This window comes from Hypanus sabinus, chromosome 8, assembly GCF_030144855.1.
Source record: "Hypanus sabinus isolate sHypSab1 chromosome 8, sHypSab1.hap1, whole genome shotgun sequence".
In the NCBI taxonomy this organism is placed as follows: Eukaryota; Metazoa; Chordata; class Chondrichthyes; order Myliobatiformes; family Dasyatidae; genus Hypanus; species Hypanus sabinus.
In genome coordinates, this window is record NC_082713.1 from 161,378,540 (window position 1) to 161,500,435 (window position 121,896).

General features: G+C 40.2%; 2 protein-coding genes across 4 annotated transcripts; one reads left to right on the plus strand and one right to left on the minus strand.

Moving 5' to 3' along the window:
- Positions 1-12,282: 12,282 nt before the first annotated feature.
- On the minus strand, positions 12,283-28,051 carry ccdc59 (coiled-coil domain containing 59). The gene is made up of 4 exons (XM_059978409.1): positions 27,589-28,051; positions 19,393-19,627; positions 17,767-17,845; positions 12,283-14,499 (listed from the first exon to the last, which is right to left on the minus strand). The coding sequence occupies exons 1-4, from the start codon at positions 27,917-27,919 to the stop codon at positions 14,338-14,340; spliced, it is 807 nt and encodes a 268-aa protein (XP_059834392.1). The 5' UTR covers positions 27,920-28,051; the 3' UTR covers positions 12,283-14,337.
- Positions 27,925-111,644, plus strand: mettl25 (methyltransferase like 25). 3 transcript variants are annotated; one of them, XM_059978406.1, is made up of 12 exons: positions 27,925-28,126; positions 35,836-35,988; positions 38,669-38,775; positions 61,325-61,957; positions 63,474-63,627; positions 83,714-83,808; positions 83,930-83,959; positions 86,156-86,256; positions 89,867-89,960; positions 106,750-106,824; positions 109,240-109,311; positions 109,783-111,644. In XM_059978406.1, the coding sequence occupies exons 1-12, from the start codon at positions 27,925-27,927 to the stop codon at positions 109,867-109,869; spliced, it is 1,803 nt and encodes a 600-aa protein (XP_059834389.1). In that variant the 3' UTR covers positions 109,870-111,644. The 3 variants fall into 3 exon arrangements, 2 of the variants coding, with proteins under 2 accessions (XP_059834389.1, XP_059834390.1); XM_059978407.1 differs by having other exon boundaries at positions 86,159-86,256; XR_009513739.1 differs by lacking the exon at positions 109,783-111,644 and having other exon boundaries at positions 106,724-106,824; positions 109,240-109,373.
- The last annotated feature ends 10,252 nt before the right edge of the window (positions 111,645-121,896 follow it).

The following is a 121,896-nucleotide window of genomic DNA, read 5'->3' on the forward strand; positions in this document are numbered from 1 at the left end:
GTGTAAATACCTGTAATGGTGGGAAGAAAGTTGCAGTGGATGATCAGGACTTCTTCTCTGCTTTGTCTGGTCCTTCATTCTCCACAAAGCATTGTGGATCTGCCTTCCTGGCCGTTGGAACTCACTGTTGATCTCATCCTCCCTGTCCACCAGAGCTGTCTTCACATGCTAGGACAGACATGACCCTACCTCACCAGGATATAAAACCCGCCATCTGCCCTCACCTGGTTTCTCCCATCTGTCCAGGCAGTGTGGCCACAGTCACAAGCAAACAGCTACTTGGAGCCACAGGTGAGAGTTGAGAGACCGGTTTGGCCCAAAGAAGAGTGAACTGCCCCAGAATGAACAGGACAAGTCCCTTCACCAGAGGTGTTACCCCTTCCTGGACATCCCATCCACCATACACACCCATTGTGGGAACACATCCTTTTGACCACAAGCTCCAAAACAACAAATAAACTCCATTACACATTGATCCACACATTGCACCTTAATTCTTGTGCTGTTCTGTAGGGAGTCACTGTATTCCCCGTGGAATGCATGGGTTTTCCCCAGGTGCTCAGGGTTCCTCCCACAGTCCAAAGATGTACCAGATAGGTTAATTGATCATTGTAAATTGTCCTGTGATTAAGTTAGTTGTAATCGGGTTTGTCGGAGATTGCTGGGGCAGCGTGTTTCGAAGGACTGTAAGGCTCTACTCCTTGCTATATTGCTAAGTAAACAAATAAATAAAAAACAAACAAACAAGCAAATATTCCCCAGATGATACCCCTCACCCACACATCAGAGGCGGCTTACAACGGTCAATAAACCTTTGGCACGTCTTTGGAATGTGGGAGGAAGCTGAAACACTAGGGTGAAACCATGTGGTCACAGGGAGAACGTGCAAAAAAATGGTTAAATATCTCTAGTCGCCTCACATGAATGTTATCAGTGCATCTGAGGAAAAATATGAAAGGGTTTAAGGATTGTTTTAAAGAAGGAAAGAAGCATTAATCAAGTGGACAAAGACTTCTTCCTGGGGTGAAATCGCTTATACAAGGGTCCATAATTTTAAGGTTGGAGTAAAATATAGTGGGGAGAAGAGTCATTCTACACAGACAATGCTGGGTGCATGCAATGTTTTGTCAGGTTTAGTGGCAGAGACAGATAAGTAGGACATTTACATAGAAACATAGAAAACCTACAGCACAATACAGGCCCTTCAGCCCACAATGCTGTACTGAACATGTACTTTCTTAGAAATTACCTAGCCCTCTATTTTTCTAAGCTCCATGTACCTATCCAGGAGTCTCTTAAAAGACCCTATCATATCTGCCTCCACACCGTTGCCGACAGCCTATTCCACGCCCTCACCATTCACTGTGTAAAAAAAAACTTACTCCTGATATCTCCTCTATACCTACTTCCAATCACCTTAAAGCTGTGCCCTCTCATTCTAGCCATTCCAGCCCTGGGAAAAAGCCTCTGACTATCCACATGATCAATGCCTCTCATCATGTTACACACCTCTATCAGGTCACTTCTCGTTGTCTGCCACTCCAAGGAGAAAAGGCCAAGTTCACTAAACCTATTCTCATAAGGCACGCTCCTCAATCCCTGTAAATCTCCTCTGCACCCATTCTATAGTTTCCACTTCTCTATATTTTAAGAGACACTTCCTTTCTAGTCCTGAAAAAGGGTCTCAGTCCAAAATGTTAACACTTTATTCCCCTCCATAGATACTTCCTGAAGTGCTGAGTCCTCCAGCATTTTGCATGTATTGCTCTGGATTTTGAGTATCTGCAGAACCTCTTGTATTTAATGTGGGCTGCTGGGGTTCTTCCACTTCAGAGCAACTGCAGCTCCACACTGTTTCATTGGCTTTGCAGCAGATTTGCTTCAGAAACCCCCTTGAGAAATGCATTTCTCTCTCCCTCTCTCACAGACTCTCTTACTCTCTCTCTCTCTCTCCATCTCCCTCTCTCTTTCTAGTTCTCTATGATTCTCTCCCTTCTCTTCTCCTCTCCTCTCTTTCCCCTGTTGCCCTGTCTGAACTCCACACCGGATGAGCACAAGGCTTTATCTCTGATAAACACAAGGGATTCTGCAGATGTTGGAAATCTGGAGCCTCACATTCAAAATCCGGGAGGAACTCAGCAGGTCCGGCAGAGGAATAAACAGTCAGCATTTTTCTCTTGGCACAGAGAATCCATTGGCTATAGTCTTTTTTAGGGTTTGCTAATTATTATAATAGTTTGCTACTAAACCTGGCTACTGCGCTTTTGAATTTATTTCTAGTGATCGGGACAGAGTGGCATTGGACAAAGCAATGTAAGGTAGCACACACGTTATGCTGGAAGAATTGAACAGGTCAAGCAGTATCCATGGAAATGAATAAGCAGTTGAAGTTTCAGGCTGAGACCCTTTTTCAGGACAAATTAAAATTTACTATAGTCAAACCATCAATAGGTTCACACAGCTTGACGCGTACCCCCTACCCCGCATCGCGGATATGGTCAACCAGATAGCTCAGTACAAGGTGTACTCGGCAATAGATCTGAAATCCGCTTATCGTCAGCTCCCCATCCGCCCAGAGGACCGCCCCTACACCGCCTTCGAGGCTGGCGGCAGGCTCTATCACTTCCTGCGCGTCCCATTCGGTGTCACAAATGGCGTCTCAGTCTTCCAGAGGGAAATGGACTGGATGGTGGACCAGTGCCAACTGAAGGCCACATTTCCCTATCTGGATAACGTCACCATCTGTGGTCACGACTAGCCGGATCACAACGCCAACCTCCAATGATTTTTCCAAGTGGCCAAAGCCCTGAACCTTACTTATAATAGGGACAAGTGTGTGTTCGGAACCACCCGACTCGCTATCCTTGGGTATGTCATGGAAAACGGGGTCATTGGCCCTGATCCCGACCGTATATGCCCCCTGTTAGAACTCTGTCTTCCCACCACTCTCAAAGCCCTCAGACGGTGCCTGGGCTTATTTTCCTATTACGCCCAGTGGGTCCCCCATTATGCAGACAAGGCCCGCCCCCTGGTCAAGTCTACCACTTTTCCCCTCTCTGCCGAAGCCCACGCGGCCTTCAGCTGCATTAAAGGGGACATTGCCAAAGCAACGATGCATGCGGTGGACGAGACCATTCCCTTCCAAGTAGAGAATGACGCCTCCGATTTCGCGCTTGCTGCTACCCTCAATCAGGCAGGCAGACCAGTAGCATTCTTTTCTCGTACCCTTCAAGGCTCTGAAATTCGGCACTCCGCGGTGGAGAAAGAAGCCTAGGCCATAGTGGAAGCTATTAGGCACTGGAGGTACTATCTCGCCAGCAAAAGGTTCACCTTGCTGACCGACCAGCGTTCGATTGCGTTCATGTTCAGCAACCAACAGCAGGGCAAAATTAAAAATGATAAAATTTTGCGGTGGAGAATAGAACTCTCCATCTACAACTATGATATCCTGTACCAGGCTCAATAAGCCCCCTGATGCCCTATCCCGGGGAGCGTGTGCCAGCGCACAGCTCGACCAGCTATACGCCTTCCATGCAGATCTGTGCCATCCGGGGGTCACCCGATTTTACCATTTCATGAAAGCCCGGAACCTGCCATACTCCCTTGAAGACATCAGGACGATGACCAGGGACTGCCAAATCTGCGCTGAGTGCAAACCGCACTTCTACTGTCCTGAAAAGGCGCAACTTATCAAGGCCACCCGCCCCTTTGAGCAACTGAGTGTTGACTTTAAGGGCCCCCTTCCCTCCACCGATCGCAATGTCTACTTTCTCAATATTATCGAAGAGTACTTGCGGTTTCCCTTTGGCATCCCCTGCCCCAACACCGCTACCATGTCCGTCATAAAAGCCCTGCGCCAGCCTTCACTCTGTTTGGATATCCCTGCTACATCCACAGTGATAGAGGGTCCTCCTTTATGAGTGACGAGCTGTGCCAGTACCTGCTGGGTAGGGGCATTGCTACTAGTTGGACCACGAGTTATAATCCCTGGGGAAATGGACAGGTGGAGAGGGAGAATGCCACAGTGTGGAAGGCCACGCTTTTAGCCCTTAAGTCAAAAGGGTTGCCAGTCTCTTGATGGCAGGAGGTCCTCCCTGAGGCACTCCACTCTATCCGCTCCCTGTTATGTACATCCACCAATGCCACCCCTCAGAGCACCTATTCTCTTTTCCCAGGAAGTCTGTCACTGGGACCACCCTAGCAGTTTGGCTGACGTCCCCAGGGCCAGTGCTGCTCCGGAAACATGTGAGGAGCAATAAATACTCCCCGCTGGTTGAGAGGGTTCACCTTCTACATGCGAACCCCCAGTATGCTTACGTGGTCTTACCTGATGGGCAGGAGGACACGGTCTCCGTCCGCGACCTGGCGCCTGCAGGAGCAGCAGACCACTACCCCGAACACTCCACGGTAACTATGAACCTTGTACCCGAGATGACACCGCGCACACCGAGCCCTACACAGACTCCTCATGACACTCCTATACCGGGCGTCTCGTACGCGCATGAGGGATCACTGACGCCTAGTGGGCTGACACCTCCAGTTAGGCCGGAACCAGCACAACCTCCATCTCTGGTGCAATCACCACTGGCACCTGTGCAATCACCACCACCAGCACCTGTGCAATCACCACCGCCGGCATCTGTGCAGTCACAGCCGGTGCTATGTAGATCGCAGCGACAGATTCGACCACCTGATAGACTTAACCTGTAAATATACTTGTAAGAAACTTCGCCCCATGGGGACTCTTTATAAAACAAAGGGGGGGGGTGAATATGGTGAACTACATATACCTGTCTGGACACGCCCCCTGCTGACTGCTGCTGTGGCTCCTCCCACAGACCTGAGCCCGGCCTTATTCTCCAGGATGTAGTTTGGTGGTCAACTACTGCTTGTTCTTTCTTCCAGTCAATAAAAGCCGATATCTCGACTTCACGTCTCAGAGAGAATTATTGATGGTGCATCAGATACACTTTACTTTTCTCCACTGATGTAGCCTCACCTGCTGATTTCTCCCAGCGTTTTGTGTGTGTCACTTTATCTTGCTATTCCTTTCTTTCAAGGGTCACCCAGCACATTTACATGGGCAGTTGCCCCAAGAAAGCAGCATCGATCATCAAAGACCCCCACTACCCGGCCCATTTGCTTATCTCACTACCACCGTCGGGCAGGAAGCGCAGGAACCTCAGGTCCCACATCACCAGGTTCAGGAACAGTTATTAGCCAACAACCATCAGGGTCCTGAACCAGCGTGGATTACTTCAGTCACCACAACACTTCAACTGATTTCCCAACCCATAGACTCTACAATTCATGTTCTCAGTATTACTTATTTCATACAGTTTGGCTTCTTTTGCACATTGGTTGTTTCTTGGTCTTTGTTTATCTACACATTTTCATAAATTCTAGTGCAGTGTTTTAGTTTCCTGTAAATCCCACAGGAAGATGAATCTCAGGGTAGTATATGGTGACATATACGTACATACTTTGAAAGTAAATTTACTTTGACTTGATTCCATTATTGATCGAACTACAATGACTCTCAGTTAAGCTAAAACTCATAGCCAGTGAGTCATACAGTGCAGAAAGAGGCCCTTCAGCCCATCAAGTCCATATTTGTTTATTCAGGGCCATTGTACATGGATTACTGTTAGACCACAGAACATAGGTATAGAATTAGGCTATTTGGCCTGTATGTTTTGTAATTCCATAACATAAAATCTAATTGAAAGGAAAACAGGAGATAACTTGTATGCTGTATGTTCATTTCAAAGGTTCAAAAGTTTATTTCTTATCAATGCATGTATCCATGTACAACTCTGAAATTTGTATTCTCCAGGTAGCCATGAAACAAAGAAAGAACATGAAAGTAATTCAGAGAGAAATAACAAACTCCCCCAGACAAAAAAGAACAGCATCTCAATCATCAACCCCCCCCCCCCAACCTCCTTCTTCCCCTGCACAAAACGGAACAGGAACATTGATCCCCAAAATACAATTCCTCCCCCACACAAAAATCTCACAGAACTCAACAGAACATCAACCCCCAATCACCTCCCCTTGCACAACAAAACGGACCAGGAACAGGCAACGAAAAAAACAGAATATAAAAACCATAAGTCTGAAGAAGTCCTCAGTCTATGAGAGGCCGCTCAGAGGCTCCTTCCCCGGCAGTGATCAAAATGCAGGCAGTCGGCGCAGGAAAACTCACGCACCTTCTGCACTTGCCTTAATGTCTCAAACTTTAACCATATAACCATATAACAATCACAGCACGGAAACAGGCCATCTCGGCCCTCCTAGTCTGTGCCGAACTCTTAATCTCACCTAGTCCCACCTACCCGCACTCAGCCCATAACCCTCCACTCCTTTCCTGTCCATATACCTATCCAATTTTACCTTAAATGACACAACTGAACGGGCCTCTACTACTTCTACAGGAAGCTCATTCCACACAGCTATCACTCTCTGAGTAAAGAAATACCCCCTCGTGTTTCCCTTAAACTTCTGCCCCCTAACTCTCAAATCATGTCCCCTCGTTTGAATCTCCCCTACTCTCAATGGAAACAGCCTATTCACGTCAACTCTATCTATCCCTCTCAAAATTTTAAATACCTCGATCAAATCCCCCCTCAACCTTCTAAGCTCCAATGAATAGAGACCTACTCCAATGAATAGAGACACTTTCTTGACACTTTAATCGGTGGCTTGCATACGCTTATTTTCACTTGAAGCATGCCGTGCATGTGGAAAAGTGACGACGTATGCCACTCACGAACTTCATACATTTATTCATAATGAATTATATTAGCAATGAAGAATTCTTAATCAAACAATATATTTAAAACCTGGCAATACACACAAACCTTACTTAGATATTACTGAAATATTAAATACACAACACGGCCATCCAGTCTGGTCTGTCATTCCATCATTATTAACCCTCGCAACCCCAGTCTCCTACCTGCTCCCTGATACCCCTTCCAATCAAGATCCTATCGATGTCTGCTTTAAACATTTAAAATCCCTTTATCCCCTCATTGGATTATGTCATGAGCCCTAGCCAATAGATCCCAAATGTGATCCAGATTGGTTAATTTAATTGAAAAATTATTCTCCTCTCCCCATCACTCTATTGTATTTATTTCAATTAGTTTTTATATTTTGGAATTGCAAAGCATACCATTGTGCAAGCTTTTTTTTTACACAAATACACTGCTTGAGGGGATGGTGGAGGCAAATACAATAGAGGCATTTAAGAGGCTCTTAGGTGTGACCTTATTGAGGATTATAAAATTATTACAAGATTAGATAGGATAGTTTAGAGACATTTTCAAGGGCAGCGATCAAGAATCAAGCAACAAGGATCAGCTTATTTTGCCATATACCTTTAAATGTATTGGGAATTTTGCTGTGGTGTGTTGGTCAGGCAGCAAGAAACAGCAACATTCAACAATGATAAAGAATTATATTAAAAATAAAGTTAGAGGTTAAATGATCGATATGGGATAAAATCTGCATAAATAAATACAAGGCTGATGGTCTAGAACAAGCATGCACATGTTCAAAGTGAGAGAGGGTGAAATTTAGAGGAGATCTGAAGGGTATGATTTTCACACAGAAGGCGGGCATCTGGAATAAACTGCCAGGGGAGGTGGCACAAGGACAAAGCATTAAGAAAGGTACATACATAGGAACAGCGCAGGGGGATACACAACTAACATAGGTAAATGGGACTAATGTGAATGTGATCGGCGCGGATGAGACGGGCCAAAAGGCCTTTTTCTGTGCTGTTCTGTTCCTGAATCATGGTTTTTCAATGCAGACACTTAGAGTGCCAAATGCTCAGCAGCCAATTTGTGCACAGCAAGTTCCCACAATGCAATGCGATCTTGGCCATTTTTTTTAGCCTCCCAGATGGGGAATAAAGATATTATATGTTTTTTAAGGTCAATTTTATTTGTCAGGTGGACAACAAAACATACAGTGAAGTGAGATGTTTGCGTCAACAACTGGCACACTTTCTGAGGATGTGCTGGGAGCAGCCTGCAGATGTTGCCGTGTTTCTGGTGGCAACGTAGTATGCCCACAACTTACAAACCATTACCTGTATGTCTTTGGAGCATGGGAGGAAACAGGAGCATCCGGAGGAAACCCACGTGGTCAAGAGGGGAGAACGTACAAACTCCTTACAGGCAACAGTGGGAATTGAATCCTGATCTTACAGCTGCAGCTGACATGTGATATGCTAACTGCTATGGCAGGTATGTCAAGGAAAATGCTACCCTATCTTTCGAGTGATGCCAGATGAACTTTCCCTGTTGGCTGGGAATGGGCAGGAATGGCACGTTCAGTGTGGCATCCCTCTCTCAGATTGGCATTGAAGGATTGGCGGGACCTGCCTTCTTACCATGGCAGCCAGTACCTCTGGCTGTGTTTATGCAGTCCTCACTAGTTATTAGGGGAGCCTTGGTTTAAAATAGATCAGTGCTAACCTATTTGTGGAAAGTGATGGCTGTAGTTTGCTGGTGTGGTTGCCTTCATTTGGGTAGATGCAGGGATAAAGAAGTAATGACAGTTGCTAAACTGTGTGGGACAATGTGTTACTGGCCCAACATGGAATGATGCAGTGTAATGTTTTAGAGTGTCTCATTCTTAGACTGTAAGACATAGGAGCAGAATTAAGCCACTCAGCCCATTGGGCTTTGCTTCACCATTCCATTATTGCTGATTTATTATCTCTCTCAACCCCATTCTCCTGTCTTCCCCCTGTAACCTTTGATGACCTGACTAATCAAGAACCTATCAGCCTTCAATTTAAATATACCCAATGACTTGACCTCCACAGCTGTCTGTGGCAATGAATTCCACAGTTCAGTACCCTCAGGCTAGCAAAATTACTTTTCATCTCTGTTCTAAATGGACATCCTTCTGTTCTGAGGCTGTGCCCTCTGGCCCAACATATCATCACGCATTATTGGAAACGTTCTCCACATACATTTTGTCTAGGCTTTTCAATATTCTATTGGTTTCAAAGATATCCCCATTCCCCCCCCCCCATTCTTCTAAACCCCAGCAAGAACAGGCCCAGAGCCATCAAATGCTCCTCATATATTAGTCCATTAATTCCTGGAATTATTCTGGACCCTCTCCAATGGCAGCACATCTTTTCTTAGCTAAGGGGCCCAAAATTGCTCAGAATGCTCCAAGTGCAGTATAATTCCTTATAAAGGTTCAGCATTAAAAGCCTCAACCTCTGCATCTTGCTTTGGGCTTACATGTGGCATTTGTAGAAATATTGGATTTCATGAATGCTCTGTGGTCCAATTACATATAATATACATGTCAAAGTGGCTCGTTTTGCCTAAAGAGGTGGTCTCCATCAGGAGCGAAATGTTCAATTTTTGATCCTTCACGTCAAATAGGAACATAATCTTCAAAGATCTCAGGTGATGAAACAGCAAGAGTTGAACAACGTTTAGGCATGGGGACAAAAGGCACTGTAGCTGCTGGAATCTGGAGCTTATTTCCATCCACAGATGCTACCTGACCCACTGAGTTCCTCCAGCATATAACCATATAACAATTACAGCACGGAAACAGACCACCTCGGCCCTTTTAGTCTGTGCTGACTGCTTACTCTCACCTAGTCCCATTGACCTGCACTCAGCCCATAACCCTCCATTCTTTTCCTGTCCATATACCTATCCAATTTTTTTTTTAAGTGACAATGTCGAACCTGCCTCTACTTCTACTGGAAGCTCATTCCACACAGCTACCACTCTCTGAGTAAAGAAGTTCCCCCTCATGTTACCCCTAAACTTTTGCCCCTTAACTCTCATGTCCTCTTGTTTGAATCTCCCCTACTCTCAATGGAAAAAGCCTAACCACGTCAACTCTATCTATCCACCTCATAATTTTAAATACCTCTATCAAGTCCTCCCTCAACTCCAAAGAATAAAGAGCTAACTTGTTCAGCCTTTCTCTGCATCCTTGCTCAATGTTCAGGCAGGGACTGATAAGTGAGTGTCACTTTGTGGCTGTGTGCCAGGTAGTGAAATTCTCAAGAGATGTCTGACCATCTATGCCTGACTTTCAATGCCATTGTCATCCCCGGATCCCATCACCACACGTTAGACATAGGATCTATCATTCTAGCATGGCTGATTCATTTTCCCTCTCAGCCCCATCCTCCTTCCCATAACCTTCAACCCGCTCACTGATCAAGTATCTATTAGCCCCCAGTTTAAATATACACAATGAATTAGCCTCCATAACCATCTCTCCTAATGAATTTGACAGATTCATCACCATCTGGCAAGATATTCCTCCTCAACTCTGTTCTAAAGGGACATATTTTTATTCTGAGGTTGTGCCCTCTGGTCCTAGTATTGGAAACATCTTCTCCACATCCACTCTATTTAGGCCTTTCAAAATGTGGTAGGTTTCAATGAAATTCCCCCCATTCTTCTAAACTCCAGAGTGTACAGACCCAGAGGCATCAAAAGCTCCTCACACATTAACCCTTTCATTCCTGAGATAAACCTCCTCTGGACCTTTTTCCAATGCCATTGCATCCTCTCTTAGATAAAGGCCCCAAAACTGCTCACGATACTCCAAGTGCAGTCTTACCAATGCCTTATAAAGCCTCTGCATTGCATTCTTGTTTTTATATTTTAGTCCTCTAGGAATCAATACTAACATTGCATTTGCCTTCCTTGCTTTTGACTTATCCTGCATGTTAACCTTTATGGAATCCTGCACAAGGACTCCCAATATTGGACAATACAGCACAGGAACAGGCCCTTCAGCCCAGTGTCTGAGCTGACCATGACATCAAATTAAACAATTTATTCTGCCAATACACCCACTGTGAAGAAGTACTTAGAGAGGTTGGTGATGAAACATCAGCTCCTGCCCAAGGAGCAACTTGGGTCCACTCCAATCTACCTATCGTCACAACATGTCAACTGCAAATGCCATTTTATTGGCTCTTTACTCAGCTCTGGAACATCTGGACAGTGAAGATGCATACAGAATGCTCATTGTTGACTACAGCTCAGCATTTGATACCATCATTCCCTCAAAACTAAATAAGCTTCAAGTCCTTTTCTCAATACCTCCTTGTCTAACTGGATCCTCATTTGTGGACCCGTTAGTTTGGATTGGCAACAACTTCTTTTCCACAATCTCCATCAGCACAGATGCACAGGGATGTTATTAATAATTTATTTGATTATAATGAGATCTTTCCTACCCACCTTACTTCCTCTATGTGTGAAGGGCTGTGGAGGGTGACTGTCAATTAGGGGATGGGGGGGGGGGTGGGGGAGAAGATACTGTGGTTACACAAGGAGATAAGGGACATTTATAAAGATGAATGTTTGAGAATGTGTGTCAGGGATGTTTTAGTATGAAAAAACCTACGTCACTTGACACATCTATGATGTCATGACACGTTGCACGTAGGGCCACCCTTTTGATCCCCATCTCATTCAACAGCTTTTCAATGTCACTTTCAGAGAACTTCTTGTGAGCTCTCAATGTCCTCTCCAGCCCCTGTCTCCATGACAGCCATAATGTATGCTACTGCTCCCTGGCAAGCAAACAAAATATACCTTTAAAGCAGGAGTTCCCAACCCTTTTTATGCCATGGATCCCCACCATTAACTGAGGGGTCGTGGACTTCAGGTTAGGATACCCTGCTTTAAAGATACACTCTTCACTGACTACTGCCCAACTAAGCAGCAGCATCTTTGATATATATGGTGTTCTGTCACCTGGAAATGGGCAAATTATCATTTAACACATCTTTTTGAATGGAGAACCCAATACTTCGATAGCTGAAAGATCCACGAGGGACATCTTCACAGAAAGGGTGGTGTGCATGTGGAATGAGCTGCCACAGAACAACAATCAAAAGACATTTGGATAAGTACATGGATAGGAGATGTTTAGCAGAGTATGGGCCAAGTGCAGGCAAATGGGACTAGCTTGGTGGGCATCATAGTTGGCTTTTGGTGCCCATTATGGCCAAAGAGTCTGTTTCCATGCTAGTCCACTCTATGACTCGACTGCAGTTGCACCTTTTTTGCAGCTAAATGACCTAACTTTCTTAGTGATCCAATTTGGCACTAGCACTAGAGAATCACTGTTCCAGCACTTCAAAATATATTAAATCAAGTGTCTATGGAAGAATCTGCATATGCTTGATTAATCAGCAGAGTAGATGACTGGACATTTCAGGAACAATACCTCTCCAAGAAAACACTTAATCAATACCACTTAACAAAGGCTATTAACTTTATTGCTCTTTTGTGCTCTTGCATCCAAAGGGGTCTGATGCAAAAAGCAAGTTCCCTTGTTAACCAGCAAAATTACATTGGCGATAACATTCTGAACTGAAATCTAACTCAGACAGATGATTTCTCTTTAACAGTTCCAAGCAAATTTAGTTTGGGCAGTGAGTATAAAAGCTGAGAAATAATATTGCAGCTAATATATAACTTTGGTTTGGTTACATTTGTACAGTCCTGGTTGCTACATTACAGAAAGGATGTGCAGGCATTGAAAATGTGCAGAAGAGATTCATGAGGATTTTACCAGGATCAGAGAGTATTGGCATCAAGAAGAGGTTGGCCAAAAACCTGGATTTTTTCTGCTGCAGTGATAGGAGACTGAGGGGTGACCCAGTAACAGGAAATAAGATTGAGAGGGGCATATTCAGGGGAGATAGACTTTGTTGAATGGTGAAAATGTCAAATACTAGAGGATATAAATTTAAGGTAAGAGTGCTTGCAACACGCCACTGGTAGAAGCAGACACAAAAGCAACATATAGGAGGTACTTAGAAAGACACGTGAACAAGGATACAGACTAAGTGCAAGCAAATGGGATTAGCTTAAGAGGTCAGCAGTACTGAGTGAAAGGACTTTTCTTGTGATGTTAGGTTCCATGTTAAAAAGTGTAGTTGAGTTTCAAAAGGACACCCTCCAAGATTTAAGACCTGAATCAGCAGAGGTGAACAAAAGTCAGGCACATTTGCTAGCATCAGAGTGGATCTAATTCACAATTATGGGTGCAGAAAGGAGGAATTGTACTCTGCATCCAGGTTTGTTAATTTTAAAGTGTACAACATTAACATTATGTGCAAATACAAGATGACGTTATCCAATGAAAATCATTACTCAAGACGTTTTTCTGAATGAACTATTCAGTGGATGAGGGTTTATCAATGCACATTGTATTCATTCATTAACTTCTCTAAATACCCTTGAAAAGACCAGGGCAAGCCAGCTTTTGAACCACTACAGTCCACAAATATTAGGCAAGTCATTCCTAGATCTTTTTACAGTGGCAATGAAGGGCCAGAGATATATTTTTACCTATCATGTATGAGTTAGAAAGCAACAAACAAGTTTGTGGCTGATGAGACAATATCGAGCCACAATAATTTGTATCTGCATTGGAACAGCTTGACTAGAGCCATGGGCAATTCAGGAACTCGGGCCTTCAGAAGTACCACTTGGTTCTTGTCAGTTAAGTGTACATAGCTGTTTCTTGATGAGGGAAGGAATCAAACTGGCTGAAGACAGACTATGAATGTTTCATCCTTTTGCATTCATGCTGGACTACACCATCATTGAGAATATGAACACACGTTTTGTTTTCTCTCATTAGCCACTTCACTGTCCATCACCGTTCACATCACAGAATATCAGAATGGTAGCGCTTTGATCTAATGTGCTTGATAATGTCAAACTCACTACTTCCATTAGCACACATGTAATCCTATACTGCAGATTCAATATTCGGTATTGACTTTTAGATACAACTACCATGCCACTGGCACATTATTGATACTGCCTTCAATATTTTAATATCTGTTAAATGAGAAACGTCACTAGACTCATCAATGTCACATTTTAAAAATAAAATCAGTAATATCTCCATATGGAAGGCCACTGGCCAAGGTATCATAGATTTAGATAAAATATTAAAACATTTAACCCAAATGATCCAAATATAAAAGTTATAAATATGTCACATTTTTCAAAGTTAAACTGATTAAAGTTAAATCCAACTAATGAGCAGAGCAGAATTATCTTCCTAAGATCATAAAGGTCCAAGGTACTGTAGATTGTTTTTCTTTCCCTCCATTTGCTATTGATGCTTACAAATGAGCTATTTGCGGCCAGCATTCAAGATCTGAATGAAAAATTGTAAAATGTTCATCTTCATGGTCCAATGGCAAATGAATCAGAAATTTTTAAATAGGTAACGAGATCCATGAGTGAACAAGTGGTGCCACTTTCAAAGTTAGAAATGGATGATCTTATTTCATGTCCTTTCTTGGATTTTTTTAAGCAAGTATTCCATCTGCAGGTTCAGGTTTGGCTGCCCCGTTCTTGTCTTCTTACAGAGTATTCTATACCTCTCCAGTTTTTGTTCTTTGTATTTCATCTGTGCCTCTTCCTTTTCTTTTTGCCTTTTTTCTGCTTCCTTAAATTACAAGAGAAAAAGAACTATCTTTAAAATAAACGAACTAACAGAAATCCTTTATTCAATAACATTAAAAGAAATGAAGAATAATCCTTTCTACTTTGGGGGCAGTCTCTCCACAGTGGCAAGTCACAGAATAAGTAGAAGTCAGCCAGAACGAATCTGGTAATCACGATAGCCAGGGGCATACTGAAGTCAGGGAAAGGAATATTCAAAATGGCATTTATTTCAATGCTCAGGATTTAACAGGCAAGGCAAATGAACTCAGGGTATGGATTAGCTCTGAGGACTGGGAATTTATAACCATAATGGTAACATGTCTGAGAAAGGCAAGATTAGCAACTCAATATTCCAGGATGCAGATATAAAATTGGAGATGATTCATGAAATAATTCTACAAGAAATCCTGGATACAGATACAGGTGTGACAGAAATACAAGAAAGTGAGGTGATAAAGCAATACCTAGAGATGACATTCTCGGGAGTAATAAAATGGGGAGGATCACTCTAGTGGGGCTGTAGTATAGAATCTTAAAGAAATTTCTCATAGTTTTAAGAATAATAATGTTGTAGGAGTGAGAGATATTAATTTCCCCAGTATCACCTGAATCATCCACAATGTTAAGGACCTGGATGGGGTGGAATTTGAGCGATGTGTCCAAGAAAGCTTCCTGAGTTTACAGATAAAGGGCCCTGCTTTGCTGCCTCAGGGCCTGGACAGCTTGCAATCGTCGAGAGAACAATAAATTCAAAATTGTATCATGACATTTTACAGGAGAATGTCAAGGTAGCAGTCTGTCCCCTGAAGCTAAATAGAAGTTGGATGATTCAACAAGAAAATGACCCAAAACACAAGAGTAAATCAACAACATAATGGTTTAAAAAGAAGAGAATTCGTGTTATGGAATGGCTAAATCAGAGCCCAGACCTTAACCCATTTGAGATGCTGTGGCATGACCTGAAAAGGGCTGTTCATGCAAGGTATCCCAGAAATATAGATGAGCTTAAATAGTTTTGTATGGAGGGATGGTCTAAAATTACTCTTCGCTGTTGCGCTAGTCTCATCAGCAACTACAGGAAACACTTCGTGGAGGTTTTTGCTGCTAAAGGAGGTTCTATCAGTTATTAAATACAAGGGTTCACAAATTTTCCAGCTTGGACAGTGAATTATTAAACAATGTGTTCAATAAACACGTGAAAAGTACAACTGTTTATGTGTTATTAGTTTAGGCAGATTGTGTTTGTCTATTATTGTGACTTAGATGAAGATCAGATCACATTTATGAGTAACTATTGCAGAAAAAACCCGAGGTAATTGCAAAAGGTTCACAAACGTTTTCTTCAAACTCTACAAAATGTAGGAGGAATTCAGCAGGATGGATAGCATCTATGGAAAGAAATAATCAATGTTTCAGAACATTGACTGTTTATTCTTGACCATAATTCTACTAGTTTTTAGATTATGATAGAAAAGGGTAGGATAGGAACCAGAGTTATGGCCCTGGATTGGAGAAGGGCGCATATTTGAAGGAAAAGCAATGAATGCCAAGTGGGAGGATTTTAAGAATATAATGTCAAGTGTCCAGCAGCAGGATTTTTGTTAGGATAAACTGTACACCTGCTAAGTCCCAGCAATTATGGTTAACAGGAGGCTCTGGTCAAGAAAAAGAAGCATACTCTAGGTTTAGGTCGTCAAGAGCCAATTCCTTGATGAATATTAAGAGGACAAATAGGAGGACGAAGAGAAGGTATGAGAAGGATCTTTCAGGGAAGGTTAAGGAAAATGCCAAGAGGTTCTTTTGCTATATTACGTGTACAAAGGTGGCCAAGGAGTGAGTAGACCCGCCCCCCCCCCCCCCCCCCCCCCTTAAAGACCAGCAAGGCTGCCTGAACCACAGGAGGTGGGTGGGAATTTTAATGAATATTTCTCCTTGGTGTTTACTGAGAAAATCATGGTCACTCAAAATATAAAAGAAACAAGTGGAGACGTCTGGAGTACATTTATATTACCAGGGATGAAGTATTTGCAGCCTTGGAGTGGAGCACAAGTTACTCACTCAAGACTTCTTCTGAAGCCCATATGAGAATGCTTCAAGAATGTACAATACCCCATGTGGGACACAGTTACACGGAGTACAGTCCCTGTTATCGCTGCTTCTCTAATCATTACCTGGAGCCATCCCAGTGATCCACTAGTTTGCTGCATTTGACTCAGTGTAGAGACACAAAGTAGAATCAAAACAGGATGTTATCTTGCAAAATAGGAAAAAAATATTATAAATACTTCTAACTTACAAAGACAAGAAGTTTTGAAATACTGAGGAAGTACCAGCTTCAGGAGGAATAGATCAGGGAAACAGACATATACCAGATGAACTGCAGTGCTGACAAATGAATTCTTGTGGAAACTAGATGACATCACAAATATCAATCTTTGAAGATGGCTGGACAAGTTGATAAGACTAATAAACAAAAATTAAGATCCTATGTTTTAAAGAATAGGAACATAGAGTAGTGTAGCAGAAGGGAATGTGAAAACTTTGTATTATACTATTTTGGCTCTCAGCTTAAGTACTGTGTTAACTCTTGGACAAAATGGCCAGGATGTCAAGGTCTTTGAAGAGATAGGGAGTAGATTTGCCAATATTGTAGAACCACAGCTATAAATTAAAAGAGTATTCTGTTTGTCACATTAGTTAAGAGATGTTTTTTACTTCTGACAGGTATTAACATTTTAATGCATTGTTTATATTGGGAAGTCAAAATGCTTATGTTAAAGACAGCTTTTTGGAGATATTACAAATTGAATTGTTAATATATTTTTGCACGGTTAAAAGCATGGCCTGTACTTGTGAGAAATGGCAGCAGATCTGAGCCAAACTGACAGAATTCACCAGTGTAACTGAACTGCTACACCAGGAGTTTGTAATCTTTTTTATGCCTTGAACCGATACCACTAAGCAAGGGGTCTGTGGACTATTTTGCACACAGGATGTTTGTTCTGTCAACATGACATCACATTGCAAGGTCCTCCCTCATAACTCGGGACAAGGTGGCCCAAGGTAACAAAGTAACAGCAGCTGATCTGGAAAAGGTTCAGTCTCTACTGACCTAATGGGTGAACTGTAAGTGTCACTATTGGCATGCCTAATTATAACACAATTTAAATTATAATTTAGTTAATATAATTTAAAATTATAACAACATTTAAAATTGCTAGCTAAAGGCTACACTATTGTGCCCAAAAACAGAAAACATGATACTTACTTCTTTCTTCCTTTTATATTCAGCTTGCCTTTTTTCATATTCCTCTTTAGTTTTTTGATAAGATGTCTTTTTCTTTTTCCTAAAATCAAAAAAGAATGGAAGGAGAGGAATTGCCTTTCTACTCAAGTAAGCCAAACCGCAGTACTGAATCAAGAGACAATTTGTAGGTTCCACATTTCCTTAAAATGTAGGCCATTTGGCCCACTGGGATTATGACAGCCCACATGTCTCCAATTGCCAATAAACAATCCAACTCGATTCTACCATCCATCCCCACACCTTCGATAATTTACAATGGCCAAGTAATCAGCCAACCAGAATACCTATGGGACTTGGAGAAATGTACACATTCCACAAGGTCAAAATTGACCCCAGGTTACTTGAACCAGAAGCTCTACCAGCTTTTCTATAGTACCACATTGATAAAGAAATGCAGACTAAATCAATAAAACACAGCACTCTACATAAGCTCTGTCTATATGTCTCACTGCCTTAGTGTTATCTGTTCGTCTTGCAAGATCATGGATCTGCATCCTCTCCAGGGCACAGGCCTGGGCAAGGTTGTATGGAAGACCGGCAGTTGCCCATGCAGTGAGTCTCCCTTCTCCACGCCACTGATGTTGTCCAAGGGCGGATACAGCTTGGCACCAGTGTTGTCGCAGGAGTTGCCAGAGCGAGGTTGAAGGCAACGTCGGACTGCCTTAGGGATTCCAGCTCCGGATTTGTCCTCAGGGTTTACTCCCGAAGCCTTTCCCTTGAGTGGGTATGGCTGCAAGGCAGCAGAGGTTTGAAATCAGAGATTTCCTCCTCTTAGATGGACTGCCTTCCCAGGCTGACGAGCTCCATCTACCCGAGCCTCAGTAAAGCAGCCAGCATAATCAACACCCCTACCCACCCCATTCTCTCTTTTCCCCTCTGACACCATGTACCATCGGGCCCAAGGACAACTTCTGCTCCACTGTTATAGGCCTAATAAATGGTTCCTCAATACAATAAGATAAAACTATTGACATAATCTATCTCATTACGATCTTGCATCTTGTTCCACCTCAAGGCACTGTGTAATGGTATAGTCTAGCTTTTCAGTGTCTTTCTGTATGCGCAAGCAGCATGGTAGCTTAGTGGTTAGCAAAATGCTTGATAGTAGCAGCAATTTGAAACCAACCGCTGTCTAAGGAGTTTCTACGTTCTCCCCTTGACTGTGTGGGTTTCCTCCCACAGTCCAAAGAACTACTAGTTGGCAGGTTAATTGGTCATTGTAAATTTTACAGTGATTAGGCCAGCTTTGTATCGGGGGATTGCCAGGTGTTGGGGCTCGAAGGGCTGGATGGGCCTATTCTGCACTCTATCTCAACAAAATAAAAAAAATAATTCCAGTTCAAAATGGATCCACAATGGCAAACATGCAAATGGAAGTTGACTTCTGAACACAGAATTTCCCATGCATCTTTAACTCAAACTTGAAGAAAGAATAGTTAAATATGAGTATGCTGTTGTTATTTTCACCTGGAAAAGTACTTTAATTACCTTCATACTATTAATAAAGTTTAGAGTTGGGGAAGGCACCAAGTAAGCTAAATACTGTTTTCCAAATCAAGTTTTCAAAGAATGCCCAAAATCTCTTACTTTTTTGGTGTCTCTGGTTGAGAATCTGGCTGACTTGTTACAGGTTCCTCACGTTTGACTTTCTTTGATTGTTTCTTAAGTAGCTCTTCTTCAGCCAGATAGAGATGGCGCAAATGATCTGGGTAATTATCTGCATACTCTACATCTCGAGGATGCTGCGCTCGTTTTTCTTTTCTCAATATCTTCTTGTACTGATGCTTAATCTTCGCCTTCTGCTGGAAAGCAAATCCCTTTCCTGAAAGTGAACAGAATCAGAATTTTATCAAAGACTAGACACTGGCATCAAAATGAATAACCAAATCACATATGTAATAAGCAGAATAGTTCATTTTTTCCCAAAAATTATTTAAAAATTTGTGACCATATCAGAAAAACAAGAATTAGATAATTCTCAAGACAACGATCTAAGGATAACAAGGATATCATTTCTTAAATAACTTAGTTGCAACCAACAATGACAATCTACATTGAAGTTCCTAGATAGCTCAAACCCTGCAAGTGGTTAGAACAGAGGTGAATTTGTGGGCAAACAAAAAGTAAGAAGAGTGAAATGGAAACACACCTGGTCAAAAACCATAAAAATATAATTTATTTATTTAGCGATACAGCATGCAACAGGACCTTCTGGCCCAATGAGTCATGCCACCAAGCAACCCACTTAACAATAACCTAATCATAGGATAACTACAGCGAACAATCTGCTAATGATTGCTGCTGGCTGTGGAAAGCGACCAGTGAGTGAGTGGGCCAGTGAAGGAGTGGAGATTTGAGGCTTTGACTCGAGAGATTCTGCCAGTTTTAGCAGCTGGACTGTGCAATCAAGATTTGAATAGCTCAAACTCAGCAGAAAGCAGCTGATTGGGCAATCAAGGTCAGGTGACCAAGCCGTTTGAAAAGCTCAAACAAATAAATAGAGGATTACCTCAAGTGGAGCGGCCTGTGAATGAGTGGGCCAGTGAAGGAGTGGAAATCATGGAAGAGAAGAGAATGGAGGTCATGGCAGCTGCAATCGGCCCCGTGGTTTGTTCATCTTGCAGCTTGTGGGAAATCAGGGATACTTCCAGTGTCCCTGACAACTAAGTGTGCAGGAAGTGTGTCCAACTGCAGCTTCTTGCAGACCACATTGAGTGTCTGGAGCTGCGATTGGATCCATACTGGAGCATCCGCGATGCTGAGAAAGTTGTAAGTAGCACGTTTTGTGAATTGGCCACACCACAGGTAAAGGCTACACAGGCAGAAAGGGAAGGGGTGACCACTAGACAGCGTAGCAGTAGGAAGGTAGTGCAGGAGTCCCCTGATGTCATCTCCCTCTTAAACAGATATACTGTTTTGGATACTGTTGGGGGAAATGTCTCATCAGGGGAAGGCAACAGCAGCCGAATTCATTGCACCATGGGTGGCTCTGCGGCACAGGAGGGAAGGGAAATGAGTGGGAGAGCTAAAGTGATAGGGGATTCGATTGTAAGGGGAATAGATAGGCGTTTCTGCGGCCGCAAACGAGACTCCAGGATGGTATCTTGCCTCCCTGGTGCAAGGGTCAAGGATGTCTCTGAGCGGCTGCAGGACATTCTGGAATGGGAGGGTGGAATGGGAACCAGTGGTCGTGGTGCACATAGATACCAACAATATAGGTAAAAAATGGGATGAGGTCCTACAAGGTGAATTTAGGGAGCTAGGAGATAAACTAAAAAGTAGGACCATAAAGGTAATAATCTCTGGATTACTACCAGTGCTACGTGCTAGTCAGAGTAGAAATAGGAGGATATTTCTGATGAATACGTGGCTTGAAAAATGGTGAAAGGGGGAGGGATTCAAATTTCTGGGGCATTGGAACCAGTTCTGGGGGAGGTGGGACTGGTATAAACAGGACGGTCTGCACCTGGGCTGGACTGGAACCAATGTCCTAGGGGGAGTGTTTGCTACTGCTGTTCAGGAGGATTTAAACTAATGTGGCAGGGGGATGGGAACAAGTGCAGAGAGACAGAGGGGTGTAAAATGAGGGTAGAAGCAAAATGTAGTAAGTTGAAAAGTAAAAGTAGCAGGCAGGCAGGCAAATCCAGGGCAAAAAGCAAAAAGAGCCACTTTTCAACATAATTGTATAAGGGCTAAGAGTGTTATAAAAACAAGCCTGAAGGCGAGGAGCATTCGTAACAAGGTGGATGAATTGAATGTGCAGATAGTTATTAATGAATATGATATAGTTGGGATCACAGAGACATGGCTCCAGGGTGCCCAAGGATGGGAGCTCAACATCCAGAGATATTCAATATTCAGGAGGGATAGACAGGAAAGAAAAGGAGGTGGGGTAGCATTGCTGGTTAGAGAGGAGATTAACGCAATAGAAAGGAAGAACATTAGCCTGGAGGATGTGGAATCGATATGGGTAGAGCTGCATAACACTAAGGGGCAGAAAATGCTGGTGGGAGTTGTGTACAAGCCACCTAACAGTAGCAGTGAGGTAGGGGATGGCATTGAACAGGAAATTAGAAATGTGTGCAATAAAGGAACAGTAATTATAATGGGTGACTTCAATCTACACATAGATTGAGTGAACCAAATTGGTAAGGGTGCTGAGGAAGAGGATTTCTTGGAATTTATGCGGGATGGTTTTCTGAACCAACTAGAGAGCAGGCCATTCTAGATTGGGCAGGCCATTCTAGATTGGGTATTGAACAACGAGGAAGGGTTAGTTAGCAATCTTTGTGTGCGAGGCCCCTTGGGTAAGAGTGACCATAATATGGTGGAATTCTTCTTTAAGATAGAGAGTGACATAGTTAATTCAGAAACAGAGGTTCTGAACTTAAAGAAGGGTAACTTTGAAGGTATGAGACATGAATTAGCTAAGATAGACTGGCAAATGATACTTAAAGGGTTGACGGTGGAGATGCAATTACAAGCATTTAAAGATCGCATGGATGAACTACAACAATTGTTCATCCCAGTCTGGCAAAAGAATAAACCAGGGAAGGTAGTGCACCTGTGGCTGACAAGAGAAATTAGGGATAGTATCAAGTCCAAAGAAGAAACATATAAATTAGCAAAAAAAAAGCGGCACACCTGAGGACTGGGAGAAATTCAGAGACCAGCAGAGGAGGACAGAGGGCTTAATTAGGAAAGGGAGAAAAGATTATGAGAGAAAGCCGGCAGGGAACATAAAAACTGACTGTAAAAGCTTCAAAGAGTGGGAGTAAACGGGACCTTTTCAGAATGGCAGGCAGTGACTAGTGGGGTACCGCAAGGCTCAGTACTGGGACCCTAGTTGTTTACAATATATATTAATGATTTAGACGAGGGAATTAAATGCAGCATCTTCAAGTTTGGGGGTGACACGAAGCTGGGTGGCAGTGTTAGCTGTGAGGAGGATGCTAAGAGGATGCAGAGTGACTTGGATAGGTTAGGTGAATGGGCAAATTCATGGCAGATGCAATGTGGATAAATGTGAGGTTATCCACTTTGGCTGCAAGAACAGGAAAACAGATTATAATCTGAACGGTGACCGATTAGGAAAAGGGGAGATGCAACAATACCTAGGTGTCATTATACACCAGTCATTGAAGGTGGGCGTGCAGGTACAGCAGGTGGTGAAAAAGGCAAATGGTATGTTGGCATTCATAGCAAAGGGATTTGAGTACAGGAGCAGGGAGGTTCTATTGCAGTTGTACAAGGCCTTGGTGAGACCGCACCTAGAATATTGTGTGCAGTTTTGGACCCCTAATCTGAGGAAAGACATTCTTGCCATAGAGGGAGTACAAAGAAGGTTCAACAGATTGATTCCTGGGATGGCAGGACTTTCATATGAAGAAAGACTGGATCGACTAGGCTTATACTCACTGGAATTTAGAAGATTGAGGGCGAGTCTTATTGAAATGTATACAATTCTAGATTGGACAGACTAGATGCAGGAAGATTGTTTCCAATGTTGCGGAAGTCCAGAACGAGGGGTCACAGTTTAAGGATAAAAGGGAAGCCTTTTAGGACTGAGATGAGGAAAAATTTCTTCACACAGAGAGTGGTGAATTTGTGGAATTCTATGATACACTGATTCTCTGCCACAGGAAACAGTTGAGGCCAGTTCATTGGCTATATTTAAGAGGAAGTTAGATATGGCCCTTGTGGCTAAAGGGATCGGGGCGTATGGAGAGAAAGCAGGTACAGGGTTCTGAGTTGGATGATCAGCCATGAGCCTAATGCAGGCTCAAAGGACCGAATGGCCTACTCCTGCACCTAATTTTATGTTTCTATGATTATACATTTTTGGACGGTTGGAGGAAACTGAAACACCCATGGGATGTACAAACTCTTTACAGAAAACACCAAAAGTGAACCCAGAACTCCAGTGCCCTGAGCTGTAATAACGTCGTGGTAACTGCTACACCACTGTAGCACCCCAGATACTGTAACATCTCAAAAGGCCAATTTATGCGTGTTGAATCTACACTGTACTCTACGCTGTAGCCTGACACGCACCTCCCCAAAATGTAAATATGCATCGTTGCGACGCAAACCGCAACAACTGTGATTGGTCCGCTAGGTAGCATCGCATTTCCTCCTCCGCATTTCCGGTTGCTTCTGAACGATGAACCAAATCGTCAAATTTACCTGCCGACATCCGAAAATATTTGAAATGCATTTCCTCATCCATCTCTCTCAGTGGTCGGACAAGCACAGAAAATTCACCCTCCTTCTGCCTCAATATGTTCAATGGTCGTACATACCATCTCCTCCGGCGTCTTCTCTCTTTTCTGCGTTGCAGTAATTTCAATAAAAGTAACCTTGTCCAACACTTATTAGCTCCAACTCCAACATGATGCGCTCAGTTTCAGTTGCCATTGTTTGAAGTTCACAAAGAAATACTACACAGTGGCATAGGAACCCCACTAGTGTTTTGGCGGTGAATTGCAGAGCGACACAGACGCACCAATGCACAAGTATAAATGCGCACAATGGTGTAGGCTACGTTGTACACCCTACGCAGAAGTATTTATGAGCCTTTAATCTGCACACAATTGAAGAATTCACTTTGACATTCAAATCCTTGTAGAAGCTGAGGTAAATATCAACATTGTATGGTGGGAAATTCACCCACCACAGGCAAACTCCATTATAGCAATGGGTTCTCTTATTTGAATGCAGGAACAGATACAAGGAAGTAATTCTTTTCTTTTTCTTGGTTGATTTAAATATGTTTAAATATTTCTGAATGCTTTGACTTTATTTACAAAATATTTAAACTGTAATTAAAACAACTATACTTAAAGAGAATTTAACAATTCCAGAAACAGAAATGATTTTTTGCGGGTTTTGAGCCACAGAACTTGATTTCACCTACTCTTTCCACTTATTGCTGTTCCTTCTTACCAACATGCACAACAGCTCTATTGCTTCAAAATTGCCAGTCAACTGGTCAGGCCCAATCTTCAAACCCTTTACATCTCCACCCCACAAGAGTGGAGTCTTAGAACAGGTTTGTTAATGAGTGGTTGGCCCAATTGGTGTCGCTCTACTGCCATTTGCACTCATCCAGCTGAACTGAACTCATTCTTTCACTGGATAACATCTCCCATAACTCCATTCACTTTCTCCAAATCAAAGGTGTAGCTGGCTACAGGAATGGACAAAAGTTATGTCTCATCGTGGGATATTTGAAACTGCCCTCATTTCACTTCTGTTGAGGAACTCACTTTTGCCTCCTATTCTGTGTCACTGCTGACTATATGTACAGTTGGCAGAATTCTGTACAAAACTTAAAAAAATAATTTTGATACTAATCACCTCAGAACTAATCAATAAGCTTCAAGAACTTGCCCTTGCACAACTAGTTCCTTGATCGTCTCATTTGCAGATCCCATTCAGTTTGGATTTGCAAAGACATCGCCTTCACAACCTCCATCAGCACAGAGCACCCCTGTGATTTGCCCCCGCTCTACTCACTTTATATTTGTGACTGTGAGGCTAAGCACAGCTCCAATTCCATATTTAAATAAGCTGATGATACTAGTCAGTGGCCAAATCAAGGGGGTGACAAATCAGCATATAGTAGGAAGATTGAAAATCTGACTGAGTGGTGCCACAACAACCTCTCACTCAATGTCAGCAAGACTAAGGAGTTGTTTGTTGACTTTACAAAGAGGAAACCGGAGGTCCATGAGCACCCAGGCCACATGCTTTTCTTGCTGCTGCCATCAAAAAGGAGAAACAGGAACCTCTGACCCACGTCGCCAGGTTCAGGATCTGTTATTACGACTCAAACATCAGGCTCTTGAACCAGAGGGGATAACTTCACTGAACTGTTCCCACAACCCATGGACCCACTTTCAAGGACTCTTCATCTCATCTTTTCAATACTTATCGCATTTTATTTATTACGATTATTTCTTTTTTTTCTTTTCGTATTTGCACAGTTTGTTGTCTTTTGCACATTGTATGTCCACCCTGTTGGGCGTGGTCTTTCACTGACTCTATTGCATTTCTTTTATTTACTGTAAATTCCTGCAAGAAAATGAATCTCAGGGTTGTATATGATGACATTTGTCATTTGATAATAAATTTACTTTAAACTTTGAATTTCCACTCAATGTTTACTTTTACATGGTCACATTTGACTCTACCTTCCAATTTCTTCCTCCAGCTGACGGACAGGATAGTGACTGCTATCTGTGACAAGACCACAGACTCCAAAGCTATTTTGACTAAATCTTCGCTCAACACCCACAAAATGATGGAGGAACTCAGCAGGTCAGCAATAAGAGGGTGATGTTTTGTTCAGAGTCCTGATGAAGGGCCTTGGCCAAAATGGCAACTGCTTGTTCTTCTCCATGGATGATGCCAGACCTGCTGAGCTCCTCCAGCATTTTGTGTGTCGCCCTGCATTTCCAGCTTCTGTGTAAAACACTCTGGTTCTGGCAGCTACATAAGTATAGGGAAGGAAGTCTCTAGGCATTACATGTAGAACTCCCGGTGTTAAACTTCTCACTCTGCTTCCAGTAACAATTTCATTCCATTCTCCAAGGTTCTTTGTCTCAGTTGCTTTGATAAGATTTTCCAGGCCACTGTTTCTGGGATATCTTTATTTTTCCTTCAACTGTGGCTTTTCTTCTGCTGTAGCCGATTGTTCTCTTAACCAAAGCTCCTTTATTTCCCACACTTCTGCTCTGATTCTTTCTTCTCAGCAACAATAATGCTTGTTCCCTCACCCATTCGTCCTCATCTTCCACGTCATGAGCCTTTTAATAAATTCTATTGAATTTGAAATTTATGACACCTCCAACATCTAACAATTTGACCACCAAATTTTATCCTCTCCCTTTTTGACATCTAAAAAGGGACTCATTTCTATCTGAATCTTACTGTAATTGCTCATGAAATCCAAAAGATCTAATAACATTAGCCAATTCACACAATTGTTTTCCACAATCCAGGGGCTTGAACTTCTTCCATGGTATGCTGGATAAACTAGATGCAGAACGGTTGGCCTCTTTGCCAAATCCATTCACACAGTATACAAGATTGTCTCTGAGTTTCCAATTCCCCTTTGTGCTAAACTCTCCCCGGCTAAATTTCTATAGATGCTGTTTGACCCGCTTGAGTTCCTCCAACACTTTGAGTGGCTTGCTTTCGATTTACAGCGTCCGAATAATCTCGTGTTAGTGGTCAGTACGTAGGGTGACAGATGACACATATTGTTTGCAATGGAATTCACTAGCATCGTTATTGAGCTGTGTTTACTTTAAGAAAGTGAGTCTGACGCAATGACGTAATTGTGAGGCGACTGTTTTCGGTTTATTCGCAACGGAAGGGCTGCGACTTGAGAAAGTGACTCGCATGTTTTATCCACAGAATCCTACAAGTGAACGCTGCCTCTCTGCCCGGTCACGCGAGCTCGTATTCGAATCGGAAAAGTTGCCGGCGTAACACAGTGCTCTCCCACTGGGCTGAAAATGCAAAAGCATAGAAACGCGCACCGCCGGGTTCACGGACAACGTCTATTAAAAACGCTTGAACCGACTTCTCCTACGATGGATTACTTTCTCCCTCACAATTTCCCTTGTCGTGGCCTTACACCTTCTCTATATCGTTATTACTTTTCACCTCAAATGTACTGATCTGATGAAAAGGTCTGAACAGATGCAAAACAACGTGTTTTCAACCGCCGTTACACGTGACAATAACAAATCAATTTCAATTCAATCTTCTCACCTTCCTTAATGCTGCCCCAGCCCTTCTTAAAATACCGGGAATTCCTCTTCCCACTCGCCTTCACAACCATTTCCCTGTCCACACGACTGGAGCTTCTCTGCGACTGCTTGACCGGCGCCATTCTCCTCCGGACGGTGACGTCATCAACAGCGCCGAGACTACGGCGGCCGGAAGGAACCTCCGTCCCGGTTGCGCCGCTAATTCCGCGTGGAGGTCCAGATGCTCCTCGGTGGGATTCTTCTGTCATTTCAGTGAGACAAGCCCGCTTGGGTTTGGGCCTTTTGGCTGTTGGTTGTTGGAATCCGGGTCCGCAGGAGCCCCGAATCTTCATTCGCAATGTCTTTCTCCCGGGATGTGGCTTTGGACTTGCTGAAGAGCAAAATCAAACTTCTCACTGACTTCCTGGACATTTACATCAAAATAGCAAACGTGCACACAGTTGATTTTTATACCAAGGACATATGGAATGAGTTTGTGGCTGTGTCGCCTGAAACCGTCATTTCGAGTCTCTTCTCTCAGCAGGGAGGAAGCACAAGTGGTAAGAACGTTTGGACTTGGGAGTTACAGTTCCCAATAATGTTTGCCAAAGGAAGTTCTACAAGAAGCTGACTAAACATCTGGATCTTACAATGACACCATTGATAGGAAGGAGTAAACAATCCTCCTGAGTAATAGCTGAATCATGCATTGAATAAGCATGAAATAAATTAAAGTGCCTGCATTTTTGTAGAACCCTTCATGACCTCAGGAGGCCCCAAAAATTACAAATAATTATTTTGAAGTTTTACTAGTAATGTAGAATATACAACTGTTAATATATTTTTAAATGTTAAGGAGATGCTGGAAATAGCTAGCCGTTGAAGCAGCACATAAATAGGCATTAAGAAACTTTTCAAATTGTTGACTTGATGAGAGGTTATTGATTAAGTATGTTTCTCTTTTAGTTTTCCAGCATATTTTTTATACACAGTAGCTAATATGCTCAAAGTAAGGTTCCACAGACAGTAGTGAACCAATGGCATTTGATTGAGAAAAAAATCGGCATCTTTCTTCCCTAATGACCATGGACAATGTTACTGTCTTCACCTACACCAACAAACAGAATAGGCAGTCATTTATGTGAGTGTTGCACCTTGTTCTACACATCTTTGATACTGTGTGGTTTAAAATACAAGAACCATCAGAAACTGAATAATGTGGGGCAGAAAATGTGATCTGCTTAACCCCACAGTTTCAAATCAGTTAAACACTATCGATCACTAGCATTTTACCCCTGAACCTTCACATTCCTGAAAAGGCAATAGCTGTCTGACTCTCTGACAAAAAAGATGAATTTGAACACTTTCACCATGGTGCTGAATTCAGTATTGTCCATCAGTGTGGGGGAGAAAAGGCAATAGCAACATAGCACAGGCCCTTCGGCCCACAATGTTGTGCCGAACAAGTTAAAAAGTGAATCAAAAAAATCCCTAAACCTATTCTCTCCTACCTACATAATGTCCATATCCCTCCATCTTCCTCATATTCATGTGCCTATCAAGTCAAGTCAAGTCAACTTTTATTGTCATTTCGACCATAGCAGCTGCTACAGTGCATAGTAAAAATGAGACAACGTTTTTCAGGACCATGGTTTACATGACACAGTACAAAAACTAGATTGAACTACATAATAAAAAAACACAACTCTTAAAAGCCTCTAATGTATTTGCCTCTCCCACTATACAAAACAGACAGATAGACAGACATATTTTATTGATCCCAAGGGAAATTGGGCAGCATATTCCAGGCATCTACCACTCTGAGTAAGAAGCTTACCCCTGACATCCCCCTTGAACCTACCCCCCTCACCTTCAATGCATACATATTAGCAAATGTATTAGACATTTGAAAACTTTTACCTTTCCCACCCATCTAGCTTCATGTGTCACCTTCAAACTTTTCCTCCTTCCCCTCCCCACCCCCCCCCCACATTTTTATTCTGGCATCTTGTCCCCTTCCTTTGCTGTCTTGATAAAGGGTCGTGGCCTGAGACGTTGACTGTTTATTCATTTGTATAGATGCTGCCTGATCTGATGAGTTCTTCCAATATTTTGTGTGTGTGTGTGTGTTGTCTTCAGATTTGCCTATTTTGTCATGCAATGATTGATAGCCTCTACTATGACATCACATTCCCAAATATTTCTACCTCCACTGCTTTTCCCCTCCCCCACCTCACCTCCTATTAAAGAAGGAAGGTTTGTTGATTGGTGAGTTGATGTTAGCTGCTTAACCTTCCTGAATGGGGCACAGAATAGTGGAAATAGCTCCAAAAAAATCAGTTACATTGAAAATGCAAGCACTTTTGTCAAGTATAGATTTCAATGATGTTTTTAGATTGCCAAGAAAATCACTGTCAAATCAGAGAAATTGAACTTACGGTAATGATATGTGGCACTACACATTGTAACTGTATCAGCTATTTGCATAAGTCCGGAAAATATATTTGAGGTAATCTTTGAGGAGCGGCAGAAAATGTAAGAAAACATAAGTGACATAAATAATCAAGGACATTGGGCTGGAGCCATTTTTCAGTATGGAACCAATGTAATTCAGTTACATATGAATATATATATTTAATATCACAGATTAGTTTTTGCAGAAAGCATGTATTTGTTTGAATCTTGGAGTACTTACTAATTGTTTTAGCAAACAGCTCTTGAATCTTTCTCCATAACAGATTAAACTATCTGGTTGCTCCTTTTTTTTGTTGCTATTTTGGGCAATTTTGATCACAGCGGCCTGCAGATAATGAACGATGCTGCACTAGATTGAACTCGAATTGAGCTAAGCTGAGTACGCCTGGATTGTTTTGATTTTGTGTTTTACATTCTGTGTTTTTCACTTTTCTTTACTGTTAACGTGATTTGTTTGTTCTTGCACATGGGTGTTTGATGCTTTCCTTTGAATGGGCTCTGTGCTTTTCTCTGTTTTGTGGCTGTCTGTGGAAAGACAATTCCCAGGGTTGTAGACGGCACACATACTGTAATAATAAATAAACCATGAATCTTTGAAAGTAGTCAATTATAAACACTTGTTCTTTGAAAAATAGATCAGAATTTCTGTTCACACTCCAGTTTGTTTTTAATGTTTACCATCTATGTTTGCATTATAATCACTTTTTAAATGTTAATTCCTTTCAGAGAGTGGAGCTGCGAATTCATAGAGTCGTTCAAAACAGGAACAGTTCCCTTTCACCCAGTAAATCTGTTCCATCCATTATGCCTATCTAGACTAATCAAACTTCCCATATTAATTCCATTCCTGTCTGTGCCTTGTGTATTCAAGAATATTTAATGCTGTTACTGTTCTTGCCTCTGCCACCTCATCTGGCAGCGCATTCCTGATATCACCTACTTTTTGCCTAAAAAGTTTACTCATTAGAGCTCCTTTAAGCTGAAGCTCCCTAGCTTTAGACAACACTATCATGGAAATCCAGTTCCGGCTATCTTCCATCTGTATGACTCTCATAAAACCATAAGATGTAGGAGCAGAAGTAGGCCATTTGGCCCATCAATTCTGCTCCACTATTTCATCATGACTGATCCAGTTCTTCCAGCCATCCCCACTCCCCTGCCTTCTCCCCATACCCTTTGATGCCCTGGCTAATCAAGAACCTATCTGTCTCTGCCTTAAATGCACCCAATAACTTGGCCTGCACAGCCACTTGTGGCAACAAATTCCAGAGATTTTACCACACTCTAAATAAGGTAATTTCTCCACATCAAGTGGACGTCCTTCAATCTTGAAGTCGTGCCCTCATGTCCTGGACTCCCTACCATGGGAAATAACTTTGCCAATCTAATCTGTTCAGGCTTTTTAACATTTGGAATGTTTCTATGAGGTTCCCCCTCATTCTCCTGAACTCTAGCCCAAGAGCTGCCAGATGTTCCTCATACGGTAATCCTTTCATTCCTGGAATCATTCTCGTGAACCTTCTCTGAACCCTCTCCAATGTCAGTATATCCTTTCTAAAATAAGGCCTAATAGTTTTACATACCGTGCCATTTCACCTCATAGCCTCCTTTGCTCCAGTGTATCCAATCATTCCCTATAACACAAGCCTTCCAATCCATGCAACATCCTTATTAATCTCATTTGCACCTTGTCTAGCTTAATGACCTACCTGTAGTGTGGTGATTAGAACAGTATACAGTACAATACTCCTACTTCAGCCTCACCTGTGTATGTACAGCTGTGATATGACATCATAACTTGTGTATACAATGCCTTGGCCAAATTTGGCAAACATGCCTAATATGTCTTCTTTGTTACCCTGTCCGCCAGTGTTGTCACTCTGAAGGAACTATGTGCTTGTACCTCAAGGTCTCTCTGTTGAGCAACACTTCACAGGACTCTTCACTGTGTCTCTCTTTCCCTGGTGTACCTTCCAAAAATGTTTTATTTTTCACAAGTTTCAGTTAAATTCTTTCTGCTATTCCCTTGCCCACTTCCACAGTTGATCTATATGCGACTGTAACCTTAGACAATCTTCTTCAGTGTCCACTCTACCACCAGTTTGGTGTCATTTGCAAACTTACTAATTACAGTACTGTGCAGAAGTCTTAGGCACATACATTTAGCTTGGATTCCTAAGGCTATTGCATAGTACTCTATTGTCAACATGGAGTGGAGAGCAAGTTTGTACATTTGGCGGGAGCAACGGATGTTGGGAATGGTGAGGGTGGAGTGCTGCGAGAGGGGTGCGGGGCAGGTGGTAGAGGAGTGCTGTTGCTGGGGGGGGGGGCGTGGCATGGGTGCCAACACACCCAGCCCTGAGAGACCAGGCAAGGTCATTTGATAACACACCCTTGTTTTATTGATCTGGTTCTTCCCACTCCCTCCCCTCTCCCTTCCTCTTTTCCCAATCATGATTTCCCCTCTTCCTGTCCTCTGTCCCACTCTCAGTCCGCAACAGAGACCCATATCAGGTTTATTATCACTCACATATGTCATGAAATCTGTTTTTTTTGTGGCAGCAGTGCACTGCAATACATAAAATTACTACAGTACTGTGAAAATAGAACCCAAGCTATGTACAGTGTAAGACAGTAGTATATGTCGCCTACATTCTCAGTCAAATCATTCAGATATAATGACAAACAGCAGAGGGCGCACCATAGATCCTTGCAACACACACCATTGGTAAGCCGTCTCCCGTCTGGAAAACAACTCTCCTACCATTAATCAATTTTGTATCCAGTTGGCAAGCTCACCTTGAATGTCATGTGTTCCGCCCTCTTGGACCAGCCTACCATTTGGTACTTTGTCAAAGGCCGCGCTAAACTCCATATAGACAGTGTCTGCCACCCTCCCCTCGCGAATCCCACACAGAAAACCTTGCTGATTCTCGCTTTGGAGAGTACATGCCTGTCCAAATGCAAACCAATCCTATCAGACTCCCTCCAGTAATTTCCCTACCACTTAACATCAAGCTCACCGGCCTGTAGTTCCCCAGCTCATCCTGGAAACTCATTCAATTGCCACTGCTTCTTCTTGTTTTCCACCATATTTACTACCTTCCTTTTACTATTCACGAGGAAATTTGAAGATGCTGGAAATTCAAACAACACACACAAAATGCTGCTGTTCCACCAGCATTTCATGTGTGTTGTTTTACTATTCATTTGTGTTTAGATTTTAGATCATTTGTAATCATCTTGAGAAATTAGTTGCTTGATTCATGCCCACTGTTTTTGTACTGTTGGCTCAAAGATTGCAATATGCAGTTAATTACTGACACTCAACACTGACTTCAATGGGTAGCCTCCAACCTGATGGCATGACTATCAATTTCTCCTTCTGGTAAAAAAAGATCCCACCTCCCACCTCGCCCTTCATCTATTCCCCACTCTGACCTTTGCCGTCCTCTCACTTGCCTATCACCTCCCTCTGCATCCCTTCCTGCTTCCCTTACTCCCATGGACCACTGTCCTTTCCTAGCAAATTGCTTCTTCACCAGCACTGCATTTGCCCACCCATCCAACTTCACCTTCCAGCTCGCCTCCTAGCCCTCCCCCCATCATTTTATTTTGGCGTTTTCCCCCTTCCTCTTCAATCCTAAAGTAGGGTCTCTGCCTGAAGTGTCAGCTGTTTATTTATTTATATAGATGCTGCTTGACCTGCTGAGTTCTCCAGTGTTTTGTGTGTGTTGCTTCGATGAAGCTGCCCACAAAGATCCTGTAAAAAGATCTGTGGCATGGATTTTACCTTTCAGAATGCTGTTTACTGGCAGGAATCAACTCCAATGGACCCCTGACCACTAAGCAACAGTAACCAAGCTGCTGCAAAGCAAGAAGTGAAAACAATGATTTGCAGCAGGGAATGAAGTAAGACACACACATGAGATTATGATAGACACAGAAATATCCACCATTTTTAATAAACAGAAATTGATCCTTGATATTTTATGGCCAGCATCTTGAAGTATTTGTCAATGGATGATAATGCACATGTAAAAGGGCAGTAAAATTGTTAAAAAGCGTTAAGTTAGATGTGATACACCATTAAAAGATCAGTTGCACTGTACCTCATGCAGCAAAGCTTAGTTCTTTAAGGTATCACACACAAAATACTGGAGGAACTCAGCAGGTCAGGTGGCATCGATGGAAATGAATAAACAGTCAGCGTTTCAGGTGAGACCCTTTCAAGGGACTGAATCTCTCAAAGCTGACGAAGGGTCTCAGCCTGAAACGCTAACCGTCTGTTCATTTCCATAGAAGCTGCCTGACCTGCTGAGTTCCTCCAGCATTTTGTGTTTGTTGCTTTGGATTTCCAGCATCTGCAGACTCTAAGGTATGTTACAGTGAGAATAGTTGAAGAATTCTATGTTTCAGAAACAGCATATAGTTTTCTGCAGACTGTGCTGGGGAAGTTCCCAGCAGGGCGCCCTGTCAAGAAGCAGGGGATCACTGTCAGCAAAGTCAGGACTCCTGAGTCTTAGTCTGCAGATCTGGAAGTCGATTTGCAGTGCTGTAATGGTGAGTGCTGCTAATGTCAGCATTATTTATTGTCACAGATTCCAGTCCAGTCATTTAGAAGAGGCAATTCACTGAAACTGGTATAACGTTTCCTTTAATAATTCAACATGTTAATCTGAGAACTAAAATTACTTTTTGAATTTCACTGCATATTAAATTTCTATTGATCTTATTTTGTAACGTTGGATAGAGAAATAAATTCCATTTGCCGACTTTTATGCACCAGTAGTGTGTAACTAAAAGGTTGAAATACTCTCTGGATTATTTTTTGTTTTCAATTAAGAATCTTTCCTTTAATTAAATTTTTTGAAAGTACGAATTTCATGACACAGGCCGTTCAGCTCATTTTGTCCACGAGCGATAAAAAGTGGTGACTCAGGTTAATCATAAACACGAGGAAGTCTGCAGATTCTGGAAATCCAAAGTAATGCACACAAACTGCGGGAGGAGTTCAGCATGTCAGGCAGCCTCTATGGAAGTTAACAAACAGTCAGTGTTTCGGGCCAGAATAAAAAGGTGGGGTGGGGGGAGGTGAAGGAGGACAGCTAGAAAGTGATATGTGAAGTCAAGTGGGTGGGAAAGGTAAAGGGCTGGAGAGGAAGGAATTTGATAAGAGAGTGGACCGCAGGAGAAAGGGAAGGAGAAGGGGACCCAGGAGGAACTGGTAGACAGGTGAGAAGAGGAAAATAGAAGAAGTGGGGATGGGGAGGGAATTTTTTTTATTGGAAAGGGAAATCAATATTAATATCATCAGTTTGGAGGCTACCCAGATGGAATATAAGGCGTTGCTCTTTCACTCTGAGGGTGGCCTCATCTTGGCCCATTTCCTAGTCATAGAAACATAGCCTTGTAACATATAAGGTTTAAGTACTTAAATAGGTATTTTGTTTTAATGAGATTATTGTTTTTGCACCAGCCATTACCTGAGACCAAGGGTTCCCAACCTTCTTTATGCCATGGACCATACCATTAAGCAAGATTTCCATGGACCCCAGGTAGGGAACCCCTGCCTTAGACAGTAAGTTTCAGTCCTCACTCTGCTATCTTGTGGTTTTATTTTCTGCAAGTGACCTTGAATCTGTATTCCCTGGTTATTTACATCTCTGCTGAGAGTCCTGTCACCCTGAACAGATTTCTCATGATTCTACGCATCTCGAGGAGGAGCATTAACATGAATGCTCTAAGGGACAATGGAAATTAAAGCCCATATTTTGTCTTTATTCCTGACCAGAAGGAAAAGATGACTCCGTATGGGACCAGTCCCAAAGACTTCACAATGTAGCTGCCTACAGGAGAATTACACAGGATCACTCTTTGTCAAACCTTGGAGTCTGCACACCTCTGGATGACCTGCAGCAAGAACTGTGGGGAGATAAAGAAAAAGGTATTGTTTTCAGTGTAATATGTTGAGGATTACAATGAATGTCCAGCACGTAAAATTGGGAATTTATGTCACTTGCTCCATTTAGTACTTTTGCTTCATAGAAACCTCTTCCTGTTCTTCTACATCTCATCCCTTCAACATTATCATTTGTTTCTTTGTCTCATGTATTCACCCAGCTTAATTTAGACTTTGATATTCATTTTTGATTACTTCTTATTAGAGTAAATTCAATGTTCAAGCCACCTTTCAGAAAAAGAAAGTCCTCCGACATTCAGTGCTGCAGGAAAATCATGCATCTGTTCTCTATCCGCATTGTATTCTGTATTGTGCATTTATCATGGTTACTAGTCACATGAAATCAAACCAAAAAAAAGCTGCCGCTGCTGATGACCCTACGGATTTGTTATGCTTGCTTGACGCGCCCTCGTTCCAGTAGCGATTGCTCCAAAAGTCAAGGATACGTATTTGATCCTTTATTAGCAATGAGCAAACATGCAATCTTGAAGCGACGAAATTTAGAAGAGTACCCAGGCGTAAGCTAAGTGTAACTGAGTGGGCAGCAAAAGATATGACATCTGCCGGTCCCTAGCTGCTACAAACCGTGATGAACAAAGCATGAAGAAGAAACTAATTCCCTTTGCTTTTTTATCATATCCCCATTCATGTGACTAGTGACCGTAATAAATGCACAATACAGAATACAATGCGGATAGAGAACAGATGCATGGCTCCTACATTCAGTATTTGATTTAATAATGATCACCTCATTCTTGTCTGTTGTTTTGATTTCCACCACAAGTGGTAACATCATTTCTGTTCTCATAATTTTAAACACAACCATTAAATTAACCATCTATCACTACCCGTCTGCCAGCTTTCTAGTTATTTAATTAACGCTAAATAACTAGCATCGGTTAAAGTAATTCTTTGTTCTGGACTTGTTATTCAGATTTGTTTCCTGTATGAATCCCGAAAATCCATAGTTCTCACTCTCTTCGATATGTTCAGTGTGGTCATTTTTCAGATTTGAAACCGCTTGTATCTTTCTCAGAATGTCTGTTTATTTCAGTGTTGTTTATTTTGTAAAATCTGCTTTTTTGGTGTCTTTTAACATCATATTTATTGTTCTAGTCATCATTCTCCCATTTCACATAACAAATAGGTTTGTGCAGAGGTAAGATGCCTTCCTTGAACCTAGAATGTTAAATTATATATTTTTCTGGGTTTATAGAATGATTTCATCTATCCGTCTTTTGAGAAAAAGAAGAGTGGAATATTAAATGGTATCATAGAGAAGAACCAGTACATAGCATAGTTTGGGAGATTCAAACCAAATATTTATAAAATGAAATATGCATGATACAAATATGGCACTTCAAGATAGTAATAACTTCATTAATAAAACACCCTTCTTTTATGAGTGACCTTTCCCTTCAATCCTCCATTTCAAGAACATTAATATTTTAAACATGTCTGGTGAAAATATCTAGATGTAGAGATCAGGAGTATAGTTGGAATGTTGATGTTATGCAAGGGTAAAATAATTTGCATCCATTCAGAATTGATATAAAGTCAGTAACTGGGCCAGCTTTTACTTATATAATCTATCTTTTAGTCATGATTGGTTTTATGTGCTGCATGTGGACCAAGGGCACCTCATGGGAAAGACTTTTCTGAGAAGAGTCACTGAGAAAAGGAGACGAGGTGGTAAAGCAATGCCTTGCAGCCCCATTTAAATGTACTAATAGTTGGCTGTGGAATTTTTTCTGGGTCCACAATTACAATGGTTCCATGATACAACTTAATATTAGAGAATGTATACAGTGTACAACCTGAAATTCGTGCTCTTTGTAGACATCCACAAAAGAGAAAAAGCTCCAAAGAAGGAATGACAGAAACATTAGGACCCTGAAGACCCCCTCCCCCGTCCCAAACACGCAGCAAAAACACCGACCCTCCACCTTACCCCACTTGCAGTAGCAAAAGCACCAAACTCTCTCCCCCAACCATGCAAACAATAGCAAAGCCCTCAAAGAGACCTTAATCTGGAGTCCATCAAAAATTACAGTCCATGCCAACACTTTGGTATCTCAGACAGGCTTTTCTTCACTAGCAAGTGAGAGAGAGGTTGCTTGTGCAACAAGTAGAGTGGGAGACCAGCTGTTTTGTTGAGGAGGGAGGGAGGGAGGAGGAGGAGAGAGAGAGATATGCCTATTTTCTTAAGAGACATTGATTAGTCTGCTCAAGGCATATAACAGCTACACAAAAAATGTGTGGGAAAAAAAATCCCATGTACACCTGGATATCATATTTAGAGTTTCCCAACTAACAAAAGAAACTGGTTTTCATATTTAGGAAACCAACCCAAGTGTTGTTTCAAGGAATGCTTTGGATGACTAACTTTCACCTAAAGCTTTATGTTGCCTGCCCAGAACAGGCACAACAAGTCACAGTGCACACCTTGGCGCCCTATTTTCTATCTTTCAGGAAGATGAAATTGCTCTGTTTTTCTATGAGGTTATGTTTGACATTGATTGTATTTCTTTTTGTAATATTGCTGCTTGTTTTTCTAAGAAAGCATTAGTGTTGAATGTCAGCCCTACATGTATAAACATCAGACACTTTCTCAGTGTATTTGTAAAGGAAAAGAGATCTCAAACTTTTTTTATTTTCTTCTTAGAAATGTTTCTGAAAACCAGCACATTTATGAACACAAAGAAGTCCCATGAGGTTGAGGTGATGTCTGAAATCGTTGCATGTTTTGCCAAATATTGCAATATCAAACAGGTGAGGGAGAAACTTCCATGATTTATTTGAAAAATCCAAATAGTATAGTAGCACAATTCCAAGTCTGTTTAAAACACTAATATTCTGCAGTGCAGTTACAAACTTAAATCCTTTTAATTCAGGGTATGTTTTTCATGCCAAGAAAATGCTAGCCCTAATTCCTGGATTTATTCACTTTCATGGAGGATATTTCCATATGTGGAACATGAGATGGTGTGAAAATAGTGCTGGTGGAATGCCAATACTTTCATCTTACGTAGAAATTAATCTGTCATGCATTTTGACAAAGGCAGATTCAGTTTCTTCAATATTGTACCGCCTGCTCTCTACCTTGTAGGGACTTTTTTCACAGAATCGCAAAAAGATTGTTCGAAAATCAGGACATTGGTACCATATTCTATTCAAGTAACAATCCAACGTCGTCATATTCCATTTTACTTTATACAGACTGGTTCTGTCATTGCCTCCATTTAATGTGTTCAGTTCATTTGCAAGGTGAGCTCACCAGAGGTGACACCATAGTGGCAATTACCCAGAACTTTCAATTCTGACCAAAGCTATCATGTAGCATTGCATACCATGATAGCGCTAGGTGTGATGTAAGGAATGCTCTTGCAGATAGCCACGTAAAATTCATGCACGCCTCGTGAATCCATATTGAGCACCATTTGGAAGAAGCACCGAGGAGAGCAACGGGATGGAACAAACTCTGCTGCGCACCTCAGCGCCCATCATAAAGAGTGGCTTAGTAGCTCCAACACTGGTACAACTGGCCAACTCATGAAGGCTCTAGATACCAGCCAGGGTCTGCAGTGTTATGAGAGAGCAACTTACTTGACTACATCCTCACCATTCTACATTTTGGACATGCATCAGTCCAGGACAGTGTAATATTGGTAGGAATTAAGTAGTTCTTGTAGAGATGATCTCAACTTTATTTTTAAATTAATCATTTAAAGTCCTGACTAGTTGGATCTCCATCTGGTACGGGAGCAGCCGAGCATCAGACTGGAAATCTCTACAAAGGACTGTGAGGAAAGTTGAGAGGATCATAGGGGTCTCCCTACCAATAATCAAGGATGTTTATCAGGACCACTGCGTACACAGGGCCCTTAGTATTATTAAGCATCCATCTAGCATCCTCTTTAACTTTCGACCATCAAGCAGGAAACTCTGATGCATCAAAACAAGAATGGTTAGGATGGGAGACAGTTTCTTCCCTCAGGCCATTACGTTTCTGATCTCCCTGCCGCATCGCATTCAAAGTGTCACAGTGTCACCGGTTATGCTATCTTGTACTTTACAATATTTAATTCATGCACTTTACTTTGTTTATTTATGCATAATTCATCTGTAGATTTTATCCTTACTTGCCTAAACTATTGTGTGTTCTATGTGTGTTACTTGTACCACTGTGCTTTACACCCTGGTCCAGCGAAACATCGTCTCATTTGACGGTTTGCATGTATATAGTTAAATGACAATAAACTTGACTTGATTTGATTAAAGAATCTAGGCAGCACAGCAAAAACTAAGTTGTAACTGAGCACAATCATCAGACAATTACATCAAAGGGTGATGTGAATATAAGTGAAATGTTTTATTCCGAATGGCCTTCGAGAAGATAAGAGTGAGCCATTCCTTTGAACTACTGCTGTCCTTGTGTTGGTAGAACTGCCACCATTGGTAAATACTTGTTTTAGATAAATACCAGCCAATCATACTGGATAATGAAACACGAAGTACAAAATTTAGTGAAAGTGAAGAAATTGGGTAGTATAAACTAGAATTGTCTCATTGGGAGTGCTGTCTGTGTGGCAATTAATTTTATTATATAACCAGTGTTTGGCATAAACTAAATTTTAATTTTAAAAAATCCAAGGATATCTAGTGGAAATGCCAGTGAAGTCTTAAGTGTTTCATTTCAATCTTTAGTTAAGGCACACCTCTAATCAGGCAATATTGAATATCATTTTAACAGTGGGTGGGAAAATTAAAAGAAGTTTCATTCCACACTGCAGCATTAAGCACCATATTATGCTTTGAAAATAAATCATTACCAAAATAACCTGTAAGTCTAAATTAGCTTTGAAATATATATTAAAGTTTAAAGTTTACAGAATTAAATATGATGTACAAGTGTAATTTTAAAAAATCAGCCACAATTAAGTTGGTTTATCATGGCTCCTTTGCTTCCATGTTGGATATTTTGCAGAGCTCTCAATTTCCAGATGTGACTTCATCAGTGATATGACTATTTGCCCATATGCTGGGTGTAACATCTATTTAAGTAGATGATGTCTCTAATTTCATTTGACAGAAAGTCTTACAAGTTTGGCTGCAGCACCATTCATAATATTATTTTGTGTCCCCAAAGGAACTATAAGTGTACTGAGAAGCATTTGGGGATTAAAGTTTGACGTAGTTGTCTAAAGTATATGTCAAGCTTTCTATAAAAATATTGCTAACATACTTGAAGTGTTTTTTTAAATCCCTACCCGATTTTTGAAATGATTCAGCACGTGGGTAGACAAAAACGAGTAAGTTTCTACATAGTTTTCTTACGTATAGCTTTAAAGTAACGGTTGATAAACAGTGTGTTTTCTGATCTCTATCATATGTTAAACTATTTATTTTGCATGGATAATGCCTCTTAAAGTAGCAGGGAGGAGCATTCGGTAAGAGCACAACAAACATCCATATAATAGTTCATTTTATGTCATGTCGTATGATGTGGGTGATCATGGTCTTTCCATGACCCAAGATTGTTCTTGGAAAAGTTTTCTACATAAGTGGTTTGCCATTGTCTTCTGGGCAGTGTCTTTACAAGAACCAGCCATCATCAATACCCTCCGGAAACTTATGGTTGCATAACCAGGACAGCTGCTCATACGACCATCCACACCTGCTCCCATGGATTCACATGACCCTGATCGGGCAGTGGGGGAGATGTTGGTGCTAAGCAGGTGCCACACCTTGCCCAAGGGTGACCTGCAAGCTAGCAGAGGGAAGGAGCTCCTTACACTTCCTTTGCTACAGATGTACCTCTTTCCCGTCACACTCGTATAATAATGTCAGTGGCAATTTTTAATCTTCTACCAAAGATAATGTATATTGCCTACCTATGTCACCCTCCAGTGCCACTTTTGTGTAGCTACTTGATGATTCTGCTCAGTTACCATTTAATTTAACCAATCTTTGAGTTGTTCCTGGTATGTCAGTCTCTCCAGTCAATATTTCTTTACTTTGTATTCGTTGTATCAGCATCTTCCATTATTTGCACTTTCCACAAAGCCCACTTTCTTTCATGCCCCAATCAATGTTATTCATCAAGCTTCAGTAGAAACAGATAATATTCCTGTTTGGTGTTTTATTTGCTGTTCAGTGCTGTGGTACGTCCTGTAGGTACGAAGGATGCTATGTTTAAGGAAGAAGGGAGGAGGATTTCACAGTGGGTGTGGTATATTCGGATTTTTGGAAGGTGGTTGATAATTCCTGTACAGGAGGTTGATCCATGAATTTGGAGAACATGGAAACGGGGGAAATGTACCGATAGGGATATCACCTCCCCTTGGTGCCATTCCTGCTTCCCTTTCTCCCATAGTCCACTCCTCTCCTATCAGCTTCTTTCATCTCCAGCCCTTTGTCTTATCCACCTGTCAGTACCCAGTTTCTTACTTCATCCCTGCTCCTCCACCCACCTGAACTTCTAGTTTGACCTCCTTCCCCTCCCCCACCTTGCCACTTATTTTCCAGACCTGAGGAATGGTCTCAGCCTGAAACATTGACGTTTATTTATTTCTACAGATGCTGCCTGACCAGCCGAGCTCCTCCAGCATTTTGTGTGTTGCATTGGGTATTCAGGATATGGTATCTATTCCCCTTGAGTACTCCAGTTTTCTCCTAAGTGCCAAAGCTGTGCTGAATGGGAGATTAATTGGTTGTTGTAAATTATTGCTAGTATGGGTAGTTGTCAGGAGAAATGGGGAAGGAGGGGAGTTGGTTGGAATGTGAGGGCAGAAATGGGATTAATAATCGTAGATAGGTGCTTGGCAGTTGATGTGGACATGGTGCCTCTAAGGTTTGTTTTTCTGTAGGATTCTGGATATGAATGAATGAATGAATTAAATTAATTTATTTCGGTCAGTACAAACATAACAAAAAGCATCATTTACAATGATGATTTCATAACGATGATTTCATGGGACAAAATTACAACAAAAAACATAGATATTCTTTAAAACAGACCAAAAGGGTGTAGGCTGAAGCTACAGCTCATTACGCCTACCCCTCTTACTTATACAACAACATATTTGGCGCCAATCATCACATCGAAAACAAAAAATTTCATAATCTTTTAACACAAAATCCAATGAGTCCTGACGAAGGGTCTTGGCCCGAAAAGTTGACAGTGCTTCTCTCTGTAGATGCTGCCTGGCCTGCTGTGTTCCACCAGCATTTTGTGTGTGTTGCTTGAATTTCCAGCATCTGCAGATTTCCTCGTGTTTGCCATCCAATTCCAAATGTCATTTATTTACATTACTCCCATTCATTTTAAATCATGTATTTTATATTTGTTCATTAAATAATTTTTAAATATTTTTAAAAAATTGTTAGGTGTAGTGCATGTTTTAAATTCTTACTACAACAGTTCCATAAATTCAACCCTCTGACTGAACTACAACGATTTTTTACATTTGTTCTTATCCTTTGTTTTTGAAATATACATATTCCTCTCAAATCATGTTGACTTTCTCTAATATGAGATCCTACAGGGAAAGACCTTTGGCTATGCTTTCTCAATTAAGCTGACTTCTAGCTTTCTGACCATATGTGGTCAGCAGTGTCTAACCCAAGCTATCTTTCTCAAGTTTTTTGTTTGCTGCAATATAAAATATATTGCTGTACTCACGAGGCAGTGATTTAATGCTTTTTTCCACTTCACTGAGAAGTTGGTATCTTGGGCACTATGATTGCCAGAGTTACTGGCTTTCCATGACTGCAGGAAATCAAGAAGTTGAAGAGCAGTCCAAAGGGGTCAAGGCCTCGATCAACATTTATATCTTTCATGTGTGTTTATCAGAGGATCTATCGCTTGCCACTGAAAATATCTCTCAGTATGCACTTGCTCAGGATAAAGGAGCATTTCTCATAAGGGCCAAAGTAATTACATGAATCTTCTCAAAGAGTCGCAGAGAGCACAGAAACAACCCTTCAGCTCACCGAGTCTGCACTGACCATCACTCGCCCTTTGACACTAACCCTACATAAATCCAGTTTCTTTCTATTTTGCCTGCATTCTCATCCCTCCCTCAGATTCTACCATTCACCTACACACTAAAGGCAACTTATTCTGCCAGTCCCACATCTTTGGAATGTGGGTGTAGACTGGAGTACCAAGAGGTAGCCCATGCACTCACCGTGAGAACATGCAAACTCCCCACAGACAGTACCCTAGGTCAGGTTTGTACCTGGGTCTCTGGCACTGTTTGGCTGCAGATCTACTCACTGTGCTGTCCGTTAACAAAAACAGTTTCCACTCCCCAACTTTAATAAATGATCTAATTAATTCTGCTGTTGATGTTGTCAGACACTTTCAATGAGCAACGCTGGCCCAGGAGATGGACCCTCTACCTATTGCATATATTAAACTTTCCGTGGAGCAACTGCACTGTGCACAGGTAGACTCTGATAACTAAAAAATATATATTGCTAGTAACATATTGTCAAAGAGCTCAACACTCTAGCTTGTGACAAAGACCAGATTTTTAACACAGAAACATCTGAAATGTGTCATGTAGCGGCATTCTGTGCCGCGACGGCAGCTGTTACTGGGTCTGTTTGATGGAATTGTCACCGAACCCTTGTGAAGAATTGTATTTGGACTTCTGAGTGAAGGTCATGATCTCTTGGCTCTGCATAACCTGTAATCAAATCTGATTTAAGCTGATATTACAGTATGAGGTTCAGATTCCTTAAGAGGATCAACTAACTCAACACAGAGTTTCAGTATAATTCCCTTTTGTTTCAGTAGCTCAAGTATAGTCCTACTTTTGTGTAGTTATCAACATATTGTACATACAAGTAGACAAAATCTAAATTTCCACATCCCAGATTCCTTCTCCTGTTTCTTTACTCTTTTGCCTTCTCGTACACCCTAAGCAGTTTTTTTTCCTCTTTTTCCCAGGGTTGAAATGTCTGATACCAGAAGGCATGTATTTAAGGTGAGAGGGGGAGATTTTTAAAAGAGATATGAGGGGCGAGTTTGTTACACAGAGAGTGGTGCTTAGAACGTGCTGCCTCAGGTGGGGATAGAGGCAGATAAATTAGGAACTTTTAAGAGATGTTTAGGTAGAATATGAGGGAAATGGAAGAGTTTGGGCATTGCGTAGGCAGAATGGATTAGTTTAGTTGGCCATCTGATTACTAATTTTAAGCACAAGAACTTCTGCAGGTGCTGTAAGTCTAAAGCAACACTCACAAACTGACGGAGGAACTCAGCGGGTCAGACCGCTGGTCTATGGAAATGCGAAACTGTCAGTGTTTTGGGCCGAGACCTTTCTTCAGTACTGAAGTGGAAGGGGGAAGACACCAGAATAAAAAGATGGGAGGAGGGGAAAGGAGGATTCCTAACTTAATTGGTTTGGCATAACATTGTGGGGCAAAGGGCCTATCTCTGTGTTCTACTGTTCTATGTTCTTCATTTTTCTAGTGCAGAGGTTCCCAACCTGAGGTCCTCAGACCCTTCGGTTAATGGTAAGGCTCCATGGAATCAAAAAAAGTTGGGAACCCCTGATCTAGTGCGTCTTCTCTGTCAGTGCAATAAAACCGCATGACAGCAATATCCTGTTCTTGCAGTAAATGCTGTCTCAGGTGTAGGTGATGGGCTAACTCGCTCCATATGCAGATGGTATTTATCAGCTCTTGTATCATTTTCCCATCAGTGTTGGAGCTTATCTAGATGTGTATGTAAATGGTATCCTTAGTGGTGTGTAGCTCATCTCTATTTATCTTGATTTTTTTTACAACATTGCTAATTGTTTACGGACATTCCTGGAAGATAACATTTAAGCCATCAGCCACCTCTCTCATTAATCAATTTCCTCTTTACAGATTAATTTTGGCTGTAGTAGGTGGCAAAACTAGTAAATGGGAAATAGCATTTAAAGAAATAGTACATGATTTACAGCAAATATATATTCCTTTTGCATACAAGGAAATGAAAGGTGAAGTGGTCAAACGTGAAATTAAATCTAAGGAAAAGACTTAAAAGTTGAAATAAAAAACTGAGCCTGAAAACTGGAGCTATTTTAGATTTCACACAAAATGGCTAAAATATTGATGAAGAAAGGGAAAAGAGAATATTGTAACCGAGGGCATTTAGAAGAATAGGCTATATGATCCTCTATGAGTTGCCAAAAAGAGAAACATAAAACTAGTGAGGGAAAATGTTGATCTGTCACAGAATGTAAATGGGTTATTTATATCGAGGAATTAGTAATTGGCAAAGCCAAATTCTATGAATGGCACTTCAAGTTTAACAACTTCTAATGAAAGTAGATAGACTAAGGGGCAGCTTTTTCATCCATAGGTGTTTCCATATATGAAAAGAGCTGCCAGAGGAAGCGGTCGAGGAAGTGACATTAACAACATTTAAAGGGCAGTTGGACAGGAAAAGTTTACAGAGTTATGGGGCAATTGGGACTAGCTTAGGAAGGAATTTTGAGTCGGCCCGAACCATTTGGGCTGCAGAGTCTGACTTCGTATTGTGACCTGAATGAGAATGATGGAATCTGTAATGAAGGGCATGATAAGAAAGCACGGCAGTGCCTCTCCTTCCTTAGGACTTGCAGAGATTTGGCATGACATCTAAGACTGTGCCAAACTTCTGCAGATATGAGGTGAAGAGTATAATGACTGGCTGCATCACAGCCTGATATGGAAACACCAATGCCCTTGATTGGTAAATCCTACAAAAAGTAGCTCAGTCCATCACGGGTAAAGCCCTCCAAACTATTGAACACATCTCCATGAAACGCTGTCATAGGAAAGCAGCATCCATCAGCAGAGACCACCACCCCTCACCCCCACCCAGGCCATGCTTTCTTCTCACTGCTGCCTTCAGGTACAAGAGCCCCAGAACTTGCACCATTAGGTTCAAAAACAGATACTACCTTTTAACCATCAAGATCTTGAATAAAAGGGGATAACTACACTCAACTTCATTTGCCCCATCATTGAAATGTTCCCACAACCAATGATATCACTAAGAACTCTATCTCATTATCTCATGTTCTCATTATTCATTGCTATTTATTTATATTTGCATTTGCACAGTTTGTTGTCTTCTGCATTCTGGCGGATCCTGTTAAAGTGACTATTCTATGCTGAGTATGCCTATAAAAAAATAAAACTCGGGATTGTATATGGTGATTTATATGTATTTTGATAATAAAATTTACTTTGAACTTTGATAACAGAAAACCTGGAAAAGAATAATAGGATTAAACAGAAGCAAAGTGGGTTTATGAAAGAGCAACAAACACAAAGTGCTGAAGGAACTCAGCAGGCCAGGCAGCATTTATGGAAAAAAGTACAGTCAGTGTTTCAGACTGAGACCATTCAGCAGTCCTGTTTTGTGTGTGTTGCTTGCATTCCCAGCATCTGCAGATTTTCCCTTGTTTATGAAAGGTCAATCATATTTAATCACTCCATTGGATTTCTTTGCGGATGTGACAAGTGAATATATCTGAAAGAAACCGTGGATATGGTATATTTAGATTTTCAGAAGATGTTGAAGAATATCACACACAAGAGAATGTTCAAAAAAGTTTCAGCATGTGAAACTGGGGTTAATGTTCATGCACATATTGAGAATTGCTCAACAGGAAGAAAGCGAGGAGCAGGAATAAATGCTTCATTCTCAGATTGACTGGCCGTGACTAGTACAATTGGTGCTGAGGCCGCAGATATCAGTCATTTGGAAGTTTGTTGATGATACAAAATTTGTGATTGACTAGAAAGGAGGATGTAAAGAGGCCTCAAGGGGACATAGATTAGGTAAGCAAGTGGGTGGAAACCTAGCAGATGGAATATTTGTGGAAGTCTTCTACCTTAGTATAGAAAAGCAGAGTTTTTTTTTAAGAATAGTTCTTGTATTGATTTGAAGGTGATTTGTAGCTAGAGCAGGCTGGTGAGTAGGTAAATGCCACAATGGATTTTATGGCAAGAGGATTTGCATACAGAGTATAGATGAAGGAGATGGTGCTTAGTTTGACCACAGTTGGAGCATTGTATTCAGTTATAATCTCTTTACTAAGTAAAGATCGCCTTGACATAGAGGGACTACAATGATGATTTTTCAGACTGTTCCTGTGATGGTGGATTGGTTGAGGAGAGATTGAATAGGATAGGCCAGTATTATTCAAAGCCAAGAACAAACGCATGGAGGAACTTCAAAGTTCAAAGTACATTTATTTTACAATCTTGAGACTTATCTCATTACTGTCAGGCACAAAACAAAGAAACCCAAAAGAACTCATATAAAAAGAAGACTGTCAAACACCCGATGTGCAGAGAACGAGAGAGATAAAACAAATCGTGCAAACAATAAAAGGAAGCAAGTAGCATTAGAAACAAAAGTGAGTCCATAGGCACGAAGCCCAGAACAGGCCACAGCCTCGGCCTCAGTTCAGTTAGTGTGTAAAGCAGCATCTGTGGAGGTAGGACCCGTGCAGTGTCCTGACACAACCGTTTCTTTGCCTCTACGGATGCTGCTTGATCTCCTGAGTTTCAACAGTGGTTTTTGTTTCGCTCCAGATTCTGGCATCTGTGGTCTCTTGTGTCTCTGTTTTCTCTAATATTTACAAGAATGAGAAGTGATCTCATTGAAAGCATACACAATCCTGAGGTGGCTTGACACAATAGAAGCAGGGAGGATGTTTGCTTTAGCTGAGGCGTACGTTCTTAAAGTAATAAAAACACTAAATGCTGGCAGAACTCAGCAGGCCAGTCAGCATCTATGGGAGGAGGTAGTGACGATGTTTCGGGCATTTTGTGTTTTTATTTATTTCCAGCATCTGCAGATTCACTCGTGTTGCATTCTTAAAGTAATGTTAGGCCACTTAGGGCAAATGGAGAGAAACTTTGTCACTCAGAGAATGATGAATGTTTGGATTCTCCACCCTGGAGGACTGTGGAGGCTCAGTCATTGATTGTATTCAAACAGAGGTGAGCAAATTCCTGTGTGTTAGAGGAATCAAGGGGTATGGGGATAGGGCAAGGAAATAGTTTTAAGGTGGAAGATCAGTGTGATCTTGCTCAGTGGAGGAGTAGACTCAAAGAGCCAGTGACCTACCCCTACTTATGTTCTTGTAATTAGTCTCTTCAACATATAAAACATAACTGAAGGTACTATTAATAGAAAAGGTAAATCATTTGGCCTGTGTGTAGGGAGTGTGTGATTTGAAAAGGATATTGTGTAAAGCGTTATTCTTTTAAAGACCTTGTTAATGGTAAGAACTTCGCTTAAGGCCATTTCTTCTTGGCATTGCACTAACTAGATCCAACCACTTTTGTTCCAAATTGAATGCAGGAATCACCATATAAGCAATAGTGTTACCACTAGGTTTAAGAATGGTGCTGAGGAGATGAGGGAAGTGAATGATAGAGGGAAAAGTGTTATGAAAACAAAATGAATTAAGGGCAGGGAAAGGAATTATCTGGAACATGCAGCCGGAAAAGCCATAGAGTCATAGAAAATTACAGCACATAAACAGGTCCTTTGGCCCTTCTAGCCAGTGCTGAATCATTTAATCTGCCTAAACCCATCGACCTGTCCTGGGATCATAGCCCTCCATATCCTATCTAGCATGTTCGTATGCAAACTTCTCTTAAAACTTTGAAATTGAGCTTGCAGTAGAGTCATAGGAAAGTATAGACTCACAGAAAAGTGGTGGAATCAGATACAATTGCTATGTTTAACAGTTATTTAGACTGGTATAGGCAAGGCGGCATAGAAGTAAACAATCTTAATATAGTCCAGTAGACTAGAGTGGATAGGCAAAGGGTCGACTTAGAATGGTGGGCTGATGGGCCTGTTTCTGTGTTGTATGTCTCTATAAATTTAATGGAGAAAGAGGAGATGCCAATGTGCAGATGATTTGTGATTGAATGTTAATTTTCTTTTTGAACACTTGCCTATTATGGTTTTGACTGCTGGCCCACTGTCAGGGAAGAATTCCGAACCCCTTGCCAATGCTGAGAAGCAATATTTAATTATATTTCACTTCCTTGTCTTTACTATTTCTATTGCTTTCATGCTGATGTCTATTTGTGCCTTCACTGAGCCCAGTAAGTTTATATCCGGCTTTGCACAGGGTTCCACGTTATCCAGGGAGAGAGGCATTCCAAGTATGAGGTTGGGACACAATGTAGTACTTCACAATTCTCCAATGACAAAATAATCTGGAAGTCATTTGAGAATGGGGCCTTGGACATTTTGAGGATAATTTCCATCCATATATTTTATTTTGAGAAAACTGTCTGCATGGCATGTTGTTCTGCACATTCATTATCCAAAATACTGTATTTCTAAGGTGTTCTGACAGGTGCCCTGATTGAAGGAGTACCTTGACAGGAGAATTCTACTTCCTACTATTTAGTATTTAGTATAAAATGCTATGCAGTAGAGAAATTATAGGCAGTTTCTAGAGTAGGTTACATGGTTGGCACAACATTGTGGGCTGAAGGGCCTGTAAGGTGCTGTAGATTTCTAAGTCTCAATGACAATAAATTAAGATTTATTTATATTTGTAGTCCCAGCTTTGGTCTGATCATCCCTTAAGCATGGCAGTAATGCTGAATCACAACTTAAACAAAACTCTGAATCGGCTGATGGAACTTCCCATTTGTCCAGGAATTAAGAGTCCACAAATTTTTGCTTTGTATGGAAACTGCCAAGTTTGGCAATCTTGATCATATATTTGACCATGTCTTTGTTGAAATTATTAATACTATGCACCCTTTGGATGTGTGTGGAGAAGCCAGGGCATCGGTTAATTATGAACATTTTTCAACAGTATGCCATCTCAAAACTTGTGTTTAAAAAACACCTGCAGTTTTAAGAGTGTCAAATATTTTTCTTTTTAGTCTAATTATTTCAGATTCATGAAGTTAAAATGCAGAATACACCATGCATACAGTTTCTCACAGTAATGGTTGGAAAATTTTCCCTAGAACATCCAAATCACCATTTTTAAATGACTTCAATATTGTTTTATCATTGGAGAATTGTTGAGTGCTACAAACTTGTATCTGAGCAGTCGTTGCCTGTAGTAGAAACATGAAATTTAGGCATGATAGGCATTTGACCTCTCATACCCACTTTGCCAGTCAATTAGACCTTTCACCTCAGCACTCCCTTCCTCCACTAACACCATGTCCCTTGAGTCTCTTAAAACCTATCAATCTCTGTCTAGAATGTATTCAGCGACTGTGCTCCCACAGCACTCTAGGGTTGAGAATTCCAAAGATCCACTACCCTTCAAGTGAAGAAATTTCTTTTCAATTCTGTCCTGAATAATAATCCCTTATTTTCAGACTGTGACTCCTCATTCCAAATACTCCAACTAGGGGAAAGATCAACCCATAAGAATTCTGCATGTTTCAATATTCACTTCTAATTTTTCTAAACTCAGGAGACCACTGATCCAGTCCTTTCCACTTCATCTCATAGGAAAAGCCTGTCATCCGGTGAAGCCACTATTCACAAGTATACCCTTCATTAGGTTAGGAAGAACAGGCCTTTACACAATATTCCAAATATGATCTCACCATTGCCTTGTATAATTAGAGTGAGACACCTTTTGTACTCAAAATTTCTTGCAATAAACCTACTGATGGCTGTTTGTAATTGCTTTAATTGTGTGTTAACTTTCAGTGAATCTCATTTAAGGAACTCTGGTCCCTAAGAAAAATTTAACCATTTGCATGATTTAAAAATATTTTGCCTTCCTTCTTGGAATGAACGCATTTTTTTTTAACCTCACTGGCACTCCACGACCTAGCTTTTTGCTCTCAGCTCCAGGATCACTGGATGGCTTCTTTCTCCTTTGTTGCTGCTTCTGGAGCACAGCTTCCTTCCTGTTGCTGCAGGCCTCCCATTCCACATGGCTGATGCCCCACTCGTTGCTATTGCCAAGGCCTGTGGGCCCCACTGCCAAGGCTGGGCCTTTGCTCTCGCCACTCCCATTGTCAGTACTGGGACTGGCTTCCCCTTGCTTGTCTCAGATGGTAAGCCAGTTTCTTCATTGCCCCTGTGGGGCACCAGTCCTTTCTCTGCTGAGATCTCGCTGCCCTAGTGCTGTTTCCTCCTCCTCCAGGGAGCCACAGAAGGGAAGTGCTGATTGAATCCTGGCGGCCAGCGGAATAAAGCTGTGGGCTACAAACTGATTTGGCATACTTTTTGTGTTTGATCAAAATTTTCTTTCTTTGTTTTATGTGGAATTTTATATAAATACAGATCTGGTGAGGTAGTATTAGTATCTTTAACACATTAAACTGCATTAATTTAGATTTGGAGTGTGTTTTTAATCACCATAGATAGATGTAGTTCAGGCTAGCCAACAGCCAAATATTGGATGATTTAGAAAGGCAGAAATTCTAATCTCTGGCAATTATATAAAGCATACATATGCAGGTCGTTCATGGTATGGTATCAGACTCCTTATGTTTAGCTCTATAGTTGAATTTCACTCTATTTTCAATAGTCTATCTGGAATCATTTGTGGTATCCTCATTAATTTTCTAATTGAGCTGTAACACAGTAGTATTTTACGAATGATCAGTTTTTAGTCAACAGTATTTAATGGGGTTTTTGAAGTTTTTTATTAGGTATTTTATTGTTATTTATGCTTCAATCAAGTAAATGTTGCTCTAGTATTTATTCTTGAATATGCAATTTGTGATGCTTATTTCCTCATAAGCTATAGACGTCTGACAGACATGAGACTTTTAATTGCAAAGGTGACAAAATCCTTTTTATGATTTTCACAAACCCGACAACCTACTTAAGTGTTCCTTCAGTTGAGTCTCTTTCCTTCCCCGTTTACTTTGCTCCATCATTGTGATTTTGACTGTTGTTTTCTAAGCACAGACTCATTTCCCCTAACCTCTCCACTTCTCCACAGTTAGGATGCTTACAACCTCCCACTGGGTGCCAGAGGGAGATACGTCTCTACCAAAGAAGGGGTAAGGTGCTCCTTCCCTCCACTGGCCTGCAGGTCACTCTTTGACAATATGTAGCACCTGCTTAGCTCCCCCAACCAGGGTCATGTAAAGGTATGGGAGCAGGTATGGGTGGTCCTACGTGCAGCTGGTACATATCACAAGTCCTGGTTACGTGACCACTAACGCCAGGCAGACAGTCTCTGAAGAGTATCAATGATGGCTGAAGTCACCAGTCTTGTAAAGACGCTGCTCAGAAGAAAGCAATGACAAACCACTTCTGTGGAAAAAATTTGACAAGAACAATCATGGTATTGGAAAGACCGTAATTCCCTATGTCATACAACATGGCACATAATGAACGAATGGACAACCTCCTTATTTAATTAATCTTTCAGTACCCGTATTTCCTAATGTGACTCAAATTCACTATTTTTCATACAGCCCTGTTTGAAGCATCTTGGGTTATTGTACAGCATAGAACATTGGCTTATTTACCGAGTCAAAGAGAACTACAGCACAGAAGCAGGCCCTTTGGCCCATCTAGTCCATGCTAAAACCTTTTAAGCTGCCTACTCCAATCGACTTGCACAGGGACCATAGCCCTTCATACCCCTACCATCCATGTACCTATCCAAACTTCTATTAAACATTGAATTTGAGCCTGCAATCAACACTTGTGCTGGCAGCTCAATCCACACTCTCACAACCCTCTGAGTGAAGAAGTTTCCTCACATGTTCCCCCTAACCCTTCTTTCACCTTCTGCCCTTAACCCATGACCTCTGTTTGTAGTCCTCCCCAACCTCAGTGGGAAAAGCCTGCTTGCACTTATCTTTCTATAGTTCTCATAATTTTATATACCAATTATCTATAATTGTCACATTATCAAAAGACTGAAAAGCTTTGTATGCATGCCATCCAGACCTTCATGCCATACATAACTACATTGAGGTAGTAAAAATAAACGCGAATGCAGAAGACAGTGTTGCAGTTGTCTGTAAAGAGTTTGTACATTCTCCCTGTGAACTCTTGGGTTTCCTCCACTTGCTCTGGTTTCCCCCTACAGTCCAAAGATGTACCAGTTGGAAGGTTAATTGGTCATTGTAAATTGTCCTGTGATTAGGCAAGGATTAAGCTGGGGGTTTGGTGGGTGGCGCAGCTTGAAGGGCTGGAAGGGCCTGTTCTGTGCTGTATCTCAATAAATAAATAAAATAAAGTTACAGGGGAAGTGTAGTACTGTTAGACAAGGAGAATGTAAGAGCCATGATGAGGTAGATTAGAAGAACAAAAATGCAAGAGATCACCTTTTGGTGATTGAGAAGCCCATTCAAAAGTCTAAAAGTCTTCCTCTATTTCTTATTCTGACCTTTTACCTCTTCTTACCTGCCTGTCACTTCCCCCCAGGTCCCTGCTTCCTTCCCTTTCTCCTATGATCCAATCTCCTCTCCTGTCAGATTCTTCCTTCTCCAGCCCTTTACCTTTTTCAACTGTCACCTTCCAGCTAGCGTCCTTCACCTCCCCCCACCTTTTTATTCTGGCATCTTCCTCCTTCCTTTTCAGTCCTCAAGAAGGATCTTGAGCCCTAAATGTCGGCTGTCTATTCATTTCCATAGATGCTGAGTTCCTCCAGAATTTCGTGTGTGTAACAGTATGATAGAAGTTATCTTTGAGTCTGGGGTTGGGAGGTGGTGTTAGTTCCTGCCCAACAAGAGAGAAGAGAGAATGACTGATGGGAGATGGTCCTTGATTATATTTGTTGCTTTCCTGAGGTAGTGGGAAAATGCACCATGCTACTGTTTTAATTTAATTCTTTTAAGAACTTTAGTTCATATCTATCTCCACCTAGCACACAAAATTATTAATTGGTTGTGGTCATTCTGGAAACTGGTCTCTCTGAGAATGATTACATTCCTCTGATCCCTCTCCATTTTTAAGAAGTATTTGCTCACTGTTTCTTGGCTTCAAGCATACTTTAATATAATATGCCAGTTTATTTTCAGTTACTTGGAACAAAGCTTTATTTATTTGCTGAGATTAAAATTCCAGTTAAAGATTAAGTGAAATTTAATCTTGTAAAATGGGGGTAGTAGGAATTATTGCTTCTCTTTCTTTGTGGAATACTCATGTCAGCACAGTGTTGCGTTTTTCAGTACTTAATATACCCTTTTCTATTTAACCTTCAACTGCAGGAGATTATCACATATTCCTGGGAACTGCTTGCTTGTCATAAACCCCATATCACATATTAGTACCTTGTATTTGACAAATTTGGTTGTCAGAGTCAATTTTTTTATTAAACTGAACTGTAGTTGATTTCCTTCTGAATTGCCAAAGAGAAATCAAGTGTAGAAAGTTCCTGCTGTGAAGAGTTGTGAGAGGAGCTTTTTATGCTGCTGTTTGTTATATTTCTTTTGAGTTTGTAGGCTTTCGTCACATGAGAATAAAAGCAGCTTTCCATAGCACTGTTTTATTACTTAAATGTCATAGGCAATGTTTTATATCCCAGTAATTCCTGCCCTCTCTCTTTTCTCACCAGCACTCACAGTACTACAGTGGTGGCACCAATCTTCAAAATAACATCCCAGATGATTTGATTACATTTCCTTACCATGCTGCTTCAGCCACTATCTGTGCTGCTTGAAGGAAATGAATGCTCCGAATATTTTTGTCAAGGCTTCTCAACAAGTTCTATGAAAATGAACAGAATATAAGGCGCTATGTAATTCAATCTCAGCTGCTCCGCTGAGAATCTGAAGTGCTCAGACTTTGCCCTTGAAGTTTATGATGTGATTAAAACTGGTTGATTGAATTACAACCGTGCAACTGTAGTAAAATTAAACCTGATATTATGTCAGTACGAGTCATATGGTATGACAGAACTCTACCTCAATTTCACCTTAACTGACTTTAGTTTCCAATTTAATTTTATCTGTATGCTCTACTACAGGTTTCCCCCGCTATCCGAAGGTAGAGCGTTCCTATGAAGCCATTTGTAAGCCAAAATGTTGTAAAGAAGCAATTACCATTAACTTAAATGGGAAAAATTTTTGTGCGTTCGCAGACCCAAAAAAATAACCTACCAAATCATACCAAATAACACATAAAATAAAAATAACACAAACATATATTAAAAGCAGGAATGATATGATAAGTACACAGCCTATATGAAGTAGAAATATTGTATGTATGGTGTAGTTTCAGTTATCAAAATCGGGAGGACAGTGAGCCAAAATCGATTTGGAGGAAAAAAAATTGGCACAGACACGCATGCGCGTGTACACACCTACACACGTACACGCATGCGCACACAACTGCCTGCACATGGCTTCACAGTCATGGTAGTCTTTCTCGGGGTAAACACACGTATAAAGTGGGCATCTTTTTCGTAAAAGCGAAAATCCACTTTGGTTAGCGAAAACAGGTACTAATTTAGGTCTTTCATAACAGCGAGCTGTCGTAAAGCAAACATTTGAAAAACGGGGGCCAACTGTATTGTCTTCTCCAATAGTGAGTTTGTCACAAAATTTCTTAGCTTCAAAATGAAGACTGATATGAATCATTATCTCACATGCAGTTTTGAAGTGTAGATATGAGCAGGAATCATATGTTAATGATAGAGAGCTTACAAGTGGACCACAACCTTGTTGTAGGGTTTGGAGGCTTGCATGCCTCAATGACCTGGAGGTCTGTGTTGGCTGGAGTCTGCACCTTGTGCTTTGACTCTTGGTCCAAACAGGCCAAAGAGATAGAGGCCAGACTATCAGTGGTCCTCCAGATTTGGGGGTTCAGCTCAGGGCTAACAACCCTGATTGGTCAAAAAAAGTTGTTACTGGAACAGCAATGAAGAATCCTATATCTGTGTGCGACAGTATTCCTGGTGTCTACCCGAGATTTGCATGACTGACATTAGTAAAAACCGAGAAGAAGCTACTGGCATGTTGAAGGAAGCCCTAAATGCCAAGACCGCCAAGGACAGACAGAGATGGAGGACTTTCATTGCAGCCTTGATCACCAGCGGCAGAACAGGCTACTGCCTGTTAACTAACTTACAGGCTAAGTTATTCTCTTATTATATACAATCAACATAAGTAGGCTAAAAATTAACATAATTCACTACATAATTATGTGTAAAATGTCCTTCTGTCTTGTTTCAACATCACTTTCCTGTAGGCGTTTTTAGTTTCCTCTTCATCTTGTTCTCTCCTGGGTTGAAATTGAAATTCACTTAAACTATGCATTTAGTCTTTTAAGTATGAAATCTAGATTCTGTTACAGGCTGTCTACACAACAGAGTCTAGTCTTGAGACATTTCTGACCTTTTTACTGGATGAAGACCTGTCTCTGTAGTTTGTATGGTGTCATACAAAATCCACCTCATGTTAAAAGGATTCATGCAAAAGCATCTTCCTTTGCTCAGAAATGAGGTGGACAAGTTATCCACAGCTGTGAGGGACAGCTGAAGCAGAAGATTTTATGCAGGTTACCTAATGTGCTCTAATACATGTATTCACAGCTTTTTTGTACTCTTTCTCTATGATTCTAAATTTTTAAGCAAAAAAAACTCATTCACTGTTGTTCTGTAATTGCCTCATACATTTAATTTGTTTATAGAGAAAACATATATATAGTAATGCAATTTTTACAGAGTAAATACTTTTTCAATTAGAAATTTACATTTTCTGCTCAACTATGCATTCTGTTTCTAAGTTTATATGAGTTTAAAGGCAGAAGCAAATCTAATCTAAAGGTAATTTAAATATATATGTTCAGTTTATTCAAAAAGCTGCACATAACCACCTGGTCAATGTGTTTTGTTAACAGCTTATGTAAACAGTCCCGAGTTGTTGTGCAAACATAACCAGTGATCTACTTATAATCAGCTTTGTCAAGCGCCTCTGCACCCTCCTCCACAAGTGGGATTTCCAGGTGGCTAAACAGTGTGATACCAATTCCCATTCCCATTCTGACGTGTCAATCCATGGCCTTCTTTTGCGCCAAGATGGTGAAGGAGCAACACCTTATATTTCTTTTGGGTAACCTCCACCCTGATGGCATGAATATCGATTTCTCCTTCCGGTGAACATATTTATCACCCCAGATTCCTCTGTTCCCCACTCTCCCTTTATCCTATTGTCCATTCTCCTCTCCTATCAAATTCTATCTTCTCCTGCCTTTGACCTTTCCTAACTCACCCGGCTTTACTTTTCACCTTCCAGCTAGCCTCTTTCCCCTCCTCCCATCTTTTTATTCTGTCTTCCCCCTTCCTTCTCAGTCCTGAAGAAGGGTCTCGGTCCAAAATGTCGACGGTTTACTGTTTTCCATAGGTGCTGTCTGAGTTCTTCCAGCATCTTATCTGTGTTGCTTTGGATTTCCAGTATTTGTGGACTTTCTTGAGTTTATAATCCAACATATTGCAATTGTATGTTTTCAACTTTTCTTACGGCACAGTAGGAGTCCATTCATCTATGCTGCTGTCATTGTTTTGGTCTACCTCATTGTCACATGTCCATTAACTTCCTTTCATTCCTATTTACTTACACTAAATGGACTGGAAAACTGCAAGTGTCACTCCACTCTTTACGAAGGGGAGTTGGAAGAAGAAAAGAAAATTATAGGCCAATTAGAATGATTTCAGTGGTTGGGAAGATGTTGGAATCCGTTATTAAGGATGAGGCTTTGGGGTACTCGGAGGCACATGATAAAATGGGCTAAAGTCAGCACGGTTTTCTTAAGGGGAAATTTTGGCTGACAAGTCTGTTGGAATTCTTAAGAATATCAGAGGCAGAATAGACAAAGGAGAGTCAGTGGATGTTGTTTATTTTTATTTTAAGAAGGCCTTCAAAAAGTGCCACACAGGAGGCTGCTAAATAAAATAAGTGCCCATGGTATGGAATTGATGGCTTTTTGGCCAAGTTTAGAGCTGACATGAAGATAGATGGAGGGGCAGGTAGTGTTGAGGATGTAGTGAGTCCGCAGAAGGACTTGAAAATGGGCCAAGAAGTGGCAGATTGGGTGTAGTGTAGGGAGTTGTATGGTATTACACTTTGGAAGAAGGAATAAAGGCATAGACTATTTTTTAAGTAGGTAGAAAATTCATAAATCAGAGGCACCAAGTGACTTGGGAATCCACATGCAGGATTCACTAAAGGTTAACTTGTAGTTTGAGTTGTTGGTAAGGAAGGCAAATGCAACGTTAACATTAATTTTGAGAGGACTGGGAAGTAAAGACAAGGATGTAATGCTGAGGCTTATAAGGGATTGGTTAGACCACACATGGAGTATTGTGAACAATTTTAGGCCCTTTATCTGAGAAACAATGTACTGGCATTGGAGAGAGTCCAAAGGCGTTTCGTAAGAATGATTCTGGGAATAAAAGGGTTAATGTATCAGGAACTCTGGCCTATACTTGGTGGAGTTGAGAAGAATGAGGTCAGATTTTACAGTAACCTATTGAATATTGAAAGGCCTAGGTAGAGTGGATGTGGAGAGGAAGTTTCCTGTAGTATGGGGAATCTAGGACTAGAAGACACAGCCTCAGAATAGAGGAACATCCATTTAGAAGACAGATGAAGAATTTCTTTAGCCAGAGGGTGGTGAATCTATAGAATTCATTGTGACAGATGGCTGTGGAGGCCAAGTGGTTGGGTATATTTAAGGAGTGGTTGATAGATTCTTGTTTAGTCTAAGTGTCAATGATTACGGGAAGAAGGCTGGAGAATGGGGTTGAGAAGGATAGTAAACGGCCGGCATGGTAGCGTACTGGTTAGCACAACACTTTACAGTACCAGGGATCTGGGTTCAATTCCTGCTGCTGCCGCTAAGGAGTTTGTACGTTCTCCCTGTGACTACATGGGTTTCCTCCGGGTACTCTGGTTTCCTCCCACAGTCCAAAGCTGTTGATAGGTTAATTGATCATTGTAAATTGTCCCGTGATTAGGCTAGGATTAAGTTGTGGGCCTTCTGGGCAGTGCAGCTCGAAGGGCTGGAAGGGTCTATTCCACACTGTATCTCAATCAATAAATAAATAAGCATGCCATGATGGAATGGTGCAGCATATTCAGTGGGCCGAATGGTCTAATTCTGTTCCTATGTCTGATGGTCTTATGGTCTAAAAGCAATTTACACTAGCCAGTTAACCTATCGACTGGAACTTGTTGCCACGGGCAGCTGTGGAGGCCAAGTCGTGGGCATATTTAAGGCAGGGGTTAATAGATTCTTGATTAGTCAAAGCATAACGGTGCGGGGACCAGGCAGCAGATTGGGGGTGACAGGGGTAATAAATCAGCCTTGATGGAATGGTGGAGCAGACTCAATGGGCCGAATGGCCTAATTCTGTTCCTATGTCTTATGGTCTAAAGACAATTTACAGTAGCCAGTTAACCTCTCCCTGTCATTGAGGTATTTTCGGAAGTCATGGCAACTGGAGGAAATGCACACAGTTACAAGGAATTATCACACAAATGGCAGCTGAGCTCAGGTTTGAACCTGAGTTCTGGGACTGTATGGCAGCAGGAACATTTGCTATCTCATATACAGGGAGAACAAATCAAATTGTATACATTACATTGATGTTTACACTAATATTCATTGATATTTAGGACAAAGAAGGGAAATACTCAACCACAAGGGTTCCCAAACTGGGGTCCACAGACCCTTTAGTTAATACTTTAGTTAATAGTTAATACTTTAGTCCATGGCATGAAAAAGGTTGGGAATTCCCTGCTGTACCAGTTGGGTGCTCCAAGTGTTTTATTTCATATTATTTTCTCTGTAACATTGTGATCACCTTGAGGTGATTGATAAAAATTCTATTGATTTTGTAAGAGAGTGTAGGCACTGGTTGATTGTGCTGATTTTAGTATTCTTATAATCACGACACCACTTAATCTTTCTTTGTCAAAGCACATTAGTTTAAATCAGCTCGGTGTTTGGGGAAGGTTAAGTATCACAGCCGTGTTGATAGTGCATACGTTTGCTGATATGGCTGTCCCAGAGCTAATAATAGTTTATCTTACTTCAGTAGTATCTGAACTGCTGTTTTAGCAAAAATTCTTGTAGACATGAAAGGAAGGGCAGTTTTTACAACATTTTCTGTTTTGGATTTCCAGTTTTCACACTTTGGGTGTAATGATCTGTATTTAAAACACTGGTTATACTATTCCTTCGTGTGCAATATGGGCAATAAAAAAGGGAAATATTATTCATTTCTGAATAACGTTTAGACTACATTCAAAATCAGTTTACCTTTGGGTGTTGTAGATTCAAATTATTTTGCTGTAAATTGTATTAATGTTTGGAATATTTTCTTTTGATTCACTCTAGGTGATTGATATCGGATCAGGAAAGGGGTATTTGAGTTCCTACTTGTCCATGCAATATGGGCTAAGTGTATATGGCATTGATTCATCCACTACCAACACAGTCGGGGCAAATGAGAGGAACCGGAAATTAGAAAGATATTGGAAAGTTTATCAGCGTCAATCAAAGCCTAAAACCCAAGACTCTAAACCGGAACATCCAAAAGAAAAGCAGATGAATAGTATGGAAAATTTTACCAAAATCAAGGAGCCGGCCGGTTATATTGGGGAAGAGGAGGATACTACTGATGTTCAGTCTATGCATGAACAGTCACTTGCGCAGTCTCCTGTTTCCACCACTCTTGTAGACTCTGAGGTATATGAGAAAAACATTGTAGAAACATCTGCAGAAGCTGCCAGATCAGACAAATTTTACGACTCTGAGAACGCTTTTCTGGGACTTCTGTCGACTGATGTTGTGGAACTGAGTCCACAAGTGAGGCAAAGGAAATGCCTGGATGAAAAAGAGAAAGAGAGGCGTAAATCTGCAAGCTTGGAGGCTAAAGCAAAGCGAGTAAAACAGGCCAATCTGTATTCTCCAATAACATTGCATGTTACTTCCACAACAGAATTACACGACATCACTTCTGACATCAAGGTGAGGCAGACGTGAGTATAATGTCTTGAGGTGTGTACTAAAGAGGAGATTATCTGCTTGATGTAATGGATTGTCCTTTCACACTTGGACAGCAAGGTGGCTTGAACCTTGACCCCTTTTAGTAGTAAACAGAGCAAAATAAGTGGATTTATCTATAAGGAACACAATAGTGATCCATTCCCTAGCACAAATATTGTGGTCCCTGTATAGTATAAAAGTCAAAAATATGGTTGTGGGGTACAATTTATTTTCAAACTTATGTTATTATATGTGTTTCCCTGTTTTAAAGGGAAACGTATTTGAAATTAGAGGCTTATTTTTTACTGCCACAAGATGGCAGGTTGTCAGCTTAACTTAATTGATGCAAATTTGGAATTCAAAAATGAGTTCCACTAAAAGGTGATGATGAATGTATTTTATATATTCAATGCTCCCCAGCATTAGAATAAATGGCATTTAATTTCATTCTCACGTTTTTTTTTGAAGAGTAGCCCTGAACTCGGCAGTGGAGTTATCGGGGCACCGTCATGACGGTGTTTCCGTAGCAAGCTGTTCTTGTTTTCACGAGGGCGAGTTGCTAGCTCGACACTCAACCCGACTTGGATTCGAACTTGGGAACCTTCGCTCCAGAGTCCGGCGCTGATATTTTTGCGCCACCAAGCATGACATTCTCATGTATTGCAATATAAAAATTATTTTCCTGTTGGATATGCCTTGGCTGATTCCACTTCTGTGGCTCATGTGGTGAATGATTTGTGTGCTGTGTTATGTTTTGCAACTACAAAACTAATCGAAAGAAGAACATGGGGACCCTGGGAAGGAACGTATGTACTTTGTTTTTTAGTGAGGCATGCAGCGTATGACTAACGACCTATGCTAGTCCCCTATTTCTTACATATAATCCATAATGAATTATGTAAACAAAGAATGCTTAAACAAACAATTTGTTTACATTACTCAAATATTAAATACAAAACATGCTGTATTGTTGATTTATACAATCCATGAAGTTTTATGATGAGCATTTATGAAATCAGTTACCCTAGTTTCACCTGATTCTGTGTATTCAAGCTTGAAAAGGAAAATGACAAGGTTCCTATTACTTAAACGACACACATCAAGACAAATGTTAACTAGAGAACTATAAGGGCATATGGTTGATCTCCATCATCCATGATGATAAACCAGCTTAACTGCTTGTAAAATAGGGGTTCCCTCTTGCTTAATGGTATATTGGTCCATGGCATAAAAAAGGTATAGAATTCTTGCTCTTTTAAAAAAAAGAATCTTTGCCTTTTGAAAATTCTACGTGTAGAAAGTAAGAAAGCAGAATCATCATTTGAATGCTGTACTACAACATCAGCCTCTATTGAACTCCATTCAGCACAAAAGGTTGTAAAAATAGCATTTTATGTATTTCATTTATGCTGTCAAACTTCTTGGGCCTCTTGTGCTAATGGTCTTGTCTGTGATCTGTCACATAAATGTAACAAGGGCTTCGTTCCCTACTTTCCAGGATTCTATCGTCGTTGGTCTACATACCTGTGGTGACCTTGCTTCAAATACTTTACGCATCTTTATTACTAAACCAGAGCTCAAAGCTGTTTGCAGTGTTGGCTGCTGCTACCACCTGGTCTCAGAAGAGTTTGAATTTTCGGATCGCAGCCAAGGTAAACAAAGTAATGTTAAGCAAAATTGACGATGTGATGTGTCACTAGAGTACTGGAACTGGAAACTGCTATACACAATGAGTGTGCAGTGTACTGTGGAAGTTACTGTGGGCCATATCTTGCAGAGAAAAGCAGTAGATCTGCTCAGAACTCTTGGCATATATCCGTAGCAGTGACACAGATACAATTTATTTAAGGTACAATTCATGAAATTCTGAAGTGCCGGCTGCTTATAAGACTCTTAAAACCATGAGAAATAGGAGCATTTGGCCCATCGAGTCTGCTTCCAAATGATCAAGGCTATTGTATTTTCATCTCAACTCCATTCTCCTGCCTTCTCCTCATAGCCTTTGACTAATAACCTCTGTTTTAAATATACCCAATGACTTGGCCTCCACAGTGTGTGTGGCAATAAATTCAACAGATTCACTACCCTCTGGCTGAAGAAATTCCCTCATCTCTGTTCTAAAGGTATATCCTTCTGTTCTGAGGCTGTGTCCTCCGGTCCTAGACTTTCCCACTATTGGAATCATCCTCTCCATAACCACTCTATCGAGACCTTTCAATACTTGGTGAGTTTCAAAGAGATCCCCTCCTCATTCTTCGAAACTTCAGCAGATACAGGCTCAGCAATATCAAACACTCCTTATATGTTAACCCTTTCATTCCCAGAATCATTCTCATAAACTTCCTCTGGACCCTCTCCAGTGCCAGCATATCCTTTCTTGAAGAAGTGGCCCCAAAACAGCTCACAGTGCTCCATATGTGATCTTATCAGGCCTCAGCAATATATTCTTGCTGTTATATTTTAGTCCTCTGGAAATGAATGCTAACATTGCATTGCATAATGGTATTGATCCATGGCATAAAAAAGGTTGGGAGCCCCTAGTCAAAAAAAATAGAATCTTTGCCTTATGGTCCCTCTGCCAGGTGATTTCTAAATGGACATTGAATCCATGAACACTACCCCACTTTTTTATTATTATTATATTTATTTTTATTTTTGTATATATACTTACTGTTATATATTTATTTTTCTATATTTATCATGTATTGTATTGTACTGCTGCCACTGAATTTCACGACATATGTCAGTGATATTAAACCTGATTCTGATTTACAACAGACTCAACCTGTAAGTTCTCCTTGAGGGAATCCTTGCACGAGGACTCCCGAGTCCCTTGGCACCCCTGATTTCTGAATTCACTTCCTTCTACCAGAGTGGCAGATGGAATACATTGTAGGGAAATCTGGATTCTATGTGCTGCTTCCTTGCTCATTCTCCTAATCTGTCCAAGTCCTTCTGCATACCCCATGCTTCCTCAACAGCACCTGCCTTTCTAGCCATTGTTATAACATCCACAAAGCTATCAATTACAACTCGAAGCGTTGAGCTCAGGGGTCAGTTCTAGCGCCATCTGTATAGAGTTTGTACGTTCTCTCTGAGACAAGTATATGTTTCCTCTGGGTGCTCTGGTTTCCGCCCAAAGTCCAAAGGCGTACCAGTTAGTAGGTTAATTGGTCGCTGTAAATTGCCCTGTGATTAGGCTGGCATTAAATAGGTGGGTTGCTGGGCGGTGCAGCTTGTTAGGCCAGAAGTGCCTGTTCCGTGTTGTATCTCTAAAACAAACAAACAAACAAACAAACAAATAAATAAATAAATCTTGTCACCTAGGTAATTAGCATATAATATGAAAAGTAGTAGACCCAACTAATCAAACCCTGTGGAACACCACTAGGTGGCTTCTGCTGGCAATATATTGACAATGTTGCAGAAAGTCTCCAGCATTATGCTGGTAATCTGCCCAGAAAAACTACTGCAGATTAGACCAGGTTCTGGAAGAACCCTATTGAATTTAACGGCAAAAACCTTGGTAAATGTTAAATAACAGGCATCCTTTTGACTTACTTGAGTTTACTGTTTTAACAGATCAATTCTGAATATTTTGAATGACAGAGAAATTTAGAAAGATTCATAGTTTTGACTATCTAGCATTGACAAAGTGTGGCATAGCTTTTGAAGGTTTTTCTTAACTGTTAGACTGGGCAGGACTTATCTTCAGCCTCCATCCCCAACTTGTTTGCATTGAGTCATGCAAAGTCCTACCATCACGCTTTGTCCAGCTAATTGAGGATTGCTGCAGCTCAGACATGCAATTTCTAAATGGTTAAGTTTGCAAGGTTAAGTTTGAACTTTATTCTGTAGGTCAATGGAGCACACAGATGGTTCACAGCTGATAGCAACATCAGTACCATTATCGATAATGCTAGTAGCAGCAAAAAATATATTGTGCTGTGTATGGAAACTGTATGAAGTTATTTTAACAAAAGGGGTGAAAATGTTGATGATGTCTAAAAATTAATAGACCCATTCCATTTCCTTGGAATAAAAATATTCATATAATTCATTTAATTGAAACCATATGCATTTATCTTTTAAAGAAAAATAAAACTAATCTTTAAGGCTTGAAAATTAATTGCTTTTTTTGATAAGTTGAATTATGATGAATTTCTCAGTCTGCTGTTAATTCCATTTTAATTGACTTTCCTTGAGACAGTAGGTATTATTACAGTCACACTACTTGGAAATTTTAAAATAAATTAGGTTTCCTGAATATGAATTTTGCATTTGAATTTTTATAATTTTGCATATCATTAGAATTCTCAAAGGTGTTGTATTATTTTTACAAGGTCCCCTGAATGATTTGTATATAAATAATTTCATTTAAGACTGGTAATTCATTATTACTTTTCAGCCACCTGAATTCATTGCCAGGCACACATTTTATGCATTCAGAATCATGCATGCTTTTCACGTTTCAAGCAATTTAAAGAAATTCAGTGCACATATAAGGGCTGCCAGACCTTTAAAATCAATTTTATTCGTAAGGCCAGACAGAACTGAAATCTGAAATATAAAAAATTCAATGAAGTAATCAGCAAGATCTTAATAATATATTTAAAACCAAGCACCTCCCACTTGATTTATATTTTGCATGTTGCCAAGTTGCATCAGTAATGGAGAATTGGATCTGACAGTAAGCTGATATTTAACATGACAGTTGTTCATTTTGGTGTACGTTTCTGTCTGGCTTTAACGTGTCACTTTCAGAAATGAACATATATTTGTGGTAACTGGATTTTACAATCTCTTGTTTGTGTTGCCTCAGGTATTAATTATACCTATTCTCTAATAATAATGTATTTATATTCTAGTAATAACAGTATTGTCATAGAATAATCTTCAATGGGATCTCAAATAAATGCCAATACTTTTCTTGGGAGTGTTTCTTCGCAATACAATCCAGCAAATTTTAAAGAATACTGAACAAGAAGTTGGGTGGCAGGGTGGAGATAAGTCTCTACAAACGAGATGTGATGAGCTACAGGTCACCCTTAGGCAAGGGGATAGCCCCCGCTTAGCCCCTCTCCCCTGATCAGGGTCATGCGAAGTCATAGCAGCAGCTGGTGGATGGCCATCTGAGCAGCTGCTCCTGGTTATACGACCACTGACGGTAGGCAGACAATCCCTGAAGCGTGTTGTTAATGGCTGCGGTCACCTATCATGTAAAGTCACTGCCCAGAAGAAGGCAATGGTAAACCACTTCAGTAGAAAAATTTGCCAAAAACAATCATGGTCCTGGGACCATGATCACCAATGTCATATGACATGGCACACCATGATGATGATGATGATGAAACAGGAAGAGCAATGTGGCAATTAAATGGACAACTAGTGTTCTGATTCTAATAATGAAAAGAAGCTGATCCTTGAGTTAATGTGGGAAGATTATGATGATAATATAAAGTTGGAATTACTTTTGAACAAGAGAGAATGGTGAAGATTTCTTTCATTTAACATTTTCAACCTGCATCTAAATTAATCCACCTCCACAACAATTCATATTTTTCCAGACTCATTTTCTTCAGCTTATCTCTGCATATTAGTTTCCCTGTCCACAGATAGTAAGCCTGACAGGATAACATTTGAAGTTGTTCACAGATACAGTTTCTATCATCTTATCATCTGCTTCATTATGCAGATTCATCTGCTCTCTGCAGTTTCTTCATTCTTGATTTGCATTTGAAGAAAATAGAGATTTTCTTCACCAAAATCATTTCACATAACACACCCGCCATCTCATTTATCCTTTCCACTATGATTCCTCCAGTTCCATTTTTATTCAATTCCTGTAGATGAGGTTATTTGCAGTGATATGTGACATCCTCACCACTTCTGTCGAGCAGTCACCATCTTCAATAAGATAAAGTTTTATCATCTATCCTTGATATTCATGAAATTACCATTACTGAGTGCCTATCATCAATATTTCATAGTCACCAGAGACCTGAAACTCAAATGAAATCATGAATGGTGTGGTCATAAGAACAGTTAGAGGCTGCATGTCCTCCAGTCAGTGGTTCATGTTATCAATATGGGTCACAAGTCAAGAGCAGGATTAATTATTCTTCACTTTCACATCCAGAACAAAGTTGTCCTTGGAATGATAATGCACATTTTGCTGTTGCGCAGGGTTACTGGATGGACTGTCTACCAGATTTCCCACAGTTACTTACCTTTTGACAGCACTAAATTATATAACCTTCACCAGAACAAGGGCAGCAGGTATTTCAGAATTAATGTGCATGATCTCCAAATCATTGTGTTCCTTCCTTATGACTCGGTGTCAAAACTTGGAATTTTCTCCCTCTGGAGAATACCTCATCAGAAGAACAGTAGCATTTAAAATGGCAGCTCATGACCATCACTCCAAGGACATGAGCACTATAGTTTGTAAGATTTGTTGTTTTTTTCTCTCTCTGCACATTGGGTGTTTGGTGATCTTATTTTTTTTAATGGGTTCTTATGGGTTTCTTTGTTTTGTGGCTGCCTGTAAGGAGACGGATCTCAAAATATGTATAATGTATGCATATTTTGATAATAAATGTACTTTCAACTTTTTGAACTTTGAAAGGTAATTGGGGAAGAGAAATAAATTCTGGCTTTGCAACCAGTGACCCCATGCCATGAATCAATTTTTAAAAGTCTTTGTATTTACTCCACAGTTACCAATTCTATCCTATAAAAGATGCAGACCTTTGATTCTGCTGCACGCTATCTCCATGGTCCAAAGCATATAGATTATTAGTTCCTAAATCTGAGAGTGTGTGTCTTCAGCTCCTGTCCCCGGTGGTAGCAATGAGAAGAGGGCATCTCATGGGTGATGAGTGTGCTTAATGATGCAGTCAGAAGGCTCTCCACAGTAGAAATTTGCAAGTCTTTGGTGACTTACCAATTCTTCTCAAATTCCTGATGAAATATACCAGCTGTCGTGCTTTCTTTGAATTTGCCTCGTTATGTTGGGCCCAGGAAGGATCTTTAGAGATGTTGATAACCAGGAACTTGAAACTGCTCACCTTTTGACTTCATCAACATATGATCGTTGTTGTTCCTCAGTCACATTACTACCATATTCCTTACTATAATTTTCAGAAAATCTAAAACATCCTTTCATAAGAACTCCATGGCCTCCGTCGGTCGTGGTCGACCATGGGTACTGCGCCTCTTGTAGTCACTGGGAGTGGCTTCTCCAGGGCGCAAGCCAGGGCAGAGTTGATATGGAGATCCGTCTGTTGCCCATGCAGTGGGACCCCCCTCTCCATGCTGATGACAGGTCCAAAGGAACGACGAGAGTCGATACGGTTTGGTGCCAGCAGCATCGCGGGAGTTGCCGTGCCGGTGCTGGGTACAACAGTCAGCCGCCTTCGGGACTCCGACTCCGGATTTTTCCTCGGGGTTTACTCCCAAAGCCTTTCCCGTGAGCGGGTATAGCGGTAAGGCAGCAGAGGTTTGAAATCAGAGCTTTCCCTCTCCTAGATGAGCTACCATCCGTGGTTAACGAGCCCACCTGCCTGGAGCAGCTGGTTTTAAGGTGCTAGTGGCCCACCTTTGCCCCTCCTGTCAGAGAACAGTTCCGCCGGGCATAAAAACTATGCCACACGTGAAGGCCAGGAGTTGGACTTGGTTGTCGGAGGCTGTTTGAGACGCACGCCATGAAGAACATTTGTTTAGCAGTGGGAGCTCGTCCCCACTACCACCCTTCAGCTATGACTACCCCTGGAGTTTGTAAGAACTAGAATATAAGAAACAGGAGCAGAGGTAGGCCATCTGGCTCATCGAGCCTGTTTTCCTTTCATTATAATCTTCCCTGATTTTTTCCTTCTTCCGTGCAATGTGGGGAAATAAAATTAATCAACAACAAGGGCCCATCCAACAATCAAGAACTCAGGGGACAGGATAGGAATTAATAATTCTGGGTTCCAAGAATCAGGTACCTAACCTGATATCTGGGTCCTAGGATTAGAAATAGAGACCCTTGGTGGACTCTAACTCACCAATAGATGAGTCTGGGTGGGTCAGTTTAGCATGGAGTAGATGGGCTGAAGGGCTTAATTCTGTGCTGTAATGCTCTATGACTAAGTTTTTGCTGTACATTTCCCCTCTTTCATTCTTATGTGGTTGTGTGGATTCCTCCCTCCCTGAATGGAACTCACGCCCCTCCTCCACACTCTGTTACATGTTATTGATATATGGAATGCTTATAAATATTATCTGTGAAGTTTAGGATTCTTACAAATTCATCAAGGTTGTAAAAGAAGTCATGTATTTTGCCTTCACATGAATATAGGTCATATTCATCTGTAGATGATGTGAGAGATTGACGCCTGTCGTTTTGCTTCTGGTGTAAAAAGCAAGCGCAATAATTATTTAATTATTTTATTCCACTCTGTCCTGTTTATGAAGTATACTGTGAAATAACTCAAATGATTTTGACGAGTCGTTCCTGACGACCAAAATGATGAGGTCATGAAAAGATAAAGCTGTTTATTGCTAAGATTTATAGCTGCACTCTGGGATTACCTAGCATCAACACTAAATTATGCAGTTGAATTCCACAGACTCGTGCATTTATGCACTGAGCTATTATAACAGCTATCTGTTCACCAGAAAATCCTTAAATCATCACATTAATGTAGGAAAACCTTTTGTTTAAGGCTCCATGTACATTTTATGCTCAGTTTGTTTCTAATCAAATAAAGATGAGATAACCAATTTAAAACAAATATGTCACTCATATCTTCCATTGAGTCAGATAGTCAGTAAACACATCTGTTTCTTTCTTTTAAAAAAGGCACAATTACTAATTAACTCTAAATCAGTGGGGAGCTACAAAGAACAGAAGGTGACAGGCTGCAAACCAGCAGCGTCATAAACTTGAATAGCTCGTGAAAGTTTTCCAAGAGGTAAATGAGAGCTGTTAATTCACTTTCCAGTAGCCTCTGGTGAATAAAATATAAATCATTAATGAACAGTCAATCAGATATTTCCCCACTTTTCTTTGCGGCCAGACTTGCCAACATCAGCCGGTACTGATTATCAGTTAAATGTGGTGCTTTATGAGCCTTGTTAAAGTTTGTTGTGATACTTAGTGGTATTATTACTGAAGAATTATATGTGACTCCCAGGTGGATGTTGCAAAATTGTATTTTTTCTCAGTAATAGGCTGATTATTTCCTGAGCGCCTCAGCATTATAAGTCCTTGAAAAATGCTTATGAGCAGCTTTTAGTTTTCAGAATAAATTACCTGACAAACTCAAGGAAGTGAAGATTGGAGAAAATAACTGCTTTGTTACTAGCTTGTGTTCTTCGTAATTGTAGGCATGAAAGTTTGTGACAAGATTGAGGGGAATTGGGTGATAATCTTGTTGAGGAAATTGATATTAAAATAAGATTTCAAATTTAAGTTTTTAGATTGCAGTGTATATGGATGTGGATCACAGAATGTTCAAAATGTCTGTCTAAATCTTCTCAGATTATGGATTTTTATTCAAAATCATTCATACCATGGAAATCAAGAGAGCCGTAGATGCAACAGGAATTGCTGAAAGCACTCAGCATATTGGGGAAATATCTGTGGGAAGGGAAGCAGTACACATTTCAAGACTGTGAGGTGGACTTTCAGGGTCCCTGACTTTAAGTGTTAACTGTTTTTCTGCCAACCTGTGTGCTTGTAGCATTTTCCATTTTTATTTTGTACGATGGATTGTCAAATACTTGAGAGCTTTGTAAAAACATCTCTCAAGGGCCTCCCATACCTGGCTATGGGAAGTAGCTGATTTAATTACCTGCCAATTCCATGGAGAAAAGAAGCCAGGAGTCAAATTTGACGCAAAATATTAAAGTCTCATCTTTTTCAGGACATTTGGTAAGCCCTGTTGAGGATGTTAAAAACTAGGCCAGCCAGCTTGAAAACTAGACCATGTCTGGACTGTTTAAGACAAAGTGTTGTTCAAAGGTTTTTGTTGCTTTGACAATTAATGATTCAGGAACTTCTGCTACTTTTATTTTAAAGCAGTAGCCAATTTTTAATTAAGGTAACTCTTACAGTAACTGTATTGTATTTTCATCTGCTGACTAAAATATAGAGCCGCATAATTGGGACTTTAACACGTACAAACAAGCTGGATGAACTCAGCAGGTTGGGCAGCATCCGTTGAAATGAGCAGTCAACGTTTTGGGCCGAGACCCTTCAAATTGGGACTTTAGATTGTGCCCTAATAAAATGCTGCCTTTTCTGCCATTCAGGAAGTGGGAGCCGTGCACAAAAGAGCACGTGTGAGAATTATAACAGACAGACAGGCGTACTTTATTGATCCCGAGGGAAATTGGGTTTCGTTACAGCCGCACCAACCAAGAATAGTGAAGAAATATAGCAATATAAACCCCTAAATAATTAAATAATAATAAGTTAATCATGCCCAGTGGAAATAAGTCCAGGACATCCGATTGTATAAGAAAGTATATATTATTATAGCCTCTCACCTTCTTATTCCCCTTCCACTTTGGATACTGTAAAGATTGGGTAGTAAACATAAGCAAAAATTATAAGAGATTTAGGGCCACTCATGGGATTTGCAAGTATCACCAAGTCCAAAAACTGACCAGAACAGACTCTAAATTTCTTAATAGGTCTCTTTCACCAAAGACAATGTTGCAAATGATTTATTTTCTGTTTTTGTTAGACAATTTTTCAGGTCTAATTTTCTTATGAAGTACATTAATAAAAATTTATTTGCTTACTTTGACTTGGGTTACTTCTGCACACTAACTCCCCTCTGTGATGTTGTACTGTGTGTCATGGCTGGACTGCTGTTTCACTGCCTGAACTGAACATGTGATTCAAATTCTAACGGTAGCTTACACTCGTGGCACAAAGCACAAGTGGCAAACTGTCGATGAATCTTCACAATGTTAGATTATAGTTTAAAACAAGTCAAAATGAGTTCTGTGTCTCGAGCGAGGTTTAATCGATGCGCTTTGTGGGTTGGACTCTGTAGTTCATGTTATCATGTGCACCTGGTTTCCGGTTTCTCCTGTTTTGTTGCTGTTTTGTGCAATTTTGATTGGGACAGAATGGCTGTGCAGCCTGAAGTTGATGTACAGCACAGTGCTAGATTGAATTGAACTGAGCTAAACTGAATGTAGCTGGATGCTTTCGATTACTTTTTGGGTCGATGTTTTAGATTCTGCGTTTTTCTCTTTTTTTTATGTTTGCGTGATTTGTTGCATTTTTCACACATTGGGGATTTGATGTTTTTGTTTGAAGGGGTTCCATGGTTTTCTTTGTTTTGTGGTTGTCTGTGGGAAGATGAATCTCAGGGTTCAATACTGCATGTTCACCTTGAATCTTTGAAAATCACTGTCCTGGATATTGCCCGAACCGAACCTTTATCTGTTTTGCAGACAACCTGCAAAGAGGCTGAGTGGCTGTCACTTGATTGATCTAGTCTGCAGCGATGGTATTCTGGAAGAGAAAATAACTGTTACAGTTAATACACTGAAACATCATTCAAATTACTCAGGCATATGACTTAATTAAAACCACTCCTAAAGCTCACTGATGCTGCAAATTCCTGCACGATTGATGTGAGTACGTTTGTAATTTTAGAATAGTTATATGCCTTTTCCATAAAATGCTTACATTTTCGCCATTTCTGATGATGACACAGGAATTCATTGTACTATGCTACACAAACATTCAATGTTGTGGCTTCAAGTTTCCTACTGCTGAATTAATCTAAAAGGTCGATTTTTAATATATTCCCGATATGTTGGATTGACATTTGAGTACTGGAGAAGAAATGCCTCACATGGAGCAGGAAGTTTTAAAAGTCCATTTCCTCCCCTGGTGTAGATCCAGAAATAAAAATTGAAACAGGAACACTAGTGGGAAACAACAATCCTCAGGGATAAGGATATATGTATTTTTTTATATAAACGTATTAGCTTTGGCCTGGATTCTACAGCTGTAAAGACAGGGAAACTACTTACCTTTCACCATCTTACTCTGTGGAAACAACAGCAATTTTTTGATTTCCATGCATTCATAGCTCAACATAAAAATCATGAAGTTGCAGTCGATGGTTCACCTCAACAGTCTATCTTCTCTGCAGTATTTTCTAGCTGGATCAAAAGAATTTTTTTTTACTATTGACATACAGCACAGAATAGGCCTTTTGAGCCATGCCACCCAGCAATCCCCCAATTTAATCCCAGCCTAATCACGGGACAGTTTACAATAACCAATTACCTTACCAACTGGTATGTCTTCAGACTGTGAGAAGAAAGCGGAGCACCTGGAGGAAACCCACGTGGTCATGGGGAGAACATACAAACTCCTTACAGGCAGTGGTGGAAATTGAATCCCAGTCGCCTATTCTGCAAAGCATTATGCTTATGCTACCTACTATGTGTAACCCATTTATTTGAGCTGGCACAAATTTAAGCCATGTGAATTCCTACTATAAAATGCTCTGATGATATAATGATTTTGTAATGAGGTAGATATGAGCTTTTCATGGTATAATGCCTACTAATCAACAAACTATCTTATCCAAAAATAAACTAATTTTATTTATGAATATTGTGGTCCCTTCATGTGAATACTTTAACATATGTTTTTTGTCAACTTTTTAAGAAGTTTGTGTTGAATACTTCAACTGCAATCATAATGTTCAATGTCTCATCTTTATTTGGGACCCTTCATAGTGTTAATTAAAAATTGTGCGGTCTGTTTCCTAGCATGCTGTCTGGGACATTTTTTTTTCATGGTCTAGGCTGCTTAGCTATTTTGATGACAACATAGATACTGGGCACCAAAAATCATTTTGAACAGATGCCTGATATTGAAAACATCATTATTAATCAGTTGTTGTCTGGTATCAGGGAGTGGGGGGACCGCAGAGGATCGAAATTAGCTGCAGTAAGTGTAAACTTAGTCAACTCTGTGATAGGTGCTAGCGTTCATAGTATCCAGGACGTCTTCAAGGAGTAATGCCTCAAAAAGGCAGTGTCCGTTATTAAGGACCCCAGTCACCCAGGACATACCTTGTTCTCATTGCTACCATGAGGAAAGACATATAGAAGCCTGAAGACACACACTCAATGTTTCAGGAACAACTTCTTCCACTCTGTCATCTCATTTATGAATGGACATTGAATTCATGAACTCTAACTCATATTTTTTATTTGTATTTTTTGCACTGCTTATTTAACATTTATACAGATATGTATACATGTATGTATACATACACACTTACTGTAATTCACATTTTTTCTATTATTATGTATTGCATTGTACTGCTTTTGCAAAGACAACAAATTTCCTGTCGTATACTGGTGATATTAAACCTGATTCTGATTCTGTTCCTGACATATTTGCTGTTTCTATATACTTTTCTTCCTGGAACCCTTCATGTCTGTCAGTGTTTTCTACTCAATGTCTTCTGTTTCTGTATTCCAGGGGACTGTCCTTGTAAGACACCTGCAAAAACATAGGGTGATTCGTCAACTTCTCCTTCTCAACTCGTGAGAAGATGATGGTTGATGTGTGATCTCTCCTGAGAGAGCTTGCCTGACATATGAGTCAACCAGTAGGCTAACCTCCTGCATGCTGCACTACCGTGACATTTCTGAGGTCATTTTTTTTTAATAGACCTAGCAGATGATTTTGATGCATCACTGTTACATTGTCTCTAGGTAGAATGTTGAATACGTCTTAATAAAGGAAAGAAGGAACTGGTGTGACCTCAAGACATCTCAAATTGTTTTACAGCTGATAGTATATTATCGTAGTAATATAGGAAATACACCAGCCTATCTGTACACAGTTAAATTCCTCAATTACCAACATAGTACTAAGTCATAATTGCCTTGAAACTCAGTACCAGTTGGTGGAGCTAAACACGTTATGTAATAATCAGCAACACACACAAAATGCTGGAGGAACTCAGCAGGTCGCATCTATGGAAAGTACAGTTGACGTTTGACTGTACTCTTTTCCATAGATGCTGCCTGGCCTACTGGGTTCCTCCAGCATTTTGTGTGTGTTGCTTAGATTTCCAGCATTTGCAGATTTTCTCTTGTATATAATAATTAGCAATAGCTTATGAGCCGCTGCCTTCAAAATTAAATTCCATGTAAGGTACAAGTACTTCTGCCATGGTATCACATTTTACTTCTTGGACAGTTTCTTGGGACCAGGCAGTAGAAGATTATTCTGCTTGAATTATTTTAATGTAGACTAACTGTTGCACACAGTACCAACAAAGGATAACATTTTAGGTAATATTCTAATCATTTTTAATGATTTTGCAACAGAAGTGCAAAGATACTCTTCAAGGACATCTTCAAGAGCCACCCAGGACATGCTTTCTTAATATTACCATCAGGAAGGAGGTACAGGAGCCTGAAGGCACACGCTCAGTGATTCAGGAACAGCTTCTTCCCCTTAGATTTGCCATTAGATTTCTAAATAGACGTAGAACCCATGAATGCTGCGTCAATACTGACAACAACTGTCCTCTGCACCTAGACTTCTGCAAAAGCTTTATCAAAACATCACATGGGCGAGGATGAAGCTCAGCAAGTGCAGAAGCATCTCTATTGTCAAAGGTCAACTCACAGATCAAAGATTTCATATTGATGGAACACCTGTCCCAACTGTTTCACAAATGCCAGTGAAGAGCTTGGGTCGATGGTATAATGCTAAGCTGAAGGACACCGAGCAGTTTCAATAACTCAAAAAGGATACCATCATGTACATAGCTCGCATCAACAAAACCTGACTGCCAGGAAAACTCAAGCTGTGGTGCTTCCAGTCTGGCATACTCCCAAGACTCATGTGGCCTTTAACAGTGTATGAAATCCCCATCAGCAAGGTGGAAAAGCTGGAAAGAGTGATCAGCACACATGTGAAACAGTGGCGTGGACTTCCACGATGCTTAAGTCTTGTTGGACTGTACAGGAACGGCAAATTGGAATGACCAATTACAAGTCTTGTGGAAGAATTCAAATGCACCAAAGCAAGTTTGGTCATTACCCTCACTGAATCTGAAGATGCTGTTATTCGAACAGCAGCCCCCCGTGTGGCAACGGGGAGGAAGTGGACCCCATCTGAAGCTGTTCAGAGTGCGAGATCTGCTCTTCACTTCATGGATGTGGTTGGTCAAGTCCAGCAAGGAAGAGCCGGTCTCAGGCTCGTCCCAAAGGCTCCTCAATGGCACGAGGCAATATCAGTGCAGAAGAGATGGCTTGTGGTGGAGCAGGTGAGAAGACAGGAGGAGGCAAAGCGACAAGCCAGAGCCATCTCAATGGCCAAGCAGGGCCAATGGACTAATTGGGAGAGCCTGGAAAAGAGGAAACTCAGTTGGCATGACATCAGGGAGATAGGGAGATGGAGGGATCTTGGCTAAGTTTTGTCATCAGAGCCACTTATGACCTCCTAACAACACCTCAGAACCTGAACCAGAGGTGGGGAGAAGACCCCACTTGCTCTCTTTGTCAAGCACCTGGATCACTGAGGCACATTTTAACAGGATCCACCATGAGCCTCAGCAGGGGCGGTATACTTGGTGGCATAACCAAGTTCTCAGACAGCTGGCATCAATCTTGGAACAGAGGCAAACCACCATAAATGCTTTCCCACAAACATCGGCAGGAAATAACCACATTACATGATTTGTACCAGCAGGCCAACCTCCAGAGCACCAAGTAACATCAAAGGATATAAGCATTCTACAGGTTGCTCGGGATTGGAAAATGGACGTGGACTTGGAGAAAATGCTTGTGTTTCCCCCAGACATTGCGGCTACAGCATTCTGGCCAGACATAGTCCTGTGGTCCACAACAGCCAAGCTGGCATATGTTGTGGAATTGACAGTACCATGGGAAGATGGTATTGAAGAAACTTATGAGAGCAAAAAGACCAAGTACTCTGAACTGGCAACTGAAGCTGCTCAAAATGGCTGGAAGTCCAAGATTTTCCCTGTAGAAGTGGGATGCAGGGGATTCGTTGCTACATCTACAACCAGTCTATTGAAGAAGATGGGGGTGAGGGGTGTCTCCCTCCAACAAGCAATCAAGTTCTTGTCAAATGCAGCAGAGGAAAACAGCAATTGGATTTGGATTAAAAGGAAAGACAACTGGGCTGCAAGATGAAGACAGGAGGGTATGGAACTGAGGGGGGTGTATCTGGGATGCCAGGTAGCACTGTTGAGCCCTCTGGAGACATCGTGGGCTTATCAACGAAACGTCAAAGGAGGGTGCCCACCTGATGACCCCGATGATGTAGCTACCCTCCTCGTCACCACTCCAAGCAACTGCCAACATCGAGAGTTCCGACTTTACCATTGGGATTGAAACATCAAGTCCTAGTATCTCTACTAATATTTAAAATTTCTGTTCTTGCACTACTTATTTTAACTTAACTATTTAATATACATATATGTATATAATTACTGTAATTCAGTTTTTTTCTTATATTTATCATGTATTTCATTGTACTACTGCCGCAAAGTTAACAAATTTCACAACATGTGCTGTTGATATTAAACCTGATCTGATTCTATTTTTACTATTTTATATCACGGAGCATGCTTAATCGTTTTGGTAAGGGAAATGTGATTGTCTAATGCAAGATTTTACTAAATCTATTGTCATGGTGATGATAAATTGCATCAGTTACCTGTTTGTACAAACAATAATAAGAAACCTAGCTGGTGCATTGATAACATCTCTGAGAAACTTCTCCAAACTATTTTTATACATGGATTATTCTGAATTTCACTGATGTTTCCTGTCGACAACTGGCCACTAGATGACACGAACAGCAGAGAGATAAGTGAGCAGTTGGAATTTGTATGGGTGCTCTAAGTTTAAAATTGTGATCTTTATTTGAAACTGCTAATTGATAGAGAAGCAGTCTGAAGAGATTTTCCACATTGCTTCCCTTTATTCAGCGAGCTTGGAGGGGTTGTGATTGCAGGTTGACAATTTATCATCATCGTTATGTGCCATGTCATATGACGTGGATGATCATGGTCCTTCCATGGGCATGATTGTTCTTGGCAAATTTTCTACAGGAATGGTTTGCCATTATCTTCTGTACAGTGCCTTTTCAAGACAGTTGACCCCAGCCATTATCAACACCCTTCAGAGATTGTCTGCCTGGTGTCAGTAGTCGCATAACCAGGACTTGTGACATGCATCACTTGCTCCCATGGCTCATATGACCCTGATTGGTGGGGGGGGGGGGAATAAGCAGGTGTTACACCTTGCCCAAGGGTAACCTGCAGGTTAGCAGAGGGAACGAATGTCTTACACCTCCTTTGCTAGAGATTTATTTCCACCTAGCCACCCAAAGTTGACAATGATTTGCTGTTATAAAGGAGCTAGTATCAATATCTTTTATCTTTCCCTTGTCTAGCTTTCATCATAAATGTTGTCAGGCCAAAATTCACCAATGCAATACTATTGTGGCATTATTTCATGACAAGACCTGTATATTTTTGGGAGTATTTAGATTAATCCCTAATATTCATAATCATCTTTGTTGCAATTATTATTACAACCACATCATTTTGATTATTCTTATAGGATTTACAAATATGTAAAAGATCACGTGCTGACAGAAGTTAAATATTGTTCCATAACTATGGATCCATTGATCATTTTCTGCACAGTACTATATCATAGAGTCACCATTTTCACATTATCCCTATTACCTCCAAAGAATTCTTTGTTATAATTAAAGCACAGAGAAAACAACATGATTCTAGTCTTGTGGATTCAGCTGCATAAATACTTTCCTATCCTCTCATATTACTTCCCATAGTTTGAATTTGGCTTTTGTTTGAACCTAATCCCAGCTAGCAACTGGATTTAATGATATACTTGCATAAGTCTTGGACTACTACCTCACTTGCAGCTGTGTATGATCCTTGGTCAGTTCTGGTTTGTATTCAGCTTTGTTTGATTTCTCTGGCAACTGCTTGGCCAATTCCTTCTCCCTGTAGGTGTCTTTCTGCAAGTTTTTTGGCCTCTATCATTTTTCTTTTCCTGTGAGAAGCCTTCAGAATATGCAGTAATTTGTCTTTGGTATCTGTTCTTTGAACGTTTTAATATATGTAAATGGTTGTTGTCTGCACAATGAGCATTATCATTTCAATGTGTTGAAGTGTGCAACTCTATTGAAATATATTTGTTACAAGGAAAAGTAAGACTTGTTAATCTTCATACATTCAAGGGAACTTGTGTTTCACAGCAAAGTCATATAATGCAGTTTAGAATATAAAGTACAAACTAAAATTTATTATCAGAGTACATACATGTCACTACAAACAACCTTGAGATTCTTTCTTTGTGGGCATATTCAGCAAATCTAGAGAATAGCAATTATAAACAGGATCAATGAAAGATCAAGTAGAGTGCAGAAGACAACTAACTGTGCAAATACAAATATAAATAAATTGCAATAAATTACAAGTGCATGAATTAACAAGATAAAGAGTCCTTAAAGTGCGATCTTTGGTTGTGGAACATCTCAACAGATGAGTGTAGTTATCCTCTTTTGTTCAATAGCCTGATGGTTGAGGAGTAGTAATTGTTTCTGAACCTGTTGGTGTGAGTCCTGAGGCACGTGGACCTTCTACCAGACAGCAACATTGAGAAAAGAGCATGGCTTGGGTGGTGATGATGTATGCTGTTTTCCTACATGTAGATGTGCTCAATGGTTGGGAGGGCTTTACCCAGGATGTACTGTGCTGAATCCATCACCTTTTGTAGGATTTTACACTCAAAGGCAGTGGTGTCCCCATACCAGGCTGTGATGCAGCCAGTCAATACACTTTCCATCCCACATCTATAGAAGTTTGTCAAGGTTTTTGATGTCATGCGTAATCTCCGCAGACTCCTAAGGAAGTAAAGGCATTGTCATGTTTTCTTTGCAAATACATTGATGTGATCGGTCGAGGACAGGTCCTCTGAGATAGTAACACCTAGGATATATGCATAATAGAGTATACAGTTATAAGTGACTTCACATTTTTCTTTTGGTGTAGAACTGCTGTTTTGTGGGAGCGATGGATTAAATACATAATCCCACTGGTCAAATGTATTTATTTCCACTTTTCTTCCAAAATTATGTTGTAAAATGAGTTGTTAGAATTTAAACCCAAGACAATGGGTTTATCTTTGATCACTAAAGCTCTGCAGATCTAGGGATGTGACTATCCATTGTAATCCCCTGTTGCAGAGGAACGGGGGTGAGGGGGGTGGAGGACATTGTGTCAACGGCCAATGGAAGCAAGTATCATGAAAATAATTAACAAGCAATGATCAATGCCATAGCACTTGTTTTACACTGGTAACCAATATCAGTTTAACCCTGAGTGATTGATCTATGTAGGCAATGCCGTTGTACAGATCCTGAGTTCACATAGATGTATGTAGTTTCCAACTGATTGCATATTGATAAAAGATTTATCTTTCTTAGACCAGGAACAGCAGGGGAATTGCAAAGTTATTGTAAAATAAGATAATAGAGGGAAAGCTTAGGGATAAACTTTAGGTTTTCTTAACCTTTATGTTTACTTCCCCACATGTTTCATTCTTTTCTTTCCTAAGTCAAGTCCAGAGCTGGAATATGTGAGTTTTAAAAAATAAGTGAGATAGCAAGCTCCAGATTAAAAAAAGCACCAGTACATATTTCTTGATAATCCCTGAACAATTAATGTCAGTTTCCCTTTGAATGAAGGATTTTGTAGCTAATTTTGCCTTTCGTGCAGCACAGAAACAGAGCCTTTTGGCACACCTCATCTCTGCTGGCTGTGATGTGTATCTACACTAATCCCATTTGCCCACGTTAGGCCTTTAAACCTCTGTGCTTTTTCTATCAAAGTACCAAATACTTTTAAATATTGTAGTTTTATCTGCCTCCACTAAATCCTCTGGGAACTTGTTCCAGATATTCTTCACCCACTGTGTGAGAAACTTACCTCTCAGATCTTTAAATGTCTCCCTCCTCATCTTAAATATGTGCTCGTTAGTTCTAGTAGTTCTAGACCTCCCTGCCCTCAAAAAGATCCTAACTATCTATCTTTATCTACATCCTCTGTAATTTTACAAACATCTATTCAGTCATCCCTTATTCTCAATTTAATTACCTTGCCAGAGTACCTTCCACAATTTAGTAGATGGTACCAAAGTTTAAAGTACATTTATTATCAAAATATATAGACATTATACAACCTTGAGATTCGTCTCCTTACAGGCAGCCATAAAACATAGAAACCTAAAAGAACCCATTAAAAAAAGACTGTTAAACACCGGATGTGCAGAAAAAAACAGATCCTGCAAGCAATAAAAGCAAGCAAATGGTGTCCAGAACCGAAGACCATGAAAGAAAGTCCATCCACTGGCTTGAAACCACAGACCCTCAGTTCAGCACGGAGCTGAGTAAACATCATGGAGCACCAAGCTGAACCAGCCTGTCCCTCATCCACTGAAGGAAGCCACAATTAAGACTATTTTAGGAAAAATAAACCTGGTCCTCCACTGTGTTCTGAGGCTTGAATTAACACTTGATCATGGGAAACAAAAGTGCTTAATGCTGAGGTTATGAGAAAGGCTTATGGAGCTTTCTCTTCCTCAGCTGTGGTATCTTTCATTCTGTGGAGTACAAAGGTAAAAATGTATAAATGCATCTGATCATATACATCTGATATGAATGACATTGCAACAATCTTAGTTGGGAAAAAGTAGCGTGAAATATTCTAAGAACTTTTCTTTATTTGAAGTACAGCTGCATGTTTAAGTGCTTATTTTCTTGATTTACTATATATTCCGATGTATTAGCAATTACTGTAAATATAAAGATTAACTTTATTTGTTACATTGAAACATCCATTCAAATGCAGTGAAGTCATCCAAAGTGGTATTATAACAACATATCTCTAAAATTTGGTGTGACCATCTCAGTCCATGGTCAGAAACTTGAGACAGTGCAGCAGTTCAAATACCTGGGGACAATTATCAGTGATGAAGGATCAAGACCAGAAGTCCTGGCAAGAACCACACAGACAATGACTGCACTATCCAAACTCAAGACAACATGGAGGGACAGCAACATCACCATGAAGTACAAGATCAGACTCCTGCGTGCATTGGTATTCTCCATCTTCCTGTACACATGCGAGACATGGAGCCTCACAGCAGAACTACAGAGGAAGATACAGGCATTGGAAGTGAGATGCTATCGCAGCATCTTGGGCCTCTCATACTTGGACCACATCACAAACAAGCAGGTATGCAGGACCATCCAGCACTACATGAAGACCTTCTCACAACGGTGAAGAAAAGGAAGCTGAGATGGTACGGCCACGTAACAAGATCCAGTGGCCTTGCAAAGACCATTCTACAAGGAACCGTGGAGGGGAAAAGAAGGTGAGGCAGACAGAGGAAAAGATGGACGGACAACATTAAAGAATGGACAGGGAAAACATTTGCTGTGACCCAGGCTCTGGCACACAACCGCGACAGATGGAACAGACTGGTACAAAGCTTGTCATGACGGCACCCTGACCACTCCACCAGGAGTTAAGGGCGCAAGGCAAGACAATCTCTAAAATATGAATGCAAAGGTATGTGCTTCTGAAAGAATAGTCACATTTTTTCTTCCTTCTGCAGAAGGCTGTCAAGGACCTTGGGGATTTCCGATGAGCCAGTACTTGAGAAGCAATGGTTGGCACTGTGGACGGAATGCTAGAATGTCTGCATGTTTGGTATGTTTGCACATCAACCTTTCAATCTGCTGTGCATGATGCATTTTAATTTCTGTAAATTATTGGATTATACTGTAAATATACTCCATTCCTGAAAAGATGTGTTCATTTTGCTTTGCAGCCATTTGAAAGAGTGACAATTGGCCACGGGGTAAGTGCATACATTAATATTCTAATTTCATAACTGTTTAAAATTTGACAATCATTTGATGGAAAATTGATTCCCTTAGCAAATGAATACTGATTATATTATAGAAATTCTTCATTCTGATAGTAAATTGACTGCTTTGAGATTGTCCTCTACCAAAACCTTAATACTCCAGGATCAATCTGTAGAATAATAACAACTCCATTAAAAGTAAGGTAAAGGCTAACTTGATTTGTCGCATGTATATTGGGTGGCAGGGTGGAGATATGTCTCTACCAAATGAGGGGTAAGGCGCTCCTCTCCACTAGCCTGTAGGTCACTGTTGGGTAAGGTATAGTACCTGCTTAACCCTTCCCAATCGGGGTCATGTGAAGCCATGGGAGTAGATGATGGATGGTTGTATGACAAGTGCATATCACAAGTCCTGGTTATGCAACCACTGACGCTGAGCAGACAATTTCCAAAGAATATTGACAATGGCTGGGGCCACCTGTCTTGTAAAGACACTGACCAGAAGAAGGCAATGGCAAACCACTTCTGCAGAAAAATTTGCCAAGAACATTCATGATCATGAGACCCTGATCACTTACATCACACGACACAGCACATAATGTTGGTGATAATGAACCATTGAAACATGCAGGAAATGTTTTGCTTGCATTGAGGATGTCCTGCAGCAGTAACAAAGCTCTCCATTTCTATCCTCACCTTGACCTTGAATATGGACTTCAGAGTTTCTGTCCTTTCTGCTGACTTACACGTTCTTCAAATTCATTCCGGTTGAGGTCAAAGTCTGATCTCAACTCCAGAGAATTTGGAGAAAGTAAGTCTGCAGAAAGTATCCCATTTCTGTTAAGCTGCTGATTAATCATATCCCCTTACTGTGCCATACAGACTGCAGTTGTGAATGGTTCTTCCTTTCAGATGATATCCCGGTTTCTGTCTGAACTCCTTTAGAATATTATTGTAGTAAATACATCTCAGAAAAACATTAATTTAAAAATCCTTGGGATGTCCCAGGTCAGGAAGAGCATGGGACAAGAATTTCTTTCAGTCAAATATCAATTATTTGATTATTTGCAAAGTTTGCAAAATTGTTTCCAGGATCTCTGTGCTTATGATGCTCCACCATAAAGAAGAAACTGGTGTTTAGCACTGTAAGCAATGCATGTATAGTCACCACTTCTGGGAACATCTGTCACTAATTTGTGACTTGCAGATATTGCTAGAAGAAGCAACACATCTACTGTGAGGTGTGCTTCAGTACTTAGTTACTAGGAATTTGGAACCCTTGTAGGTGGCTGCTCTTTAAGTTACGAAATTGTCTTACAATGTAGCTCAGAAAGAATTCACTGAAACCCCAAAATGCCATCTCAATAGCAATTAATTGAAGTCCACAGATCAGAAAATGAATCTCAGGGTTGTATATGGTGGCGTATATGTACTTTAGTGGCGAGCATTCTAATTGGCTGCATCACCTATGGGGGAGGGAGTGTGGGCTACTGCATAGGATCGAAATAAGCTGCGGAGAGTTGTAAACTTAACCAACTCCATGGGCACTAGCTTCTGTAGTATCCAGAATATCTTCAAGAAGCAATGCCTCAAAGAGACGGCATCCATCATTAAGGACCCCCACCACCCAGGAAAACCCTCTTCTCATTGCTTTCATCCTCGATCCTCAGTCCTGTTTCCCCCACTGTTTGGTGGGGAAACGGGTGATTTGATGGGCAGGGTCAGAGGAGAATTGATGCGTATTTTGCACAAACCCACAAATTTGGTGAGAATTCACTGTGGATATAATTTCTGTAGGTGTGGTGTGTAGCACACCAATTTCAGATTCATTGTTTTACTTGCTCCATCACGGCACGTCAGAATTTCAGGGGAAAAAATAAGCGGTCTGTCTTTCATGGAAAATATCAGCAAAAAATAAACCCGAGGAGGAATAAAAACTCAAAAAAGAGGTTGGGTTTTTGGCACAATGTAAAATTAGATCTAAAAATAAACTTCGCATTGTTGGCACTGATTATGCATTTTTGTAGTATCTATACCAGCTGTTGAAATTACTGCTGATTGTTATTGTTAAAACCTTTACACTCTTAATGCCGTGATTATGTGCATATGCTAAATTACATTTGTCCATTTGTTCAGAATTGTCAATGAGGTGCCTTTGTGTCTTGCTATTTATCTTTTTGTTCATAGCAGCTTCCATTGGAATCCTTATTTTATCGTGCAGTTTTGCAAGTTATTATCAAAGAACACTTTGGAAATGGAAAGACACCCAATGCATTTCAACAAACCAAGTATGTTTTGTATATTTGAATTTCAAGGACTGTTGTTGTCTCTAGAAGGTGTTATGACCGCGAGTGAAGGAAAGACATGGAATCCAAGGACTGCATGGTAGACCATAGGATGGAGATAGGTGTGGTGCAACCAGGGTGGGCTTGGGGACACAGTGAAAACCAAAGCGATAAGGTGCTAAAGCTCCACTTCTTGTCTGGTTCTGTGTCTCTGATTCAGATTGTTAGACATCTGGCAGCAAAGTAGTTACCTGACTACGTCCCGTCATAAATTGGGGGACCGCTTTGTGGAGCACCTCCGCTCCATCTGCCAAAAGTGGAACTTCCTGGTGGCCTGACATTTTAATTCTGATTCCCATTCCATTCCAATATGTCAGTCCATGGCTTTCTCTTGTGCTGAGATGAGACCACGCTCAGGGTGCAGAAACGATACCTTATATTCCATCAGGGTAAGATCCTACCTGATGGCATGAATTTTGACTTTTCCTTTCAGCAATTTTTTTCTCTCTTCCTCTCCTCTCATTTTCATTTCAGCACTCTGGCCTCTTATCTCTTCTCACCTCCCTATCACCTCCCTCTGGGTCTCCTCCTCTTTTCCTTTTCCCTATGGTTCACCTTCCTCAGGTTCCTTTCTCTCTGGTCCTTTATCTTTCCTAACCACCTGGCTTCACCTATCACCTTCTAGCTAGCTTCCTTCCTCTCATCCCCCTTCCGTTCCAGTCCTGAAGAGGGATCCCGGACTGTTTATTCACTCCCACAGATGCTGCCTGACCTGCCGAGTTCCTCCAGTACTTTCTGTGTATTGCTTTGGATTTCCAGCGTCTGCGGAGTTTCTCGTGTTTGTGATGTATCTACGTCACTGGGATCTTCTGCACTTGGCAATAGTCTCAGTGGAGGAATCATTTGATTTTATGACCACACTAAAATGCCAATTTCACAGTCACTGAGTTATTCCAGAATTATAAAGAAATCGGAGAAGCAGTCAAATTAGCATATTGACACTATTCTATCATTCAATCATTATTTTAAATTCATTTAAATATATATATATATTCTTCAGTAATTTCCTACTCTAACAGAAATTCTCAATCTGACTTTTGAGTTCTCGGTTTTTATTTTAATTAAGTATTTGGTTACACAGCCTAATTGTTATATATTGACATCAACCTTAAATTATGTTGCTCTGGTTTTAAGCTAATTCTCTCTTAAATGGACCTGCCATTAGAAAGTTAATTTTACTCTATCTGCCTATCAGCTCTTTTAATCACCCTAAGCACTTGGGTTAGATCACCTTTTAAATTCCCCTGCACTGATGCTGAAAATGTTTATTAAAACATCCTGCCATTATGGTTCAGAGACATTGATCTCATTCCATGCTTAGAGAAGCTCCAGTGTTACACTGGTGTATCGTTTCCAGTTTCCAGCTGCCCTCATGGCCTCTGTTGGAGAGGTTGCTGTACGTTCAACTAGAGCCAAATTTAAAAGCAGTCTCTTTTCAATGAAGTCCACTGGGAGGCAGATTGAGACTGACTGAAATCCACTATAATACTTTGAAAGAGAACAAACCTTCACTGAATCTGTTTGGGCTGAGTTTCAATTTGATTCCTAGAGGAGGGCATGCATACTATTTTAATTCTGTCAACCTATTGTGATTTTAACAATTGATACCACTTTCTTTCTGTAGTATGTAGCTTCTAATAAAACAGGGTGGAAAAATAAAACCACAGAGTTGAGAATAGGAATTACTAAACACATTAATCTTAATCATAATACTGCCGTAAAGCTGGTTCTGTGGGTTGGAAGCATTTCAGCTGGACGATTATGGCTCTGTTTTGTGCATGCCTGTGTGTATGTGTGAGTGTATTGAAGGTTATGTAAAATGTAATGTTGTTTTAAGCATTGCTGAGTTTTTATTTATATCTTGCAAAGATAAAGACATTTCAAAAATGTTTTGCATGCGAACAATCTTAATGGATGACCAGTTATGGTCATTGTATGCCTCAATTCCAGATCTTCCACTGTTTTTGAAGAAGCAGTGCTGACTGAGCACCAGGCTCCCATGGTCTTAGTATTTACAAGGGAATTCCATACAGTAGTCCATTGTCTGTGTTATCCCATTGCACTGTGTTAGACACCTAGAGGGATACAGCATGGAAGCAAGCCCTTCAGCCCATCAACTCCCTGTTTTCTATAAATGGATCACATTCTCTATTCTTCCCACATTCCCATAAACTTCCCATAGATTCTAACACTCACCTACAGTAACTTAGGGGCAATTTACGGGGGCCAATGTTGTAGTGTGAACAAAGTCACTGGAGAGGCACTGAAGCTAGTGGATATTGAAGTGTTTTATTCAACAAAAATGAGCACCAGCCATCATATTGAGACACTCTTTTAGGAAGAGGCTTCCTGACCCGATATTACATGATATTTTTATATGCTACAGATCAAAGTTAACAGCAGACCAATTCTATCCACAATGCTTCCTTTGAATTACTTATAGCTTTCACGCACCTCCTTCTTTGCACCCAAACTCTAGACATGCAAAATGAATGTTGATCAGTATTGTTTGGTTTGCAATTAACTCCAGTCCACAGCCCCGGGTAAACTATTGTTCAGGACTGCATTTTAAATTCAACCTACAATCCACATTCACATCTGAAGATTGGTTGCTGATGAAGTTAATATTTGCTATACAGTCGGCCCTCCTTATCCGCGGGTTCTGCATGCACTGATTCAGCCAACCGCCGATCGGGAAAACCCAGAAGTTCTCCCTCCAGCACTCATTGTTTGAGCATTGTTCACCTCACGTTTCGTTTGTTCGCTACTTGTGTAGTGAGCGAGAGGAAGGAGTTTAAGGCTAGTAAGGGATGGCTGGCTAGCTATGTAAAGTGCTAAAGCCTCAAGAACTTAAAGATCATGGGGGAATCGGCATCGGCTGATGCCAAGGCGGCATCAGTGTTCCCAGAAGCGCTACGATGGTTGTGTCTGTACTGAACACATACAGACTTTTTTTTCTTGTCATTATTCCGGTATAATGCTAATTACATAGCATTTACATTGTATTAGGTATTGTAAGTAATCTAGAGATGATTTAAAGTATACGGGAAGATGAGTATAGGTTATATGCAAATACTACGCAATTTTATATAAGGAACTTGAGCATCTGCATATTTTAGTATCCATGGGGGGTCCCGGAACCAATGCCCTGCGGATAAGGAGGGCCGATTGTGTACAGTACCCTCCAGTGTTCACCCTATCACCAGTTAACCTGCAAACCTGCATCACTTTGAAATGTAGTGGGAAACAGGAGCAGCTGGGAAAATCACAAGGTCACAGAGAGAAAATACAAACTCCACACAGACAGCACTGAAGGTCAAGATTATACCCAGGTGTCTAGCATTTTGTGATTCTCCTTCTCAGTAGTTTTACTGCGTTTGTGGCCCTCTTGGGATCCTCAGTGTGCCATTCTCCATTCTCACCTACATTTAGAAAGGCTTGGCCATTCAAATAAATTGATTGCTGAAGTTATCAAAATCAATGAATGCCGTAAAAATTTCTTCACAACTTTTGATAAATTGGTAACAATGAAATGATATTTGACAATTTACAGGGACAAACATGTTGGCAAGATGTATTTTAAATCTTCATCTTTTGTGGACTACACAAGAAAAGCAACAGAAAAGCTGGGAATGGATAGTTCAAAGGTTAGTGTTATGTAATTATTCAAGTTATGAGAGCTACCACTTGTGTTCAGAACGGTATGCAGTACCATTTTAATGGCATACACCACGCTGCTATTTTGCTTTATATGTTGCTGAAGTGTTTAGAAGGTTTGCTTCCGCTGCACAAATAATTAAGGTTTTGATCATAACTTCTTTCATACAGTTTTATATGTGACAGTAACTTGTATAAAGTTATTTGAGTACTATTTGAATTCAAAGATTGCACAGAGGGATTTAGCACGCAAGACAAAAACAGGAAAAGATGACATCTTTTAAGTCAGGCAGCATCTTTAGAAGCAGAAAAAAGGAGATCATTTTCAGGGGAAGATATTCAGTGGAAGATCATCGGCTTGAAAAATTAACAGTTTTTCTTAATACTAGTCTTCTGTGTCCTTACAAAGTGTTCTTTACTAAGCTGCGGTTTTTGGCATCTGTGCTATTTGGTCAGATTGGTTTGGAATTTGGATCTTTGCTGCCATTTCACTATGCTTAAGAAAGTAGGGTATTTCCTATGGTCAAGAGAGAAAGCATGTTCTTTCTGCCTTGGTGCCAGCCGTAAGATTAACAGGCCACACAAATTTTGAAATTTGTAGATTCCAGGACAGGTGGAGAAAGGTGACGGTAGCAAATAAGATGAGTGGGAGAAATACTTAAGTTCCTTTTATTAATATATTTAAGTAGAGAAGTCCAGTAATAAAACAGTAAGAAATATTGCTAGTTACTTTGGCTGTTATCCAAATGCAGCGGTCAATCAAGCGTTGTCAATGAAAGATCAGACTGCAAGAGAAAGTGTGCCTGCTGTTTCCTTCAACTGGATTCCAGGGTTTTTTCTGGAAACAATATATTTATAAGACCTTGTCTTGCATTTTTATTAGTGGTTCAAACTTGGATTCATCAAGGAAGGGCCAACTTAGTATGTGTTTCCAGGAAAATCCATGATAACTTTGCATATTTTGCAAAAAACCTTTTTTATTATTATTTAATTATTTCTTAATGGAATGCACTGATTTCAATACACATTCAAATTCCTTCAGTTAAAATAGCCCTTTTATTCAATGTTTTCCATGTGAACTTTCAGATTTCTGAAAGTTGGGGAAGGTATGACTTGTACAAAAAGGACAGATTACAACTGAACCCGAAGGGGATCAATATCCTTGTGGGCATCTTTGCAAGAGCTGTTGGAAAAGGTTTAAACTAATTTGGCAAGGGAATGGGAATTAGAGTGAGAGGACTGAGTATGGGCAGTTAGTCTCCAAGTCAATGCAGTGTGAGGAAGGACAGGCAGATGAGAGAACAACTTTGCAGATAGTGGGATGAGTTGAAGTGTAGCGTGGGAGAAAATTGAAAAGGGTGATGAATACAGGACTGAAAGTGTTATATTTGATTGTATGTAGTATATGGAGTAAGGTAGATAACCTTGTAGCACAGTTAGAGATTGGCAGGTATAGCATTGTGGGCCTCAGTGAGACAAAGCTGAAAGAAGATCATAATTGGGAGCTTAAATATCCAAGGATATACCTTATATCGAAAGGACAGACAGGTTGGCGGTGGGGGTGTGTTGGCTCTGTTGGCAAAAAAAAAATGAAATCGAATCTTTAGGAAGATTATATTACCATAAGAGCAGAATTAGGCCATTTGGCCCACAGAGCATTCTCTACCATTTCATCATGGCTGATCCATTTTCTCTCTGAACCCCATTTTCCGACCTTCTCCCTGTAACTATTCATGCCTTGACAAATCAAGAACCTATCAACCTCCGCCTTAAATACACCCAATGACTTGGCCTTCACAGCTGCCTGTAGCAACAAATTCCACAGATTTACCACCAGCAGGCTAATGAAATTCCTCCTCATCACCGTACTAAATGGATGACCCTCAATTCGGAGGCTGTGTCCTCTGCTCCTAGGCTCCCCTCCTTTATAGGAAACATCCTCTCTACATCACTCTATCTAGGTTTTTCAACATATGAGGAGTGTTTGATGTTTCTGGGCCTGTACTTGCTGGAGTTTAGAAGAATTGTGGGACGGGGGAAGATCTCATTGAAACCTATTGAATATTTAAAGGCCTAGACAGAGGGTGGTGAATCTGTGGAATTCACTGCCATGGACATCTGTGGAAACCAAGTCATTGTGTGGATTTAAAGCAGAGGTTGATAGGTTCTTGGTTAGTCTGGCCATCAAAGGTTACGGGGAGAAGGCAGGAGAATAGTTAATAAATCTGCCATGATGGGCTCATTGGACCAAGTGGTCTAATTTGCTCCTATGTCTTATGGTCTCACTTCAGTTTATGGATTAAAAACAAACTGAAGTCAAAAAGAAAAATATATCAAACCACAGTAGCCAAGCCTGTAGTAGCACACACAAAATACAGAGAAATTCAGCAGGTCAAGTTTGTTTCAAGATCTAAGATGTCCTATGTTACAAGAATAAATATTTTAAAAATAATTGGGTGGATTTGTTCTGACAGAGAACGAGTTGTTGGTATGCTGTTTCTTAGAGTTTTTTTTGAGTCCTCTGATGAAATTGTGTGGACTGTCGGAAAATAACACTGGATTCCCTACTGCCTACTGAGATTTATCAAGGAATTAACAAATTATAGGTTGTATGATCTGTATGAGTTAGTAAATGCAAGAGAAAGCACCAGCTGGAGATTTTGTTTTGAGCTCTGTTTAAATTGGAGGGTTATAATCCATGAAGGATGTGGTTAAAATGTGAAGGGTGTTCATGTACTTACCTTCCCTACCCCACCTGTAGACTTTACAGTTACCTGTTATTGTGCAAAGGATTGGATTGATGGTGAAGTAGGTTTATATATGTCATCACACCATGGCTCAAAGAGCCTATACTGTTTTGTCTATATTTCAGTCTCTGTCTGCTGGTGATCACATCATCCTGCCTATTTCTGAGGCAGTTTTCAAGTCAGGACATGTAAAAAGCACAATAATCTTTGACATGTTGTTAGTGAGTAACCAACTGTACAATTTTATGAAATTGGTGAAAATGAAAGGTAGATCTCATGTTTGGATCTTTTGACTATCTTCCTCCCAAAGAATTTTTGCATCCAGTTTTGTTTGTATGTTTTGTGTCCATAGTATCTTTCACCTTAAGTTGAAAGAGAGGTTTCTGGAATTATAAATCAGTAAAAAACTTTTTACTTGGTTCGAAGATGTTTTCCTAGTGGCTTTAAGTAATGAGTGACTTATTAAACTGTCACTAGAGTGAATAAACATCCCAATAAGGTGTTGCACGTTCAGGACTCTGGCCAAGTCAGATGAGTTCTTTATTGTTGTAATCACAAAATAGAACCATTTAGGTGTAAACTCCTTTTAACACTGTGAAATTGCTGTATTTGAGGATCGGTAGTACTGTCTGTGGCAGGGTGGAGATAAGTATCCACTAAATGAGGTGTAGGGCACTCCTTTGCTGGCCTGCAGGTCACCCTTAGGCAAGGTGTAGCACCTGCTTATTGTCCTCACTCCGCCCCCATCGCCCCTACCGCACCTGATCAGGATCACGCCAACTATGGGAGCAAGTGTTGGATAGTTATATGAGCAGCTGGTGCATATCACAAGTCTTGGTTACATGACCAGTGACTCCCGGCTGACGGTCTCTGAAGAGTATTGATAATGGCTGGGGCCACCTGTCTTGTAAAGGCACTGCCCAGAAGAAGGCAATGGCAAACCACTTCTGTAGTATAATTTGCAAAGAACAATTATGGTCATAAAAGCCATGATTGCTGATGTCAATATGACACGGCACATAATGATGATGCAGTCATTTTGAGAAAAGAGTACGTGTCTTCAATGCCCAAAGAACCTACACCTGTAATTTCTCATCTTTGGAGAAGATTCAAGTGCAGAGATATAGGGGTTAGAGCGGAGAATAGAGATCATTGGTGAAGAACTCTGGGGTGCAGGGTAAGGACCATGGCAAAGGGATTGATGGAGAAAATTGAAGATGCTGATTTCTGGGCAGAGGAGGAGAGGAATAAGGAAGTGAGATGTGAGAAGTTTGGGACCCTAAAAAGGAAGGGAGCTGGAACATATTTGAGGAGCCTAAGAAAAGGTCAGTAGTCAGATATGAGAATAAGTCAAAGGAACAGATGGGGAAACACCTAAGGGGGGAGGGGGTTCACAAAGCATATCCTTAAGAGAAGGATGATTGTGATTGGGTGGGATTGGAGACTGTAGTGGAGGAACTGCATGGTGGCAATACTTAAAGATGAGACTAAACCAACAGAAATGAACTTATTTTAAGGAAGATCAAAACATTTTTTTTAAACTGCAACTGTTGGAAATCAGAAATAAATCTAATTCAGGAAAATTTGGCAGACTTCCAACAGCCACCATATCGGAATGGGCCAGCTAACTAATGCTGGAACAAACCTCAGTCCTCTAATTAAGACCTCTGGTGCAAGCCCAATGCCTTTTGTGAATACATGCATAAAAATCACAGGTTGTTGGGAATAATGGGAACTGGACAAGCATTTGCTGAGCAATTTCCTTCGAGCTTTAAAAATACAATTAAACCAAATTTTATGCCTGGAGTCTCTGGCATTTTGCCCCAGTTTTTTCTCTATTAAGTTATGCACTGGGAGATTTGAATTCTTGAATATCACGAGTTTAAGAGTGACTTCGTGATGATACAAATTCATGTTGAAAAGCTTTCAGAGCTCGAAAGCATTCTCACTAGCTATATTACAGATGTTTTCAATGCAGAAGAAAGCAAAGGTGTTTAGAAAGCAAAACTTTATGCATACTGTTGCATATTTATAAGTACATCGAAGTAGGTTTTCCAATCCTATTTGTTTTAAAAAGGGAGATTTTATTTCCATAGGTGGAATCCCAGTCAAAGCTAATTTGAAATTAAACTCAAATTAAAATTCATTTAATATGCAATCTGTTAGTTGTAGCTGGGAAAAGAAACCGATTTGAAGTCTGGATAGACATTGTGTTGCCTGTGACTTTTCAATCGGCATTCAAGATCTGTTTGAGTTCGAGGAATACCAGTCATTTAGTGACGAAGAGTTCCTGCTGATTTCCCTTTTCACCTAATGGCTCCCAGATGTAGGTTATGCTGGCAGAACTATATTTTTAGCTACTGTTAGTATGCGATGATGAGTTGATTTCTTGAACTGGTGCTGTCTTTAAGGTAATAACAATACCAAGATGATGTAAGAAAACAAATATCAGATTCTAACAAAAAACACGAGATTCTGCAGATGCTGGAAATCCAGAGAAACACACTCAAAGTGCTGGAGGAACTCAGCAGGTCAGGCAGCATCTATGGAAGTGAATAAACAGTTGTGTTTTGTGCAAAGCCTTCATCAGGACTGGAAAAGAAGGGGGAAAATGTCAAAATAAAAAGGTAGGGAAAGGGAAGGAGGTCAAATTAGGAGGTGATAGTTAAAGCCAGATGGGTGGGAAAGGTTGAAGAAATGGCTGAAGGAGGAGGAAGAAGGGGAGAGTGGACCATGGGAGAAAGGAAAGAAGCAGTGGCAGCAGGGGGAGGTCATAGACAGGTGAGAAGAAGACATAAGAGGCCAGAGTAGGGAAAAGAAGGAAGGAGGAGGGGAAAATATGAAATAATGCTGGAAGGAGAAATGGATGTTCATACCATCAGTTTGGAGGTTGCCTAGATGGTATATGAGGTATTGTTCTTCCACCCTGAGGGTGGCTTCATTGTGGCATGGACAGATTGGAGCACCAGGTCAGATTGGGAGCACCAGACACAATAGACGACCCCAGCAGATTCACCTGGAAGGACTGCTTGGGGCTCTGAATGGAGGTGAGTGAGGAGGCGCTGCCGCTCGCAGAGACACATGCTAGGACGGAGATTAGTGTGGAGGGATGAATGGACAAGGGAATCACAGAGGGAACAATCACTGTGGAATGTGGTGAGTTGGCGGAGGGGTGGGTAAAGATGTGTTTGATGATAAGATCCCATTGAAGATAGTGTAAGTTATGGAGAATGATGTGTTGGATGCTCAGCTCATTGGGGTGGTAGGAGAGGACAAGAGGAATTCTATCCCTATTAAGGCTGTGGGAGGATGGGGTGAATGCAGATGTCTGGGAAATGGAGGAGATGCTGTTGAGGGTAGCATCAATGGTGGAGGAAGAGAAACCCCATTCTTTGAAGAATGAGGACATCTTTGATGTTCTGGAAAGATAAGTCTTGCCCTGGGAACAGATGCAGTGGAGACGAAGGAATTGGGAAAAGGGAACAGTATTTTTACTAGACACAGTGTGGGAAGTGGTATAGTCAAGGCAGCCATGGGAATTGGTAGGTTTCTAAAGGATGTCAGTAGACAGTTGGCTCCAGAGATGGAGACAGAGAGATCGAGAAAGGGGGGAGGTGTCAGAAATGGATCAAGTAAACTTAATGGCAGGGTGGAAGTTGGAGGCAAAGTTGATGAAATTGATGAGCTCAGCATGGATGTATAAAACAGCACCAGGAGCATCAGGAAGAGTTGGGGAGCATGACCTGAGAAGGCTTGGAACATGGACTCTTCCATATACCCATATATTGTTGAGGGTGAGGATCAGTTCTGTCAGATGGAGGAGGGTGGTGGTGGTGGTGGAGTAGAACTGTTTGGGTCTTTTATTGAGAAAGAAGCGGAGAGCTTTAAGGACTTCTTGGTGGGGATACAAGTGTATAGGGACTGGACATCCATGTTGAAAATGAGGCAGTTAGGAACAGGGAATTGAAAGTTGTTGAGGAGATTGGGTGCATGTGAAGTGTAGTGGATGTAGGTGGGAAGGGACTGAAACAAGGAGGATAGAATGGAGTTAAGGTATGTGGATACAAGTTCAGTGGGGCAGGTGCAGACAGAGACAATGAACATACCTGGATAGTCAGCAATGAACAACTGCAGATAAAATTTCATGCTATGATGAAAGATGATTTAGAAATGAATGTTGCACTGATAAATTTCTCATTATATGCCTGTCCTTGTGATAGAGGTATTGGAAAGGGAGGTACTGCCAAAGTTATTTTGACTCAAAGAGTTGTGAACAGATTAGTAACACAGATGCTCTTAACTCAGAACTGTATGTCCAGGTTATAGCAGAATAAGAAAATTCCATACTGTCATCATCAGCCAGCGTTGGTTATTTTCCTTGGAGTCAAATATTCTTGTTCTGAGTGTTTTGCTGTTACATGAATGGATACGGTGGAAATTACCAGAGTATATTCGTCACAGGTTAGCACTGAATTAGGAAATATCAACCCAGTCTCAGGTGTATCGCATAAGGAATGTGCTGAGTTCATTCCAGTTGCCTCTTCATAGAAAAGGTAAAATGTGTCCATTCAAGCTGCAATCAAGCACTGATTAAAAGTCTTGTTGAAGAAATTTCATGTAGGTAGATTGGCCTTCTGATTTTCAGTGGGGCATATATTGAAGTGTTGGAAGCTAGTAAAAAACAGGTGTAACTACATAAGTAAGAATTCCCCTTCCTCAAAACACATAATCTACTGAATTCCATTAATATTTATGTTGTGTAAGTAGGTCTAATATGCCATAATCACTCATGCACCAGCAAATCCCCACCTCAAACTTGAATAGAAAATTAAAGGAAACAGTTTATTCATCAGCTCCAGTGGACTGAAAAGATGAGATCAATAGTGAGAAACAACAGCCAAGAAGGTGGTTCTGCAATGCTTCATGGAGAGTGAAGGGCATGACAAGGCACAGACGAAGTCATCATTATCCTCTGAAGTCAAGGAAGACCCCGCTCTGTGATATTTACTCATACCACTGGGTCCAGACTTCTGAGGTTGAGAGAGTGTAACTGTCCCAGTGCAATGCTTTTTCCGCTTTAAAAACTCTCCCATTCAGGTTTCACTGTCATTGTCAGACACAATGGACAACCATCATGCTGCTCTGTAAATGCACAAAATTAGTGCAGACACTAAGTACAAATAATAGACTGCCTTCATACAATACTTTTGACAACTGCATTTTCCAAATCTTCATTTTCATTGTTATGTTCAGGAACCTTTAGATTCTGTGTAGTTTCTAACTTGCTGAAGTAGTGAAATTGTTTGATTTTCACTCCCCGTTGCTGGCATCTCCAAACCTGAATGCTTGAAACTGCAGTGAGCAGTTCTAAATCTTCTTTCTGCTTTTTTCTTGCCAACTCTCAGTGACAGAAATCACTGCATTTTGAACACAAACACGTGCAACTATTTAGAAATTATTCACTCTTAAGTACAGTCTTAATGGCTACACAAGTTCATGCAACTGACACGAGTTAGAAGCTGTTCAGCAACGGTCTTCTGTCCCAATTAAGCGGTATAGTGTTCCAAATAAACCAGGGGAATCCGAGCTATTTTCTTGATTCATTTTTGTTCTTTAGGAGTTGTCCCAAATAAGTGATCAATTGATAGCCAATTAATCAGATCCCATTGTAATTTCATTATGTAAAGGTTTTAGTTCAGAAAAATAGTCATCTGGATTTTATTTCTTAAAATGTAGTACTTTCCTCTTTAATTCTCTTGTTACAAAACTCTAATGAAGCCAGTGGCAAACATTATCTGCTGGATATGTAGAACCAAGATATATATTTTGCTTCTTTTTTTAAAGAGGATATTTAAATTAGATCCTTTTTTTTGCCTTATGCCATTCAACAATGGTTACAGCAACATGCTCTTATCTAGAAACGTTATCATAGTAAAACATCCTAAGGTGCTTTACTGATCAAAATTCACTCACAGAGCTGATTAGTATAGCCCTTATTCATTCTGTTTTTTCTCTGGGAAAATGATGAACTGGAAAAATATATAAATAAATGGCTGAGCAAATTTTTCTACAGCTTGGGAAGATAATTCAATAATTTAATTCCTTAATATTGTAATGGCAAATTCAAACCATATTGATACTGTTTAGCAATAAATGACACTGTTTCGGTTGATGAAAAGATGTCTTTGTTAAAGTAGACAGGAAATTGGGCTTTGTCAATAAACTTTCAAATTGAATTAAGTTATGGAAGAAACCTTCAACAGTTCAGTTAAAATTCTAGAAATGTAAAAGACCCCTTTTAAGATCTGTTCTCACACTGCAAGAGTAACTGTCAAATAATAGCTATTAATGATCACCAGACTGTTGAGGAAATGGGATTAAGGGAGAGGGAGGGAACATAAAATGGACAAATATGGACAACACTCTATTGTTTATATCATACATTATGTTTTTTTGATCATGTTTTACAAGATGTTTGGAGGAGTTATGAGATTACTGGTTACAGAATCAATGAACTTAAGCTGGAGTTCCCCACTAATTTGCAATTTTTTTCAACTGCATCCTTTTGAACGCCATTGGGATATATTTGCTTCTTTTATTATTGATGAGCCTATATTCTGTAGAAAGTTATGAATCACAGTGAATAGGAAGGGCTGAAATATATATAATTCTCTTTCATTGTTCTAAATTTAACAATAAATTTCTGATACTTAAGATCCATTCAAACTAAATATTCTCTGTTTCTGTGCCCCAAGTTATTATAAACCCTCAGTGGTCACTTTATCATGTACAGGAATGCGTGGTCTTCCACTGCCATAGCCCATCCACTCCAAGGTTCGACATGTTGTGCATTTAGAGATGCCCTTCTGCATACTACTTTGTAACATGTGTTTATTTGAGTTACTATCACCTTCTTATCAACTTGAACCAGTCTGGCCATTCTCCTCTGACCACTCTCAATAACAATGCCTTTTTACCCACAGAACTGCTGCTCACTGGATACTTTTTTTTAACCATTTTCCCAACCTGGGGTCCATGAACATCTTGCTTAATGATATTGGCATATAGGAAGTTGGGATACCCTGATCTGGAAACTTGTGTGTGAAAATCCCAGGAGATACTCAAACCACCCAGTTTGCAACCAACAGTCATTCCATGGTCAAAGTGACTTAGACTACATTTCATCCCCATTCTGATGTTTGGTCTGAACAAAAACTGAACCTTTTGACCATGTCAGCATGCTTTTATGCATCGAGTTGCTGCCACATGATTGGCTGATTAAATATTTGCATTAATGAGCAGGTGTGCCTGATAAGGTGGTCACTGAGTGTATTTTATTGAGAACTTTTTGTAACTTGCAGAGAATTATTGTTAATTTGCAGAAATTTATTGTTTACTGTGCTTGGCGGGACTTAATTAAGTCAAGAACTAAGCATGATAAAGTTACGATCCAGTAGAACAAAAGGGCCCAGGCTTCCTATTCCAACAGTTAATGTACATAGTTACTTTTATATAGTACCTCCTTTTTGAAAATGCAAGAGGGTCACTGATTATTTATAGTGTAAATTGAAATTTAACTTCTCATACTACGCTGCTTCGTGTAGCAACAAGCATCGTTTAATCATCCAATCCAGTCTTTGATTTTGAATACTGGAATTCTCTAAAAGTTAACAGGTGGACTGTTCACCTTATACAAACTACAGAGAGTTGTAAACTTAGCCAGCTCCATCATGGGTACTAGCCTCCATAGTAGCCAGGACATCTTCAAGGAGCGGTGCCTCAAAAAGGCAGCATCCAACATTAAGGAACCCCACCACCCAGTGCATGCCCTCTTCTCATTGTTACCATCAGTTAGGAGGTACAGAAGCCTGAAGACATACACTCAGTGATTCAGGAACAACTTCTTCCCCTTGGCCATCCAATTTCTGAATGGACATTGAACCCATGAGCACTACCTCACTACTTTTTATTTCTGTTGTTGTACTACTTATTTAACTATTTGATACACACACACACACACACACACATATATATATATATACTTATATATAATGTAATATATTCTATATTACATTGTATTACATTGTACTACTGCCGCAAAGTTAACAGATTTCACGACTTTTGCTGATCATATTAAACCTGAATCTGAAAATAACTCAGAAGAGTGGTTTAACTATTAAATAGTTTTAAGTCTGCACTGTTTAAAGTATTGAGTAAACCCATGGTTTGCAGGAATTGTTTCCACAATTCAAAGCATTGTGCAACAGAACTGACATCCTTGTATTTGATTGGCCAAAGAATGAGCACATATTCATTTCTCAGGTTTGCTGAAATGCAAACAGAAAGGAAATGTCACCCAATCAAAATCATTGAATGAAAAATAATGTAATGCTGAAATCAGGAGTCACATGTTGCTGTAATCAAGTCACTCAAACAATTTTTCAAATTTCCAGCAAGAAGTGAGGGAACTTTTTGCTGAAAGCAATGGGATCTGTCACTCAAAAAATCCCAGGTTCATAATTTTTGGCTGAGAATGATTGAAAGCATATGAGAATTCCTAGCCACAACTTGCCCAATCAACTAAATGTACAAGTGCCATAAAATGACTGAACATAGACTTAAAAGACTGAAGAAAATAGATGGATGTAAACAAACACAGACTCCGAATAAACTCATAAACTGCATTTATTGAGTGTATTTTTTTTACCTTTGATAAGACTGGAGTAATTCACATTATAATGCAATGGAGGGGTGGTGTATTTCTGTTATGTGTCCAATCAAGTTTTCGTTTATCTTGTAAGTCAAAACCTTAAACTTCTTAAAATTACACAAGGCTCATTTGCACTGTTACTATGTTCCAATATGCAAATGTCCTTGCTTAATGACATCCAGAACTCAGTGCAATCCAGCACTGCCATCCTCCACTTCAGCTCCACCTGCAATTCCTTTTATCACTTCAGAAAAGTGTAAGCAAGCAGTTGAGAAACTGGAGTACACTAGTTGCAACCTTCCAAGAAACAATTTATTTTCTCTCTTTCCTATATGTCTTAATTATTCACCCTCATATTTTACCTTAATGCTGTCCTCATTTTGAAGTTTAAAAAGAGGGTCTTTGGAATCTTTGGCTTATTACACCAGCAGAAATACATTTAGCTCCATTCTACTTTGGAGCATTGGACATCTTTCCGTAGTTATATAATGAGTAAAACCATTATCGAGGAGGGGTGCAGCACCCCTGGTATGTCTTGAGCCAGGAAAATGAGGGTGGTCAATGGAGGATAGCCACACACCAGGTCAGCCACTCCTTGCTCATGCGCTGTAGCAATTCTGCAATAAATATTTCCAAGGAGCAGTGTGTCTGCCAAATTATCACAAAGATTTTCAAATCAGAAGCAGGATCAGAATCAGGTCTATTATCATAAATGTCCTAATTCTGCTCCTATGTCTTATGGTATGTCATGAAATGTATTGTTTTACAGCAGTTGTACAGTGCAATACATTCCTCTCCTCCTTCCCTTTTTTCTATGGTCCACTTTCCTCCCCTATCAGATTCCTTCTTCTCCAGCCCTTGATCTTTCCCACTCACATGGCTTCACCTATCACTTTCCAGCTAGCCTCTTACCCGTCCACCCACATTTTTATTCTAGCATCTTCCCCCTTCCTTTCCCATTCTGAAGAAGGGTCTCAGCCTGAAACGTCAACTACTTGTTCATTTCCATAGATGCTGCCTGACCTGCTTTTGAGTTCCTCCAGCATTTTGTGTTTGTGTTGCTTTAGTTTTCCAGCATCTGCAGACTTTATTGTGTTTGTATCTATAATGTATGTAAATAAGTAGTGTAAAAAGAGCAAAAACAAAAAAATATTGAGGTAGTGCTCATAGGTTCATTGTCTGTTCAAAACTCTAATGGCAGGGAGGAATAAGCTATTGAGTGTACGTCTTCAGGCTTCTGCACCTTCTCTCTGATAGTTGTAATGAGAAGAGGGCATGTCTTGAGTGACAGTGGTCCTTAGTGCTGGATGCAACATTTGAAGATGTCCTCAATTCAATGGTGGGGAGACTAGTGCCCATGACAACTGGCTGAGTTTCCGACTATTACTACTGCTGTGCTCTCCTAATTCGAAGTTTTCTGTCCTTCCAACTTCTGCAAGGCATCTGTAGAATGTTGTTCAGCTCTATGCAGGAATCAAACACCACCATTCATAGAGCAGCCTGGTTTCTACTCTTGGTCATTACCTCAGAGAGCATGATATTATAATTTCAATGATCTGGACAGATGGTGGCTTTCAGCAAGATGTATAATGGTATGAGCTCACCTCACATGTTTCCTTATCAGAATGTGAGTGTGGTTTGCCATTTTGGAAGCCACTTACAGTATGCAAAGCAACACACAAAATGCTGGAAGAACTCAGCAAGTCAAGCAGGATCGATGGAAATGAAACATTTTAGACTGAGACCCTTCTTCAGGAGTGAGAAGAAAGGGGGAAAATGCCAGAATAAAAAGGTGGGAGGAGGAGAAAGAGGCTAGGGGAAGGTGATAGTTGAAGCCAGGTGGGTGGGAAAGTTCCAAGGGTTGGAGGAGAAGGAATCTGATAGGAGAGGAGAGTGGTTGGTAGGAGAAAGGAAAGGAGGAGGTAATAGGAAGGTGAGAAGAAGGAAAAGGTCAGAGTGTAGAATAAAGGGAGGGGGGAGAATTGTTTACCAGAAGGAGAAATTGATATTCATACAATCAGGTTGGAGGGTTACCCAGACAAAATATAAAGTGTTGCTCCTTCACCCTGAGGGTCGTCTCACCTTGGCACAAGAGGAGGTCATGGACCAACATGTTGGGACGAGAATGGAATTTGATTTGCACAGAGGCTTTGAAGACAACAGGTAGCATATCATTAGCCTTAAAGAAGGCTAAAGGCAATTCAATACACTAACGATGAATCACATTTGTTATAATCGTGATCATTGTTTCAAGCCCCTTATCATTATTTTGGCCAGTTTGACTATGTCCACATTGAAACATCTTAGCAAATAGAGAGATATTATGGATGTAATGGGTGCTAATGACCTTAATGCCACTGCTGTCTCTTAACAAAGTGCAATGAGCAAACCAGTTAGCCTGAAGGTAGATATGTCCCTTGGTCCTGAAGGGATGCATCCCAGGGTACTGAAAGTATTGTGATAATTTACCAAAATTCTCTGGAGGCTGGATAGGTCCCAGAAGACTGGCAGACAGCTATATGTCACACTACTGTTTAAAAAAAGATGTAGGCAAAAGGTGGGTAACTATAAGAGAGTTCACTTAACAATGTAGTTGCGAAAATTCTTGAAACTATCATTAAGGAAGACATGGCAAGACATCTGGATGGAGGTGGTTCCATCAGGTAGATAAAGCATAGATTCATGAAGGGCAGTTCCTGTTTGACAAACTTCCTGGAGTTCTTTGGGGATATAATGAGCATAGTGGATAGAGGGGAACAGGTAGATGTTATATACTTGGATTTCCAGAAGGTGCTCAGTAACGTGTTGCACAAAAGACTTATATGTAAGATACTAATGCATGGTATCGGGGTAATCATTTAGCATGGATAGAGGATTGATTAACTAACATAAAGCAGAGAGCTGGGATAAATGGGTGTTTCTCTAGTTGGCAGTTAATAGTGAACAGGGTGACTGCAGGGGTCAGTACATGGCCTACAACTGTTCATGATACACACTAGCAATTTGCAAGAGTGATGTTGCGTGCAGCATAATTAAGTGCTGATAACACTAATTTGAGTGGAAAGGCAAACTGTACATGCAGAGTCTGCAAGGAGATACAGGTAGGTTAAGTGAGTAGGTAAGGGTCTAGCAGATAGAGTACAACGTTGGTAAATGCGAGGTCATCCACTTTGGAAAGAAAGATAGAAGATAAGAATATTATTTAAATGGTGAAAGACTGCAGCATGTTGGTGTCCAGAATGATTTGGGAGTGCGTATGCATGAATAGCAATAAGCTAGTTTGCATGTCATCAAGAAAGCAAATACAATGTTGGCCTTCATTGCTAGAGGGATTGAATTTAAGAGCAGGGAGGTTATGCTGCAAGGGTACAGGGTACTGATGAGTGGAAGTGCATGCAGTTCTGGTCTCCTTTCTTGAGGAAAGACCACTTTGAAAACAGTGCAGAGGAGGTTCCTGAGGTTGATTGTGAAGGTGAGGGAGTTAATCTATGAGGAGAGATGAGTCACCTGGGATGTGACTAACTGGAATTCAGAAAAATAAAAGGGGATCTTAGAGAAACAAAGAACTGTGAAAGGGATAGATAAGGTAGAGGCAGGAAAGGTGTTTCCACTGGTAGGAGAGATGAGAACAAGGGGACTTAGCTTCAAGATTCATGGGGGTCGACTTAGAATAGAACTGCATAAATTTCTGCTCTAGGAAGCAGTGGAGGTTACCTCATTAAGTATATTTAAGATAGAGTTAGATTGTTGCATAGCAGGGGAAATAAAGGCATATTATATCACAGGCAAAGCCCTCCCAACCCTTGAGCTCATCTTCGTGAAACACTGTCATAGGAAAGCAGCATCCATCAACATGAGATGGTAGAGATCTCCACCATCCAGGATGTGCTCTTCTCACCTCTGCCATCAGGTAGAAGAACCTTAGGACTCACGCCACCAGGTTCAAGAACAGTTTCTGCCCTCAACCACCAGGCTCTTGAATAAAAGGGGATAACTTCACTCAACTTGCCCATTATTGAGATGTTTCCCACAACCAATGATCTCACTTTAAGGACTTTTTACCTCATTATCTCATGATTTTGTTATTTATTGCTATTTATTTATAGTTGCATGTACATAGTTTGTTGTTTTCTAGGCTCTGGTGATCTTTCATTGATCCTTTATAGATTTGCTGAGACTGCCCACAGGAAAATGAGTCTCAGGGTTGTATATGGTAACGTATAAGTACTTTGTTAATAAGTCTACTTTGACTTTTGACTTTCAATTAAAGGTAGATGGAGCTGAGTCCATGGGGTGATCAGCTCTGATATCAATGAGTGGCAGAGCAGGCTCAAAGGATAGGTCTACTCCTGCTTCTATGTCTATGTCTATCTTCTAAATGCAGAGGCTACCAATGAACGTCTCATATTAGTTCTCACTTCAATAAAATGCTGATTTAAAAATCCATGTGCTTATCTCCTTAATTGTTTGAGGAATGAAAAATTAATGCCTTACAAAAAATACTTATTTTTCAGTTGGCACTACAGCATCTGTAACCTATGGGGACTCCTCCATGTTAATAACTGTTTCTTTTTTATACTATAGTCTTATTTAGGATTGAGTCTTTATAAGTGCAGTCAATGGGCCAAATGGCCTAATTCTGCTCCAATATCTTATGGTCTTTATAAGGTGCATTTGAATTTGTGTTTTTTACAATAAAAAAGAACCTTAGGATGTTTTAGTTTAAATGGTTTTGACATGTTTAAATATTCATTCAGTTATTCTTTCTTGCTGGCAAGGATATGCTTAAATCTAGTTGTGCAAGATGATGTTCCACATAATTAGTCAAAGTAAAGATACTGAAAACCAGCACTTTAATGTGATATATCTTTCATGAGTGCATTCACAAACACTGACTGCAGCAAAATAAATGCCATCTAAACTATGAATCTAAGTAAAATTACTTGACAAAGTTAAAGGAAACTGTCCAGTTTGTTACTTGCCCAGGCAATAATTAAAGATTGTTCAAGGAAGTAATGTCTCTCTCAATATAAGTTGACGTAAACCGTTGTCTGTTATGTCTTGCATGACTCAGTGTGGCAGATCTGGCACCACAGAAAGGAAGGCATGTCTGCAAGGGCTTATTTGACCTCAACCAAATCAAATTGCTTAAGTAGCAAGCTTTTAGCCAAAGCTTTGTATCATTTTCTGTATGGGGTATGCCAATTCCATATTGTAACAATTGTACTTTGACAGGTATGTTTATGACATTAACTGGACCAATTCCAGTTGATCACATGGTTATAATTGTGCTTAGATGTGTGGCTTTTTCCCATTTTTCAGATGTCGGACAGTTTAATACAAGGTTATTATGACAGATTCATACCCCGATTGAAAGAATTGGAAGCATTTAACCTGGTAAGCTTTGGGGAATAAAGGCTTTGCACACATGAAATAAAGGAGATCTGCTCACTCCATACAGAATACACACTTATCACAGTTAACCTGACAGTATACAAAACAGATTTTTTACTGATAGCAGTATTTTAAAACCCTGTATAAAATCTAATGGCCAAATTGACAATAATGTGAACTTATTAAATGAAAAGTGTAATGCTCAAAACGGGTGGTGGGGTAGAGATACGTCTCTACCAAAGGAGATGTAGGTGTTCCTTCCTATCACCAGCCTGCAGATCACCTTTGGGCAAGGTGTAGCACCTGCTTAGCCCCTGATCAGGGTCACATGAAGCCATCTGAGCAGGTACTGGATTGTCGTATGAGCATCTGGTGTATATCACAAGTGGTGGTTATGTGACCACTGATGCCAGGCAATACTCTGGAGTATTGATGATGACTGTGATCATCCATCTTGTAAAACATGGCAAAGGCAAGCCACTTCTGTAGAAAAATTTGCCAAGAACAATCAAAGACCATGATCACCCATATCTTATGATGAATGCTCAAAAATGAGATGTGGGCTAGAATAATATTTTGGATTCATTGAATAGCTCAGTGCCGGTATGGCTCTTCTTCAACAATGAATTTCAGCTATTAATTCAAAAGAAACTTTGCATTATCATGACTCATTTCTTACTTGAATCAGTTTATACTTTAAGATTGAAAGTTGCAGAGGTTGAATATCGAGTGAATTTTGACCAAGCAAAAATTAAGCATGGGTCCAAGATAAAGATGCTGTAGTTTGACTGATAATTGAAAGAGGTTTTGCAGTTGTGTGTGCATAATAAGGAAAAATCATATTGGCTATCCAAGTTATATCTGCATTGAGAATGCTGATATTGGGTGCCGTAAGTCAGAAAATCAAGGAAGTATTTTAATCTCTGATGCAGATGTCTGTCATAGTAATCAGAACAAAAACAAAATTCAACCAGAAAATGTATTCCTTTAATTCAGTAGACAGTGGATGTTTTCACAACTGCCACATTGTTGATAGATGAATTTGTAATTAAAGGAATTGAAGAGAGATTCAGTTTGGCTTACCTTAAATTTCTTAAAGTACAATCCAGATTCATTTCATAATTCAAGTGTAAATTTACTTTTACCTCCAATATTGCTTTGTTGTGTTGTTAACTTTTCAGGAATGAAAACGTCTCAATATTTAGTTTTACTAAATGTCTATAGCAATATAAATTCAAAAATGCAAAGCAAAAATTCAAGAAAATATATTAGGAAAGGGAATAGCTACTGTTATCTGAACTACTTAGCCATTCATTAAAATCATGTTGAAATTCCACAATTCCATTTTCCAGCGTGATCCACATATTATCAGATTACCTTAAGGTCAGAAATCTACCAGTTTCTGTTTGGCATGAACAAAATGACTGAGCTTCCATGGCTCTCAAGGGTAGAGAATTCTAAAGGTTAACTGCACTCTGAGTAACGATATCTTTGTTCATCTGAGGCTTCCACTTCCTCTCAAATTGTGCCTTTTGTCCATGATTCCACAGTCAGGGGAACAACCTTGCTATATCTAATCTGTCAAGCCATTTAGGAATTTTTTAAGTTTCCATGAGATTTCTGCTCATTCTTCCATATATTCCCAGTCCACTCATTGACTTCTTTTGCAACAAAAGCATCATCTCTGGAACAATTCTAATGAACCTTTGCTATGGCAAATACAACCCTTCATACGGCTGCTACTTAATGGCCCGTGCTCAATACAGTTGCAAATTGCTTTTGAAATACTGGTTTATAAATTACTTCTGATGCTCAGTTACAGAATTTTTTACCTCAATGTGTCTTAATACAGCAAGCAATATTACAGAGTTGGATGTCATCACAAAACAGTGCAGAGATCCATACTGGTGCCTTAGAGTTCTATAACTACTTTCCAGAGAGCATTTAAACAGCTATGCTTCAATGCTTGACTGCAAGATTGTGTTTGCAATTTAGTTGGCAGTCAGTCTGAAGTGTCCCACAAAAAGCATGCTGTGTCTTCTGGTAAAACATATTGTGTCCTATATTTTCTAAAACTATGTGTTAATTAGAGCAAGAAAAAGGAAGAAGTTATTTTCTCTTATAATGTGTTGGCATATTTATGTATAGTGTACTTAATTAACTTTTGCTGAGGTCTGCTTGATGCTAGAATACCTTGGAATTCCAAAATATTATATTGACATAAGAATCTATGCCATGTGAGTGGAAGTTATGGATCTCATTAAAAATACATTCTATAAGTGCAATTAAGTACAGCTGTTAAAATAGATTAATAATTAAAATTATTAAATATATTATGCAACCTAGGTATCTAAGGACTACTTACTTAAAATCTACTTAAACATATAATTAGAACTGTTTTCTGTATTTTTCTTTCAGCTGAAGGTAGCCTTAGCCCCTTGCATAGAAGGTTTAATACTTTTGGATCGACTTTGCTATCTCAAGGAGCAGGTAATTCTCTCTCACTGGGTGGTTAACATGAGTAATTCATTTGCCAAAGATGCCATGGCCATAATGCAATTTTAGAAAATGCAGTATTGTATTCCTTTCAATTGATCTGCATAACTTTTCACCCTTTAAAATATATGGTTAACAGATGTTCTTTATACTTGAAATGTTTACATTGTTTATCCCACTTAAATAAAAACTGCCACTTAAAATACAAATTTTAGACGGAAGACAGCGTGTAATCTTTTTGAAAGATATACTTTAAAATGTCAAGGTTTAAGCAGAACAAAATCATAAATTACCTTAATCAAACAAATTATTTACACATGGCAAATTCTGAAATTATAATATGACTTTATAATTACAGAGGCAATTGTAAATCGGGAAGCACACATGTATTCAATGAAAACCAGCAATTCTTTTGCTGAAACTTTTTTAATGATTCTAACTGATTTCTAATACTATCCTTTTCAGGAAAATGTGGCATGGTCATTGCTTGTCCAGCTCTTTGATCCTGTAAAGTCCCCGAGATGTTACGCAGTAATTGGAGTGAAAAAGTAGAACCATTCCAAAATTTAATTGTATTATTGATATGTTTTATACTGTGCTTTTTCATTTTTCCATTTAAATTCACGCTTTTAAGAGTTACTAATTTTACCTGATGTTCTTCAGACTGCTGATTAAACTTTTATTTTCACTGGTACATTTATGACAATTTAATAAACAGATGAAACACATTTGAATGGATAAGTTGTTATATCATGTTACATTTCTTGGCAAGATTTCCACACCCAATGGAGCAGATGTATTAAAAAATAAATAAGTCTGGGGTGAAAAATGAAGTTTTTCAATTGTATAGTTGTCGATAATTCTGTGTAACTAGAAATGGATAATTATACTTTCTTGATGGAAAATGAAATCAGATGTAATTGCACGCACATCTATTTTCAGTGACCATAGAATGGTGAAGACTGAAGATTTGTTAAAATGATCCTCTGATATATTTAAAAGTTGGAGTAACATTATAGAATTTATAGGTTTTACTGGCAGTGGAGTGGCTGGGTGAGGATCAAGTAAGAGCAAGAGAATGCCATGCAGCAGTGTCCAAAGAGCATAATAAGCACATTTCCGTTAGGAACTGAAGTGGGCAGCAAGGTCCTTCAAGCCTGCTGTGTCATGCATCAAGATCGCAAAGTGCTACAGATGTACAGTGGAGAGCATTCTGACTGGCTGCATCACCGTCTGGTGTGGGGGTGGGGGGGCCACTGCACAGGATCGAAATAAGCTGCAGAATGTTGTAAGCTCAGCCAGCTCCATCATGAGTACTGGTCTCCATAGTAAGAAGGACATCATCGAGGAGCAACGCCTCGAAAAGGTGGTGTCCATCAGTAAAGACCCCCATCGCCCATGTCATGCCTTTTTCTCAATACTACTATCAGGTAGGAGGTATAGAAGCGAGAAAACACACACTCAACGATTCAGGAACAGCTTCTTCCCCTGTGCCATCTGATTTCTGAATGGACATTAAACCCATGAACACTGTCTCACTATATTTTTATTTCTATTTTTGCACTACTTATATACTCAATGTATATGACTAATATACACTGCTCAGGCTTCCAGCTGGGTGCAGAATCAGAATCAGGTTTATTATCACTGGCATGTGTCATGAAATTTGTTAACTTAGCAGGAGCAGTTCAATGAGATACATAATAATATAGAATGAAAGAAAGAAAATAAATAAACTGCAGGAAGTATATTTATTTATATTGATTAGATTAAAATAGTGTGAAAACAGAAATAACATATATTTTTAAAAAGGCAGAGTTCATGGGTTCAATGCCCTTTTAGGAATCATATGACAGAGGGGAAGAAGCTGTTTGCGAATCGCCGAGTGTGTGCCTTCAGGTTTCTGTGCCTCCTTCCTGACAGTAACAATGAGAAATGGGCCTGCCCTGGGTAATGGACGTCACCTTTCTGAGGCACCACTCCTTGAAGACCTCTTGGGTACTATGGAGGCTGGTACCCAAGATGGAGCTGACTAATTTTCTTGTGGTCCTGTGCAGTAGCACCCCTGTACCAGGCAGTGATGTAGCCTGTCAGAATGTTCTTCCCGGTACAACTATAGAAGTTTTTGAGTGTTTCAGTTGACAAACCAGATCTCTTCAAACTCCTCATGAAATATAGTTACTGTCTTGCCGCCTTTATAGCTGCTTCGATATGTTGGGACCAGGTTAGATCCTTAGAGATCTTGACACGTAGGAACTTGAAGTTGCTCACTCCCTCCACTTCTGATCCCTCTCTGAGGATTGGATCGTGATCCCTCATCATATCCTTTCTGAAGTCTACAATTAGCTCTTTAGTCTTACTGACACTGACTGCAAGCTTGTTGCTGCAACACCACTCAAATAGCTGATATATCTCACTCCTGTACACCCTCTCATCTCCACCTGATGTTCTACCAACAATGGTTGTACAATCATCAGATTTATAGATGATATTTGAACTATAACTAGCCGCAGAGAATGGATATAGAGAGAGTAGAGCAGTGGGCTAAGCACGCAACCCTGAGGTACGCCAGTGTCGATCATCAACAAGGACAGATGTTATCACCAATCTGCACAGATTGTGGTCTTCCAGTTAGAAAACTGAGGATCGGATTGCAGAGGCCCAGGTTCTATAGCTTATCGATCAGGATTGATGGTGTTAAAATGCTGAGCTATAGTCAACAAGCAACGAATAGGTATTGATTATAACCGACATTTCCATGACAAATTCTGCCATCTTCGGTGATGATGCCAGGGTATATCTAGACTGGTGGTATTTGTACCCCAGTAGTCCATCCCTCCTGATTGGTTAGTCCTCATACAATCAGGTTTCCACTTTCTCATCTTGTTTACAATCAAATTCCAGTTCTTACTTTGAGTGAGACCTTTATCTTTGTTAAAATTCTTTTCCTCTAGTTTTACTTCAATGACTTCCTGTAACAGGCAATACTAAAAGCTATTGGTGCGGCACAGTAGTTTTCGGAGTGAGGATTGTTGCAATCAGATAAAAGTGGATTCAAAAATATCAGGATATGGGTGGGTGAAACAGGTTATGTGTGAGTTAGGGACATCAGTGAGATTTTCTGGAAATGGGGTTTTAGGAGGTCTTAGGAGATGAGAGCAGTTGGACCTAATCAAAGCATCAGAGGCTGGAGAACACATTTGTTTTTCCTCTCTAAAATGATTTCAGTAAGTACCACTACGCCAAGAATCTGTCCTTTTTGCCACCTCTTTCATTAATTGCAAAGCATTTTGGGATGCAAGTCATTTTTATATCCTGCCAGGATTTTCAGGTCTTCTTCCAGTTACAGTGGATGATTTAAGTAACCAACTACATCTCCAAATAGTGGGTGACACCAACATTACTGAACTCCTGCCTCAGCAAGGACCTGGACCCATTGTAATTTGCCTGTCGTCACAATAGGTCAACGACAGACACAATCTCCATGGCTCTTCACACAGCTTTAGACCACCTAGACAACACAAACATCTATGTCAGGATGCTGTTCATCGACTATAAACTCAGCTTTTAATACCATCATTCCCACAATCCTGATTGAGAAGTTGCGGAACCTGGGCCTCTGTACCTCCCTCTGTAATTGGATCCTCGACTTCCTAATTGGAAGACAACAGTTTGTGTGGATTGGTGATAACATCTCCTCCCCGCTGATGATGAACACTGGCGTACATCAGGGGTGTGTGCTTAGCCCACTGCTCTACTCTCTATATACACATGACTGTGAGGCTAGGCATTGCTCAAATACCATCTATAAATTTGCTGATGATACAACCATTGTTGGTAGAATCTCAGATGGTGACGAGAGGGCGTACAGGAGTGAGATACGCCAACTAGTGGAGTGGTGTCACAACAACAACCTGGCATTCAACATCAGTAAGATGAAAGAGCTGATTGTGGATTTCAGGTAGGGTAAGATGAAGGAACACATACCAATCCTCATAGAGGGATTATAAGTGGAGAGATTGAGCAGCTTCAAGTTCCTGGGTGTCAAGATCTCTGAGGATCTAACCTGGTCCGAACACATTGATATAGTTATAAAGAAGGCAAGACAGCAGCTATTCTTTATTAGGAGTTTGAAGTGATTTGGCATGTCAACAAGTACATTCAAAATCTTCTATGGTTGTACCATGGAGAGCATTCTGACAGGCTGCATCACTGTCTGGTATGGAAGGGCTTCTGCACAGGACTGAAAGAAGCTGCAGAAGGTTGTAAATCTAATCAGTTCTATCTTGGGCACTAGCCTGCAAAGTACCCAGGACATATTCAGGGAGTGGTGACTCGGAAAGGCAGCATCCATTATTAAAACTGTCCAGCACCCAGGGCATGCCCTTTTCTCACTGTTACCATCAGGTAGGAGATACAGAAGCCTGAAGGCACACACTGTGCAATTCAAGAACAGCTTCTTCCCTCTGCCATCTAATTCCTGAATGGACTTTGAAGCTTTGGACACTACCTCACTTTTTTAATATGCAGTATTTCTGTTTTTGCACATTTTTTAATAATCTGTTCAATATACATAATTGATTTACTTGTTTATTTGTTATTATGTTTTATTTATTATCTTTTTTCTCTCTGCTAGATTATGTATTGCATTGAACTGCTGCTGCTAAGTTCACAAATTTCATGTCACATGCCGGTGATAATAAACCTGATTCTGATTCTGATTCATTAAAGCCAGAAGTGGGACAACTGGGGCCCTTTTTCAGAATTTTAAAAAGTACCTACCTGTATATAATTGTTTCTTTACCATTGATGCAATCAGGTTCAGCAATAAGCCCATTGTTTTTGGATGTATATTTTCTGCAGCTTGCTGGAGTATTTTTAAAGAGTTTGAGCCCTTAGGTCTGCCTGCTTTTCAAATTGTTCAGTCTAAGTGCCATCTCCAATGCTGATCCAAATGTGTTTTACCTTACATGACATGGCTTTAAATAGTCTCATTTCTTTATCTCTCCCAAATTGGTGAATCTGTCATGATTTCTGATTCTCTGCAATGTACACAACACAGTTAATAAAGTTCATGTTCTTTTGCAAGACGATTTAAGAATGGAGTTATTCAAGGAATGATTGGAAGTTGATTCAATAGTATTTATTTGTAACTTTTCTTTCACTGGTTCTTTTGTATGTCTGAAATAGCAAAATACAAAAAGCACACGTTAAATCTTGCTTATACTGATGTTTATAATGTTGAATTTCTTCAGGGCAAAAAGATAGATATTTGGAAATAAAGTACATGTGTGTGCGAAAGAGAATTGTAAAGCAGAGAGAGGCAATGTTTAAGAAAATGAATAATAGGAGTAGAGACATGCCCACAATGAACATCTTGGGGCCATCTTACAAATTATGGTGCCTGTTACCAATTTAACTGTGATGTTATTTATGATATTTATTATGATATTTTCTCAGAATGTACTACCTACAATCCTGTGATTATCCTGTGGGATACTAGCAAAAAAAAGGTCACATTCTTAATTTTCTCAATTGAGGTATTAAATATTCTTTTATTTTTGTTAAACTAATGCAGAGGAATTTAAACATCCTCTTAAAGGATTGTTATTTATTCTAACAGTACTTCTCGCTACTGCCTGTAAAGAGTGTGTATGTCCTCCCCAGGACTGAATGGGTCTCCTCCGGGTGCTCTTGTTTCCTCCCACTGTCCAAAGACATACAAGTTGGTAGGATAATTGGTCACTGTAAATTGTCCAGTCTTTAGATTAAGATTAAATCGGGGTTCATTGGAAGAGCCTATTCCATGTTGTATCTCAATAAATAAATCAAATATTTGTCAATGGTCTTAATAAACAGCCATCAGCTTCTTCCTGCAAGGAAATTAATATTCTATGTCATTAAACCTTGCATGGTAATTACAAGCTGAGTAAAACCTGTGTATCTCTGCCCATGTGAAAACATTACATCTTAATTATAGCTGTATGCACAGAGAAATATTCACTGTCCTCCAGGCATATTTAGACTTGTTTGTGGTTATTATTTAAAATACATATCCAAGAATTTGCTCCAAAGAACAAAGTTCAAAATGAATTTATTATCAAATTACATATATCTCACCTTGAGATTTATTTTCTTGCAGGTATTCATATTAGAACAAAGAATTACTATAGAATCAATGAAAAAAACTACACACAAGTAAAGATTGACAAACAACCACTGTGCAAAACAAGACCAACTGGGCAAATACCAAAAGAAATGGTAAATTCAGGATAGGAAAGAGACTGAGTAACCACTTTTGATGATCAGTTCTTACCTACGCCTGATGCATCAGTTTATGAGTATAACTTGTTCGTGTGTTTCTGGTCTTCAAAAATATTTTACTACAAACTAAAATGATAGTTATACTTTGAGATTTTCTGAACAGGCGTTCAGATATGTTATCAATGGAAAACTGATGTTTTCAAGGTTAGATGTACGTTCGTATTCTTGAAATAAATTCAGTGGTTGAGGTGGGCACATTAGTAACATTTAAAAACCATTCATGGATAGGAGAGGTTGAGAGGTCTACGTGCCAAATGAAGGCAGATGGCACTCGCTTGTTGGGAAACGCAGTTGGCATAGACTAGTGTTTCCATGCCATTTATGTCTTTGATTCTAGTGCAGCACATAAACTGTATTTTGTAACAGTAAACTAGATCTGTTTACAGTGTTATTTCCAATAAGCTATTAATTGTTTAAAGCATGGATAAGTGCAAATATTTTAAGGGGATACTAAGTAAAAGTTAAAAGTAGAGTTTATTATTAAAATACATATATGTTAACACATACAACCCTGAGATTCATTTTCCTGCAGGCATACTCAGCAAATCTATAGAATATTTACTATAACAGGATCAATGAAAGATCATCTAGAGTGTGAAAGATGGCAATAAATAACGAGAACATAAGATAGTGAGATGAAGTCCTTAAAGTGAGACCATTGGTTGTGGGAAACATCTCATTGATGGATAACTGAGTGTAGTTATCCCCTTTTATTCAATAGCCTGATGGTTGTAGGGTAGTAACTGTTCTTGAAACTGGTGGTGCAAGTTCTGAGGCTGTTGTACCTTCTACCTGATGGCACAGCGAGGTGTAGCAATATCGAAGGAATTCATCCAACAAATAACTTGCAGGATTAACATCCTCTAAATCTTTACAATCACTGATGTTGGAGTAATTAAGTTTTGTAATTGGATGGTTGAAATATTTTTACTCAGAGAAAGAAAACAATCTCTACAGAACACTTACATGATTATAGAACATCGAGAAGCATTCTAGAACTTAACAAAAATCTTTTAAGTTAACATAATGTTCGTAACATAGCAACAATTCACTGAACTTGTGATTAGGAATCAGGACAAGACAATGTCTGTTATGCCACTGATCCTTCAGGCAGCAATGAAGGTCTTCCATCCCTGTCCATACCGTTACACACAAATGTAGAAGGATTCTTTATTGCTGTTTCTGTAACAATTTCTTTTGACCAGTCAGGGTTGTTAGTCCTAAGCTGAACCCCCAAACCTAGAAGACTGGTGAAGTACTCCTAGTCTGGACTCCACTCTTTGACCTGTTTGGTATGGGTGACTCTACCAAGAGCCAAAGCATAAAGCCCTGACTCCAAACTGCATAGTTCTGTGGTCATTGAGGCAAGCAAGCCTCCAAACGATATAACAAATTTGTGGTTCTCTTGGAGAAATCCAGAATCAGAATCAGGTTTATTATCACTGACATTTGGTTGTTTTGTACCTGCAGTACAGTACAAGACAAAAAAATCACCATAAGTTACAATAAAAAAGTAAATTAGTGCTAAAGAGGAATGGGAAGGTGTCGAGATTAATAATTCAGAGAGAAGAGTGTAAATACCACAAAAACAGTTGGGAAATTAAGTGAAAAGATTAGGTGTTGATAAAGGTGACTGAAATTTCTGGGTTGTTTTGAAAACTCAACCACTTCATTAATGTCATAACAATAAAACCTCATGCATTTTGTAACTGGATTCAGAATAACAAATTTACATCCAGTTTAATTGTCCCTGCAGAGGCCTCTTCACCGATACCTAGTGACCATAAGACCATAAGATATAGAAGCAGAATTAGGCCATTTGGCCCATCAATTCTGCACTCCCATTTCATCATGGCTGATCCATTTTCCATCTCAGCCCCAATCTTCTGCCTTCTCCTGGGCTTCTGCTGAAATTGCAAAGAGCAGCGGCCTGATACTATGTTTAGCAAACCCTGAACTGGAATCAGTATCTCGGACTCCTCATGAACCAACTTTAGGTACATGCTGTCCTAACAATTGGACAAATATACTGAAAGTAGGAGCAGAGCAATTTATCAAAAAGGAAATGGCCATGAAAAACGCTATACAGCCTCATGGCATTTGTTGAAGTATGGACAAAGAAGGCTCCTCCGTCAGCAATAGATTAAGTACTTGAGCAGTTCTTGAGATGGGGTTTATCAAAAGCACAGAGATCATAAACACTAGAGTCCACAGATGCTGGAACTCCAAAGCAATGCACTGAAAATGCTGGAGGAACTCAGCAGGTCAGGTACCATTTATGAACCATGAACAGATAGTCGATATTTTGGGCTGAGACCCTTCTTCAGGACTGAGAAGGAAGGGGGAAGATGCTGGTATAAAAAATGTGGGGGGGGGGGGGGAGTGAGGAAGCTCGGTGGAAGGTGACAGGTGAAGCCAGATGGATGGGAAAGGTTAAGGGCTGGAGAAGAAGGAATATGATATGAGAGGAGAGTGGACGATAGGAGAACTAGAAGGAGGAGGCGACCCAGGAAGAAGTAATAGGCAGGTGAGAAGAGGTAAAAGGTGTGAGTGGGTGTTGGAAAGGCAAAATTGATATTCATGCCATCAGGCACAGAGATTGTGCACGTTGAGATTTCGATGTTCACCAGTCACTTTGGAACACCTCAGCTGACAAAACTGTCTAACTCATGATTCGTTCCAATTGATATCAAGAATTGGCTTGTAGACCAGATATCATCATGGTGAGAAATCTGAAAATGTATCTTCCAGCACGAACCATGCAAGGGGAATTTTAAAAACAGGGCAAATCCGATTGACCAATTCTGATACCAGTCTTCTCTCAGCCACCAACAGACTAATGAAATATAATGTTATTTGTGCTAAGAAGTAATGCTACCTAATATTCTTCTGGCTATTGTTCACTTTAGCTTTGGGTTTGGTTAGCTTCTGACTCCATTACAATCTTGGTCTACGTATTGGGAAAGGCAAGGGTTTCTATCCTGGTTTATTAAGTCAGTTTTAGACTGAACTCCATGGGAAACAAGAACATTGTTATCAGTGGCCAATCCTCTCACCCCTAGGACATCACTGGAGGAATTCCCTAAGGCTATGCCATGACCTAGCCTGCAAGCTCACCAAGGAAATCGCTGTCAGCTTATCAGAGGCAATTTGGCATGGGAAATAAATAAAACCATGGACACAGGAGCAGAATTAGGCCATTCAGCCCATCATGACTGCTCCGTCATTCCATCATGGCTGGTTATTATCCTTCTCTGCTCCATTCTCCTGTCATTATCAGCTACAACTATATCCCATGACTATATGAAAAGTAATGCATAAATTCTCACAGCAGCAGTAAGATAAAAACTTATTTATTTACTTATTGAGATAGAGCAAGGAATGGGCTCTTTAGGCCCTTCGAGCTGTGGCACCCAGCAATCCCCTGATTTAATCCTAGCCTAACTGTGGGACAATTTATAATGATCAGTTAACCTATCAACTGAATTGTGTCTGGAAAGAGGAGCACCCGGAGGAAACCTGCACGGTTATGGAGAGAAAAAACAAACAGCTTGCACGCAAGCGCAGGAATCAAATCATCAGAGGCTGCATTCTTCATTAGGAAACACATTTCCATATTTCAGAAAACATTCTCCTTTCTGTAAGGTCAGGAGGAGGACAGAAAACTCTACACTTGCCAAATGAGTGCAGATTCTCTAACACTTAAGAAGGTTCCTTTAAGATCTACCACAAAGCTGTATGCTGAATTTGCCAGTGGGGACCAGACTAACGGTGTTTAGCTTGAGCAACTCAGATATAGAATAAAATATGTCTTCTTTGGGGGGGGGGGGGGGAATTGGATAGGGAGTGTCCTTTATAAACAAGTGAACTAAGGCTTAGTGTTAAGATCCTGGCTGCCTGACCTGGGCTAAATTTGGACTAAGTAGATGGGTCAGGTTGGATAAGACTTCAGGTTTAGGCTGATTCAAATTGACTACAATCAGGTCAGGCTTTTATTTTATACTGGAGGAAATCTCCACACCCAAATATGCTCAGTATTTCTTACCAGCTTTATGCTTTGTAGTTTTCAGATGATATTTCTTCATTTACATGGTCACTTTGTGAGTGCTTTATCGTTATTGAGAAGGGGGGCAAATTCAATCAAGTGTTTTTGCATTAAATTTTAACATGAGGCCAAATCAATATAAATGCATTTATTATTTTATGACTCAAAGGTCATTGTCATCTGGCACAGGCAGAGCAGAAATATTAACTTTTCAATAATGGAGCAAGATTTGCTGATTAAAAATGTAAGAGCACGTGAAATACTTCATGGGTGTGTCATTGGTTCCGAAATAAGCCTTTATTTAAAGGAGGCACTGGTAATATTGCATATGATCCTTTTTTAGTAACTAAGGCAAGGCTTATCTAATGCAAGTTTATTTTCTCACATTTCCACCAACTCCTCCCACTGGGTGAAATTTACAGTGACCAATGAATTTACCCACCTGTACACTCTCGGAGTGTGGGAGGAAACCAGAGAACCCAAAGGAAACCCCACCATCACTGGCAGGAAGAGGTTAGAATCGAACCCAAAGTCCTGGAGCTGTGAAGGTACAGCTTCAACTCTGCCACAGTGCCACTCTCTAGAATGCCACAGGCAGACTTCAGCAAAATTCTCCGATTTTGACTGTCACCCAGAATATCTTGTGTGCTCATATAAGGGGGTGCAAGGTGCTGAGAGACCACCATAATGAATATGGATAAATTTTTAAATCGGCAGAAACAGTCATGACAGATTTTCAAGTGTATCTGTTGTTATGTTTTGTTACTTCAAAATATGAAACTAATTCAAATAAAGACACAGGAGTCAAAATGCAGGTCTAACTTTGAATTTACTTTCAGCGAGGTGAGCACATATCACACTACCGGTTGCGCGATGATGCGTGCAATTCACATATTTATACATATAACCTGTAATTAATTATTTGGAGGAACAAGAATACTTAATTGACATATATATATATATATATATATACATACACACACACACACACACACACACACACAAGAGTACGCAAATATTATTGAAATATTAAATGCGCAACATCTTTCATTACTGACACTCAATAATTTTAGGGTAATTAGGAAAATAAAAATGACAGGAATTGGAGCCCATGAGTGTCTATTGAAGCACCATTGACCTTGCTTAAAGGCTGTTTAAGTGGATTTGTTACTGAGAGGATAGGGCAACTATTTTGATCTTCCCCGTGGGATGATAGTGCAACTTTTCAAGCAACATTATGTGCAGAATCACAGGTATGGTAGAAAAGGAAGTTGTCAAAGTGTGACTATGCAAAGTACCTGTTTCTAGGTGTGTGTGACTGTCACAATCTGCCACTCATCGGTCTGCTTCACATTCAAGTGCCAATTCCTCACACAGTCTGAAGTTCATTTCTTCTGTTCGGCATATCATGGAAGTATATTGCAGTTTACACACTTTCACACCGATCTCTACATCAGCCTTCAAACATATGGTAACACACACACAATACTGAAGGAACTCAGCGGGTCAGTCAGCATCTATGGAAATGCATAAACAGTTGACGTTTTGGGCTGAGACCCTTCTTAAAGATTGAAATAGAAAGGGGCAGAATAAATGGGGGGAGGGGCAGCAGGAGAGCTAGAAGGTGATAGATGAAGCCAGGTGGGTAGGAAAGGTAAAAGGCTGGAGAAGAAGAAATGTGATAGGAGAGGAGTGTGGACCATAAGAGAAAGGGAAGGAGGAGGGGACCCAGGACGAAGTGGTAGACAGGTGAGGAGAGGTAAAAGACCAGAGCGGGGAATATCAAACATATGGTTTTGGTAGCTCAACCTTCATCAATGGTTCATAGTCAATAGCGGTACAAAACACAGGTCAGATTCATATCTGATTGACATAAATTAATTTTTACTTTGAAAAATGAAAAAATGTGACAGTCTGAAATCATTGTCACTGTGAAATTAGAGGAGAGATTATAGCTTTAGCCACTGCCTGTACAGCAGTCACACAGTTCACTTGTAAACTACACACAGAGTTGCATGAAAGATTATGAAGGTGTAAATCAAAGTCAAAAAGTAATTATGAAGTAATCTGCAAAATCCTCGTCACCCCTCCCACATATCAGTAGGAGCAATGAACTGAGAGACCACACAAGTCACTTGCACCGTGGGAGTGGGATATCTTATCATCTGTTGGGTTGGCAATAATGTGTATCTTATCTCTTACTGTATCCC

What these genes read in the sequence shown, in the direction of transcription:
- ccdc59 (XM_059978409.1), bottom strand. Translation starts at nt 27,919, where the DNA reads ATGAAGATTCGGGGCTCCTGCGGACCCGGATTCCAACAACCAACAGCC. An exon ending in CTGGGGCAGCATTAAGGAAG is followed by an intron (nt 19,628 to 27,588) that starts GTGAGAAGATTG and finishes GTTCACTTTCAG; the next exon opens with GAAAGGGATTTGCTTTCCAG. An exon ending in CAACCAGAGACACCAAAAAA is followed by an intron (nt 17,846 to 19,392) that starts GTAAGAGATTTT and finishes TTTTGATTTTAG; the next exon opens with GAAAAAGAAAAAGACATCTT.
- mettl25 (XM_059978406.1), top strand. Translation starts at nt 27,925, where the DNA reads ATGTCTTTCTCCCGGGATGTGGCTTTGGACTTGCTGAAGAGCAAAATC. An exon ending in AATATTGCAATATCAAACAG is followed by an intron (nt 38,776 to 61,324) that starts GTGAGGGAGAAA and finishes GATTCACTCTAG; the next exon opens with GTGATTGATATCGGATCAGG. An exon ending in ATTTTCGGATCGCAGCCAAG is followed by an intron (nt 63,628 to 83,713) that starts GTAAACAAAGTA and finishes TTCCTTCTGCAG; the next exon opens with AAGGCTGTCAAGGACCTTGG.